General features: G+C 42.0%; 13 protein-coding genes across 19 annotated transcripts in view; 7 read left to right on the top strand and 6 right to left on the bottom strand.

The window, feature by feature from the left end:
* The window catches only part of mmp14b (matrix metallopeptidase 14b (membrane-inserted)), a 26,065-nt gene extending 24,660 nt beyond the window's left edge, over positions 1–1,405 (top strand). Inside the window, exon 10 of the mRNA XM_054762979.1 lies at positions 1–1,405. This exon is cut by the window's left edge and continues 1,985 nt beyond it. The gene's annotated coding sequence lies outside the window, so the exon portion shown is untranslated.
* A 4,070-nt stretch (positions 1,406–5,475) lies between these two features.
* On the bottom strand, positions 5,476–30,897 carry acin1a (apoptotic chromatin condensation inducer 1a). Of its 2 annotated transcripts, XM_054767198.1 has the most exons (19): positions 30,724–30,897; positions 26,588–26,653; positions 26,339–26,447; positions 26,196–26,251; positions 21,973–24,789; positions 21,152–21,307; positions 20,958–21,037; positions 17,029–17,086; positions 15,858–15,897; positions 15,558–15,700; positions 15,341–15,484; positions 15,083–15,260; positions 14,390–14,535; positions 13,303–13,410; positions 13,108–13,215; positions 12,715–13,021; positions 10,889–10,989; positions 10,636–10,825; positions 5,476–8,174 (listed from the first exon to the last, which is right to left on the bottom strand). In XM_054767198.1, the coding sequence occupies exons 1-19, from the start codon at positions 30,859–30,861 to the stop codon at positions 8,020–8,022; spliced, it is 5,100 nt and encodes a 1,699-aa protein (XP_054623173.1). In that variant the 5' UTR covers positions 30,862–30,897; the 3' UTR covers positions 5,476–8,019. The 2 variants fall into 2 exon arrangements, with proteins under 2 accessions (XP_054623173.1, XP_054623174.1); XM_054767199.1 differs by lacking the exon at positions 5,476–8,174 and having other exon boundaries at positions 8,212–10,825; positions 30,724–30,896.
* c2h14orf119 (chromosome 2 C14orf119 homolog) lies at positions 30,799–33,161 on the top strand. 2 transcript variants are annotated; one of them, XM_054767201.1, is made up of 2 exons: positions 30,799–32,512; positions 32,650–33,161. In XM_054767201.1, exons 1-2 carry the CDS (start codon positions 32,192–32,194, stop codon positions 32,821–32,823), a joined length of 495 nt encoding a protein of 164 aa, XP_054623176.1. In that variant the 5' UTR covers positions 30,799–32,191; the 3' UTR covers positions 32,824–33,161. The 2 variants fall into 2 exon arrangements, with proteins under 2 accessions (XP_054623176.1, XP_054623175.1); XM_054767200.1 differs by having other exon boundaries at positions 30,928–32,572.
* A 600-nt stretch (positions 33,162–33,761) lies between these two features.
* Positions 33,762–42,259, top strand: dhrs1 (dehydrogenase/reductase (SDR family) member 1). 2 transcript variants are annotated; one of them, XM_054769104.1, is made up of 9 exons: positions 33,762–33,933; positions 35,130–35,299; positions 35,859–36,002; positions 36,967–37,046; positions 37,975–38,107; positions 38,177–38,317; positions 38,405–38,474; positions 40,740–40,820; positions 40,911–42,259. In XM_054769104.1, the coding sequence occupies exons 2-9, from the start codon at positions 35,156–35,158 to the stop codon at positions 41,045–41,047; spliced, it is 930 nt and encodes a 309-aa protein (XP_054625079.1). In that variant the 5' UTR covers positions 33,762–33,933; positions 35,130–35,155; the 3' UTR covers positions 41,048–42,259. The 2 variants fall into 2 exon arrangements, with proteins under 2 accessions (XP_054625079.1, XP_054625078.1); XM_054769103.1 differs by having other exon boundaries at positions 33,765–33,933; positions 35,151–35,299.
* Positions 42,260–47,131: 4,872 nt separating this feature from the next.
* Positions 47,132–53,325, top strand: homeza (homeobox and leucine zipper encoding a). Its single transcript, XM_054769007.1, has 3 exons — positions 47,132–47,540; positions 48,178–48,260; positions 48,586–53,325. The coding sequence occupies exon 3, from the start codon at positions 48,615–48,617 to the stop codon at positions 50,556–50,558; it is 1,944 nt and encodes a 647-aa protein (XP_054624982.1). The 5' UTR covers positions 47,132–47,540; positions 48,178–48,260; positions 48,586–48,614; the 3' UTR covers positions 50,559–53,325.
* A 1,061-nt stretch (positions 53,326–54,386) lies between these two features.
* Positions 54,387–65,043, bottom strand: LOC129177191 (RING finger protein 212B-like). The gene is made up of 13 exons (XM_054768036.1): positions 64,962–65,043; positions 63,457–63,594; positions 63,323–63,375; positions 59,197–59,271; positions 58,291–58,397; positions 58,114–58,216; positions 58,020–58,048; positions 57,914–57,954; positions 57,642–57,666; positions 55,111–55,177; positions 54,594–54,651; positions 54,485–54,515; positions 54,387–54,408 (listed from the first exon to the last, which is right to left on the bottom strand). Exons 2-13 carry the CDS (start codon positions 63,554–63,556, stop codon positions 54,387–54,389), a joined length of 711 nt encoding a protein of 236 aa, XP_054624011.1. The 5' UTR covers positions 63,557–63,594; positions 64,962–65,043.
* A 959-nt stretch (positions 65,044–66,002) lies between these two features.
* On the bottom strand, positions 66,003–70,067 carry LOC129177134 (zona pellucida sperm-binding protein 3-like). Of its 3 annotated transcripts, XM_054767929.1 has the most exons (10): positions 69,920–70,067; positions 69,656–69,822; positions 68,230–68,327; positions 68,083–68,171; positions 67,846–68,026; positions 67,670–67,775; positions 67,523–67,608; positions 66,273–66,364; positions 66,157–66,209; positions 66,003–66,095 (listed from the first exon to the last, which is right to left on the bottom strand). In XM_054767929.1, the coding sequence occupies exons 1-10, from the start codon at positions 69,981–69,983 to the stop codon at positions 66,090–66,092; spliced, it is 942 nt and encodes a 313-aa protein (XP_054623904.1). In that variant the 5' UTR covers positions 69,984–70,067; the 3' UTR covers positions 66,003–66,089. The 3 variants fall into 3 exon arrangements, with proteins under 3 accessions (XP_054623904.1, XP_054623903.1, XP_054623905.1); XM_054767928.1 differs by having other exon boundaries at positions 66,029–66,209; XM_054767930.1 differs by lacking the exons at positions 69,656–69,822; positions 69,920–70,067 and adding an exon at positions 68,768–68,885 and having other exon boundaries at positions 66,029–66,209.
* Positions 70,068–71,678: 1,611 nt separating this feature from the next.
* On the bottom strand, positions 71,679–74,313 carry zp3f.2 (zona pellucida glycoprotein 3f, tandem duplicate 2). Of its 2 annotated transcripts, XM_054767734.1 has the most exons (9): positions 73,982–74,313; positions 73,734–73,918; positions 73,535–73,638; positions 73,350–73,441; positions 73,085–73,265; positions 72,914–73,016; positions 72,039–72,127; positions 71,879–71,976; positions 71,679–71,805 (listed from the first exon to the last, which is right to left on the bottom strand). In XM_054767734.1, the coding sequence occupies exons 1-9, from the start codon at positions 74,046–74,048 to the stop codon at positions 71,708–71,710; spliced, it is 1,017 nt and encodes a 338-aa protein (XP_054623709.1). In that variant the 5' UTR covers positions 74,049–74,313; the 3' UTR covers positions 71,679–71,707. The 2 variants fall into 2 exon arrangements, with proteins under 2 accessions (XP_054623709.1, XP_054623707.1); XM_054767732.1 differs by having other exon boundaries at positions 73,734–74,313.
* Positions 74,314–76,490: 2,177 nt separating this feature from the next.
* On the top strand, positions 76,491–79,079 carry nedd8l (NEDD8 ubiquitin like modifier, like). The gene is made up of 4 exons (XM_054767735.1): positions 76,491–76,658; positions 77,098–77,145; positions 77,214–77,296; positions 78,718–79,079. The coding sequence occupies exons 1-4, from the start codon at positions 76,641–76,643 to the stop codon at positions 78,836–78,838; spliced, it is 270 nt and encodes an 89-aa protein (XP_054623710.1). The 5' UTR covers positions 76,491–76,640; the 3' UTR covers positions 78,839–79,079.
* A 53-nt stretch (positions 79,080–79,132) lies between these two features.
* ap1g2 (adaptor related protein complex 1 subunit gamma 2) lies at positions 79,133–99,845 on the bottom strand. The gene is made up of 22 exons (XM_054767731.1): positions 99,736–99,845; positions 99,118–99,324; positions 98,266–98,390; positions 98,035–98,176; positions 91,924–92,020; positions 91,769–91,845; positions 91,384–91,479; positions 89,732–89,812; positions 89,546–89,644; positions 89,392–89,447; positions 88,774–88,887; positions 87,890–88,030; positions 87,554–87,608; positions 86,673–86,795; positions 86,404–86,493; positions 86,177–86,304; positions 85,185–85,289; positions 84,962–85,112; positions 82,458–82,620; positions 81,582–81,733; positions 81,404–81,502; positions 79,133–79,714 (listed from the first exon to the last, which is right to left on the bottom strand). Exons 2-22 carry the CDS (start codon positions 99,316–99,318, stop codon positions 79,616–79,618), a joined length of 2,394 nt encoding a protein of 797 aa, XP_054623706.1. The 5' UTR covers positions 99,319–99,324; positions 99,736–99,845; the 3' UTR covers positions 79,133–79,615.
* A 568-nt stretch (positions 99,846–100,413) lies between these two features.
* Positions 100,414–113,796, bottom strand: prmt5 (protein arginine methyltransferase 5). The gene is made up of 16 exons (XM_054769003.1): positions 113,633–113,796; positions 113,321–113,439; positions 112,893–112,978; positions 112,688–112,822; positions 112,497–112,609; positions 111,629–111,678; positions 111,373–111,536; positions 110,251–110,412; positions 107,784–107,861; positions 107,614–107,672; positions 106,899–107,021; positions 106,611–106,786; positions 104,098–104,301; positions 103,910–104,020; positions 103,772–103,836; positions 100,414–101,780 (listed from the first exon to the last, which is right to left on the bottom strand). The coding sequence occupies exons 1-16, from the start codon at positions 113,728–113,730 to the stop codon at positions 101,628–101,630; spliced, it is 1,896 nt and encodes a 631-aa protein (XP_054624978.1). The 5' UTR covers positions 113,731–113,796; the 3' UTR covers positions 100,414–101,627.
* A 1,907-nt stretch (positions 113,797–115,703) lies between these two features.
* psmb11a (proteasome 20S subunit beta 11a) lies at positions 115,704–117,217 on the top strand. Its single transcript, XM_054768028.1, is given in 5 exon segments — positions 115,704–115,710; positions 116,599–116,820; positions 116,823–116,931; positions 116,933–117,153; positions 117,156–117,217. Coding segments are annotated over 5 exon segments (621 nt in total).
* A 217-nt stretch (positions 117,218–117,434) lies between these two features.
* psmb5 (proteasome 20S subunit beta 5) lies at positions 117,435–125,808 on the top strand. The gene is made up of 3 exons (XM_054769036.1): positions 117,435–117,682; positions 118,708–119,014; positions 125,418–125,808. Exons 1-3 carry the CDS (start codon positions 117,458–117,460, stop codon positions 125,699–125,701), a joined length of 816 nt encoding a protein of 271 aa, XP_054625011.1. The 5' UTR covers positions 117,435–117,457; the 3' UTR covers positions 125,702–125,808.
* Positions 125,809–129,745: the final 3,937 nt, after the last annotated feature.

The following is a 129,745-nucleotide window of genomic DNA, read 5'->3' as shown; positions in this document are numbered from 1 at the left end:
TTGCTGAATGTACTCGTTTACTCCACAGCGAGACCAACAATCTTGTTTGGCTTCTGGAACAAACCTCTGTGAGTCGGATCCCTAATCCAATAAAAGTCCGTCCAATAAAGGCTAAAATTGGGGAAAAAATGGGCGTGCCAAATACTTTTAGGGAAGGAGTAATCATTTGATATGCTTAGGGATCAATTTGTGCTGTGATTTAGAATATATGACATTTTTTGAACAAACTTTATAATTTATGGACGGTCCCTAGTGTAAACAACCAGCGGTTACGGCAGCGCTTCCCGTGCGAGCAGTGGCGGAGGCAGACGTCTTTCATTGGGGTGGCCAAGGTGAGACCATTACTCGCATAGGGGTGGCAACAAGTTGATACCTGACACGTCTAGATGGCCAGCGGGGTGTCCACGGCCCCCAATGGCCACCACGTAGCGCCGCCACTGCGTGCGAGCTCCCCGCACTGTGACACAGCAGTCCGGGCACCGCGAGGGGGAACTACCGCTGCAGCTACGCAGCCGAATATCCGACGTCCACCGCGAAACTACCTTCACCACGGAGCTAGCATGCTGGAGCATAGCCCAGAGTTACCAACGGTATCGGACGATATTATCCCATTTCCAAATTACAGCGGATCGGCAGCCGATCGGGACATCCCGAATGCAAACGGTGCGCTCACTCGGCGCTCACTCGGCCCAGCAAGCTTGCGGAGCCCGAAGCAGCTCCAGTTGGAAGCCACGGAGGAAGCACGACGATGCAAAAGCAAAGAGCAAAGAGGACCAGCTCCGAAAAAGCTCACAGTGGAAAAGGGGTCATCGTGGCCTCTTTGGGGCACCCAGTTTGTCTTGCAAGTAAATCACCCCCCACCCACCCCCACCCACACTTGTTGAAACCACGACGTGTTTTTGTTTTTTGTTTTTTTTTACCTTCCCGTCGAAGGAGCCGGTGCGAAGCGTAAAGAAAACATCCGCATCAACAATAAAACTGTTTCCCTTTTTGATCTCGATGCTGATGTTGTCATTATTCTTATGATTATGACTATTATTGCTGTTTGTGTAAAGAATGTGTCGTTTTTGTACATCGTCATGAGCAGGTCCTGCTGGACAGGGACATACGCTTCGGAAAGTGGCCCAACTTCATAGGCCGCTGAAACTTGACTGTTTTTATTTGAGCCTCAAATGAGAAATAAAGCAGTGACGTGTTAAAACGTGACTTGTATTTGTCCTTCTGCGTGCTCGCCAAGGTCACGCGGCGGTGCTAACGGGACCGTCAGCCTTTCTCGCTGCAGTGATGGTGATACTGGTGATGATGATGATGATAATGATAACAGCTGTGCTTCTGTTCTTATCCACAAGGCTTTTTCTTCCTGCAAAATAAAGACGTTTCAAAAGGATGGATGTTGTTTGACTTGGCTTTCCACGTACGCTCGAGACCCCCCCGCCCTCTTTTCACAGGGCGTGTAGTGAGGGTGTCCCGGGAATGTTTGACAGAGTCTCCCGTTCTTCGAGTCTCTCCGGCAGAGCTTCGCCTCCATCCCGGGGGAGGACGAGGATATCGAATCCAAATCGGAGTCACGGTGTAGCCTTTAGCCTGCTAGCCTCTAGAGAGGGTGCGTTCAAGGACCAGCGAACAAACTGATGAATTGTTACTTACAGCTTGCTCTTCTGACTCTTCAACACGACCAAGAAACATGGTTTGGCGGATAGTCCAGCTTCGTATTGGCCCGTGTCCACCAAACAGTCCCATGTGACTGATGAGCGTATTTTTATCCTGCTGGCCGGGAATCAGCGACTGCCTGATGCTCGCCTCTTCAGGCACACCCCTACAAACATTACCCGGGAGCCAAACGTGCTAACACCGTGAACGGCATGCCCATATAAGGAAGTCCGGGTTGCACTGACATCAATGGAGCTCGGTGTTAAAAAAACACAGCGTGCAGAACCGTCCAAAAGTGCTTTCAGGTCTCACTTCCAAATGCGCAGACCTCGTTATCCGAAATGTTGGCATCGTTTAACACGACAATCCAACATTGGAAGAACATTTTAAAAAAAGCACAACAGGTCCGCTTTAAAGTAAGTAATTCATCCTGGCAAGCTATACCACCCTCTGTTCATCCTGACAGCATCCTGGTATTTATTTCACGGTCTCACCGGTTCTGCTTTTGGCTAAAAAGCTACTGAATCGATTTCAAGTCACTGAATCGTTTTGGATCGTATTGTTCCAAATGCACGAATGGAGTCGGAGAAATGTGCTCTCATCGTTTTTTACACCAGCACATTCGTTTCTTTTTTTCCCCTGTTAGTTATTTGACTCCATCTGCTCTCGTCCCGTGTCCTCCTGGACCTCCAGGTTTCTTGCTCCCCAACGGCTCCACTCCGTGTTCAGATGGGGCTGGGATAACGTCAGGCCAGGAACCGGGCTGGAAAACGCCGACTGCGTCCAAATCCTAAGTAGAAACAGGGATGAAGACGGTCGACCCCCTTTTGCACAGCAGGAAAACATCTCAGGAAGGAAAGTGTGTGTGTGGAATCTTTTTTTTTTTTTTTTAATCATCCATACAAATTGGGGCGTCACATGACTTGACGGTGAACATCTGTCCCCCAGACTGGGGGTGACGGGGGTGTTTTGAATAGAATCATCATCTGCTGCATATTCCTAATGCATGCCAGACAAACATGGCGCCCAGTTGTCTCCGCTTCGCTTTCAACGCTTGGGGCAACAAAAAAAAAAAAAGGGGGGGGGGGAGTCACAAGGCATTTTGCATGAGTTGGGGGTGTGGGTTAAAGTCACATTTGGAGGACAGAAGACGGCGCAGAACATCTGGAACTGCAACTGCGTCATGAAACGTATTCTTAGATTCTTAGATGTGTCTTTTAAGGCGGGGCGGGGGGGGGTCTCCAGTGTGATATTTTCTGGCTTTCCCTGCTGATTCTGCAAAGGAAACACAAGAATCAGCTTTTTTTAACCCCTCCCCCCACCATGCAACTAGAGAACCTTTGCTCTCTTTCACAAAAGCCCGCTGATAAAACAAAGAAATAGAGCAAATAGAACAAAGGCATCTCCCGCTGTACGACACGCAACCCCCCCTAAGGTGGCCTCACGTCTCATCCAAAGGCACAAAACCTCATTCACGAGCGCTTTTATGACACTTTCTCATGGCGGGACACTTCTTGTTTCAGTTTCAGTGTAGTTGGGGGGGGTTCTTTTTTGGCTTGTGAGCTGATGAGTGGAAATTTCCCATTAGGGGAGTTTCACACACACACACACCGCATCGTCGATCGGAGATTTTTGATCCACACAATATTTTTTCTCCCAAAATGAGGTAAGCTGGAGAAAGGGAGAAATAAAAACGATTCATATTTGATAAAAGTCATTCAATATTTCTTCATATTGGTTCATAATAGACAAGAAATAAGTAAACAAAGAAGTGGGGATTAACTCTGATTCATCATTAAATAGGTTCAAGTGAATACGGTGTTCCCTCGTTTATCGCGGGCGATAGGCTCAATAGCCCTCAATAAGTGAACTCCGCGAAGTAGCCAGCTTTATTTTTTACAATGATGATGTGTTTTAAGGCTGTAAAAAGGCTTTATACACTTTCCTCAGACAGGCTTTAACATTTTCTCAAAATTTCTCTCTTGTCTAAACACTCTCAACGTTCAAATTTCGTTGGAGTTTTAGAAGAAATTGTTCATTTCACTCCTCTGACCGTGCCTCTTCGTCCTGGCGCCGTTCGGCTGTGGCGTTTTTGTATCTTCGTTCAGACATATCGCTCCTGTCGTCCTATTTTCCTCGCAAGGTTAGCTTCCTCTGCTGTTGTTTACAGTACTAGCAGGTTAGCTAGTTTGGTAGCCATGACCACAGCAGGAGACGGCAGACAACGGAGATTGATTGACAGAGGTCTACAGCCAATCAGGACTCAGAAGACAATGGGCGGTGCAGACAGAAGAGAGAGAAATAGAAAGCGACGCCACCGCCGCCTACAACACTCAACTTCCCACAATGCAATTCTTCTTAAAGGGCCAGACTCAGCCTGTAACAGCGTTCATACGCCGATAAAAAAATAAATAAATTGCACTAAAAAATAAGCAAAACAGTGAGTCCACGAAATATGAACGATGGAGCGAGGGAACGCTGTAGCTTTATCGATCATTCAATTCTTTTTTTACCAACACAATATTTTTCCCACAAAATTAGACCGATTAGGGCGTCGTCTCCGGAAACATCGACAGGAGTCTTGTGACTGTGTTTCACCGCACTTTTATTGAATCGCTTTCATCTTTCTGTTCAATGTCGTGGTTTGGAAACGTGTCTGCAAAAAAATCAGGCCTGGCAAGCCGATTGGACGGTCACGGGTGAGCTTGGAGTCACTTTACACCAATCAGCTGCAGAGACTGAGCTCTAGCATCATGCAGGACCCTCTGCACCCCTCCAACCGCTGCCGGGACAGAGATCGGTGGTCCCAAAATGCAGAACCAAGAGATGCAGGGACAGTTTTAGTTCCGGAAGCGATTGTCTTTCTTACCAGCATGTCCCGTCGCCAATAAGGGCAATGGGCTCACACATCACACCTGCACACTCACTTACCTGCGGGGACGAATAATGAAACCTGACCTGATCTGCTAACCTTGAGCAAGGAAGAAGTAAAAATGTATGAATGAAAATGATTCATACTTAATAAAAGTGCTAAAATATAAATAATTTATTCATAATAGAAAATACATAGACAAAACTAAGTGGGGCTTAATTATGATTAACAATAATTCAACAGCTTACATCTTATAACAAAATTAATCATTTCATTATTTTTGACCAACAAAATATTTTTCTCACATAATTACACCAATTTGATAACCTTAAGAAGGGAAAAAGTAGAAATGTTTAAAAATAAATATATGATTACTTTTTAATATAAGTCCTAAAATAGAAATAACTTGTTAATAATTAATAGAAAATACATTTGTGGGGATGAATTACAATTAATGACTAAATAGATTGCATTTAATAACTTTATTATTCATTTAATTACTTTTGAGCAACATTTTTCGCACAAAAAATTAGGCCAACCTGCTAACCTTGAAAAAGAAGGTAAAAAATAAGGTAAATATTGACTAAACGTCATAAAATAAGAACAAATGAATAATAAATAGAAAATAAGTGGGCTTAATTATAAATAATTACAATTAATAATTAAACAGATTACATTGAACAACGTCATTAATAATTTAATTACTTTTGAGCAAGACAATTTGTTTTCAAAAAATTAGGCCAAGTAAAAAAATAAGATGAATATTTAATAAAGGTCATAAAATAGGAACAAATTAATAATAGAAAATAAATAAGTGGGGACGACTGATAAATAATTACTATTACTAATTAAACAGATTACATTTCATCATTTTATTAATAATCCCATTACTTTTGAGCAAGATATTTTTATTTCACAAAATTAAAATAAGTAAAAAAAAAAAAAAAAAAAAAGATGAACACTTTAAATAAAGGTCATAAAACATGAATAAATGAATCACAAATAGAAAACAAATAAGTGGGGATTAATTAATTGAACAAGACCATTTTTTCCACAAAGCTAGGCCAATCTGCTAACCTTGAAAACAAAATGTAAAAAATAAGATTAATAAATTTTATTAAGAGCCATAAAATAGAAATAAATGAAAAATGAATAGAAAATAAATGAGTAGAAATAAGTGGGGACGTGAATGAAGGAGAAGTAAGACAAACGCGTGGGGAACAAACATGTTGTACAAAAGTGTTGCACAGTCATGGGTTGTCGATCGTTAAGTGTAGTGCATTTAACCGACATCAGATTGCTTTTGTGACGACATTGTGTGCGTCCCAGACGTCCAGATAAGACTTTTCATGCTTTGTTGGGTGCGGTGCGGTGGGCGCAGTCCCCCTGGGGGGGAGGTGTGATTGCGTGGGTGCAAGAATCGCAGGTGCAAGGAAGTTGAACAATCACCGTTTGACTTTTTCCTGTGTGATGCGGTTGTGGTTTCCCGTGATGGAGGCCAACAGGAAAGCACCTCCTCCTATAGGAGCTGCTGATTCAAGCACCCTCATCCTGACCTCCTCATGTCAACAATGGCCACTAATAAGTCAGAATCCACTACCTGGTGCAGCAACGCTCTCCCTTCACGCCAGCGGCCCACATCTGGTTTCCATAAGATGTCATTGCAAAAAAACAGGAGACAAACGGGGGCGGGAGGGAAGGGTTCGCTCTCGACTCTCTTTGATGGTGTCTCGTCTCGTGTTTGCATTGAGGACGTGCAGGAAAATGGAGGAGATGAAAGCGAGGCTGTGGCGGTGCTGAGTAGTGGACAGGAATGGCTGGGAGGGGAAGTGCTTACGGGACCAAAACATTCTGCTTTCACGGCGTTCTTCTTAGCAGGAGTACTTCTTACTCCACTGGCCTCAGCGCGTGACCCGCACCAGATGCAGGTGGTCTGCTGCTAGCATGAAAGCATCAAACAGTCTGCTGGTAGCCATGTTTTGGTTGAAGGGGTGTATCATTATCAGTATTACGACTTATTTCTTTTTGTCCTCCCTCCGTTTTTGTGTTTAATTGTATTTTTAATAAAATAAAAAAGAGGCAGCAAATGACCCCCTGGGGCCACACTTTGGACACCCTTTTTTTCCAGGCTTAGTCATATTTGCGCCTGCAAACCAAAAATGGCGGACTACTTGAAGAAGAAGAAACACACAACTTCAAACAGTAGGTAGCTACGAGCTGGGTACTTTTGCCACCTATACCACAAAGCTGAGATGCTTATTCTTTGGATTTATGTCATAGTGTAAAGGAGGACTTCGTCGTGCTTTTTGTTTTGTTGACAAAGCATTATTTTAGGCAGTTTATTTAGTCTCTTCCTGTCAAACCGGAAGTCTATGTCGGAAAAAGGAACACTGAGCTAGATGACGAAAATTGATGCTATAAAGGTAACGACTTGGGAAAATGTGTGAGTTTCACTGAAATAAAGAAAATAAACGTCAAAGTTACTTATGGAACACTCAAATATACTAAAGCACCCTTTAGCTTCAGCAATAATGTAAAGGACGACGATATCATGCATTTTGTTTAGGTTTCAAGTATTATTTTTAGGCAGTTTATTTTGGCGCTTCCTGTGAAATCGGAAGTCTGTCGGAAGAAGAAACACTCAACTAGATGACGATAATTGATGGTGGTCAAGACACGGTGAAATGTGTGAGATGCACGGAGAGTAAAACAATAATTGCCAAAGTTATGTATGTAAATAACAAAGTTACAAAAACACACTTTATTTCAATAGTGTGTAGGACGACTACATTATGCCTTTCTACTATCAACATTATTTTACATAGTTTATTTTGGCGCTTCCTGTGAAGCCAGAAGTGTATTTTGAAAGAATTGAGGTAATTGACGAAAGACGGGAAAATGAGTCAGATCCTCGTGGATAAAGAAAATAATCATCAAAGTGACAACATTAACTGTCAGATTTACTTATGTAACCTTCAAAGTCACAACAGGACCCTCTAGATTTAGTCATATTGTAAAGGACGATGACATCTTGCATTTTGTTTTATTTGTCAGTTTGTTTATTTTGCCCTTTCCTGTACAACCGGAAGTGTGATTTGAAAGAATGCCGAACACTGAGCGAACTGACGCAAATTGGTGGTACATGATCAGTAAAGACACGGCAAAGTATGTGCGATTCACGCAGATAAAGAACATAAATGTGCAAGTTACGATTCGTAATTGTCGCAGTTATCAAAGCAGCAGTGAAGCTTATATCATTTTCAACTGGCGCTACAAATAGCTTAGCATATCTTCGTAATGTGTAAACTGTGTTTTACTCATTACTGGTAAGATTTGGCAATTTAAATGCTATATCCTTAATACTACTAACGTTATTCCATTCATCAAGTACACTACTTATGTGTTGAATGATTGTACGATTTACTATTGTCCCATTGGGATAAAGTGTACTTCCTCATTGTCATGAAAAAAAATCAATTAATGATTTGTTTTTCCAGTCAAGAAAACAGAAAGCGGCTCCTACTTGAATCCTCTCCATGTGTCAAAGATGTGGCAGCGAGATGGTAAGGAGGGGGATTCACCAGTCCTTGGAGGCCAGACACACATGGACTTGCATCAGGGCACAAAAATGTCCCGCTCAGCGAGCAATGGGCTGTAATTACATAGAAACTCTGCTGAGGTCTGCAGGATGAACGTCAGGAGCAGAGAAGTGACCGAGGCAAAGGAAGGGGGTGGTGGGGGGGTTGGCAAACTCATGATTTACAGAGAAGGGATGGCAGGCATGGAGGAACACATCAGGTTGGTTCATAACTGTGGCAATATAAAAGAAAAAAAAAAGAAGGAATTTGATATCAGATTCCAAAAGCTGTCAGTATTAGTGATCCAGCTACGCCTTACAAGTATATACTGTACATCCATCTCTATACTAAGACTGGTATCGTGATTGGAGATACTAGCGTGATGAGATTGATATTTTTCGATACAGTTGTTCCTACAAGTGATAATTAGTATTCTGCTCTCCAGGAATGACACAAAACACTTGAGACGTTACCTTTTATCAGTGCACGAAGCAAGCCATGGCAAGTCCTACATAAGCGAGAAAAAACTCCCATCCCGTGTGGAAGTGGTAAGTTTTTGACCTCAACTTTAGAAAAAATAAATTCAAGGCCAACTGGTTAGCTCACTAGCTAGTGGCCATCTCATGTTGTAAACAAAGAATAGGAGAGCAAAGGTGACTATAGGGGTGTTATTTCACATCTACAGGGCTCTAATGTCTATTTACTGTAGAAAGTCGTAAAACAGGTTCTCTGTGCTCCAACTACAAAAACATTCCTTTTGACATTTAATCCTACATTGCGGAAATTAATTTACTGCGGTCGGGTCTGGAACCAAATAACCGCTATAAAGGAGGGACTGTATTGTTACAAATTTAGGGAATAACGTTTTGGGCACACAATGAGAGCCCATGCTTGACTTCTTTTACTTCAATAACTGTTAATTGTATTACCCTGTCGATACTACATTCTTACATTGTTGCATTTATATATTGACTTGTATCTTGACTCAAATTTCATGATAAAAATGTTTGGCTAAAATGAGCTTTATTGTAAGCATGATCAACAAATTAAAAGGAAAAATAACTAACTCGTGACATTTTTCACGATAAAATGCGGTGTCGCTATCGCCAATACTGTTTCTGTATTTACATGGTATCGAATTGCCGTATCACTGACCTCTACCAACAAGTCCCGGAATTGAATCATACATCATGTGAAGTGGTGATCGCCACCTGGTGGATTGTTAGTGTAACTGCAACACCATGCATTTGAATTGCACGTGGTCACGTTTGGGAGCGATGGAATCATGACTCAGGAAGTACATTTAGACTTCCTCCAAATGTCCCACGGTAATCTCAAAGGGATGAGAACAAGGAAAACGGGCAATATTTTCAAACTTTTAACCATTTTTTTTTATTATTATTTGTACATTCACCACTGATAGGCGTAATCAAAGAAGAAATTAAAAAAAAAAACAAACACAAAGCATTTGTACTAAAAAGGTAAAAACAACGACAAAAACAATATTAAAACTCAAAATCGTACAACCTCCCCGCCCAAGGGAAGGGAGCAATCATCAATGATAAAAGTTGTGTCTGGTGTGACGGGGGAAAAATAAGCATCGCCTCCTCCTCCACTTAGAGAATCTTTTTTTTTTCTCCTCCAAAAAGCTGGAGAGAAACACTGCATTGCCTATAGATCATAATACTCCAAAGCTGCCTCGTTTAAAAAGGTGGATTTATGATTACACACGTCTGTACAAAATACCACACACTCTCGATGCGCTTCTTTCTCTCCATGCCGTCATGAGGCCTCCTCGTTCTAAGTGCAGGAGCAAATGATGGCACCAATACTGGGAATCAGAACAGATGTGACGGAATAAAGACAATATACAGCAAACTTCGAGGAGGCGTGACATCACTGCCACGTCGGTGGTCCCCTTTCAACACAACTGAGTGAGTGAAGGTGGAGATCAGTGATAGTTAATGATGATAACATAATAAATATTTCTCCAGGGATGTGTTATAAATGTATTTTCTGCATGATTCCAATGGGAGGTTTTTTTTTGTGTGTGTTGTTTTTTTTTTCCTTTTACATTTTCTTAAGTAAAAAACGCTGAATCTGCACATTTCCTGATCAAACGCAGGGTGAGGGTGGGCACATAAACTGGTTTAGTCAGCGCGTCGCCAATAAAACGGTGTTGTGTCTTATCGCTATGCTTGCTGATGGAGAGAAAATACCGGATGGTACTTGCCATGCACGCGAATGTGACGCCAATGCGCCTCACCAGCCATGAACCTCAGCGCGCGCCACTGGTGGATGTGCTTCGAGAAGTCGAGTGACGACATGATTGGTCCTTTTGCTGGGTCTCGCTTGGAACAAAAAGGCAAAACGGAGGAAAGATGGTCTTCTTCAGACAGGTCCATCGGCCGACCGGCCGCTAACGCCGCCTGTCTCGCGGGTCGCTGCGACTTCGCGAGCGCCTGCTCCCACTTTCCCCGCTCGCCCCCGGCCTGCGGTAGCCATCCCTGCGTTTGTCGTTGTCCCTCTCTTTACCTCTGTCCCGCTCCCTGTCCTTGTCTTTGTCCTTCTCCCCCTCGCTCCGGTCTCCCGTCGCCACGCCGCCACCTTTCATCCTCTCCTTGCGCTCTTCCTCCCTTTTTTTCTCCTTCTCCTCCTGCTGCTGCTTCAGCCGCTTCTCGCGCTCCTTCATGCGTTCTGCTCTGGCGGCTTCCCTCTCCACGGCCTACGTGTTGAATGAGGACGTGTGAGAAAAAACACGCACGCAAGACGACAGATGTTGCATCACCTGTTCCTCTGTCAGCGGCAGCCAGTATATGCAAGGAGCTGCTTTCGTTTTGCGAAACAGGTCATCCAGAAGCTTTGCGGGCGGTTCTTCAGCGGCTTTCTCTGCAGAAACAAACAATATGAAACCGTCTCCGTTCACGTACCAACACGGGGGTGTCCAATGTGGCCCGTGGCACATTTGAAAAATATAATTTAACAGTTAAATAAAAAAAACGGCTCAATCCACAGTAACGCTGCAAAAATAAAGGCAAAATATTGACAGAATGTTGCAATCTAACAATAAAAAGTCAAGAACGTCGCAATATCACAAAGAAAAATTTCATTTCATTTTCGGAGCATAAAGTTGAAATATTTAAGACAAGACATTTTTTAAAGTGGTGATACAGTATTATAAGACAAGAAGAAATAGTTGGGACATTTAAATAAATTAAAAAAAACCCAGCAAAAATGGAAAAACCGCTGTAATTTAATAAAGTCAATATTGAATAAATATGAATAAACTATAGTAAGAGGAAAACTCATTTAATGTTAGCATAAAAGTAACATATTCAAGAACAAATGGCTTAAAAAGTTGTAATATTTGAAGAAACAAAACAATGAATAAAGTTGTAATTTTGTGGACAAAGTTACGCTATGAGAATAAAGTTAAAATATAGGAGAAGCTGAAAGAGTTGGAAAATAATGTCATTTTAGTCACAGACTTGAAATATTTAAGAAAACCACTTTTTAAAAATCTGAATACTAAGAGAAACAAAAAATTGATTTGTATTTTTTGGAAATTAAGCTCGGGAAAATGTCATAATATGAGAACAAAAATTATGTCTTATTTAAGAAGAAAATTCAAATACTGTGGAAAAAGTAAAAATTGGGGGGGAAGTAAAGGAAAAAAAAAAGGGTAAAACTGGAGTTGGTACTAATGGGCTTATATCACAAAGATGAGATGCAGTTTTTTTCCCTTGAAATATAAATACCGTAATTTCCAGTGAAAAGACGCACCCACTAAATTTTGAGAGAAAAACACATTTGTTCCTACATAAGCCGCATCAGACTAGAAGTCACACGTGTCCGTGTCATAAAATACATACTGCGGCACACACGAGTCCATGCGGACCGGTCAGCTCTTAATTTGACAGGAGCCAATCATGAGCTTTGAATAAACTCACTAGCTTGACAAAACATTGGAAATTGCAGGAGGTCATTACTCGATATAACAGGCTGACTCACGGTTTCATCTTACAAACATTACGCTCATCTGACAGCAACTTAACACTCAAAAGGTAGCTGGGAAATATACAAACAAGTACCAATACAGGTTTAGCATTGGGGGGGGCACTCTTAACCATTTACCATACTGCTTTTTGTTTCCATTATGGTAATGCTTGCCCTGGCAGGCACCATGTAAGGTGACAGCGTGAGTCAGACTGTTAGACTGAGTGATGACCTCCTGCGATTTCCAAAGGGTTGACAAGCTCGCCATGAGTTCACCGATAGCTCGTGATTGGCTCCTGCCAAAGAAAGAGTTATGTTTTCTTCAGTGACTCGCGAGCAGCACAGTATTTCAACAGTAGTAGTTAGTAGTAGTTCTGAAGTAAAGATGTCAAGAGATTAGAAGTTAACCACACATTAGCCTCATCGCTGTATAAGCAGCAGGGCCCCAAGTTTAAGAAAAAGTAGTGGCTTATATGGAATTTATGGTAACTTCTTAGCATACAAAATATCAAAGTGGCCCTTGTGCAGTTTTATTTTTCACTATGTGGCCCTCGCTGAAAAAAGTTTGGACGCCTCTGATCCAACATAGATCATGTGACAACAACTCCACCACCTCACCTTTCTTTTCACTCTTCTTCTCCTTGCTCTTCGCCCTCTCCTTGCGTCGTCTCTCTCTTGAGCGCGACCTCCGGCTGCCCGCCTCCTTGTCCTCACCGGGTTTCCCAAACTCTCTGACCTTGTCGCGATCCCACTCCCGCTCTGACCGGGCCTTCTCCCGCCGCTCCATTTCCCGCTCGCGCTCCGCCCACTGGTCTCGCTCGGGAAGGAGCGACGGCAGGCCGGTTGCGAGACAGCGGGTGGAACCAAGCCAGCGCTCCTCTGTGGCAGGTTTGTCTGCCGTACCCAAGCTTTTGTGGAAGTCCAGCTACAAAACACACACACACACACACACACATTTTGTTGTACAAATGATTAACACACATTCATTGACAGAATTCAACGCTTGCTTACCTCCTCCTGCTGGCAGAAGTCCACGCTAAGAACTTTTGGGTTGCTCTGAGGCCACTTGACTCCGTGAAGAGCTTCCCGCGTGGCAACCGCCTCCTCTGAGCTTGAGTACTACACGACACAACCAGGAAGACAAGTCACTAAGTAAACCGCGGTGGAGCGGTTCTTCGCCGGAGATCACGCACGGCCGTAACTCACAGTGACGTAGCAGTGGGACTTGATTTTGTCAATCCAGAAGCCGTCCTCCACCAGGGTGCCGGTCCTGCCCAGCAATTCCTTCAGCTGCCCGAGAGTGAATGGCCTCACCTAAATTACAGGTGTAAAAATGACAAGAATTCAGTCTGAAAATAACTTGTCATGTTACGAAAACATAAGGTGTAACAGACTGGCTGACTGACATCGACATGGCACGTTTGTTCACGCGTTCTCATGTGTGCTTGCTGAGTGTGCCCAAGTAAAGACTAACTCACAGCGTAAACACAAACACATCCAGTCGCTGAAAAAGTGTTTAAATGTAATCTCATGTACACAAACTCTCCCACGACACCAAGTCGTGGGCAACCAAGGCGCCTAGTGTTGCTTTCCAGGCTTCTTGCATGACCGTTTTTGGAATATTCTCACATATTGGCAGGTGAAGTGTTTCATTTTGGACAGCAGGGCGAGACAAGGCTGTTGCTAAGTGTTTGGCCACAGAACTGTCGACTTACATAACTTTGATTCTTTACTTGTATAGCACAGTATTAGGATTGGCTGCCAGAAGATCAGGAATCAGTTAGAACACTTTGGCCTTCATAATAAAAGCGCCAGTCTAACATCTAGTTCACGTGGGCAAACAACGTCTGGATTCACCCTTGCTTGGATTTTGAGGAGCATTTTTCCCATGAATATTCTACTGTTTGCCAGAGATGAACTCAACAATGTAAGTGCTTTGAGAGGTCCTGGGACATTTTCTAAGTGCTCTACAAATCTGTAGCATCTATGCGATACAATTTTTTTTTTTTTTTAAAGTTACCATGCAGCCCTGATTGTTCCCATATGTGATATTAAAGTCTACACATGGCAATGAGCTTTTTTTAAAAAGTGGTATCACCTCCACATGACACCTTTTTACGCTTGCATGGCAGTTAAGTCAAATTGTTCCCTAAAACAGGACCTGTACAGATGGAGATATTTTCTAGTAGTACCTACGCAATGTCTTAAAATTGGGAGTCCATCCTAACAGATTTGAATTTTAAGAAAAAACTATGTTTAAAAAAAAAAAAAAAAAAGAAAAGTGTTTTCTCACCAGGTTGCTAACATGAACAATACTGGAAACTTTGCCACGTGGTGGAGAGGGTTGTCGGTTGGTGCGTACAGGGTCGTCAATGGTGATGGAAACGCCTGTTTTCTGCTGGCTGATGGAGCGCCGAATGATGGTTTCACCTGTGGTCACTATTAAAAAAAATGTGTTAAAATGTGCTTTACTGGACAGCTATACAGTACTCTTTTTTTCCACCATGTATGCTTTAAAGCTGGGGCGCCCAATGTGTGGTCCACAGCTACTTTTTCATTGGCCCGCGGCACATTCTTAAAACAATTTTACAAGAAAACTTTTTTTTAAACCCTCCCTTCTCCAAATCCGCCCACCCAAGTAAAAACGGAAAAATCTGCAGTAATTTTACAAGAATAAAGTCCAACTATTAAGAGGAATAATATTATGAAACTAATTTATGATTATATAAGAAGTTATTGAAATATTTGGAAAATGAAAAAAAAAGAGCAATAATGTAAAGTTCATACTAATATGGTTTTTCACCTACATGTATGACAAAGCTGAGATGCAGCTTTATTTTCAAATATGCAGAACTTCTTAGCATTGCTTTATATAATATGTAAGAGGACCTTGCATCCTTTCATTTTTCAGTATGTGGCCCTCACTGGAAGAAGTTTGGACATTCCTGCTTTAAAGGATTGCTAAGTAGTATTTAGTGTAGATTACCAGTGCTGAGTTCTACATCTTGGCTGGGTTGGGACGGTGATTGAGTCTCCATGTCTTCGGGAACAGAGGTTTTGTCTTCGTGAGCTGCGTCGCCCTGTACGTCATTCACCTCCACCTCCTCCCTCCTGCTCTTCTTCTCCTCCTTTTGTCCGTTCTCTTGGCTGTCTGACACCACCACCTTCAGTTGAGAGAGAGAAAGTCGTCCAGGTAACAAGTCCCACCTTCAAAATCCAGCATTCAAATAAGTGAAGGCAATACTTGTGTGACAGTGCGTCTGATCTGAAGGTCCTGCTCCGAGCGCTCTGTGTCTTCTTCCTCAGCACCGGACAGGACAGCTTCCTCAGGGTACAGGTCCACAATCGCATCTTGGCCTGCACATGGCTTAATGTCTGGGATCAGTGACTGGGGGGCAAATAAATAAAGAAAATAAGCACGCTTCCTTCAAGATAGAACAATGTATGTATGGCGCAAATACCTTCAGTGAATCTGTGGTGATGCTAATGGAAGGTTTCTTGACCGTGACCACGGTGCTGGAACCCCACCTCCTCTTGCGACCACCAGCTGTCCCAGACTCCTGATCGGTGTCGGTACTGCCTCTGCCTGGAGATGACTTACTGCCTGCCGTGACAGCAAAACAACAACACAGCTCAGTGCATAAAATATGTCCAATGTTTACCACATCATTGATGTGTGATGACATTCATATAATACAGGTAGTAGCACCAATGCAGGAAATGGTGAACTACAACTAACAGACAACGAACGGTATACTCACTGCCAAGAGATATCTTCCGAGCAGAGAAGGCCTTGGGTGTCTGCAACACAAAGAAAAAAGATAAGGAAGGCAGGATTGACACAAACGGGGGAGTAGAGGTATTAAAAGAGCAAGAAAAATACAGCAGAAGAGAGGCGAAGTTGGAACCCAGGGAAGTGATGAGCAAATATGGCGCTATTGTTTCTTTTCTCTCATTGTGTTTTTAACCGTTCGCCGCACACTGAATTCATTCAACATCTGTGATGGCTAAAAATGCCACGAAATATGAATACATGGCTATATTTAACTTGACGATGGATATCCACCGTTCTTCCTCAGTGAGTCGTGTCACCATTTTACACGTCACCCAGAAGGCGCTCCTCGCTAGAGTGGCTAAATATCGGGTGGAAGTGACAGAAGAAAAAAGGTCAAGTTAAAACGGACAGATGCGTCAGCATAGAGGGGGAAAAAAAATCACAGTGCGGATTTGTCTTTTAAAGTACGGATGGGTAAGAAGAATCTTCGCAGTCATCAATGCAAGACCTTGGCGAAAAATGTATGAAACTCTCAGCAGAAATAAATCTAACATGAATGAGGTGTCACTACGCCAGTGATGTAGTTCTTGGGTGTGACAATGTTAATAATAACAATGTCACTGTAGCTTGGCTATATGCAACATATAAAGCAGATTATATGTTAAAAAGAGTGTTGTTGCCGCTTTTTGGAATTTTTTTCCAGCAGGCTTTATAGGCGGAACAGGTGCTTCACATTACGTGCATTCTTAGCTACATCTTTTTAGCCGTTTTTATAGCTTTTGAATGTGCAGAAAAGCCAAAGACACATGTTTTCATGTGTCATATAAGGATTGTGGATGGGCAAAATTCCCCCAAAAAAGTGCAGTTCCTTTAAATTAATGTAATGTTTTGTGTTATTACAGCCGCCTAGTGACCAGATTACTGCATATCATTTGCATTTCAATGTTTTGACTAATAATAGACCCAAGCCAAAACAGTCATTATTTATTAATTAACTTCTGAAAAAACGCAATAATTTTTTTTTGGGGGGGGGGGGGGGGGGGGAGAGAGAGAGATAATCGAACTGCGATATTGCAAGCAAAGCCTGTAATTGAAAATTGAAATTGAAACTGAAATTAATGTGTCACAACAGCAGCTACAGGTAGTAGCATCCTTACCTCCTCGCTGGTCTCCGGAACCTTCTCTGAATCTGCCATTGCAGGCTCAATGCCCTTCCTTCATTATGTCGACATGCACAGAAGCAGGGGACAAAGACAAACCAAATGATTACATTATTAGTGAAAATGCAAAACAATAAGCACCTAATTACAATAAGTACAATTTTCAATCAACAGGTTGGCCAAACAAAGCTGGGCTATGTGCCTTTATAATAAATGTAATAAATGTAATAAATATAATACGATGCAGTCATTCGGAATGCATGTGAACGGGAGGAGAGCAGAAGTGACATTAACTAAGACCAGGTGACGAGACGTGTCTGGAAAAACCTTGCATGAAGCACGCATGCATAACGCGTAGTAATGCGCTAGCACCGCAGTCCGCCTCTGACACCGCTGTGCCAGTCCGCGCCAAGCCCAGACGGTCAAAGCTGGCGACACACTGCGGAGCCGACTAATTCAACTTGTCAATGAAAACATGACGTACTGCTTAAACGCAGCACACACGCAGACTGACGCAGCGGGCTAAGCTCCCTCTCTCTCCGCCATACCTTTTCTCCCACCGCAGGCTACTCTTCACCGTCAGCGTTCATGTCCGCTTCCCCTGGCAGCGACACACAATCGGGGGCGAAGGTGTTGCTTGTTGTTAGCTTCAGCCATTAGCTAATAAAACGTTAGGCCCTGCTACACCGCGAGGGAAGCTGTTCTTTTCAATTATGAATAAAAGAAGACCCGCGTGTTGGCTTCATGGTAGCCGCGACTATCGCCTGATAGAAAATACTTCGGCCCCAAAGTGACAAGGTTTCATATTAGCTACCCTTCCTGCCGTGTTAACATCTTAAATCAAATATTTCATCTTTTTTTTTTTAAAGACTGCATTCAATCGATTTTGCGACTAAAACCTATTCATTAGCATCAACAAGGAATTGGATAACTACTGAGTATTACAGCCACGATTAAAAGGAAAAAACTAAACCCAAAAGATGGTAAAAGTAACGAGAATTAAGTTATATAATGAGGAGAAACATGTTTTCCTGCTACGTGAATAACTTGTAATATTATGACAACATGGTTGTAATATTACGAGAATAATATAGAGTGTAACCGTTTATGTTAACGCGCGCCCATCAGACGTCGATACAAGTGCTGATAAACATAATCGAGTGCGATATGGGATTTTTTTAAATCAACGCCACTTTGTTGACACGGTTTTTCTCAATTTGTGCATATTTTTGTTCTGATTATTGTGTTTTCATATGATATTTTATACTTTTATCTAACAGAGCTGCTGTGGTAATAAATACACATTTTAATACATGCACATTTTAATCCCGTGTAACTAGACAATAGTTATGACGTTGTCGTTTCTCGCTGTTAACGTGTAAGCAAACTGATTTTTCATTAAAAATTACCACTTTGGGTCTCAAATGTATGTCAACGTCAACTTACGGCGGCACTTTTTTGTAATAACATAGTGTAGCGGGACTTCAAGACTTGGTCAACGTAGACAGGTTGTCAACATAAGATGGACCGACTTAAGTGGTCTCCACTGTACAGTAATCCCTCGTTCACTGCAGTTAATTGGTTCCAGACTCAATCGTGATAAGTGAATATATTGTAGTAATAAGAGAAAATAAGAAATTTAGGACAGTTTACCTTGTAGGGGAGCAAAATCAGCGGCGGACAGGAAGTGATGTTGAGGTTTCAGAGTTGAGTTTTAGCTTGTTGTGGGCTATGGCCGCAACAGTAACCCGTGTTATTATGATGTTATTATTGCCTTGTGACATTATTTAAACTGGCAATAAAAGCCAGTTGTTCAAGTCTGGTGTTTGGGTGTTGGTCACACCGAACAATTACCAACACCTAGTGACCAATGTAGAATACTACATTCACAAGTTGGTGGTCTTAATGGCTTATGCTGTATTTGTATTTTAGTTCGTGCAGCCATTTTTATGCCTGAAAATGCTTAATTTGGGGGGAAAAATACATACGATTTGCTTCAAAATGCACATTTTTGACTAAAAATAAAAATATAGCCAACCCTAAAACACCATTTATTAATTCATTTTTGAAAAACCGTGATAGAGTGAAGGAGCGATGTTCGAACCGCAATGTAGCGAGGGACGACTGTGCATATTTTTAATTTTCCCAGCGTGCCCAGGGGCTCTAAAGCTGCATATAATGTGGCACATTCCAAAAATAAATAGCGTTCATGTGACAAAACATTTCCCATTTCATTGTTTGCGAAACACATACTAAACGATCTTCATCTCAGTCTGAATGTTCAATATAACATTCACTTTTCATTAGGGGTGCTGAGATCGATATCAGTATCTGCTGATTACCGTGAAAAAGCACAGTGTTGGCATCCCGATACTTGCTTTTAAATGCTGATCCCCTTCGCCGATCAGCTCCGCCTCCATTATAACAGCCAGCCTATAGCGACCGTCTCCCGCCCACTTTCCCTTCACAAAGCCAAAACAAGCATGTCTGCCCTGTGGGGCTTCCTGTCGTTGTGAGAGTGATATAAGTTTTGCGGGGGCACTTGGCAGGGTAGGGTGAGTTTTTGCAGCTTGCGATGCGATTGTTGGTCGGGCAGCAGCTAATTAGCCAAAAGGCGGGAGATGTGCCCGTGATAGCCCGAACAGTGGTTAGATTCGTCGGATTGGATGGCCGGCCGCCGGGTTTGCCGACTGCCTGGTGTCCAGCTGGGGCGCCATCAAGTTGCTCTTGCATCCAAAGTCTCCTTAAGTAAGGCCTCTGATCCTCTAAGTTTCACCAGTGAAAAAGTAAGTCAAATATAATTTTGTCTACATTTTATGGTTCCGCTTTCATATAATATAGCCCAGGGGACACAAGCGTGGTACCAGCGGGCACCAGGGAGCCCCCCATGACGACATGAGACGCCTGCAAGCCTGCTTTTCATTGAGGTTTTTGTTCATGTTCTGATAAAAAAAAAAATGCTTTGTTTGGGTTGAAATAATCTATGAAAATAAATGTTTTTTATTTAAAAATTGCACTTATCTACGTGATCAGTATCGGTAGCATAAATACTTGATCGGAGCATTTCTACTTTTCATACATTTGAGCTTTTGTTAGAAATGCACATTTAGTGCACTTGCTAAAAAGACCCAACCAACACAGATGTTCATAACAGGGGTGTCCTAACTATTTCCATTAAGGGCCGCATACTGAAAAATCAAAGATGCAGGGGCTGCTTTTACTTTTTTTTTGTTTTGTTTTAAACCAACCCAAACTAAATATTTAATATAATGTGTGTGTGTGTGTGTGTGTGTGTGTGTGTGTGTATATATATATATTTACACATATCAAATATATTTATTCATTTTATCAGTGACAAAGCGTATTGTTATTATTATTATCAACTGTTTCTCCTTACATTCCTAGTTGGCTGTTTTTTTATTTTTACAAATATTTCAACGTTTTACTTATTTTTTTAATTTATTGTTTAAATGTATTTTTAGAATGTGCCGAGGGCAAATAAAAAAGCAGTCGCGGGACTGCGGGCCGCACTTTGGACACCCCTGAACGAGAAGAATGAACTGAAATCCCACTACACGTCAGGAAGAAAGGTACATTTTTCTTTCTGGAGAACACTGTCCTTATCCCAGATAGAGTTTTAGAAAATGCAGCATACTCCTCTGAAGAAACTATTCAGGAAAGTGGTGTAACATGTAACATGGGGTATTGTTCTAAAAGATATAAACCCATCTTTGTATTGTTTATGACTGAAGTGCAGATTAAATAAAGGCACAGGGTAGGGAAATACATTTTTGTGGCAGTTGGCATTAATCATAGGTGCTGCAGATTATATTACACATTAATTACTTTGATCATCAGATACTCAAATGCATAACATTCACTCATTGGTTGTAGTGGCCCCACCGAACAAAGACATAATACCAGACCTTAGTTCATCTTTTTCCTCCAATCCTTCACTGTTGTTCCTCTTCCTCTCTGCTCTGGTTGTTGATTCAAGGAATGGTTTCTGGAGTTTTAAGTGGGCGGCAACATTTTTGTTTTTGTAAAAAAAAAGGGAAAGAGTACAAATGTATAACCTGTCGTAACAAAGGTCATAAGATTGCATTTGACAGTCACTGACCTTAGCCTGGCTTGCTCCATCATCAGCTGGGCTAGTCTTCTCTCCGGATCGCTCTCTTTTGTAAGGGGAGGCCTTTGGTATTTGGTTTATAAGATCATCTTGGGCCACAGCAGACATGCTACGCTGTGGTGAGGCATTTCTTTGAGGTTTTCCTTCCTAAAAGGCAAGCAAGCAGGCACAAATGAATTAAGGCAAATATAACAGTATTATCTGGACTATAAGTTGCAGTTGTTCACAGCTTGGCTGGTCCTGCAACTTATAGTCAGGTATGACCTACAATTCAGCATGTGCTGTCTATAGGTAAAAGGGGCTGGCAGGAGCTTTTGTGGCGCCACCTAGTGGCTGCAATAATTCATGGAGTTGAGTTTGTGACGCAGTTAGGCACACACAAATGGAATGATGAAGAGCATACCGGATGCTTTTTGTTACTTTCTAATCTTGTAGATTGTGTGTCTGTAAGTCATGTGCAACTACAATATAATGATATGACGTGTGGATTTAGAAATATGGTACAGTACTTTAGACAGCAGTGTTGCTTAACTCGGACAATAATTATGTCTAGCTTGGAGATTGTAGCAAAAACTAAATACAGACATATGACTTTATTTTAAAAACAAGAATGACCTTTAGGTGTTAAAATACAGCTGTTTGATATGACTAATGAAAAAATGTTGACTATGACTACTTAAACAGTGGTGTTACACTTCAATCTTTCAAATGTATCATTGTTATTCAAGTCAGATACATTAGTGCACATATGCCAAACCAAAACAAGCATGCGCATTCAAAAGGAGTCAAATGTTTACATGTGGATTGCCTACCCTTCTACTCCTTGAAATGGATGTTTTATCAGGAGAAGAGGAGGATGAGGAAGAAGACCGGGATGACGACGACCCAGAATCAGATTCAGAAGACGACGAGTCATTAGAGGATGAACGTTTTCTTGTTGTTTTCTCTTCTCTCTTTCCATCTCTTCCCTGCCATTGTGTAGCATCCACTGGGCTTGAAGGACCCGCATCTTTTGTTGTCTCGGTGGCTTCCCTGGCAGGCTCTTCCTGGATCATGGAATCATCTTTATGAATGTCCTCCGATACCTGACTTGTAAAGCTCTCTTTGGAGCTGTTTTTGTTCAAAGCAGGGTCGTCCTCGGACTGGCTGCCCACAGGACCCAGTGGTTTGGCACCACCGTCCTGATGCACGTGGTCTTCCTGTGCAGCAGGCATTCGATGTCCTTCCTTCTGTTCTCCAAAGCTGAAGGAGACAGGGGGGGTGTCAGAGAAGGTACGCGGCCGCTTGATAACCATGGAAGGGGTGGGGGGTTGAATTGGACGGTCCCTTAAGAACCGGAACTTCTTGAGTGATGACTGTGGAGATGACAGTGACGTTGGTGACAAGGGAGACCTTGACTCTGCTGCTTGGGATTCGCTCTGTGGCTTTGGAGCATTGGCATCTTCCTGGTCCCCTGCCTGTCTTTTGCTATCTGGTCCTGTGGAAAGGGGAGGAGTGGGAGGGCTGACACCAAGCTCGCCGCCACATTTAAATGGAGGGAGTTCAGTGTCTAGCTCTTTGGCTATTTCCTTCTCTAAGCTCTCCTGTTCACAAATCCTTCCTGTCGTTACAGCCTCCTCTGTCCTCACGTTGTCAAGAGTCGACTTTTTCTTTTCCTCCATGTCGAGCTCTAACCTCCTTTGCTCTTCTGCTCTATCACTTTCTAACTTCTTAATTCTCTCTCGCTCTGAGCCCTTCATCTGCTCTTGTCTTTCTTGCTCTAGACGTTCTTGCTCTACAGCTTTCTCCCTCTCTAGCCGCTCTTGCTCTAAGGCTCTCTCTTTTTCTAGTCTCTCAAGCTCTAAGGCTTTCTCCCGCTCTAGTCGCTCTTGCTCTAGGACTCTTTCTTTTTCTAGTCGCTCTTGCTCTAGGGCTCTTTCTTTTTCTAGTCGCTCTTGCTCTAGGGCTCTTTCTTTTTCTAGTCGCTCTTGCTCTAGGGCTCTTTCTTTTTCTAGCCGCTCTTGCTCTAGGGCTTTCTCTTTTTCTTGTCGCTCTTGCTCTAGGGCTCTCTCTTTTTCTAGCCGCACAAGCTCTAGGGCTTTCTCCCTCTCTAGCCGCTCTTGTTCTAGGGCTCTCTCCCTCTCTAGCCGCTCTTGCTCTAGAGCTCTCTCCCTCTCTAGTCGCTCTTGCTCTAGAGCTCTCTCCCTTTCTAGTCGCTCTTGTTCTAGGGCTCTCTCCCTCTCTAGCCGCTCTTGCTCTAGGGCTCTCTCCCTCTCTAGCCGCTCTTGCTCTAGAGCTCTCTCCCTCTCTAGCCGCTCAAGCTCTAGAGCTTTCTCCCTCTCTAGTCGCTCTTGCTCCACTTTCTCCCTTTCCAACCGTTCTTGCTCCAACATCTTCTCTCTTTCAATTTGTTCCTTTTCTTTTCTTTCTTCCTCCAAAGCCTTTTCTCGTTCCTCTCGCTCCCGTTCCAAAGCCTGGAGTCTTTCTAACTCCTTCTCCCTCTCCTCCCGCTGGCGCTGGAGAAGTTCCTGCTCCAAGGCCCTTTGCCTTTCCAGCTCTAGAGCTCTCTCTCTTGCCAATGCTTGCTCTCGCTCTTCCTGCTCTTTGGCCAAAGCTTCTTCCCTCTCCTGCCTCTCTCTTTCTAAAGCAAGTTCCTTCTCCAGCTGCAAGGCTTTTTCTCGCTCCTCTCTTTCACGAGCTCTTTTTCTCTCTTCCTCCATCGCTTGCTCTTGCTCAAGGGTTCTTAGCCTCTCTCTTTCTGCCTCTAGTTCACGTTCACTCTCTTCCATTTCGGAAGCCTTGAGCACACTCACAGGAACGTGGCTATGGGCTGACTGAGCTCCGCCGGCGCCCGGGTTGATGGTGCCTGGTGTCTTGGAAAACGGCTCATGGCCTGTAGTGGAGGCCGTGTGAGCGACGGCAGATATGAGACCTTCACCATGCTCTGCGGCCGTTGGTGAAACGCTGTCTTTCCTACCACCTTCCGCATTGCCGCCGTGCCAACCCGCTCCGGAGAAAGCTCCCTCGGATTCCATTTTACGTGCCAGGAGAGTTAATGGGCCGGGTTTGCGCTCCACGTGTCCACTTCTCTGCGGCTCCGGACTGCTACTGCGGCTATCGCTGCTGGAGGAACCGGAGCTGGAGCTACTGGGTGAGCGCCTAGCTGGGGCTACATCTGGACTTGGGGGGCTCTGCTTGGGGGTGTCGGGCAAGGGGAATGAAAACTCGGGAGGCGGGGAGGGAGGAGGAGTTGGCTGGCGGAGTTGTGGAGACAAAAGGGAAGGGATGTGCTGCTGCTGGGGTTGACAAGATGCTCCACACCTCTCCCGGGTTGAGGGGCCTCTGGCCGGCTGTCTCGGGGTTCTCCTCCGAATGTTCCTGTCCCAGTCTTCATCGTCACCATCGTCCTCGCCATCCTCACTGTCATCATCATCACTGTCGGCAAGGAAGTCACCGGCCGTGGCACTCTTGTCCGGGTGGTGATCCCCGCCGCCAGGAATGTGCATTGGAACCGAGCCAGAAGCAGGAGAAGCAGACATGTGAGCTTCCTGGTTGCTGTTCGCGTCTCCCTCATTTTCCACGGCAAACAGGCCCTCTCCGTCAGAGGGGCCTGGTGACTTGCGGTGGTCAGCTGAGGCAGGGGTCACATCCTGATAAGAAAAAAGGTGGTTGAAATGTTTATACTGCCGTACTCGCATTGGCAATACCTTTGGCAGGCCAGTCGTCCCTCGCTACATCTCGGTTCATCACGCCCTCACTCTATCATGGTTTTTCAAAAATGTATTCATTATTATTGTTTTGTGGTTGAATACGGCCTATTACTAGTAAAAAAAAAAAAAAAAAAAAAGTACAAATATAAGCTAATTCTTGGCCTAAATTGAGCATTCTGACGCATAAAAATGGCTAAACGAACTAAAATAAGGCATTCAGAAGGAGCAGGGCTATTGACTTCTTGTAATATCAAAACTTTTTCCCCAACATAAATGACAACTTTATTCGTTGTTTCTCATAATATTATGTCTTGGAAAAAAAATTTTTTTTCTTCAATATTTAAACTCTATGACACTAAAATGACATTATTTTTCTCTCGTAATTACAAGTTCATTCTCGTAAAATTGCAACTTTTTTTCTCCAATGGAAACGACGTTTGTCTCTTAATATTTTCAATTTACTGTCGTAAAATTTCTGCTGTTGCTTTTTTTTTTAAATAGAATTTTACAAATATTTCAACTTTCTTCTTGTACATCCCCTTTTTGTAACATTATGGATCCCATAATGTTTTGACTTTATTCCCATTATATTATTGCGTTTTTCACAACCTCATTTTCCAAAAATTACAACTTCACTCTTTGTTTTGTTTTTTTCTTATATTACGACTTTAAAAACTTTTTTCTTTATACTACTTCAACTTTTTGCGACTAAAATGACCTGATTTTTCGTCATATTACTTTATTCTTGCAAAATTAGAAAATTGACTTTTCCCCCCCTCATTAGGTTACAACATTTTGCTCAATGTTTTGACTTTATTATTGTAATGTAATAAAAATGACTGCTGTTTTTTTCATTTTTTTAGTTCAATAGTTAAATATAGTAACTATAGTAAATACTTAAATATAGTTTTAGAATGTGCCGCGGGCCAATAAAAAAAACAGCAATGGGGCACAAATGGCGCCCGGGACGTAGTCTGGACACCCCTTGTCTATGTTATCTTATTTGTGTGTAAGACATCATATTTTGTATTATTATGTGTACTATATTGGCTAGTAGGAGTGTAAAAGTGACAACGGGGTGTTATTTCATGTCTGGAGGGCCCTAATAATGCCAAAAAGCGTATTCAGAAGATAGTAAACAGGTTTTGTATGCTCTACGAAACTACGAAAATATTCTATTTATAAAAGAAGGATTCCTACTTAGCGGAAATTCACCTATCATGGTCGGGTCTAGAAGCAATTAACCGCAAAAAATGAGGGCTGTGAAACCAAGTTCAGAGAGCAGTCTTCATATGAAAGGTTAGAAAGGGACTGAGCAACAGTACGGTGAGAACACTGAGTCTGACCTGGACATGAGCAGGGCTGGGGGTGCTGTTATTTACTTCTGTGTGGTCCTCTTGCTCTGTTCACAAAATGTCATAAATACGTTAACATTCCACAGCATACAGTAAACATCACACCTAGACCGGGAAACTGTCATTCTACTTACCGTTCGTTTCAGATGCTTCACGAGCCTCTCTCTCTGGCCGCTGCCTCAAAAGCTCCTGCTGTTTGGCTAAATACTGCTTGATAAAGTTGTTCTGGCTCATCTCACCAATCTAAAAACAGACAGACTCGTGAAAACAGGCCTGGGCAGTGGCATCAGCTCTTTATGACAACCATACCGGCATATTTACTTGGGATTAGACTTTCCACCAGTTCTCTCCATGATGACAAACATCAGCTTTCAGACACTTACCTGCGAGTTTGGTTGCAGCCCAACATGAGAGGTGGAGGTCTTCTGCAGATTCTCCAGCATGAGAGCCTGGTATTGGTTGAAAAGAGATCGTTAGGGTTGGGCGATCAGTTTTATATACCGTATCAAGTCTTCCAATGATAAAAAAAAAATGACTTGTAACGGTATACTGTAAATGAATGAATGAAACGGAAAGTTTCATTCATTCATTTACAGTATTTACAGTTTACAGAAAGCCTGACGTGCACCACAGCATGCAGGGCCCTATGATTTCCACGATTGGCCAATAAAAACAGAATTTACTGTTAGATGCGGACTCTTGCAGAAATGGACATAATGTGAATAAAATGCTGTCATCGTGAGGAGAAGGAACGTGCGTGTATTTGCTCGGCGCACTGCTCAATCGTGGCACCACCATTACAAACACTAAACCTTCTCCTCCCGAACAAAACATCTTCAAATGGCGACAAACACCGGCGAAAGTTGGCGGAAAGTTGACACTCAACACACTTCCGGCCTTCAAAATAAGAGCACCGGTTGTTCCATGTGGTCTAACCGTGTAAACAAAATAAGAGTGTCATAAAATATCTTACATATGCAGTTGGAATTGCGTCGGTGATGACATCTTCCTTAATGACAAGCAGGGGCGTTTCGTAGCAACGTGTGCAGAGGCTGCCATCCCATTAGGAAAGTTAGCCAGGCTACATCCATTTCTCAATTACGGGCCTAAATTGGCCATTGATTTATTGCATCAATAAATAGAAGTATTTTCACATTTAATTAACGGACATTTTGTTCACTAACCCATAAAGCACACACACTGTGCTGGTAAAAAAAGCGTAAAATGGAGCAAGAGACCATCATATGCAATATTTGCAAAGCAACGGTGACGGCAAAAGGGGGAGGAACACGACAAATTTGTTCTAGCGTCTCAAGCGCGAACACAGAGTTGAGTACGAGGAGTGTGTCGTGATGCGTGAGACCGAGACAGCGAGCACGTCTACACTTAGGCAAAAATACAAAACGCTCAGATTGGTAGCACTAAATGCACTTGGTGTGTTGCACTTCGTCACCAATAAGTCAGTGAATGTGCTCTACAGTTTGAGACAAGCGTATTTACTTACACGGCTTAAGGTTTGTAGCTTTTTATACAAGACTTTAATCATATCGCGATACAGCCCAAAAATATTGCATTACATGCTAAGGTCCATATCGCCCACCCCTATTGGTTATTATTGAGAGGGATGATAAAAGTAGAGAACAACAGAAAGCAATTCAAGTCGCAAATAACAAATGACACCCAAAAGGAGTTCATCATGGCCGGAGGCAAATGATTAACTGTGGAAAGTACTCAGAGTTCAGCCTGAACCTACCAGACAAGGCAACTTCATGACTGAAATTAAATTGCCAAACAAACGGTCGAGTGAACTGACAGAAGGCTGAAGTCAATCAGGTGCATTACATCCCAAAAAAATCCTTCATTTTATTTCTTTCAATTTATGTTACATTAAATATTTTGCAAGCTACGCAACAAATAACCTTTTCCCACATTTTTATTAGGTGTATTTCAAAGCGCGACAAAACAATGCAAGCACATTTTGAAATGTTTTATAATGCGTGACCTAAGCTCAATGCTTTTAACGGTTGAACTACTTCCACAAACTGGAACAAAAACAAAAAAAATGACAAGTTAAAATAATGACGGCACTTGTAGCTGCAACTTGTAGCTGCAACTACTCATTTTGTTGATGCGCAGTTATGAAAAGACACGTAAAATGGGGGTGGGGGAAATAATGGATTTGACATTGACGATTATTAATCGATTCATACATGTCAATAATCCATGCTGACAGAACAAAAAAAATGGAAGAATGGCTGAGCGTGAACTCCGATCTGCACCCGCCTGGAAGCACTTTGGCTTTCGCGCAGTTGAAGTTGAAAATGAGCTGGAAAAGAGCCAGACGATATGCAGGCTTTGTCATACAAGCTTCAAATATTTTTGGAACACGACAAATATGAGAAACCACACAGCACGTACGGCCTGTTTGGAGGCAAGAGAGGAGGAAAGCGGACACGCATGCACATGGCAGTATATCAATTATCCACTTCATTTTCGTGTATCGTGCGAATAATTAATTATTATCATCTGAGGCCTGGAGCCCACAAGAGTCTTCTCCTGGACAAGAAACCTTGTCACGTTTTAATCTTACGAGATCTTGCAACAACCCTAGTAGTTATCATTTCGGCCAGTCGGCTTGCTCTCCCATTCACAGGCATCAGCTTGGCACCAGTATGCCAACAGACAGACAGTCGTCTAATTGAAGGACAGTCTCGCTAATAAAACCAAAAAAACTACACTGCACGACACGTTAGTTACCGCACAACAGCGAACCACCATTGTTTGCGGATAGTAATGACAAAGTGCTAACAACAAACAGGTTACTAGTGCCCGCAAGGCATGCTGGGTACGCTACAATAGAGTGAGACACAGGAATGGGCGTTATAAACGATAGCGATAGAAACTATATAAACTTGTCCTCGATAGAGATTTGGATTCAGCGACCCTCACGCATTTGATGATGATGGACTCCCGACGTGTCCTGCAAAGTTGAGCACGGCTAAAGTATGTCCCTCGTATCGTTAGCGCTGGAGGCTGATGAATAGTTTTGCGTAAACAACGCGGCCAACCACCGCAAATTAACTGCTAAGCGCTAACAACAAATGCGTAACTTTAACTGTTATTTACAAAGCGCCTGCGAAGTATGCTGGGTACTCCAGACGCATCTCCCTCAGACGCTACAATACGGAGACATTTTAGATGTACAAAGACGTGCACGTTACCTTTAAAATACATTCAGCCAAGGACACGTGACGGATGTTTTTATTCTCCCGCCTGCTGCGCAAAAATCAAACCAACGGCCAGAATTCTTATGAGACAAACCAAAAAAGCTTTGTTTTATCCATCAACACACACGCACTGAAGCTGGAGCTTTTGGAAATCTCCACTCTGGCTGGAGTTTTGCGGATTTAAATCGCGCATCCGAGGGCCACAGATAGATGGCAGTCCTGTGGGAAATGTGCCACTTTTTTTGACCTGATAGATTGTTTTCTGGCCTGGTGGTTAGCATGCCGGCCACACAGTCAGATCTGGGTAATTGTAAGAAACAAAATTTACATTTTTTTGTAGAATCTATTTGAGACTAAAAAATGTGAGCCTGATTACAATACAATCTAGTTAGTATTGTCATAAATTAGATAAAAGTGGAAACTAGTTGAATAATTAGATCAAAGCCAAAGAGCTTTTCCCATACAAGATTTGTCTCACTGAATCAAAACATGTGACATTGAAGTATTTTGACGTGACACGCCTGAAATGATTAGTATTATTGATATTATACGAAAGAAATATACTTCTAGCATGTCAACCCACTGTCGACGGAAGAGAAATGTGTCGCTTTAAACTTCAAAAGGAAACGGGTTAAAACAAAAAAAGAAACATAATATAGTTTTTGGGGGCGCAGTTGAACCGTCAACAGAACGCGAGAACGGCTTAGGAGAAACAAAATAACTCGCTTGAGATAACCTTTGGTTGATGTCCTGTCGAAAAGTAAACAAATCAGCTCTTCGATGACCTACGGCAGCTCGAAGGCCTCAAATGGGGGAATTCGCGGACCGTAAGTCGTCGAAACATGGCGAGCAGTTGCAATTAGAAAACAGATGACTGAAATAGGAAGAAAATATGCATATTTGCGGAAATCGCCCGGTGAAACTCTTGAGGGTTTTAAAACCTCGTAATCAGCAGCTATCCACCGAGGCAGCTGCTGAACTCAACGGGGTTAGCCAAATAGCTACTATGCTAACAGGGAAACATCACCCCCAATGCAACATTTGGGGAGGAGAAGTTGGCTTAACTCTTACTTGCTACGCTTGGTGCGTTCAGTCCTGCTGAAAACACAATTACCAACAAGCCGTGCGTCTCAAAGGAGACAATACAACCGAGTGGGAATGATCAAACGACAAATTCCAGCGACTACGCGGTTCAACGGTGCTCGGATGTCGGCCTCGAGAAAGCATCAGCCCGTCTCATCGTTATCCGAACTCGCTGCAACCGTGCCCGCGCACTTCGCGCCAGAACTCACCCCTTTGAGTCTTTTGACGAGAGCATTTTTGTGTCCACTTTTCGACAGTCTTCTCTCCTGGAGGGCAGCTTTTAAATCGGCTACACGAAGGGACTGGAGCGGCTTCCCGTCCAGGGTAACGTCTTCGAGGTCCGCCATTTTCCGTTCCTCTGGCCCGCTTCCAGCGAGCGCGTCGAGCAACGCCCTCCCACTGCTGACGTAATCGGTGACAACTTCCGGCAACCGATACAAAAAATGTACCTCCTCCGTTTTCATTTTACATCACTCATTTAATTTCGACCTGTTTACGTTTATCAGTTTTCACACACGGTGCATTTATTGGAATATCATGTTAACAAACTACGTACTTTTGCCCAATTTCACGCAGTTTTGATTCTTCGTCAGGTAACGCATACATAACTCATACCTGCCGACTCTCCCGTTTTCAGTTTTGTCAATACCGATACAAATACTATTTTTTACTGCAAAAACATCACCAAGAGCTCAAGATAATCGAATGATTTTGTGATTTGGCTTAAAATTTGTTGATTAATATCTGAATGACACAAAGGACAAACATTTTAGGCAAACAAAAACATTATCAACACATTTGAATATAAACCAATTTATGTGGAACATAACATAATTACACTTAAATACAACAATACGACACCATGTAACAACGTTAACACAATAATACAATTATTCCCGTATCCCCAACTCGCGGTGTTATTGTTTTCCTTCCTTCCTTTGTTAATCAAACGAATTCATATTTCAAACATCACAACGCTGTTACCGTTACTGACAGTGAAATGTGTCCTGTTATTATGCACTGATCTTTATATCAACGATTTGCCATTGTTCACAGTGTTGCCATTGCTCACTGCTACTTCAGAGGAAACTAAAGCGCTACTCAACAAGAGTTGTGGTTGCTCACGCCCAGTAAAACTTTGCCCCCTGGCGTTTTGGTAGAAAATTACAAGTCACGAGCTCAACTCTAATCCAAATTATTTGACGTATTTGAAGGCAATAATTACTTTCCCTCGTAACTAATTACATTTATTCCGTGACTGATTGGATTTGTTGTGGAAAATAACTTGTCACTATCACCAAGTTCTTTTTAAAAGTAATTTACCCAACACTCGAGCGCAGGAGTAAAGAGTGTTGATGGACTATTTAATAGTTCTCTCTTCCGATACGCTAGGGGGCGGTAATAATCACTTAAACTTGCTTCAATTTCCGATAAAGGAAAGGGAATAAGATCATTATACGGAAGAGAAGTAGTGGTTGTAGCTGTTGCTTTATAAATATGACAAAAGGTGGGTAATGCGTTATTTCGCGCGTAAGGTGCATCATACTCTAGATTTATGATAAACCGTTTGAAGTTCAAGCTTATTACAAAAGGACTTAGCCAGTCGGCTGACACAACTGCGTTATAGTCCGCATCTGCCTGCTCTTCTCATGCTGAAAGCGAACAAGTTTGTCCAAAATGTCGTGGTTCAACCATGTCAGTCTGAGCTCGGATCAGCAGCGCCAGCTGTCTGCCACAGACGGCTTCTGTGGTCCAACGACGACGATGGCAGCACCAGACCGGACCGGCGTTTCTTCTCCCGGCCTGGAGGGCTTTCCCTCCGCCCTTCAAAGTGTCGTCTGCCCTCCAACCCTTGAGAACCTGACATGTGGGTCTAGTGGAGGTCAAGTTCGAGAGCCGGAGCCCATCTCTTATGCCAGTCTCCAGGAGCAGCGGTGCGTCCTGAGCTGGTTCCAGGGCTGGAGCCCCTCACAGCGGGAGAGGTTTCTGCAAGATCTGGTGGGTAAAGCTGTGCCCGGGAAGGTGTGCACCCTCCTAGATTCTCTCAGTACCCTTCAGGTAATGGGATCAGAAAATATATGGTCTTAATTATTGAAATCTCCATTCACCTGTTGCTATTTTTGCATCCTACCAAGGTGAAGGACCGACTACCCAGCATATTTGAATGCCAGCTCCGCCTGTGGACCCAGTGGTTTGAGTCTTGGGGAGAAGAAGAGCGGAACCATTTCTTACACATTCTGGAGGAGAGGGATCCAACGTTTGTTGCACACTTTTACAACTGTGTCGCGGGCACAGCTGGCAGAGACTGAGTCCATCTTGTGAGGCGGGCACAGTCAGCAAAATGAATGTGTTGGCTATACCATAAAACACATGCAACTGTGATGAGTGACATCTGCCTCGAGTGGACTCCTTTGCAACTTTTTTTTTTTAAATATCATTTTTTGTAAACAAATCTTGAGGGAGAGGATGCACACAAAACGCTTGTGTTTACAAACGTCTAACCATTTGCTTTAATATGGAATGCAAAAGCTCATCCAGACCCATACTTGAAATAATATGTTTAATGAATGGCTGCATTACAGCTCAACTTCTTTTATGATGATTTGGACATTGAAAGTGACCATTTTTTGTAAACGCACAAAAATAAACAAACAAAAACCAGCGAGTTTCGTTCTTTATAGCAATCTGATCCTGTAAAACAAGTCCTTTAAATCTCTTCTTTTTGCCTAAACCCAGTTTTAATGGAGAGAACTATTATGATCATCGGAAATATTTTTACTCTATTCAGCATTGACATTTTACATTTTTTGCCCGTAGCTTGTTTCTTATTGGCTCCCGGCACATTCCTGAAATACAATTAATTATTAAAGAGACAGATATTGCACTATTTTCCTTCTTCACCAATAAGACAAAGTAATTTGACCTACGATGGATTGGGTTTAGCATATTTAATGTACAAAATGTATCAATGTCCGTTTTTTGTATGCAAGCAGGCCTCGTGGGAAAGGTTGAGACACGTCTGTCATAGGCAATGATGATTCGGTGCAAATGAATGCAATTGTGTCAATTTAGCAGTATTATCAGGCTGCAGAGGTACACAATTACATAAATACATCAAATATATGTTATTTATATATACTATGAATATGACTTGACGCTGGAAAACGAGCCGTAAAGCTGTAGTGTCGGAGTACCACCAGAGGGCGGCGGTAATGCAACACCATGGATGCCGGCTGTCGTAAAATGTCACGCGAGGAAGAAGAAGACGCGACAGCTCTAAATAAAGAAGGCGTTCATGTGTTGAGTCGAACACGTTTACCCATTTGGAATAACAGTCTTGCAACTTTGCCAGTGTCTCCTTTTCTCGTCTTTGAGCCATCAAGACAACTAAAAAAACAACAATATAGCTCCACCCCCGCGTAAGTACCGCTTTACTTTCAATTATTCAACTCGCGCGAAGTTATTTCGCATGATATTTAATATCATGTTTGTGATTAAACCTTAATATAAACCTTATTGAACCTCATACCTTAAATATACGAATCAACTCCTGTGTTGAATTTAGAAAATTCAATTCATGTTATATAAAATAAATATTGTATCTGGGCCGAAGTTTTTACGACAGGTCCTTATTAGATGTTGCTTTTAAACTGAATGCTTTGTTATGGTATTTTGACATAAATAATGGTACAATAATAGCGGTGCCACCTTCACAATTGAATGACTAAGCATTAGTATTATCGCTTTGCTGAATAACGGTTACTCAACTCGAACACCCCACCCCAAGTGAACTGTGGACAGTGATAGATGACGGTGCACTTTCTGTAAGTTCCAGCCTGTATTGATAAACGCTGTGTGTAACTCTCTGACTTGTCTCATCATTACCGTATTTAAAAAACAAATGGGGCAGCATTTTGTCATTTTATAAGTATATAAAATATCGGTTATTATATATTCTTAAATTGTTCAAAAATAACTTTGTAGATTAAAATAATTTAAAAAAAGAGCCTAACAATCTTTGTCCAGGTGTTTTATTCGGATTCTAATAATGATCAAAAAGGTAGAGTCAAAATCATTCAAGTTCAGTTAACCGTATCAGTATCTGCACTACTGCTATACTGGTATTTAGTTGGTATCGGATTGATACCCATCTCTCTGTTTGGCTCTTGACGTTACATTGTGTTCATAGCCTGACATCGTCTGCTTGCTTTGCTTTTATTGCCACCAGGGAATAAGAGAAGTAGAATGAATGAATGGCTTGGCAACAATGAACTTGCCGTCCATATTAGTGGTCCTGCAATAGTTAACCCCGCAGTAATCATAGGTTAAAACATTGAAACACATACTTTGAGGATGAACGATGAGGGTGTCTAACTGTGATGACGCTATTGCCTCACGTTTGGGGTTAGATAACACGTCACGGGCGGCACCAGTCAATCCCAATGCCTATCCCATGCTGAACACTCCCTCAGGACAGGCCATCGTCTTTGTCTGCTGCTTCTTTGAGTCAACGTTGAGTTCAAGTGAGGCGCTGCAATGTCTGCGTTTTTGTGTGTGTGTGTGTGTTTTTTTTTTTACGGCGTATCTGTCTGATGCAGATGTTACTCATTCTTAGTGTTGTCTCCTCCGTCTGCAGACGACATGTCTCTGTCTGGCTCAGTGTGTTTGGTCACGGGTGCCTCCAGGGGCATTGGTAAGGGGATAGCGCTGCAGCTTTCTGAGGCAGGAGCCACCGTCTACATCACTGGACGCCAGGAGAAGACTCTTAAAGAAACAGCAGGACAGGTGAGATCATGAGATGGGTGGGGCACCACCTACCAGGAAGTTATCATTTGCAATTTCTCTCCAACACTAATGTATTCAACCTCACTAATAAAGAGTCCCTTAGTGCGCCAAGGAAAAGGAAAGCTTCACTGTGGAAGTGAAAATGAACATAATGACCGCCGCTCTTTTGGTCCCAACTGTTGTGGCCGTCATTGGGGATAAAGATTATTGAATGCAAATGAATGCTCGAGGGGTCATGGATTCTGTGCGCTGTTACAAGAAGATTTGGGAGGAGAATAGGAGGTTACCCTTCCAGACTTTAGCCCGGGGCACAAGATTTTTAGAAGGTACACTCAGCTAGTAACGGAAGTCATTCATAACCCCGAGGACCACCAGTGACTTCACCACTGAAATACAATTTTAGCTACCCACATTTTCCCCCAAGGTTTATTATAAAAAAAAAAATCCATGCATGCTATCTCAGCTAACCCACAAGAGAAAGGACAAACATTACTGTGCACTTGTTTTTTTCTTACGACGTTGAACGTGCCCTACGGTAACTCGTTTGCCCTCGACGCAGGTTAGCGAGAGAGGTGGAAAGTGTGTGCCAGTCATCTGTGATTCCACCAACGGCGAAGACATTGAGGAACTCTTTGAACGCATTAAAGCAGAGCAGAACGGGAGACTGGACCTCCTGGTGAACAACGCTTACGCTGGAGTGCAGGTTGGTATCGTCAAGCCCTACGAAATCCGTTTTATTTGTTCCCAAATGCCGGTTTTTACCTTCTTTTTTTTTTTTTTTTTTTTTTACACATGTATTTTACCAGCATAGAATGTGTACTTTTGTGACAGTACATAAAATGTCCGTTAATTAAATGCAAAAATCCTGACATTTACATCATTGGCCAATTTTGCCCGGTATTTCAGCTACGGATGTAGCTTGGCTAACTTTTCCAACAGAATGTCAGCCTCTGCACACTTTGCTGCAAAATCCTCAACTGCAATGCCTGTGCTTGTGGTTAAGGACAACATAGTCACCGATGCAATTCCAATTGCGTTATTAATGGAAGATATTTTTTTGACAGCCTTATTTTGTTTGTATTGTACTTTATTTATCCCACAACAGGGAAATTCACTTGTTACAGCAGCAAGCAAGATACGCAAGTAAAGAATACATCGTGACACAGTTTGCACCATTAGACAGGATGTGGCGAGTAGAGCTCTTATTTTGAAGGCCGGAAGTGTGTTGTGTGTGTCGAGAATGTCTGTTGATGGGTAAGACCAGCTGGGAAAAAGAATGAAACAGTCCTCGTTTTTGTTTTTTTCACTCAGAAATTGCATGTGCATCGTAAAAACGCTCGTTTACGTGAACAAGCGGTAAATGCGACACAAAAGAGGTGAGTTTTCCCGCCAAATTTCACCTGTGTTTAGTTCGGGAGGGGGCAGGGTTAGTGTTTGTGATGAGATTCCGCCACGACCGAGCGGTCGGCCGAATCTCACATGAACGTTCTTTCTCCTCACGATGACATTTCATTCCCAATTTGTCAATTTCTGCGAGATTCCGCTTTCAACAGTAGATTCCGTTTTTATTGGCCAATTCAGCGATTCCATCCATGCAGAAATCGTAGGGCCCTCGTATAGGAAATGATGTGACTGATCATAATGGCAACAAAATGGTGTCATTGCAGGCTCTGTTTGACAATCAAGGAAAGAAATTCTGGGAGATTGATCCATCTTTTTGGGACACCATCAACAACACGGGCCTGAGGTACTGGGCGTTAGTCATGACTGAGCAATGGCAGCAGTTCATGTTAAATTTGCAAGGATGATATTTATATTAACGGCGTCAGCCTTTACAGCCTTGTCGCTATCATGGAATAGTGTTTAGAAGACATTATGTAAACAAGACATGACTTACTCTGTTCTGTGGCAACTTTGACGTCATTCTTCTTGTATTATTTTTCCTGTGTACCGGTGGAATAGCATCCTTTTTCAAAATACGCTTATACCGTACTTTCAAGCCAAATTTTACTTGTAAAGGTGTTCCTTCATGGCAGTCATCAGTGAAATGATCACTGCAAAGAACAGAACTCGAGGTGGGTGTCCATCTGTCCCTCTCTCTCCCTCTCTCTCTGCACTTGCTTCATCCATTGTTGTCTTAAACCTTCCTCTTTTGGAAAAAGAAAAGAAACTTACAGTATCACTCGGACACTGTGAATATCCAGCAGCAACACCACAATTTTGACATGACTACTATTTTGATGAAAAATATACTGAGCCAAGTCCCACCACGCCGATGACGTCACATCCGGAAATGAGGCGGAACTGCGAGAGCTAGCTCGCCATGGGTGGCGCCATCAATTATACGTGTAATTTTTGTGAATTTAGCGTTCGCTTTCAAAAATGGAACAATGTAGAACATAATTGCAAACAATAGATAACATATTTAAGTTGACGAATCATGTCAGGGACCCTTTAAAACCAGCAAGACTATGCAAAGGAGTTGATGATTAATAGCAAGGCAGTAATGAGCCTAACTAGCCAAGGCTTAGTGGTGACCTAAGACCTTTGTACAGCGCTGTATGTGTACGTATCGCTTTTAATGTTGACTCTTTGCTATCAGCTTGTGTTCACCTGTAAATCACATAATCCTTTCTCCCTGATGTTCTTCTGTATATATTTTCCCAATCTGGTAGAGGACACTATTTCTTCTCGGTGTACGCAGCCCGAATGATGGTGGCTCAAGGTCGCGGTTTGATCGTCACCATTTCATCCATGGGAGGGCTGCGGTATCTCTTCAATGTTCCATACGGAGTCGGGAAAGCAGCGGTACATTTTCGTTTCCCAAGCGTCCCGAGATTTATGCACAGGGCAATTAAAGGTGTGGCTTGTCTACAGTGCGACCGCATGGCGGTAGACATGGCTGTCGACCTGCGACGTAGAGGAGTGGCATCTGTCAGCCTGTGGCCTGGAGCGGTCAATACGGAGCTGGTATCGCAGTTCATGCAAGAGGACACGCAACAGAAGGTCGATCCCGAGGTACAGTAGAGCCCACTCCAGCAGTAAACTGGTATTACAGTATACTGTACGTCAGCACATTGTCACTAATTCATGTTTTGCCTGCAGTATAAGGACTTATTTGCCAATGGAGAGACCACAGAATTTAGTGGGCTGTGTATTGTCAACCTTGCTAAAGGTAGGATTATTATTTGACTCAGTTTTTGTGATTTGGATCCTCTTGGACTTGTGTTGTACATTTCATGCATCTGCTTATAAATGTGTAACACTCACAAATAAAACAACTTCAGTGAAACCTCGCTTTTTGTTAGTACAGTCATCCCTCGTTTATCGTGGCTACTTTGTTCCAGACGCGGCCGTGATGAGTGAATTTCCGCGAAGTAGGATTCGTTAGTCATAAATCGAATATTTTTTTTAGTTGGAGCAGGGTCTCCAAAGTGCGGCTCAGGAGTCATTTGCGGCTCGCAGCACATTTTAAAAATATAATTTAACAAGACAACTGAAAAAAAACCTAGCAAAAATATGCAGTAATTTTACAAGAATAAAGTCAAAATATTAAGGGAAAAAAGTTGCAATCTACCAAGAAAAAGAATAACTTCATAATATTATGAAGAAAAATAGTTTAAATATTATAAATATGTAACATAAAATCCTTTTTTTTTAATCCTAATATTATGAGAAACAAACAAAACAATGAATAAAGTTGTAATTTTTGGGAAATTGGGATGCGGAAAACGTTACCTTTACAAGAATAAAGTCAAAATATGGGAATAAAGGCATAATTATTGGGGGGAAAAAAATACAAAAACGGAAGTTGAAATAGTTGCAAAATTAGGAAAAATAAACAGCAGCAGAAATGGAAAAAGCAGCAAGACTAAAGTCAAAATATTTTGAGGAAAAAAAGTCATTCTATTGAGAGAAAAAAGGTTGCAATTTTGCGAAAATAAACCGGTAATATTATGAGGAGCCTATGCTACTGAAATGACAGTATTTTTATATTACGACTTTAGTTGAAATATGAAATATAAAATATGTTGGGGGCGCGGGGTTTAAAGTCGTAATATTATGAGGAAAAACAAAACAAAGTTTTAATTTTTGGAAAAATTAGTTTGTGGGAAAAGTCAATATGGGAATAAAGTCATAATATTACATGAAGAAAATTGACAAACATTATTTAAGAAGAAATTTGAAATTGAAATTTGGAAACTTAAAAAGAAAAAAGAACAGGAAGACCAAAGTTCATATAAATAACAGGCTTTTTCAGCTACAGTGTATCACAAAGCTGAGAAGCAGATTTTTCTTGAAAGAGCTTCTGAGCATATCGACATGTGTTGCTTTACAAAATATCAAAGTGGCACAGTTGCATACTTTCACTTTTCACTATGTGGCCCTCGCTGGAAAACGTTTGCTGCTTTCCTGAGTTACAGCATAGAAAACCTGTTTACGACCTTCTAACTAGGTTTTTAACATTATTAGAGCCCTCCAGACATGTAATAACATCCCTATAGTCACCTTTACACTCCCATTACCCAACATAGTAGACATAATAAGAGAAAATAAGACATTTAACACTTGTGCTCGTGTGTTGCTGTAAATGTGGTCCGTGCTGGGGGAGACGAGAGGGGGCCGGAAAGGAAGTGATGTTGGGGGTTCAGAGTTGATTTTTACCTTAGCCGTGTTAGGGGGGGATTATTGTGCTTGTTGTGAGATCATTCAAACCTGCAATAAAAGCCTGTGGTTCCGGCGATCAAGTCTGGTGCTTGTGTGTCTCACTGCACATTACAGTAACATGACTGACACCTAGTGACCAGTGTAGACTACTACATATCATCACAATGTCTTTGAATGAATCTTCTGAATGCCTTATATTTGTATTTCAGTTCAATTAGCCATTTTATACTTGAAAATGCTTAATTTAGGCAAAAAAAAGCATATTTGCTTAAATATGCACGTTTTTTTTATTAATAGTAAGCCATATTCAACCAATGAAGCAGCAGATTTCTTAATATATTTTGGGGAGAAAAAAAAAACGTGATAAGAGTGAAGCTGTGAAATTCAAAGCGCAAAGTCGGACAAAACACAAAATCCCCGCCCCCCCGAGAAATCAAGTAAATCCAATGGATTCTTTGGCCCCATGGCAGGTTATTTAACAGTCACACTCATTTAAAAAATGCACGGACAGGATGCTGTGTTTAGGAGCCCAATTTTGCAAAATGGACCGGTTCATCACATGCAACGTTTTAACCGAGACGGTGCAAAATGGGCCGAAAGTTATGGTTGGTAACCGACTCGTACGAAAAGTAGGGCGTATGAAAAGCAAGGTTTGACTGCATAAGAAAAACTTCAAATACTCTTGTCTTAAAACTGCCAATTATTTAAGAACGTTTCCTTCATCCGTGTTGCGATTCCTCCCCCCACCCCCCACCCCCTTTTTTTTTAACAGACAAAAACCTGATGTCGCTGACGGGGAAAATTCTGATGACCTGTGACCTGGCCAGGCGTTACGGGATCCAAGATGTTGACGGTGACTCCACTTTCGAATAATCCAACATTTAAAAAAATATCTTTACCACCTGCTGTATTATTTTTTTTTTGTATGTATGCTTATTTCCAGGGCGGAGCATAGCTGATTATACCTCCCTAAAATTCCTGCTGACCCAAGTCCCTTATGTCTCCTGGCTCTCGCCTTTTGTCCCTTCATTCATAAGATTACCACGCTTTTTGCTCCCCTTGGCAAACAACCACTTCTAAACACTTCCCGTGCTGTCGTCATCACCTATGGCTCCCAGTACTGTCACAACAAAACTTGGATATTAACTTTGAGTATAAAAAGAGTGAGTGGATGTTGGACACCTTGCCCCCTTCCACTTGAGGATGACCCACAGGTGCTGAATTGGGTTCAGGTGTTGGAGACGTACTTTGCTGCGTACATTCCATTGTTCGTACTATTACTCAACAACTTCAAGTGTTCCGTCAGCCATATTGCACTGAGAAGCGTGGACAGACCATTTCATTCGCATGTTATGCTGCACTTTTGCATTAGACAACGAGCTGACATATTCGGACAAATGTTAAAGCAGTGTACGAAAACCCAGCGATCCCAAGACGTGTGAATGTTTGATTATTTTTTTTGTCCTTCATTTGTGATAGCAAAAGTATACACGTTCCACGACTGTTGGCGTGATACGGTACAGTTTGCTACCATCATTTGGATGAATAAAGAAATGGAAAGCTCTTTATTTATCTCATTTTCTACATAGATTCTAGACGTTTTTGCTTAATTTATAGTTCTTTGTCGAAGTGGGAAGTTTCTTCAAAGTATTATCCTGTAATGTTTTGCAAGGACAGTATAGCGCAGGGGTGTCAAACTCGTGCCATTGAGGGCCGAGACGCTGCAGGTTTTCTTTCCAGCCAATCACTAAAGCAGGTGATGTTAATGATCAACACCTTCAGTTTGAGGGAAGGAGCTCATCAATTAAATCACCTGCTGAAGAAACTGGTTGGAGAGAAAACCTGCAGCGTCTCGGCCCTCCAGGGCACGAGTTTGACACATGTGGTATAGAGTATTATCTTTATTGTTGTGGATTTGGAAAATGTCAATGAAGTAGAATGTTCCTGCAGGATACGTGGTTCTTGAAATGCTTGGTTTTAAATGAAAGATTAATGAAGCTTAATTTAATGCAGTGACTTTCATGTGGTAGAGCAGATTTTTTTTTTTTGTTCCGTTCATTTGAAATATTTAATTATGTTTTAGGGTCAGGAGGACCAGACTGTTTCCAGCAAGGGCCACATGGTGAAAAATGAAAGCATGCAAGGGCCAAATATGCCAAGAAGTTATATATCTAGTTCAAGAAAAAAATGCATCTCAGCATTGTGACAGAGGTGGAAAAAGCCTATTTCTGCTTCATGTTCATCAATTTTCTTTTGTACTATTGTGACTTTATTCCCGTAATATTATAACTTCTTCCCCGATGTAATTTTGCAAAAATTACAACTTTTATTTTGTTTTGTTTGTTCCTTGCAAGGATTTTAAAAAAACAATGTCTTTTTTTCATTGATATTTCAACTGTACAGGAGGTGCAATGTGGTTTTCGTCCTGGTCGCGGAACACTGGACCAGCTCTACACCCTTGCAAGGGTACTGGAGGGTACTTGGGAGTTTGCCCAACCGGTCTACATGTGCTTTGTGGATCTGGAAAAGGCATTCGACCGTGTCCCTCATGGTGTCCTGTGGGGGGTGCTCCGGGAGTATGGGATTGGTGGCGCGCTACTACGTGCCATTCAGTCCCTGTACAACCGGAGCAGGAGCCTGGTTCGCATTGCCAGTAGTAAGTCAAGCCTGTTTCCGGTGAACGTTGGCCTGCGCCAAGACTGCCCTTTGTCACCGATTCTGTTTATAATTTTCATGGACAGAATTTCTAGGCGCAGCCAAGGTGTCGAGGGAGTCCAGTTTGGGGGCACTAGGAACGATGTGGTCCTGATGGCCTCATCGGGCTGTGACCTGCAGCGTTTACTGGGACGGTTTGCATCTGAGTGTGAAGCTTCTGGGATGAGACTCAGCACCTCCAAATCCGAGGCCATGGTTCTCAGTCGGAAAAGGGTGGATTGCTCCCTCCAGGTTGGAAATGAGGTCCTGCCCCAGGTGGAGGAGTTCAAGTATCTCGGGGTCTTGTTCACGAGTGAGGGAAGGTTGGAGCGTTGGAGGTCGATAGGCGGATCGGCGCAGTGTCTGCAGTAATGTGGCTGCTGTACCGGACCGTCGTGGTGAAGAGAGAGCTGAGCCGGAAGGCAAAGCTCTCAATTTACTGTTCGATCTATGTTCCCACCCTCACCTATGGTCATGAGCTTTGGGTCATGACCGAAAGAACGAGATCGCGGATACAAGCGGCTGAAATGAGTTTTCTTCGTAGGGTAGCGGGACTCACCCTAAGAGACAGGGTGAGGAGCTCGGTTATCCGGGAGGAGCTCAGAGTAGAGCCGCTGCTCCTTCACATCGAGAGGAGCCAGCTGAGGTGGCTCGGGCATCTAGTCCTGATGCCTCCCGGACGCCTCCCTGGTGAGGTGTTTCGGGCATGCCCAGCCGGGAGAAGGCCCCGGGGAAGACCTCGGACACGCTGGAGGGATTATGTCTCACAGCTGGCCTGGGAACGCCTTGGGGTCCTCCCGGTGGAGCTGGAGGAGGTGGTCGGGGACCGGGAAGTCTGGGCTTCCCTACTGAGACTGCTGCCCCCGTGACCCGGACCCGGATAAGCGGAGGAAAATGGAATGGAATGGATGGAATTTCAACTGTACGCTACTAACATAATATTCTCTTTGCCCATAATATTACAAGTTTATTTTGTTATTTTTTTTTCTCGGAAGAAAATGACTTTTTTCTCGTAATCGTTTGACTTTATTCTCGTAAAATGACTTTACTCCCCATTTCTGCTGTTTATTTATTTTTTATTGCCCAACTATTTCAACTTCATCTTTGTAAATTTTCTTCACATAATTATGCCTTTTATTCCCATGATATTTTGACTTTATTCTCATAATATAACTTTTAAACAAAAATTACAACTTTGTTGTTTTGTTTTGTTTCTCATAATATTCTGACTCTTACATAAAAGCCTTTTATATTTCACATTTAATAACGCTTTGACTATTGTTCATCATGATATTATCGAGTTATTTGTGTAAAATAGACTTTTTCTTGTTCAATTACAACTTTTTTTCTCATAATATTTGGACTTCATTCTTTTAAAATTACTGCTGATTTTTCCATTTTTGCTGTTTTTGGGTTTGTTTTTTTTTTAGCTTTCTTGTTAAATTACAGATTTAGAATGTGCTTGTGCTGCGGGCTGCAAATGGCCCTCGAGCTGCACTTTGGACACCCCTGTTTTAGGTGAACATAAAGTTGCTTTGTCTGTATTTGACAAGGGAGTGCAGTCAAAGAAGAATACATTAAAAACTATGCAAAGTCACAGCCACACTATGTCATGACACATTATTGCAATTTTGCATATGCTACTGTATTTGCATATCAATTAAAAAATATGTTCTTATAATCACTGTTGTTTCTTTCTTAATATTTGTTTGTAATCTCTGGAAGGACAATAGCTGCCGCAAGTATTTGCTCCATCCCAAGATGCACATTACTGCCACCTGCAGCCCAAATGACAGCGCCTTGAATGTGGCTTGATATTGTATACTGTACTGTATGTATATACAGTGTATACAAATGTTCTAGCTTCATCAAGAGGTACAATTTTTGGTCCATGTTGATCTACATCTGACAAATAGTGGCCTCAGCTGTAATAGACACAGCATCTTTTTAATGAAAAAGTTCACGTTAACTGCAGAGCCCATTGGAACAGTGTTGCTGACCAAAACAGCGGCACCCACAGAGTCTCAGTGGAATTAAAGTGTGGCTCTCTCTGGCACAGTGGTCGGGAGTCACTGAAGTAGAGGAATATGCTTCATGGAGGTCCTGGTCCTTTAAATGAGCGCCCCATTCCACTATGTCAGGGGTGTCCATACTTTTTCCATCGAGGATCGCATAGACAAATTAAAAACATGTATTGGTGGCCACTTTGATACATACTGTGCATTAAATATGCTAAAACCGATCAAATATCAAAAAATATCTCATTAAGAATTCATTTTACTTTTAGAATATTCCACTGGCCTATCTGAAAATGGCCCCCAAGCCGTACTTTGGATGCCCCTGGAGTAGTGTGATTTAGGAGGTCCTCGGTTTACGACTTTTCGTGGTTTGCGATGTTGGGTGGTTACGGCGAACTCCCATAAATTTGTTCCGAACTAAGCGGTTTGGCTCGTAAATACGAGACTGGCTCGAGAACTAGACGTGTGCGTTGTGGAAGAATACGTAGTCGCACGTTGATACATTGAGGAAGGGCAATGTCGGCCTGTGTCAGTGTCTGTGTCAGTGACCCATGTAGGTTATCATCGCGTCATCGGAATGGAACTGGCTCATAAAGGCCCTCCTGTCAACATTTGCATTTGAAAATAAGGGAAATGTCACTGGAAAATATGCAAAAATAAGAGACATTTTGGTCGTCTTCCACCAAATTTTCCACCATGTTACACCCCCAATTAAGGTTGTAAATGTCTTTGTGACAGAGAATTCGATTTGCATCTAGATACACGGGTTACAATTCAAAAATGATATATTTTCTAAACACAACAATTCGATACAGTGTACAAACAATATAATTTGATTCAATATAATTGAATAAGATTCTACAGTTACGTTTGTTGATGTAGACGGTAATCTCACATTATAAAATAACAAAGCCAACTGTATAAAAGTGGCATTCTTACAGTATTTTCAAATGTGTAAAAGAGCACATCATATCCCCAGGCATGCTGTAAGGCAGGGGTCCCCAAACGCTGGGCAAACTTTCAGGCGCAATGAAAAAAAACACAACAAACCTTATGTAAATGGATATTGTAAATGGATATTCTGGAAAAATGGGCCATTATTTTGTTAAAAAAAAAAATACAGTTACAAATCTTCCAGTTATGCCTGTTAATATGTTTGTTGCGAGCGGCGCCCTATTCACTTTGTTTGACGGTCCTTGAACGCGCCATCTAACTTTGTCCCACGCTGCACAGATTATAGACTTTAGATATAGATTACAGTATAGACTACTATACTGTATTGTTCCCCTTTTCTTTCACCTCATATTTGCTCCCAAATATGCATAAAGGTAACATTTGATGACCTTATTAAGTGCTAATGTGCATATTTGTTTGTTGGATTTGTCAAAAACCTCAAGTTCATTCTTTCTAGCAAACATCAACGTATAATCTTCTCTCTGAAAAACAAAGTCCAGGCGGGTACTGGTGGATGGTGGCTCTGTATTCATTTTGTGCATTTAATTTGATGTTGTTCCTGTCTTAGTTTTACACAACACATAATAATTAAGATAAATTAGATGCCTATAATGTACGCACTGCTATTATTTACATCCATTCTCGTCTTTAGTCATAGTAATCTACGGAGCAGACAAACTGTCAACCGGTTGCTAGCCTTGCGATACCCGGTGCATGTCCCTACAATCCATTCATCTAAGGATTTATGGCTGATTCTAATCCATCCAGGAGGCTGCTACTGATGCAGCTGTATATCTCTCGCTTGTCACATTGGATATCTTGTCACATCGGTTTATCGTTCACAACCCTACCCTCAACGCAAGAAAAATTAAGTTTTGCCGGGCCGGGTGTTGTGTACGCCGATGTTGCCAAGCGGACCGGAAGCCGTGCTGCTCTGATAGAACTCGAGAGGATTTTTTTCCCCCAGGAAAGGAGGTATACCCGTATTGCTGCAGCAGCACAGCTTCTGGTTTGTTCGGCATCATCGACGTAACGCTTCCAAAATAAAGCACGCGAGCACAATAACACGGTTGCAAAGGTGTCCGGCGTAAAGATTATGCTAAAAGAATTCTGTGGTCGAAAGTGAAACACGAAGCACATTACACAGTGGGGTCTTTACACTGGAACACCACCGCCCATGTTGACAGGTATGGGAGCATAATGGGGCTTTAACAGTGCCTGGTCCTCTCTGCAGTTGAGTCAATAACCGCCCCCTTTCACTATATATTGAAATACTGCAATTGCATGTTTCTGGTAGTATTTGGATGGTGATTATTATCTGTGCATCTTATCAGATATTTGTGTGGCCCACATCTGATGGGGCAGCACAGCGTGGTTGGCGAGTTTTTTTTTTTTTTTGTAGCCCACTGCCCCGGATTTGTTGTACAGACGCCTCCTCCCACCAATGTGAAGCCTTCCCCGGCAGACTGGCACACCCACCCCACTGAGGCCGTGACAGGCAGTTGGGCCTTGCTGGGCTTCCTGGTGTGCAGCTCCGCCTCAACTCGATCTGGCCGGACAGTGGAAACACTTCTCAACAGAACAAAAGCGAGCGCGGACCGAGCAGTCATCGCGGCGGAACGAGACCTCTCAGCCGGGAATAAAAGCCGTCTTAGCGGGGGCGACTGAAGCGAAGTCCGACAAACTTGGTCGCCGTCGCATCTGCGTGTCGTTTGTCCGTTAATCCTCCGAGGTGCTCGGTGAAATAAGCCAAGGGTCAAGCCGACAGACGGACGGGCATTGTGTCCACAGTCTTCCTCTCAACTTCGGCCATTTAGAGCCGCCTGGAACGAAACGGAAACTGGGGGTTTCTTCGTCTTGTTCGCGCACACGCGGCCACGGAGCAAAGGCTTGTTTTTGTATTTGCGGTAAGTTTCTTTTTTTGACGATTGTATCGGAGTGTGTGGAGAAGAAGTGCGCCAGTGCAGTCAAGCGTTTTACTTAGTACGCCATAAAGGGGCAGAGGCACCATTACCATTGTTACTGGCACTAGCAACTTTTTTTTGTTTTACACCCACATTGAAGAAAATATCTAATTAAACGCCCTCGTATGTTGAGATAAAACTATAGAAGGAAAAACAACAACCCGTGGGTGGGTTATATATTACATCACCCCTATTTGTTCCAGTAGGTCACGAATGACGAATGTTGTGGTATTAGGAGTTGGCTCCACATTTCAAGACTATCTAAAGCCACTGAACACACTATTTTCCATTAAAAATGTTAAGGGAAGTTCATTTTTTATCATACAGCACAGCTGTGTTTGTTACTACGGATCTATTTACGGAGTTTACTGACTTCAATTGGAGTTGTATTAGTCGTTTAATGCAATACAACCACTGTTATAAGTCCAAAACAAGCTTGAATACAAGTTGTATTGTGAAGCTGTCTTACCTGTTGCTTAACATTTAACATCTGAAAATTGCGTTTAAGTTTTTTTTTATGTCATTGATGAGAAAATTCATTAAAATCTGACTTAACAGTGCTCATTTTCTCCGTTCACAGGTTCACAGCTGTGTGCCTTAGTGAAGAGGCTCTATTTGTCTTTGGAGACTTGTGGAAGTGGAACAAAGCCCGACAAGAAAAGGGTGAGAACGTAAACCGTGAAGGGTTTTTCTCATGGATGTTCATTCTCCATGCTCCCACCCTTTGCGACCAGTCCCCCGCTCACACAAAACAAAAGTCAGCCACCACACTTTGGGGGAGGGGAACCCAGTCTGGACCGGGTATACGACTCGTTTCAGTGGGAGTTCAGAATAAGGAGTTCAAAGTAGGAGGGGGAGGGGCAAACAGCTGTCCGATAACTGACTTCAACAATGAGGGCAAACTGAAACTTCTTCAAACATTAGCATATGTATTTGTTAGCGTGGCGTTTTTCAAAACAAGCTCAAAATCTCATCCTGTTCCTTCCAGGTGTAAAAGACCCTACTTCCATCAACCAGATGGCGACTTATGAAGGACAAAATGGCAAAGTTGGACTACTTGCTGCCAAGAAATTCTTGGACGTCAAAAAGACGAAGGCTGCGTGCGAAGATAAACACGCTGTCAAGGATTTGCACAATTCCTCCAGTTCATCTGAAGGCAACCCGGGCTCTGCGTCCAGTTTCACCACCAACCACAACTCCGTTGTGTGCTTGCCCCTGGTGTCAGAGGAACTAAAACTGGTGTGGACACACTCTGATCAAACCAGTGAACTTGACTCCATCCCAGAACTGGTCCAAGCCTTTAACTTGTTTCCATACCCGTCGTCGCTGGAGGTGAACACTCTAGCTCGGGTGTGTTCTTTGCCCTTGGACAAAGTAAAGGTTTGGTTTATGGTACAGAGAATCAAGTATGGTATCAGCTGGTCATCAGAGGAGATAGAGGAGACTCGTCGGAAGCTATCTGTGCCATATTCTTTTGACGACGCCACTGAAACGAGCGAGGAATCCAAGGTCGTTGAGGATAAAGATTCAGAAGTAGAGGATGTTTTCCCCAGTGTGACTCCACAGAAGAATAAGCCAAAATGCGAATCGCCAGATTCTTACAAACCAGCCAAATCCACGTCCCCGTGTTTCGTCTCCACCCTACCGCCTCCTCAGGATTCGTACTTCTACCGCCCACCAAGTGACACGCCATCGAGTACTGCCGCCGCCGCTACTGCTGAAGTCTCCTTAGACCTTTCGGTGTCCTCCCCGCAACAGCATCGCCACGGGCGCTACAAAAAGTCTAAAGCTCAGCTGGCTGCGCTTCGCAAAAGCTTTTTGAGAGAGAACTGGCCCGCAGAGGTGGAGCTTCGACGTTTGCAAGAAGAGACTGGTTTGAGCCGCAACGACATCCGAAAATGGTTCAGCGACAGCCGTTACCAGCTACGAGTCGGGCGAGGAAGTCTGGCAGCGGCTCAGAGCTTTTCTAACCACACAGCTGTGGGGGGTAAACACGAGCAACAAAGTGAACCTCTTCCACTTACAACACAAAAGGGTCGTCATTTCAATGCCGGGAAGGGCCAGGAGGGAGCCCGAAGCAATGTGATCAGCAATTCACACTTTTTTCAGACCTTCTTGTCTCACAGTCTTGAGGCGTTTGGGGAACGGGACCTTGAGGCGGAGGCATATGAAACGACAGAAGATCTGTCCGGCGACGGAGACAGCCTCAAAGACGGGGAACAGAGCGAAGAAGAACCTTTGCAGTTGACTAAACCCTGCAAGCTTGACCAAGATACTCCTCCACAGGAACTGCCCGACGTATTCAGATCGTCTGCCTGCTCCTCCCCCTCTGGAACACCACCCCTTACAGCATCACCATACAAACAGCCCCCGAACGGCATCAGTACATCAAAGAAGCCAGCCCACTCAGCCACAGGCAATAACAAGCACGACTCAACAGCATCTACATCTGCTTCCCGGACATCTGCTGGCAGACCAAGGAAGACCAAGGAGCAGTTGGCTTTGTTAAAGCAGCACTTCTTACTCTGCCAGTGGCCCAAGAGCGAAGATTACACAGAACTGACAAAGATTACAGGCTTACCTCGAGCCGACGTTATCCAGTGGTTCGGGGATACACGTTACGCAGTTAAAAATGGTCAGCTGCGATGGGTCAAGGGGGTCCGTGACAAATTCCTGGCAGAACTCGCTGCCCAGCAAAGTAGCGCCGCTTTAACCAACGGTTCCGGGGCGTCTGCCCGGGTCGCAGGTAGCCGCAAACGCAAATCTCAAGCCAACGGAAGCGCGGCGGATTCCCCGAACGTCCAGCCGTTGGTTAACTATTTCCTCTCGACCGGCTCGCTCAATGAAAAGGATCTGGACACTCTATGCAATAAATCAAAAATGAGCTACCAGCAAGTGCGAGATTGGTTTTCAGCTCAGGTCGTTGGGCAGCCTGACCAAGAACCCGTTGTTACAGATTAAAGCAATGCAACCATAGGGATGATTTCTTTAAATCATGGTAATGAACTACTCGTCATGTCGTTTCTACCAGCAAAGCTTAGTTGTGACTTGGTTTATATTGCTTTATTTGAAGCATGATTGTAACATTTAGTCTTCCAAGTACAAGCCCAAATGAACGTTTGTGGCAGGTGTATTTACTTCATTTTCTGCTTATCCTAATATATTTGAAACGGATGACTTTTTGCAGCCTGTGTTAATGTAAATAGTACAGAAACTTGTACACTGGTTTGATATATTTTGTATCCTTTTTTGCTTAGATATAAACTGCAGAATAGCTAATTGTAGCGGCAATTTAAACTGCTGGTTTCTTTTGGTACCGAGTACAGTGGACGGGGACTGCTTTGGACGACTTTGCCACTGTTACCACTTTGTGTAATCATTCCTTTATAACCCATTATTCCTGACAAAGAATGCACACTGGACATTTTTCCTTTTAATTTGACATCTTGCACTTTGCATTTGGAGCCTGCTGCCATTATGTTTAATAAGTCCAATTATTTCATGTACTAAACACTGTCCTCCTTAAACCTGCTGTTTGTTAACTTATACAGGTTTAGATTAAAAAATAAGTTTCAACCTTTTCCATTCAATTCGCAGTGTTTCCTAAATGCATTCCTTGATTGTTTGACATGTCCAAAGTGCAGACCGGCGACCGTTTGCAGTCTGTGGCTGTTTTTTTTTTCTAAAAATACAATTCAACAAGAGAATTAAATAAGAATAAAGCCATAATATTCCGATTAAAAAAAGTTGTTTTATAAGGATAAAGTAATATGAGGTAAAAACATAAATATTAAAATACAAAAATAGAAACATTTAATGAAAAATAAAATTGAAGTTTAAGTTGTTAAAGGAAAAAAAGACGTTATTTTCTAAGGTTGTCAAATTATGAGAAACAAAAAAAATGCAGTTTTTTTTTACATTTGGTTGCTAAAAAGTTATGTGAGAATCAAGTCATATTATGGAAATAGTCATGCATAACATGACAAGAAAAAGAAAATGTAAATGTTGAAATATTTGGAAAATGAAAATAAAAAACAATCCAAAAAATGGGTAATTCATGAGAAAAAGCTTATACTAATATTATGCTTTTCACCCATATCATAAAGCTGAGATGCAAGCAGTTTTTTCTTTAACGACATATAACTTTACAGCATAGCTACATGTGTTTACAAAATGTAAATGATCAAAGTGGCCAATTTTTGGAAAATTAGGTTGTGAAAAAGTTACAATATTATGAGAGTAAACTCAAAATATTACAGGAATAAAGGTGAAGTTTAAATATGAAATTATTATTTTGTATAGCTACCATATGAAAAAAAAATGAAATTTTCGAACATTTGGTTGCAAAAAAGTTATATTACAAGAATAAACTCAAAACATTCCAAGAAAAAACAAAAAGTAAATGTTGAAATATTTCAAAAATAAAAAAAAAAAGAGAAATGGAAAAACACGCCAAAAAAGTGTAATTAAAGGGGAAAAAAGCTTATACTAATGTTTTTTCACCCATATCACAAAGCTAAGATGAAAGCTGTTTTTCTGGATTTTTTCAGTATGCGGCACTTGATGGAAAAAGTTTGGACACCCCTGGTCTGCACATTCACACATCCATTTCACTGCGCTAAGAGAGCATCGTACAATATTGATATTGTGCCTCATTAACATACTTTGTCCTAACTAGCACTGCATATGGCCTGAAGTTGTGCATTTGAAATAACCGAATCCAAAAATGATCATTTACAAGTAAGAGGCACAATATTCCTTCTTAGTGTACATTACATGAGTTGCTGTGGGGAAATAGTGGAAATGTCCAAATGTCTTTGTTAGAATTGGGTCCACGTTTAGTTTTTCAGTCTTGCACAGGAAGAAGTTCAAATGTCTTTTCACATAACATGCATTACTGGTCAAATGAGCTGATTCTAAGAATAAAGTCAATTCTGCAAGGGATGATGGAATGACTGAAACTGGTGCTGACACTCTGTATTGTGCACATGTGCAGCTCTTACGGAGGGAAAGGAACACCGTGAGGAAACCAAAGAGCAGTGGGATTGTATGACTGTTAAATTAGTCAACAGAAACCAACATGGTGCAACAAGTGAGGTGAAACGCCTTCAATACCCTTCAAAAAGTACGACAGTATTAGGGCCACATTGGGGGAAAAAAAATCGGAGATTTCGAGAATGTGGTCTTAATATTTGGTGTCATACGTGTCAGAGGGAAAAGAAGAGCATAGATCTTCAGGAAGGAAGAAAACTTAAAAATTGTACATTTATGACAAAATAAAGTTGTAAATTTACAACTTTATTTTTGTAAATTTCCAGTATGACTTAAGTTTCCTTCCTACCTGAAAAGCTATGCTCTATTTTCCGTCTGACACGTATCACTTGTAATATTACAAAAGTTACGGCTTTATTCTTGTAAGATTACGACTTTTTCCCGTAAATTTGTGACTTTTGCCCCGTAAACGTACAGTTTTTTTCTCAAATTTACGACTTTTTTCTTGTAAATTTTCAAAGTTTTTTTCTTTTAAATTTACGATTTTATTCTCGTAAATTTATGACTTTTAAGTTTCCTTCCTGAAGAGCTACGCTCTATTTTCCCTCTGACACGTTTGACATGTACTATTACAACTTTATTCTTGTAAATTTGCGCCTTTTTTTCTCGTAAATTTATGACTTTATTCTTGTAATGTTGCGACTTTTTTTTCTTGAAAATTTACAACTTTATTCTTATAATATTAGGACTTCTTTCTCATAAATGTACAACTTTTTTAGTAAATTTACTACCTTATTCTCGCAAATTTCTGACTGACTTTCTCATAAATTTGACTTTTTTCTCATACATTTTCGCCTTTTTTTCTTGTAAATTTTCAACTTTATTCTTGTAAATTTATGACTTTTTTCTCTCAAATGTACAACTTTTTTTCATAAATGTTCAACTTTATACTTGTAAATTTTGCCTTTTTTTCTTTTACATTTGCCATTTTATTCTTGTAAATTTACAACTTTTAAGTTTCCTTCCTGTTTGAAGAGCTACACTTTCCCTCCGAAACATATGACATTTAATATTACAAATTTGTTTATTCGTATTCTTCGTAATATTACGAGAATAAAGTCATAAATTTAGGAGAAAAAAAGTCGTAAATTTACGACTTTATTCTTGTAATATTACTTTTTTTCTCTCATCAATTTCCGACTTTATTTGCATACATCTATGACTTTATTCTCGTACATTTATTATGACTTTTTTTCCTCATAAATTTACGACCTTGTTCTCGTAAATTTCCACCTTTTTTCACATTTACGACTTTATTCTCGTAAAATTGACATTTTTCTTATAAATTTTTGACTTTTTTTCTTTTACATTTACCACTTTATTCTTGTAAATTTACGACTTTTACGCTTCCTTCCTTCCTGAAGAGCTACACTTTCCCTCCCACACATGACATGTAATGTTCCAACTTTCTTTATTCAAGACTTTATTCTTGTAAATTTACGACTTTTTTTTCTCGTAAATGTATGAGTCGTAACTATTTTCGTACATTTACAACTTAGTTCTGGTAAATTTACGACTTTACTTACTTTACTCGTAATATTAAAAAAAGTTCTCATGAATTTACAACTTTTTTTCTCAAATTTTTTACTTGTTTTGTCGTAAATTTTCAACTTTATTCTCGTACATTTACGACTTCATTCTGGAAATTTCAAGATTATTTTTTTTCAGTGTGGCCCTAATACTTAATATTGTAAAAAGGTAATTACCGTTTAAAAACAAAAAAACACTGTTTCTGGCTTAATGATGCCCGTTTTCAGAACTGCATGAGACGGTTTCAGTGTGCTGATAAGCCAGCACAAATGTTGCAAAACTGGTGTTGGGACTGCATTTCTCACCTTGTAGACGGGCTAACAGAAGTTGGTGTCCCTTTAAAAACACAAAAGAGTATATGGGATGAAAATATTGCATTTTGAGCGTGTCCATTTTAATGATGACAAATCCTACTGTGTCCGTGTTGAAGAAGAGAACTGCGGCTAGAAAGAGAAGTTGCTGATCCAGGAGTCTGAGAAAAACATGAATACATAAGAAATCATTTTCCCATAATGTGGCCATGTCTGTTTATTTTCTTAAATAGTTGATTTAATGAAGAGCGAGATTTGTTACCCAACCCTTTCAGGGGTCACGCAATTTCTCTTTGCATGTAGCAAAGGGGTTTCCCTTCCTTTCAGAATATCAATTTAATTTACAGTTCCCCTAATAATTATTCAACCCCTATAGTAAACTGTTTATCTGCAAAATAGAAGTGGCCTTTTATTGTGGCCAGCCTAAGACACCTGTGCAATCAGTGTTGGGCAAATTCCTTGAAAAAAGTCATTCAATTAGTAATGGAAGTACTCATTCACAACTGGAATCAGTTACCAGGGAAAGCAATTATTGCGTTATAGTTTCCTTCAAACTTTTAAACATTTTGCAATTGCAATTGTAAACGTATGAAAAAAGGCACAATAAAGCAAATATTTACTCTGTGGGAGGAATGACTGACGCCTCTTTCTCCGATCCACTCTCTGGGCTCTGCTGAACCTAAGTGACTGAAACCCACGTACATTTATGAATTACATGTCATACAGCACAGGTGTGAAACTCAAGGCCCGGTAGCCGTAATCGTTTTATGTGGCCGGTGAAAGCCCGGAGATAATGTCAAAAAGACACTTATTTCAATATTTTATGTCAATTTTGACAGAAAATCATAATAATAAAATGTGAAATAATATCATGAGGTGATGATACATTTATTTACAGTGTGTGGTTTCACAGTTCCAGGCGGCCTTCGGAGGGTCACCATAACTGCGATGTGGCCCACAGTGAAAACGAGTTTGACGTATACAGCCTCTCTCTTGTACGACGAAGTATTAGGGCCACATTGAAACCCCCCCCCCCAAAAAAAACGTAGAGTATGAGAATAAAGTTGTAAATTTACGAGCAAAAAGCCGCAACATTACGAGAATAAAGTTGTAAATTTAGGAGAAAAAAAATTGTAAATTTATGACAATAGAGTTGTACATTTACTAGAAAAAAGTTGTAATTCTACAAGAATAAAGTCAGATAAATTTACTACAAACAAAGTTGTAAATTTACGAGCAAAAAGCAGTAACATTACGGGAATAAAGTCGTAATTGTAGGAGAAATAAAATTTACGACTCTGTCATAAATTTACTAGGAAAAAAGTCGTAATATTAGCAGAATAAAGTCGTAAATTTGGGAGAAATAAAGTTGTAAATTTACGACAAAAGAGTTGTACATTTACTAGAAAAATGTTGTAATTTTACGAGAATAAAGTCATATAAATTTACTACAAACAAAATTGTAAATTTACGAGCAAAAAGCAGTAACATTACGAGAATAAAGTCGTAAATGTAGGAGAAGTAAAGTTGTAAATTTACGACAAGAGAGTCGTAAATTTACTAGGAAAAAAGCCTTAACATAACTAGAATGAAGTCGGAAATGTAGGGGACAATAGAGTTGTAAATTTACTAGAAAAAAAGTCATAAATTTCTGAGAAAAAAGTTGTAACATTACGAGAATAAAGTCGTAATATTACGACAAACACAAGTTTTTTCTTGTAAATTTATGATTTTATTTTTGTAACTTTACGACTTAGTCTCATATTATACGTTTTTTCTTGTAAATTTACGAAATCTCAGATTTTAATACTTCGTTGTAACAGGCATTGCCTGACACAGCTATGAAAAGGGGGGTCTTATGTGACCTTTGGCATTGGGCTGGGTAAGGAAGGCAGAAGTGAGAAGGGCCAGACTTGCTAATCTGTTTGTGCTCAACTGCTGTGTTTCGTAGGCCCCGGGGCAGACCTAGCACACGCTGGAGAGATTATGTCTCACAGCTGGCCTGGGAACGCCTTGGGATCCTCCCAGTGGAACTACAAGAGGTGGCTGGAGACCGGGAAGTTCCCTACTGAGACTACTGCCCCCGCGACCCGGAGCCAGATAGGTGGAAGAAAATGGATGGATGCTGTGTTTTGCTGCCACGTTATAAATAAAAGCTTGCCTGAAGCAAGCGGAAAGCTTCCTTCCTTCCCGAAGAGCTTTGCTCTATTTTCCCTCTGACACGTCTGACACCATGACACCTAATATTACCACTTTATTCTTCTAAATGTACCACTTTATTCTCCTAATATTACCACTTTATTCTTCTAAATGTACCACTTTATTCTCCTAATATTACCACTTTATTCTCCTAATATTACCACTTTATTCTTCTAAATGTACCACTTTATTCTCCTAATATTACCACTTTATTCTCCTAATATTACCACTTTATTCTTCTAAATGTACCACTTTATTCTCCTAATATTACCACTTTATTCTTCTAAATGTACCACTTTATTCTCCTAATATTACCACTTTATTCTCCTAAATGTACCACTTTATTCTCCTAATATTACCACTTTATTCTCCTAATATTACCACTTTATTCTTCTAAATGTACCACTTTATTCTCCTAATATTACCACTTTTTTTCTCATAAATTTACGACTGTATTGTGGGAAATTTAAAACTTTATTCTCATAAATTTACGAGAATAAAGTTGTAAATTGACGGCTTTTTTTTCTCGTAATAGTTTATTAGGACCTTTTTTTCTCGAAAATGTACAACTTTGTTCTCGTAACTTCATGAGAGAAAAGTGGTAAATTTACAACAATAAAGTTGTAAATTTACGACCTTTTTTCTCATAAATGTACGACTTGCTTCTCGTAAATTTACAATTTTTTTTTTCGGAAATTTACGACTTTATTGTCGTAAATGTACAACTTTTTTTCACGTAAATTTACAACCTTTTGCCCGTAGTATTACAATCTTTTTTCTTGTAAGTGTATGACTTTATTCTTGTAGATTTCCAACTTTTTCTAGTAAATTTATGACTTTTTTTTCTCTTAAATGTACAACTTTATTCTCAAAATGTGTGTGGCACTAATATTCTGTCGTACTTTTGTGTCTATATAGCAAAAAGCACTAAAAGAAGCCTACTTCAACATACCTCCTGGGTCTTAAATGACTGGTTACTGGTGAGAGAGAAAAAAACAAAAATTCAACGGATCAATATACAGATCTGAAAAAGAATGACACTCAAATGAACTGAAACACGCAGGAAAAATTCACAGCTTTACTCATCGAGGCACCAAATCTATGATGTTCTTCCTTAGGCCCACCTCTTCCACAAAGCTTGAAATAAAATTGGTTGCACTATTTCCTGGCTAATTACAAAAAAAGGCTAAAAACATGGAGCGCTACCTGAATGAGTGGGATTACCTGGAGAAGTGACAGCCACAGGGAGAGACACCCTTTGAACGCTGCACACGAGACATTTCATTTCATCTCACATCCTCAATACAAGTAATGGGGGATTTGTTTTTACCCGTTTGTTCGAAATTGTCCCGGAGAAACCTGTGGAGAGCAGCCAGTGTGAAGACTTTTCATATGTGTATTTTTTTTTGCCTTGGAGCACTTACCCTCCTCTGCGAAAGAGGTTTCTTCAGCTCTTCCATCTCTCTTTTCAGCTCCATGTTTTGCCTTTTTAAATCAGCGTTCTCGCTTTTCATCTCAGCGAGTTGCCTTTGGGAAGAACCGTGTCAGAATCGTAGGCAAGTTCTTCTCTTGAGGATCACTAAATACATGAAAAAAACCACCTGTAACTCTGCTTGGTGACTTCCTTTAGGCGATTTTCCAGTTCAGCTGACTTGTGTTTATAGTACGCCGTCACTCTCGCCATTTGCGTTTGCTGAAAATCTGCAATCTGAGGAAATGCGTCATTAACTCATTCAATACCAAAGACGTAGTTATACGTTTTTATAAACCAACATGTATTTATACGTCTTTTACGTGTTTTTCCGCCGAGAGGCTAAAGTAGGTGATGATGCAACTCCTCACCAACGGATTAGGCTTGAGAGCAATTTTAATGCCATAAAAACGGCCACTAGGTGGCAGAAGTGCATCGTGAGAGGAAGGAGAATCACACATAACAGGAAGAGGAAGCCCTTGCATAAGGGAGCTGTTACATTGCATTTGAACGCATGCACACGCACGCACGTGCACACACATACCTGTAGTGAAAATTATAAATAGTTCATAGTGTTGTATTTATAAATACATTTTTTTTTATGTTTAAAAAAAACAAACTTTTTGGTGGTGTTTATGTTGGTATAGTTGTTTAGATATTTGAGCTGTCACAAAAAATATTTGTGTCAAAGTGAAAGTATCTTTTCACAAAAAGCTGATTTTCTCTGTTTTCTAGTCAGGAACTGATATTTTCCTGAAACTTCCCAATGTTCTACTGCTTATCACTGAAGAACGGAAAAAGATAGACGCAAACTTTTTTTTCTGCTGAAAGAAGGGGGTCTAATCTTTGTTTTGGTAGGTTCCATGTTGTAGAACACAATATTCTGTGTGCCTTCAAAGATCAGTCAAAATCGTCTAAAATGGCCACTACTGAGGGGGTTGTCTTTTGAAAAATGGCTGGGATTGAATGATTTCATAATAAAAACACCTGTTTTGACAGACTTGATTTCACCAAAGACAGCAAGATGTCAACAAACCATGGACATGTTGTCCAGCCGCGATTGGATGAGCTTCAAGGGATCCTTGAAAAACATCATTTCCTGTGGCTTCATCTAAAAAAAAAAAAAAAAAAAAAAAGTATGACTGTCACAGGAGATCCCCGCTTTCTGTGGGGGTTATGTTCCACAAAATCTGAAATGTTAATTACAGCATACATATCAAAATACAATAATATATATATCATTTTACAATAGTAGAAAAGTAAAACAATTAAAAAGTCAAGAAAAATTTTATATTAATCAAATTACAATATATAGACAAATATTTTTTTAAAAATAATATTAAAATAGTGACATGCATTATTTCCAGGCTTTCACGGGCCACATAAAATGACATGGCGGGCCCCAATCCGGCCCCCGGGCCTTGAGTTTGACACCTGTGCCGTAGAGTATCACGATACTGTCTGTCACTGTAAACATACACATCGCTTGACTCATTGAACGCGTTGCTTTCTTCCCTAGTAAACATCCAAGCAAAAGCATCTGGAGTGTTTGTAGTGTTGTGTTTGGCTTTTCGCTTGCTAAGTTTGATGCGACCTGCTGGCCCTCGCTCATAAACACATTATAATGGCACGGTCTGTGTCGTTACAACTCCGTACAGTAGCTTCTTAACACACCTCATACGCACCTGGTCTGCCAGAGAATAAGAAGACGCTGCAGGAGGGATCAGTGTTTAGGCAATTATGCTAGGCCCGTCACAATAACACATTTTGCTGGTCCATAATTGTGCTCCTGGTTTTATCGGCAACATTTTTTCAGACATTTTTTTCATAAATGATTGCCATGAGAGGTGTAATTCACATTTGAACCACTACATGGTATTCAAGAATGGCATACGGTGTACCTGTGTGAGACACAGAAGTTGTATGTTTTTGCAATGTAGCCAGCGAAACTGTGTTTGAGCACACACTATTTTGCACTGTTTTTGTTACATTTGCCTCAGTAAGCGCTGACGGTCGGGACAAAGTCTCCGCTGCCCGAGCACCTCCGTCGGTAGTTTTTTTTCCCAGTTGTTCTGTTCGTCGGTGTTCACGCGCTCACCGTGTTCATTCTGTTTAAAACCAAAATATTCCCACACTGTAGCTCTAGCATTCGCCCTACAAAATATCGCTTTTGTGCTAAACCCTCTGGATCAACTCACTGGTAGCCCCGCCTCCACAAAGAGGCTGAATGAGATGAGTGCAGACTCTCTCCGTTCACTCCACTATAGAACCAATCCCCACAGACAGATGCAGAGTGAACTGTCTTGTCATCCAGCCTGTGTGGCACATACAGACGAGCAGGTGAAACACTCGCATACACGCACGTCAGTTTATCCAGGGCGTCATATTTATCGATCTGTTTTTTGTATTGTTCCATTAATCCATTATCGTGACAGGCCTAAATTGTGCAAAATCAACCATAATGTCATTGCGATGAACTGATCATCCTATGTTAGTATTCCATTCATGTTTTTTTTTATTTAAAAATGTAAAAATTCTCTGATTTAAGCTTCTCACAGGTGAATATTTTGGGATTTCCTTCGTCATCCAAGAAAGCAGACCTGTTAGCTTTGTGTTTTAGGCAAAACAAGATATTGACACACACCAGCTTTGACTTTGGAAAACGGCTATCAACATTTTTTCCTCTTTTGTGATAAGTTGTTCACATTGATTTGGTTCACCTATGGCCTAACCCGGGGGTGTCCAAAGTGCAGCCCAGGCGCCATTTGTGGCCCGCAGCTGTTTTTTTATAGGCCCGCGGCACATTCTAAAAATGTAATCTAACAAGTTTACAAAAAGAAAAGCAAAAATGGAAACATAAGCAGTAATTTTACAAGAATAAAGTCAAAATAAAGAGAAAAAGTTTGCATTTTACCAGAATAAAGTCGGAATATTATGAGGAAAAATAATGACATTGTAGTAGCATAACGTTGAGATATTAAAAAATATTTTAAGTCCTAACATGAGAAATAAACAAAACAAGTAAAGTGGTCATTTTTGGAAAACTAGTTACTTTATGAGAATGAAGTCAAAATATTATGGGAATAAAGTCATAATTATGAGAAGAAAATTTACAAGAAGAAAGTTGAAATAGTTGGAAAATTACAGAAAAAAACAACAGCAGAAATGGGAAAAATAGCTGTCATTTTACGAGAATAAAGTCAAAATATTAGGAGGTGAAAAAGGCTCAGTTTTGAAGGAATAAACTCGTAATATTATGACGAAAACTAATGTCATTTTAGGAGCATACCGTTGAAATATTAAAGGAACAATACTTTTTTTTAAGTCGTAATATTATGAGAAAGAAACAAAACAACAAATAAAGTTGTCATTTTTGGAAAATTAGATAGCGGAAAAAGTTATGATATTATGACAATAAAGTAAAAATATTATGGGAATAAAGTCATAATTACGAGAACAAAATTTCAAGTTGAAGTAGTTGCAAAATTTAAAAAACCCGAGCAGAAATAGAAAAAACATTGTAATTTGACAAGAATAAACTCACCATATTAACAGAAAAAGTCGCAGTTTTACAATAATCGTAATATAACTCATAATATGATGAAAAAATGTCATTTTAGTAGCATAGATTTGAAATATTAAAATAACAATACATTATATTTTTTAAGTCGTAATATTATGAGAAGCAAACAAAACAAAATAAAGTCCTAATTATCAGAAAATGAGGTAGGGAATAACGTCATAACATTACAAGAAAAAGAACGTTTACAAAGGTTATTCAAGAAAAAAAGTTTAAATATTTGGAGGAAAAAACAAAACAACAACAATAGGAAAAAAAAAGCAAAGGCCGAAGTCATACTCTAACAAAAAAAAGTTGCAATTTTCTGAGAATAAACTTGTCATATTATGAGGAAAAATGATGAAATGAAATTACATGTTGAAAAAAGGATGAAATGAAAAGATATATTATGGGAATAAAGTCCAAGACCAAAACCACTGCTGAACAAAAAGAACATTAAGGCTCGTCCTAATTTTGCCAGAAAACATCTTGATGATCCCCAAGACCTTTGGGAAGATACTCTGTGGTCTGACGAGACAAAAGTTGAACTTTTTGTAAGGTGTGTGTCCCATTACATCTGGCGTAAAAGTAACGCTGCATTTCATCATAGCAACAGTAAAATATGGTGGTGGTAGTGTGATGGTCTGGGGCTGTTTTGATACTTCAGGACCTGGAAGACTTGCTGTGATAAATGGAACCATGAATTCTGCTGTCTACCAAAAAATCCTGAAGGAGAATGATCGGCCATCTGTTGGTGACCTCAAGCTGAAACCAACTTGGGTTCTGCAGCAGGACAATGATCCAAAACACACCAGCAAGTCCACCTCTGAATGGCTGAAGACTTTGGAGTGGCCTAGTCCAAGTCCTGACCTGAATCCTATTGAGATGCTGTGGCATGACCTTAAAAAGGTGCTTCATGCTGGAAAACCCTCCAATGTGGCTGAATGACAACAATTCTGCAAAGATGAGCGAGCCAAAATTCCTCCCCAGCGCTGTAAGAGACTCACTGCAAGTTGATTGCAGTTGTTGCTGCAAAGGGTGGCCCAACCAGTTATTAGGTTTTGGGGCCATCACTTTTCCACACAGGGCCATGTAGGTTTGGATTTTTTTTTTCTCCCTTGATAATAAAAAGTTTCATTTAAAAACTGCACTTTGTGCTCAGTTGTGTTGTCATTGACTAATATTTACAGTGACAGTGGCTCTAATGTTGTGCAAGGCAGCTACCCTGGACAACTGGAACGGATTGGCTTGCTTTGGACACTCTAGGCAGAGCCAAAGGTAAGCGTACTTCCAGTTTCATTAAATGGTTTAAGGTTTGTAGCTTTTTATACAAGACTCTGCTGAATTGAATGATATTGTCATTTCGTGATACATGCTAAGGTCCATATCGCTCAACCCTAATGTGCAGTATAGCCCACCCCTTGCAAATGCTTTGAGCAGAGAAAGTGTCTTCCCCCAATAAGAACAGGACCATCCACTTAACCTTCTTTGTCTTCACAAACACACATTTGCCTCTCAAGTCAGGTCAACTGGAAAGACAAGCTCTTAAAATCCCACATGTGCACATACATTCTGGTCACTACACACAACACAGGAGCCAAACCTGGTCTGTGATGGGCAGGTAGCTGCAGCTGGCTCCACATACCATACACTGCTCTGGAGGGGAAAAGCAGAGAAACCAGGGATCAAACTGTTGTTGCGGGGCCGCCGAATATTACCAGAGCAGGAGAGCCTTACGAGATTCAATGCATGCCGCACAGCAGATGTGACCACAGCTGGCCACTGCAAACTTTGATCCTGTCTTTGTGAAGCACTTGTTACAGTGGAACCACTCCATTGGCGCTCCTGTGCATGCGCTTCACTGCAACCAGACAGCTTCATGCAAGACATTGTAACACGTTTACGTCTACACAACACTAACTTTAGGACTACAGTGTTTATTACATTCTTATTTTGTTTGGTTTGCGTCTCTTCGTAATCCAACATTTAAAATGTAAGCAGTAAGGAATTTTCTTTAATATTTCAACTCTATGCGACTAAAATGACATTATTTTTCCTCATATGACCTGCTTATTTGTTAGAATACAACTTTTTTCGATCATACTCTGACGTCATTCTCGTAAAACTGCAGCTGTTTTTTTCGGTTTCTGGTGTTGTTTTGTTTTTAATTTTCCAACTATTTCAACTTGTACATTTTCTTCTTGTAATTATGATTTTTTTTTAATATGTTGACTTTATTCTCATAACATTAACTTTTTCCAAAACATTTTCCAAAAATGACGGTTTTATTAGTTGTTTTCTTTTTCATATTATGACTTTTTTCTTTAATAATCTAACTCTATGCAAGTAAAATTACATTATTTTTCCACATAATATTACCTGTTTATTCCCATAAAATTGATCCTTTTTTTGGTATTTTCTTATTGTAATTATGACTTAATTCTCATAGCATTTTGACTTTATTCTCATAGCATTATAACTTTTTCCTGCAACCTAATTTTCCAAAAAATACAACTTTACTTGTTGTTTTGTTTGTTTCTCTTATTATGACTTTTAAAAAACTGTCTTTTTTCTTTAATATTCCAACTTTATGAGACTAAACTTATTTTCCTCATAATATTACGACTTTTTTCTCTGAATACACTTTTGTTAAACATTCCAACTATTTTAACTTATTTTAACATTTTCTTCTCGTAATTTTGACTTTATCTCATAACATTAAGTTTTTCCGCAACCTAATTTTCCAAAAATTACGATTTTATGAGTTGTTTTGTTTCTCATATTATGACTTTTCTTTTTTCTTTAATATTTCAACTTTTGTCTGCAGCACAGACAGGGAAGCACTGAATTGTATTTTTACAATGTGCCGTGGGCTAACATAAGACCTGTGGCCCACAAATGGCCCAGGGCCACACTTTGGGCACCCCTGGTCTATGGGGAACATACAGCTGGATCTTTAATAACTAACAAAAACCGCTCAGCATTACTTTTTGGCGTTCTAAACTCCTCGTAACTAGAGTTAAGTGTATCTTATTTTATTCAAACATTAACTGAACCTAGTGACACACAATTAGCATGTGGCTAAAAGTATTAAAACAATAAATAGCATGCTACTAATTGCATACAGGTGTTAACCAAAAGAGTGGGTGGTACCCCCCAAAAACGTATTTTATGGGTTCCTACTGCTATAAAATGTTGTTAAAGAGAAAACACACTCCTTTATGCAAATTTTGTCGTATTACCTGCCACAAAGCTCAGGAGAAGTGGACAGTTAGCCGCTGCTAGCTTATTCGCACCAGCTCGTAGCAATGTGTCGGTCGCGAACGAATCGGCGAAGAGCCGGCTCCTTGAAATGAACGACAGGAGCCGGTTGGCGTCGTTGGGAGCCAATTGGAAGGCGATTAGTTTTTTTCCTCGTCTTTTTTTCTGTTAAAGGCAAATGTCATTGGTCAAGATGTGTGGCGGAGTCTCTGTGTCCACAATGGGCGGGGCGGGGGGGTTAAACAGCTGTGGTGCTTCTGGAGCCGATTCATTTGTGAGAAGTTAGCTTGAAGAGATTTGACTTATTTTGACCTCATTTGTCTATTGAGATGGGTCTTTTTGTATTTTATAATATAACATTTCTGTAGCTGTTGATTGAGGTTTAAATTAATCAATGTAAATAATGATATAATGTATTTTTAACAATTCATTTTACACAATACACATAATTTGGCTGAGCCAAAAGAAGCGGCTCTCTCAACAGTGCCGAAATTTCCATCACTACCAGCTAGTGGTTAGCAAGACTGCTATACCAAATGTTTAAAAGGACAAATAGAAAAAAGGCATTGCCTAAGAAACGCGCCTGCTTAGAAATAAAACAGCTTACAAATTGCAACATACTCTGGACATCCAACGCCATATTCATAGTTCATATTGTTGCAGCCGCACTACCCAGCATGCCTTGCGGGCCTTTGGAAATACATTTTAAGTTGATGTTAATTTGTGATGCGTTGGCTTGCTTGCGCGTTTGGAAGTGAGACCTAAAAGCAGTTTTGAACGGATCGTTTCAAAAGGGTTTTTAAACAGGGTTCCGTTGACGTCAAGGCAACCCGGACTTCCTTATGTAGGCCTGCCCTCCCCACCGCTCCGTTTCGAGTAGCCGAGTCCCGGTCAGCATGAGAAATACGCTCATCTGTCAACGGCGCTTCACACGGGACATGTAGCTGCTCTACGGGACTCCAGAAGTCAGAATGCATATCGTATACGTTTCAGTGAACAAACCAACACATTTACTCCAAGTGGGTAGTTCCAGATGTTTAATGATACAATTCAAAGCTGTAGACAACTTGTGAAACCAAAACATTTTGGGCGTATCCAGTCCATACCATCTACTCCTGTTGTAAAAAAAAAAAGTTATGGCAGACCTACACATCAATCTGTTAAGTTGATGCTTACTTCAGTGATCGTCAAGGGACCAAGGACTACATTTTGGGCCATTCCATGATGTCCTGAAAGCAGAAGTACTTGGATCAGTACGACGAATGCCAGAAAAAAAAAAACCTTGTCGGTACCTGAGTGTGTACTCCTAGTCCACCTGGACTTGCAACTGGAATCACAGCAGTCACACAGGTTGCTGAAGGCTGGGTTGTCTAGCAGCTTCCAACTGAACACGGGACAGTTACTCAAATCATAATTTGTTGCAAAAAGGTAGAGCATTTAAGTGGCAAACAAAGATAAATGACCCATTTTAGCCCAATTCCACCCAACGTTGCCAAGGTCTGACCATCTACTGGCTTTAATGACCCTGATACATCTGGCAACAACTGTAAATAGAAGCATAACAGCTCAGTTCGAAGCTTAATGTTGCAACAGCGGCACTCAATTAGCACACTTCCATACTTAGTCGGGGGCAGACTTACCATTAGGCAAACAGGCCTAGGGACCCGCCCTCCCAAAATGTAATTTTAATTACAAACCCCACCACTTCAGTCTCCTTTCACATGCTTAAAACTACGTTGATTGGACTGCTCCCTTCTCATGCAGTGGATGTTCCATGTTGCTGCGCATGTGCAGATTACAGAAAAGACTTGGCACGGTTTGGAGGAAAATGAAGCGGCGTTACCCAAGTGGAGCGGAGAAGGCGGCAGGAAACGGGCATATGACAACCCTTGAAATAAATAGCTTGCAATAAACTGCACCAATTAGCCAACATTATTTTTACAAATTATATACACGTTTGTAGTAAAACCCTGCAAAATTCTGTTTAAATGAAATTCACTCTGAATTTTAATGTCAACCTGCTAGGTTGGACTAGAAAGTGACTCACGTGCATTTCACGCCGACTGTCGCTGTTTGTATCCTTGTTAAAAGGGTTAAAGGTTCCTTACAGCCGGTTAGCAAGCAGCTCGCACAGTTAGCTAGCGACCATTAACAGGAAACAGCGTGGAGATCCACAGCCAGTCAGGAGAACACAATGTGCATTCATACGCAGTTAACATGCAAAATCGCACTTAGCTAGTCAACGAGGAAAACGTTCTGGTGGAGCAGAACTCTGCCACCTATCATAAAGCTGCTGTACATTTTACTGGAGCTTTTCATCCCCCACAAAAACATTTGAGACATTTATGGACTAATTCAGTTAAATTCACTTACTGGCAACCAGCTTTAAAATAAAAGGTCATTTGCACAACCCTGGTGAATGCGCTTCTGCAATCAAAGTTCCAGGTGTAAACATGGACTAGCCCCAACTGACAGTAAAGTGTATTGAAGTGTGCTTGCTGCTGTGCTTTAACCAAGTGTTGAGTCCTAAATAGTAGTTTACCCATGTCCTTTGACAAAGCGGCACGCCTTCTTTGTGGCATCAAGGCCTTCAGGATCCCAAGCCACCAGTTTGCAGTGGATGAACACCTGTTGGACCAGTCAACATTAGTGTTGGCGTCTACACCCTTGCACCATGACATCACGTTACCTCTTCTCCAAGCGCAAACCTAAACGCTTGCAGGGACAGGTGGATTTCGGAAGACATTTCCCTCGGTTCAAACCTGGAGCGAGATCTCTTGCTGTCCGTGAGGCATCTTTTTCAGCGGAGAAAGAACATTTCAGACACAAATGTAGCAATATTGTGCCCATCGTTCAAGCCCGTACCCCTTATTGGTGATAATGTTGTATAAATTGCTGTCAGGGTGCAGCTGAGGAGTCGTCGCAGCGACACATTCCTCCATCAGCAGCAGCAACGGCTGGTGGCTGTTTTGCTCGACACGAGCCATGATCGGGATGAAGGACCCAAGAGCGAAATGAGTGGATTCTGCTGGGCCTGAGAAGTCATCTTAAAAAGATAACAAGGTTACACACAAAACAAAATTTTAAATAAAACAAACCCACCATTCATAAGCGCCATATGGAAGATGAGATCCGACTGGCCAGAGGTTTCAAACACGGGGTCATAAGTGATCGGGAAATAGTCCTTCGGCCTGAATAAGCACAAAGATCAGATCATGCCAGCGCTCACGCTGCCAAGTTAATACCAACCTGTTGAAGATGCAAACCACCGGCTGGATAAGGGTTTGTCCTTTGGAATCAGAAGAATAGGTCAACTCACTGGTGTACAGCAGCTGGCTCCCAGTCACCTGAGAGGAAAGGTTTACAATCCAGTCACTGAGTATCTTTAATGAGCGCACTGGGAGTCCACTGTTTGCATGCATTTTTACCAAGGCTGTCAAATGATTAACAATTACACTTTAATGAGTTTCACTTTGCCCATTTTTAACTAGATTTAGTAAACAGAAGCACTCAAGATGACAGGACACAATTGCATAGTTGTATTAACGGCTTCAAATTAACTCAAGCTAAAAGAAACCCATTTGTCCAACACTAGTCTAATAGTAGCACAGCCACTATTATGAGCCATGACGAGTTGCCTTCAGAGACAGTCATTTAAGTCGAATTCAGTTTGAGTGTGCATTTTCTGGGATTTCCAAGCACACTTAAACGCATCAAATTGTACTTCCGGTGAGTGATAACATCCACCTAGTTTTTCCCCCTTAGTCTTAGTTTAGGCTACACATACGCGCATTAGAAGTTGTGATTTTCGGAGTGGCCCCGAACGCATCTCGCGGCCGTCTGGTGACAATGAGGAAGTGTCGTTCCGAGGCGGACTATAGAAGTCGTGTCGCGCATGCGTGAGGACTACATCGCTTCCGCTAGCAAATTGACAAGTATCCTGCAACTTCACGTGCTGTGGTAGTTTTATTATATGAACAAACGTCAATAACCACAGTATGTAACACATTGGGAGGTTATTTTATGAGTGACTTGTTAAAATAATTTGCCATCATGCGGACGTTTCTGTTGTCTTATGACATCGGCCAAACTTACGTAAGGCACATGGTGCAGACGTCATATCTGGTTACCTAAAATTGAACACAAAATGCAGCGATTTTTCAATGTAAGCCATAAGACGAGTGCAATGATTGAGGATTCAGCTTGACTTTTTCCTAAATTGACAAATGCCATCAATCCAAACATTTTCCTAGCAAATGCTTGTGTACTTTCAGTGATGAATTTATGAGAATAGGAAAACCACACGGAGACTTACTGCTGGTGTAAAATAGATTGACAGATGACGTAGACTACACATGCCTAACATGTACAAACATTTAATGAAATTAGTTCATGCATTATTTGACAGCCGTACATTTTTGTACATCAGACACCGATTATGTGCAACTTACAGTTTTTGGTAGTGAGGAGCTACAGGGTGGCCAGGGTCACTCAAAATTGTCCCCCAGCTGGTGGTCAATAAAAATGACACCTGGGGTGCCAGATTTTTACTTTGTTGCATCATAACATCTTTAATACTTAAGTTTGCAATCAAATTAAAGGGCATTTAATGCTTTCGGATTAGCTTTTGGCCATATCTCAAAATTTGGTGACGTCCCCCCCCACCCCCACTCACCATCGACCTGAAGTTGCAGTCGGTGAACTCCACATTGAAAGTCGCCGAGCGGGCCGTCGTGCTGGTAGGAGCGCAGCCCCCCAAACGGAAAAGCGAGGGGTCAGCGCGGGATCTGCTTTCGGTCCACACCAGCGACACAAAACCTGGCCTGCAGTCCAGCTTCATTTCTTGTCAAAAAAGGGGAAAAAAGAAAAAGAACAAATGCAACATGAGCGCTCAGGTTAAAAAAAAGCAAAATCACACGAGCAGTTCAAATAACGTTACCTGCATGCACTGAAGCGGCGACAGCGAGGCTGAGGAGGAAAGCACTTTGCCAAAAGAGAGCCATCGTGACTCAACGTGTGCACGCTGCGCTGATGATGCTTTTATTCCCGCACAGGTCACCATCGAGGTCATTGCTTTCACCTGGTGCGTGCCAGCATGCTCAGCTGCACCTGATTGCAGCCCACAAAGTCCCTCACGTTCCTCCTGCTGCCGTATTTGTCAGGCTCATACGTACGTGCAAACGCTCACATTATTTATTTTCATGAAGAACCTTTTGTTACATTTACGTCTAAACGGTGCCAAAGTTGGATTTATTGTGTTGGAGATTCATAAATGGTAGAAAAACTACAAAAACAAGTCAAGTGGAAGCTTTTGAGTGACAAAGGCTTCATAGCAGAGTGTTTTCTTGTCAATGAGGGTTTATTGTCCATAAGGAGGGCGGTGGGCGGGGTGCACCCTGGACGACCAGCCAATGGGAGGCCACGTATAGACAGCCATTCATACCTGTGGAATATTTCGAGTCACCAATGAACCTAACGTGTTTTTGGAACGTGAGAGGAACCCACGCCTGCACGGGGAGAATATGCAAACTCCACACAAAGCAGCTCCAAGCGGAGATCCCGGTCTTCCGGATTCGTATAGCGCCACCGTGCGGCCCTATGCATAATTGCATAATATATTGATGTTTATACTGACGAATTACAGATGTACGACTCATTCACAATGTTTTTTACCGAATTGGGACTCACGGGTGCTCGTCTCCGTTACCTCGTCCACTTAGTCACGCCTGCTCCGGCCGGCTGAGATGAAGGAAGCACGCTAACGTGTCACTAATTGTGTGCTTTTGACTCTAACTGCAGTTGTATAAACGTATTCGCACCGTGGAAAAAGGTGCGACAAAATGAACAATTCTGTTGCTCAGACTGGCAGTTTCACTGACTCATGGGTGCTCGACAAAGACTCAAGTTTAACTGACTCACGGGTGCTCGACAGAGGCTTGAGTTTCACTGACTCACGGGTCGACGAAGACTAGGGTGTCGCTGATTCACGGGTGTTAAAAAGACTTGAGTTGCACGGACTCATGGGCGGACGAAGACTGGTGTTTGACCGACTCATGGTGCTTGACAATGACTCAAGTTTCACTGACTCACAGGTGCTCGAGAGAGGCTTGAGTTTCACTGACTCACAGGTTGACAAAAACTCAGGCTTCACTAACTCAGTGCTCGACAAAGACTCGAGTTTCACTGATTCACAGGTTGACGAAGACTAGGGTTTCGCTGACTTGTGCTCGATAAAGACTCAAGTTTCACTGACTCACGGGTGTGTGACAAAGGCTCGAGTTTCACTGATTCACTGGTGTTCGAAAAAGACTCGAGTTGCACCGACTCAAGGTGCTCTAAAAGACTCAAGATTCACTGACTCATGGTACACAACAAAGACTCAAATTCCACTGACTCATGGGTTGGTAAAGACTCGAGTTTGACTCGTGCTGGATAAAGACTTGAGTGCTGGCATACGGGTTGAAGAAGACTGGAGTTTCACTGACTCATGTTGCTTGATAAAGACTGGCGTTTGACCGATTCATGAGTCACTTCCTTCGAAGCAGTTGAATGAGGTATTGAAACAGTGACATCAGAGGCGTTTGGCCAAACAAGCCTGGCTTTGCCGCATTAGTCAAGCGTAGCCACGACTGTGGGATTCACATGTTCCATTTATTGATGTTAAAAAAGGCTTCTCAGCACATCACATTTACTGGAAGCATCACTTTTAATGCCAACAAGTTTCCACTTAGGACAGAAATCCATCAGCAGCCGCCTTCTCTCCATAGTAAGCATCCACAATCACAAAGGGTCCCAACACCGAACGTTGGCTGAGCCCCTGGGGTTCTGGAGGTGGGGGGGGAGAAATGGCATGAACGTCCGATGGAGTCATTGAGAGAAAATAGATCATCAAGTATACCCTGTTCGGCGTGTCTTCTGCTTTTGGACAAGGACCTGCAGGTGTGATCGCAGCAGCTACACAGCTCATTCTGGGATGGATCATCTAGCAGCTCCCACCTTAAACACATTTCATGTACAAGCGAAGGACTGCAGTAAAAGATGCAACATGCAGCACTTACTTGCCCGTCTGCTTGGAATACTGACACGCCTTCTTGCCTTCATCGAGGACTTGAGGGTCCCAGGCGACCAGCTTGCAGTGCAGGTACACCTGAAGAACCAAACGTTTAAAACATTACTTATTAGGAGCGTCTTTGCTGCAGTGGGAACGGAACAGGAACGTCCAAACGCTGCCCCCGAAACAAACCGGGCCAACATTTTATTATCTCCTGAAAATGGAGAAATTTTCTGGAATTAAATAGCAAAAATCTTCTGGAAATTTAACAAAAAAACCCAGAAAATTTCCTGTAATATTTTCTGGGAAATTAAAATTGAGATTTCTGGATATTAAATTTCTGGGAATTGAGAAATTTTCAGGGTAATTAAAAGAAATTGAATATTTGATTTTTTGGGATATTTCTGGAAATTAAAATCTAAAATAAAAAAAATTACAATTGAGATTTTGATATAAAAAAATTCTGGATAAATGTGGAAATTAAGAAAATCTGAAAACATTTTCTGGACATTAGAAGTCTTCCAGGAAATGTTTAAAAAAAAAAAAAAAAAAAAAAAGGAATTGAGAAATTCTTGAAAATGTTTGTGTTCCGTAATTAAAAAATAAATAAAAGCAGCTGAAAATTTAGAAATTTTATGGGATGTTTCCTGGAAATTTAACATTTACTGGACATTCAGAAGTTTTCCAGGAAAAACAACAAAAAAACCCCACACATTTCTGGAAATTGATATTCTATATATCTATATAAATTAAAATCAGAACATTGAGAAATTGTGGAACATTTTCCGGTAATTAAAAGGTCTAAAAATTGAGAATTTTACTGAACATGAAACATTTTCCTGGGAACCTAATATGGTTGCCCCTGCACCCTCACCCTCTCACCTCTCCAACTCCGAACACGAACGACTGCAGGTAGAGGACGATAGCAGATGAGTGGTATCGAGGAAGGAATATTGAATTTCCTTGTACGCTGTCCGTAAGACACCTACGGAAAGTTAAAAATCCAACTTTTAAGATGAGTTAGTGCATTTAAAAAATAAAAATAGAAGTTACCCTTTGTTGCCAATGATGGGGTAAACCTGCTGCTGCGGCTGCAGCACCGCGGTGGTGGCTGCAACGCATTCCTCCATAAACAGACGCAACGGTTGATGGGCTTGTTGCTCCACGGCCGCCCAGATTGGCATGAAGGAGCCCAGGGGGATGACGTTTGTCTGTGCGATGCCCGACAACTGTTCTGTGTGGGGAAGGAAGTTGGCATTTATGATAACCTGTACCTCATTTGGTCAAATGACCCCCGCACGGCAGCGTGAGGAGTCACCATTGAGGAGCGCCATGTGGAAGACGAGGTCGCCTCGGCCTGAGCAAAGACTGGATGCTGGGTTCAGGAAGGGTGGAACCCACTCCTGTGGCCTTTAAAAAAAAAAAAAAAAAAAAAAAAAAAAAAAAAAAAGGGAAATAAATACAGCAAATAAGAGGGAAACGAAGTATGAGACGATACTGCACCTTTGAGAGACGCATTGGAAGGGGTACGTATAAGCTGGAGGTTTGGACTTGCTCTGTGGCCTGTAGGTCATTTTATTTAGATAGACGATACGTTTGCCTTTCATCTGCGGAACACACACACACACACACACACACACACACACACACACACACACACCGGTTAAGCAAAGCATGAGAAGAACACATCATTTGTAGTCACCTGTTTTTTAAATCTGCATTCAGTGAAATCCGCGTTGAAGTTCAGCTGCAGCGCTCCGCCCGTCAGCCTGGTTGCGCTCGAGCGGATGCAGTTCCCCAGGAAGAATCGAGTCGCGTAGGGCACCAACTGGCGACTAAGCCTCCACGTGGCGTTGACGCCGTCTGTGCCGCAGACGATGTTGATGGCTGCAAAGAAGGACTGGTACTCGTTATTATGCATGACGCCAACAAATCGCTTGTCCACCACACCTGCATCGTTCACCGCAGCTTTTGCGAACGCAGCCAAGATTATCACGCCGATGCAGAGATGGATCATCGTGACTCACTCAAGCAGCGCACCTTGAAAGGCAAACTATATACACACTTCCTGCCTAATCACACCAATGACTCACATCTGTGCAGCGCGGCAAGCATGTGCTCAGTAGGGTGGCGGCGATACAGCACGTTTTGGTATCGGGTCGATATCAAGTAAAGGGCGAACCACCAAGTGCCGATACTGATGATGATTCTGTACTTTTGAATGATTTTGCCTTTAATTTGTGCATCGTGATTAGAATTCATATAAAACAATTTTTAACAAATGAACAATAGTAACGTAACGTGTACGTAACGTATTATCTGAGTTTGTGAGCGATATGATCATGTCAATATTTGCATTTAAAAATAAGGGACATTTTCCAGGAAATAAGGGAAAGTAAGGGAGATTCTGATCTTTCCACCTGAAAATTATATGATTGTGTCATTTTGCGACTTTTAGGACAGCCAATAGCCTTTCTTTACTGAGGAGAGGTTAGTTCGCATTCTGGCTGTTTTTTAGCTGAACCCATCAAGTCTACTAAAGCGACGTACTTGTGAACATTTTAGGACGTTAACTACGTTAAATTGATTCTGTGCTACTGTGTAATAAAAAAAAAGTTGTGTTCTTAAGTTGTGTTCTTAAGGGTAAAAACGAGTGAATGTGAAAATGTCCTGAATGAACTTAAACGCAACACCCGGAAATGCCTGCCACTACAGTACTGTACCACTGATCTGTATTACAGTAGACGCCCCTACAACGTAAATAATCCGTTCCGAGAACCTTTACGTTATCGGGTTTTTATGTTGTACGAAGCGTAAAATACATGTAAATAGCCTAATCCGTTCCAAGATCTTCCCAAACTCACCCCTTTGGCCCTTCAAAATATTCAAAGTCCACCAAATATGGTGGGAAAATATAAGAAAACCTTAGCATAAACATAGTAGAGTAACATTCCAATATAAAATAAGATTACTGTAAATGAATCAAACTGAAAAACAACAACAATCCTACCGTTCACCAGATGTCTTGATCAGGAGCGCAAGTGGAGGCAGGAAGGAGGAGGAGGACTAGCCTGAGTCGAAACGCGACTCAAAGAGTCTAAGAGTCAGCTGGTCTCACAGACAACGCACACGCACTACACGATAATGCTGTGTGCAAAATTTTAATTTGTAACTTAACTTAATTGTTTAAGTTAGTTTCAGGGCGACTACGAAGAGGAAGGAGGTTGAAGGGACAAGCCTGTCTCTCACACAAACTCACGTATGCGCTGTATAACTCAGCCAATGAGATGAGAGCGGAGGCGGTGCCCCGAAAATCAGCCAATGAGAGCGTGATGCGTCAGAAGGCGTCACCAAGTGTTAGTCTGAACTTGCACCGACTTGAGGCATTAATGACGCTTTATGTTATATGGAATTTCTTATGTAATACAAAGCAAAAACTTTACATAGATTTTTTTATGTTCAGTGGAATTTATGTAAAAAGAGGTTTATGTTATGCGAGGTGCTACTGTATATATCTGGATAGATCATTGGCGATGACTTGTGAAGGCAAACGGCCGCCATATTGCTACTCGCAAGAAACACTTCTCGGGCAAGCTTTTGCATTCGTGGTGAACTTCTTTTATTAATTCGGATTGGACACAAATTTCGATTTAAGATGCCTGCTTGTGCAGCTATTAACTGCACAAATCGCCAGTTGAAAGGCTGTGGACGAACATTTCACGTGTAAATATGATTGAAATGTAGATTTATGATTGGTCATTTAAGGGTTTTGCACCGTCGGTCTCTCAGATATTTTCGATCGTGTAAAATTCCTCTGATTAAATGTATGTCCAGGATTGATACGTTTATATAGCTCTATAATAGCTAAGAGGAAATTTACATACTTTTTTTGTTATATCATGATATATGTATTTCTTTAAAGGACGAAGGTTGCGTTACTTGAAGGAATGGGAGAATCTCCCCGCTTTTTAATGTAAAATATACATGTTCTGCCAGCCTCTTCATCTGCTTTGTACACTATGTACGCTGTGCCAATGTAGTCGAGATGTGAGTAGTAAGATGGCTGGCGTCTCTTTGGCTTCAGTGGCTTGCACTCCGGCGTGCGACGTATGAGCTATCCAGTCTTATTAGTACAGATCAGTGTACTGTACTCACTGTACTACAGCACATACGCATTACATCTGTAGTATTACATTTAACGTCAAAGTATAATTAAAAAAACCGTAATGATCCCAAAAAGTTGGCAAGTTAACATTGTACGTATGTATACGAGTAAGACTTTCTCGTTATATCATTTCATCGTTATTGTATATTTCCGACGTTCATAAAAATAATTTAATAATTGTTTCGCGTATTAGTGTAGAAAAACGTGTATAATTTCACACTGTCGACTCAGAGGTTTAATCGTTAAAGTTAGAGAATGTAAAATACAAAAAAAAAGGCAAAGCGGAAATTACGCACTACTACACGTTGGACGGAAGGTTTAGTGCGTTACACCGGAAGTAGTCCTGAATCATCCCGGCGACCAGTTTAGAACTACTGACACTATTAGCGCGCTGTGTAGTATATGGTCATATAATTTAAAGTTGTATCATATTCATCGTTGAAAATGCTGATTAAAGTGAAGGTAAGCCGTTTATTATTTGTGACTAAATACGAAAGCAGCGCCGACGAGGTTGTGCTCTTTGTGGGTGTCCGTTAAAATAAGATGGTCGCTTGTTTTGGGGAGTGTTAGCTCTATTTGTGTTTATTTATTGGCAGTATTTTAAGATGACACTTTGGCGATTGCGTGATTTTAAAAAGAACAATAATATTAATACGTCGGATGTGTGGCTTTGTTATTGAATGAAGTAAGTATTCATTCCTACCATCATCTCCTAGCATAGTTGCTATTAGTTGTAAGGTAAACAAGCTACGTGTGCGACATCCAAAGCTCATCAAATGTGTTCGTCTGTGCTACAGTAGTTACAAATTAGACCATTTCTCGTCCACATTAAGATGCAGAAGTTAGAAGACAACACATTTAGAAACAAACCAGACACCTGAAGCGAATTGTTGTCTTTCAGACTCTGACTGGAAAAGAAATCGAGATCGACATTGAGCCCACAGACAAGGTAAAGCCATGAAAAACAACCTCCTGCCCTAACACGGCGTAATACATTTGACTCGCTTGTCTTTCTAGGTGGAGCGAATTAAAGAAAGGGTGGAGGAAAAAGAAGGCATCCCCCCACAGCAGCAAAGACTCATCTACAGTGGAAAACAGATGTGAGCTCATTTCCAGTACATGAATGTAGCACCGGTGCTAAACACAGTGCAGATGACCTTCAAGCTTAAGGCAAAAGCAGCAGTCCATCCAAAACAGGTTACTTACTGTCAGCTGCAACCGCGCCAAAAGAATATCAGCAAATGTAGCTTTCTGCACACGCACACGCACACGCTCAACCCGACACGTTCACAGACGGTCGGACAAGACTCGGGAGTGAGGTGTTGTGCAGATGTCCGACTGTTTTGTGTGGCCGTGAACGCGTCAGGAGGACAGCTGCAGTGCAGGTGTGGAGACGGCGACGCTTGCTGACAACGCGGAAGCACAAGGCGTGGCTCGCGGATTGGAAGTCCCCGCAGGTGGTAGCGGACCTTTCCGATGCATGAATCGGTGGGATCGGCTCTAGTCCCGTTCGTAGGTTCCACTTTTGCGTCTCACAGCAGCTTATGGTGCGTTCAAGGACCGCCGACCACAGTGCGAAATCTCAGGGCTTGATGAAAAACGTGATCAGCGAAGCATAAACATGTAAACAGTGGTACACGTATGCTGACTTTTAAGCTATTTTCGGTGGGAAAAACTATTTTCTTAGAAAAAAAAATAAAAATAAACTAAAATATATATTTTAAAAGATTTATTTTTAATGAATTATTTTAAAAAATATAAAAGCTGCAAATTGTAGGAGCCGTGAATGCTGAATCGCGAACTGAAAGTTTTGGTATCAATGTGATACCAAGTTAATACAGGCTCAGTATTACTGATACTGATATCGTTTTTGGAAATTGTTGAATGATTTTGTGAGTTTGACGTATTTTTTTCGTCGTGATTATAGTCGGAATAAAACACAGGATAATATTTTCATCTATTGATGGAGAGACAAAAATACAAAAATAAATAAATAATTAAAAATTCATTTTATTTAAAAAACAAACCATAAAACCTGCAAATTGTGCCCTGAATGCTGACTTGCGAATGTGCACTGGACTGAAAGTTTTGGTATCGATGTGATACCAAGTAAATACAGGCTCAGTATTACTGATACTGCTATTAATACTTGTTACTTGAATTGTTGAATGCTTTTGTGACGTATTTGTTGATCATGATTATAGTGCGAATTAAACAGGATAACTATTTTAATCCTTTTTTTCTGAGAAAATAAATGATGAAAAAATACATGAAAAAATATCTTTAATTTATTCTTTTATTTAATTTTAAAATATAAAAGACACAAATTTTATAGACCTTGCAGATATTTGTAAAAAATGACTACGACCCTTGGTATCGCTGCTGTTGATTTTTGAATGGATCCGTCCACCCCCCGTAAATGCCGTACTTTTGTGAAAAATCCTAAAAAGCGTAGACTCCAAGTGCAGTACTTCTTCCTGTTCCTGCAACATCCGAGTGATGTCACATGTGTCTTGGTCAGGAATGATGAGAAGACGGCAGCAGACTACAAGATCCAGGGCGGCTCGGTGCTCCATCTCGTGCTGGCGCTAAGAGGAGGGACGGCGACCCACGCACCCGACGTTCACGTCGCCTCGTCATGAGCGGCGCCCAACACAGAGCCGGCCGTGTGCCAACGCTTTCGGCGTCCCAGCATCGCTCAACTTACGACGGAAACCAAACCAAACCAACCCCCGCCCCTCCAGATGGATGCCGTGTTTCATTTATGGATGTTTTTGTAACCCACATTGGCTTTCTGGGTTTGTCCCGTTCACGTAAGCACTCACGCACACTTCCCACAACGCTGTGTGCTCTTCAATGCTTGTGAATAAATGCTGAAGCTGAGCGACGCGTCGTCTTCTCGTGCACACGCCGGAGAGTAGATCAACACGCGAGCGTCACACTCACTCGTCTTTATTGCAAAATGACATGAGAGCCCATCAAACTTTCAGCACTCAGCAGCTTCAAATTCATTGTAGAGAAATAAAACAGTATGTGTGACCACCTGAATCTATGTACATGGCAATGTCGCCTGCAAAATGGGCAGCTGGAGCGTCCTTTGTAGAGGAATTGAAACGCTGCTTGCGACTTTATTCAACGATTAAAAACCTCGGCACACAAATAGGGTGAAAGGCACAGGAGGGGTGCTACTCCGATGTGTTTCACTATTTAAAACAGTAATGGCTTCAAGAAGAAAGAAAAGACCCAATAAAAACCCTGAATGTTACACACAATTTGACGTTTTATACACAGTTGCCACTGGAAACGCGCAGCAATACTTGGTTGTTTTGTAGTATTCCAAAGTAGACTGACGGAGGTTGTGTTTTCTATAAAAACAAACAAACTGGAATTTCAGGAAGTGTAGTGTTTCGGTGTGATGCTCACACATCGACTCCAGGAAAGGAATCAACCTGAACCGTGTCCTGAACGGCAGACCCTTGGCTCGAGTAAGATATTCGTATCCTCATCTTCAGGGTGACCTGCAGGGAGGAGGAGGAGACACTGAGAAGATCCTCCGCTGCAGTACCAGACATTACACACACTCTAGCAGGGGTGTCCAAAGTGTGGCCCGGGAGCTCTTCGCAGCCCGGGGCACATTGGAAAAAAATTTTTCCAATGGGCTGAGCTTTGGCACTGGGGAGCATTTTGAGTACCCCAGATACGTCAGCCACGGTGATGGACCTGTCCACGTTCGTGTCCTCCTTGGGAGGTATGTCAGTGGGATTGAGAAGGGCCTCAAAGTATTCCTTCCACCGTCCGACTATATCTTAATGTGAGGTCAGCAGGCCCCCGTCCCCACTGTAAACAGCGTGGACCGGGCACTGCTTCCCCTCTCTGATGCCGGACGGTTTGCCAGAACCTCTTCGAGGCCGACCGAAAGTCATGCTCCATGGCCTCACCGAACTCCTCCTACAGCCGAGTTTTTGCCTCGACCACCGCCGAAGCCACGTGCCGCCTGGCCTGCCGGTACCTGTCAGCTGCTTCAGGAGTCCCACAAGCCATCCCTGCTCGATAGGACTGCTTCTTCAGCTTGACGGCAGCCCCGACCTCCGGTGTCCACCAATAGATCGGGGCTTGCCGCCATGACTGGCGCCCATCACCTTGCGGCCGCAGCTCAGAATGGCTGCCTCAGCAATGGAGGCGGAATAGCGCCCATTCATTGCCATATTACCAGTATAAAGTCCAAAATAGCAAAAACAAATATTATGTAAATTTAAAAAAAAAGTTAATATTACATTTTAATATTAAAAAAATAAATAAAGTTGTCATTTTATGAGAATAAAGTCGTCACATGAGGGGAAAAAAAACAATGATTAAAATAAAAAATTAAAGTTGAAATATTAAAGACAAAAATATTATTTTCTGAAGTCGTCATGTCATGAGAAATGAAATAAAGAAACTAAAGAAAATAAAGTTGTCTTTTGAAAGTTAGAGAATAAAGCCAAAGTATTCGCCAAAGTGTTACGGGAATAAAGTCTAAACGTTACAGGAAAGTGTAAATGTTGAAATATTTGGAAAATGTAAAAAAGTCATAATATTATGAAAAAAAAACATGTAGTTTTATGAGAATAGAGTAATATGAGGTAAAAAAAATATTAAAATAAATACATAAATGAAAATAAAATTAAAAAAATATATATAAAAATAGATCTTTTCTAAAGTTTTTGGAAAATTAGGTTGTGAAAAAGTTATAATTTTGTGAGAATAAAGTCATACGTTTACAAGAAAAAGAAGACAAATGCTGAAATATTTGGAAAATAAAACACTGAAATAGGAGAATAATGTCATAACATCAGAAGAAAAAAAGTTGTAAAATTACGAGAATAAAGTCATAACATGACGTAATTATTCAAACAAAAATGAATGAATGAAGATAAAATGAACGTTGGAGTTGAAACATTGAAGAAAAAAGATGTTATTTTCTCAAGTCATCACATTACGAGAATTTATGTAAAATGAGGCTGCGAAAAAGTTGTACTGCGACGGGAATAAAATGCTAAGTTTACAAGAAGACGTGAATGTTGAAAGTGTAATTGAAGTATGAAAAGGTCAAAGGTTTCTTTCATCTTCTACAAGGTGTTAGCATATCTTCACATGGCTTTACAAAACCTACGATATCAAAGTGGCCCACCTGGTCCTGATTTGTCAGTATGCGTGTGTGCCCCCACCTTGTTGGGATTATTGAGCAGGACCGACTGGGTCACCTGAGCGGCGCCTCGCGCGGGCAGCGTGTCTCCACTGGGGGCCTTCATGTGTAAGTGGACGCTCTGAAAGCATCACATTCAGCGTGAGGCCACCGCCGCCGCCACCACCACATCACCATGACGACCCTGACATCAGACCAACCTTAGGAACGGCGGCCTGGAGAGTGAAGCTCGTCACGTCCGAGTCGGAGGAGTTGGAGGCCGCGAGGGTGACCGTCAGGCCCGAGTCGGAGTGCTTGTCACACGCCAGCGTCAACGTTACGCCGTTCTTCTCGTAGACGCTCGCTGCGGGGGCTGCGACACAGAAGCAAAGTGATGCTCGCATTCAAACAAAAACGGGACGGGAAGCAGCATATTCTCCCCCGATACTTATGCACTTTATTTTACCGGATGTATTAATTATTAATGACACCTGTTTGTCAAAATCTGTTTTCATGGCATGAAATGAACTTTTTTTTTTTCATAGTCTTGTCAAAAAAGCCAAATTTCATTCATAAAAGCAACAAAAGGCTGAAATATCCAAGGGGGTGAATACTTACACACTTTTTTTTTTACCTGATATATCTTACATTCATTTATACAATTTTTCTCTTTGACATGAACACAGCTCTTTTTTTTTTATTTATTGTCAAAAAAAGCCAAATTTTATTAATAAAAGTAAAGAAAGGCTCACATATCCAAAGCGGTGATTACTTATGCAGTTTATTTTACCTTATATATTTTTAATTGACACCAGTGTGTAAAAATGTCTTTTAATTTGACATGAAGGCAGCTTTTTTCCCCCAAATTCTTTTCAAAAAAGCCAAATTTAAGCAATAAAAGGCTCAGATATCCAAGGGGGTGACTACTTATGCCGTAATTAATTGGCACAAATTGGAAAAATTCTGTTTTTACTTTGACATGAAAGGAAAGGAGCTTTTTCCCTCCAAAAAAAGCCAAATTACTTTGCCAAAAGTAATAAAAGGTTGAAAGGAGTGGGGGTGAATACTTATGCAAGGCACTGTGTACGTGGCAAGACCTGGAGTCGGTGGGGTTGGCTCAAAGCCGCCCAACAGATCCAGCAGGTCCTCTCCAGCAGGTCTTGCAGGGTTGTTGGTCAGGCCGGTTGCTGCACCGCCCTGAGCTGGACCTGGATGAACAGGCTCCTCCGAGTCGCCCAGCAAGTCCAAGAGATTACATACCTACACAAAACACACACACACACACGACATCATTAGTTATTATTGGAGCTCAGCGCCGTGGTCAGAATCGCAAAAGAAAACCCAGATAAAGAAGAAACATGTTGGCAGACTACATTGATGAGTTCTGACTCATCCAGCTGAGGTCGAACGTTACACTTCAGCTGCTGTCCATCACAATTTCATGAATGATGCACACTGAGGAAAGAGCAGTGTTTCCCATACTTTCATTTATTTGTGGCGGCCTGAGGATTTATGCTTTAAAGTGGCCAAAGTATACATGTGTATAAAAGTGTAACCCGGGGGCCATTTGCGGCCCGCTGCTGTGTTTTTTATTGGCCCGTGGCACATTCTAAAAATATAATAATAATAATAATAATAAAAACAGCAGCAAAAATGGAATAATCAGGAGTAATTTTACAAGATTAAACTCAAAATATTAAGAAAAAACAAAAGTTGTAATCTACAGAGAAAAAGTCATAAATTTACGAGAATAACGGCACAATATTAGGAGGAAACATTTTAGCAGGACAAAGTTGAAATATTCAAGAAAACAAAAAAAAAGTTGTAACATTATGAGAAAAAAAATGAGGTTGCAGGAAAAAGACTCAAAGAATAAAGTCATAATTACAAGAAGAAAGTTGAAATATAATACAATTACCAAAAAGAAAAAAAACAGCAGCAGAACTGGAGAAAAGAGCTGGAATTGAATGGGAATAAAGTCAAAATATGAAGAGAAAAACATTGTATTCCAACGGGAAAAAAAAGTCGTCACTTTAAGAGAATAAACTCCTAATATTACGAAAAATAATGTCATTTTAGTAGAATGGAGTTGAAATATTACTCGTAATATTACGACAAACAAAACCAAGAATAAAGTTGTCATTTTTGGAAAATTAGGTTAGGGGAAAAGTCTAAATATTACGGGAATGAAGTCTAAATATTATAGGAATAAATTCATTAATACCAGAAGAAAATTTACTGGAAGAAAGCTGAAATAGCTGAAAAAAACCCCACTGACAGTAAAAATGGGAAAAAATTGCTGTAATTTTACGAGAATTAAGTGAAAAATATCAAGAGAAAAAAAGTTGCATTCTAACTAGAAAAAAAAATCACAATTTTTTGAGAATAAATATTATGAGGAAAAAAGAATTATAGTTGTACAATTAAAAAAAAAACAACAACAGCAGAAAATTGTATGAGAATAAAGTAAATATAAAGAGAAAAAATATGAGAAAAAAGAACGTCATTTTAGTAGAAGAGAGTTGAAATATTACAGTCGTAATATTATCACAAAAAAGAAAGAATAAAGTTGTCGTTTTTGGAAAATTTGGTTGGGGAAAAAGTCACAATTTTATTATTTTTCATTTGTCACTGTGGAACAAGTTTGGACATCCCTGATGAATGAATGATGAATTCCTGTAGAATATATAGGTTTCACTTTGGCGCAGCGACGACTCATCCAAGAGGTCACAAAAGACCCCACAACAACATCCAAAGAACTGCAGGCCTCACTTGCCTCAGTTAAGGTCAGAGTTCATGACTCCACCATAAGAAAAACACTGGGAAAAAACGGCCTGCATGGCAGAGTTCCAAGACCAAAACCACTGCTGAACAAAAACAACATTAAGGTTCGTCCCAGCTTTGCCTGAAAACATCTTGATGATCCCCAAGACCTTTGCGAAAATACTCTGTGGTGTGACGAGAGAAAAAGTTGTACTTTTTCAAAAGGTGTGTGTCCCATTACATCGTGTGTAAAAGTAACGCCGCATTTCAGAAAAAGAACGTCATAGCAACAGTAAAATATGGTGATGGTAGTGTGATGGTCTGGGGCTGTTTTGCTGCTTTGGGACCTGGAAGACTTGCTGTGATAAATGGAAGCATGAATTGTGCTGAAGGAGAATGTCCGGCCATCTGTTGGTGACCTCAAGCTGAAACCAACTTGGGTTCTGTAGCAGGACAATGATCCAAAACACACCAGCAAGTCCACCTCTGAATGGCTGAAGACTTTGGAGTGGCCTAGTCCAAGTCCTGACCTGAATCCTATTGAGACGCTGTGGCATGACCTTAAAAAGGCCTTCATGCTGGAAACCCCTCCAATGTGGCTATGTAGGTTTGGATTTTTTCCCTCCCTTAATAAGAAACACTTTTTCACACCACTGAAAAAACAAGCAGCAGGTGCCAACAAAGCACTCACAGGCAGCTCTGTCTTGTTTGTGACATGAAAAAGCCCCCAAAAGAAGTGACAGTAGAAGATTTTTTGGTAGAATTTGTAGTTCTAAACATATTTGTCCCCCACAGTGTTATTCCTCTGTCTTATCCTGTGAAGCCATCATGTTCTCACCTGGTTAACAGGTTGTTGTTGCTGTGGCAGTGAGATCTCTCTCTGCTTCACCTTGTCCATCACTTTGACGGCGTCGTCCCCCGTGGACTCTCCGTTGGTATGACCCGGGGAGTTCTTCTCAAACACGGGCATCCTCTCCAGCACTGCTGCCCTGTGGACACGGTCAACTGGCTGTCAGCATCTTCGTAACGTGGCCTTCATAGCTACAAGAACCCTCACAAACCTCATGTGGTCGTATTTCTGGAAGAGAGCGTTGTACTCCACTGCCCTTTGCTGGAGCTCCACGTCTATGCAGCTGCCGTAAATACTCACAATGCTTCTGATTCGGCTAAAAACAGGAAGGAAGACTTTTTAAAAATCACACTGCTTGCCACTTCAGTCATTTGTTCTAATTAAAGTGACCTCTCCCTCGACCTCTGTTTGCTAGGGATGGGTGGATCCATCCAAATATTGATTGTATTGATATCGGGGGTATTTTTTATATCATTTTAAATATATTTTATATATTTTTTATACCATTTTTATATCCTAACCCAACTTTCAAGGTTGTTCCATGACTCCGTCGCCAAGTGCTTGCTCATGGTGCTGTATCAATCCATTGAATTGAACTGAATTTGATTCACGTTTCACATTTAAAAAAATAAAATAAAAAAGGATAATAGTATAGTATAATGTAAAAAAAATATATATATATAATATTAAAATTGAATGAAAGTAATAAGCGAGGAATAAATTGTTGACAAATCAAAAATAAGGAAAGTAAGCCATCAAATAAGGATAGTATCAACATCGGATCGATACAATGATAAGATTTACATACTTCAGTCCTCTAATGTTCATTTTCACAAAATCGTGTGGTGTTTTTCAAGGTCGTGTTGTCCATATTGTTACATTGTTGTTATATTTTGATATTATTTACAAAGTCGGTGAATAAGTTGTTGGTCACAGAAGGACTTTATTTTTTACATTACATTGTTAAAAAAAAACTATTTTTTTGGTTTGCCTAAAAACTTTATCTTGTGTTTTATTATGATTTTAATCATTATAAGCACATTACTGGCAAAAATGGCAACATGCTCCATATTGCCCAACCCTAAGTTAGTGATGACTTTTTCTAAGACGATGTTCTAATGGCTTTATGACGTCAAGATTACATCACAGATGGTGAGCTGCATGTTCCTGTTGTGGAGAAGCGTGAAAGTGTGACAGACTCACTCCACATTCTCCGTGATGCGGGTGCTCAGTTTCATGGTGGCGGTGAGAGCAAAGCCTCTCGTCACCGGGGAGGACATGTGGGACTGTAGGACCGTTTCCAAGGCATCCAGCACGCTGTCCTCAGTCAGCTAATTGGACGATGTGCCAACAGTGAGTCAAAAAACATTTCTATGCAATTCCAAAGGATTCATAGTACGTGTCTTTGCTGAAAACAAAATATGTGCAACCTCAACAGGCTCCATCTCCTGACACTCTCCTTTGAGCAGCAGGTCCCCGTACTCTCCAATGCACCAGCATGCCACCTGGACCAGAGGTTGCTGCAGACAAACATGCAAAACTACTACTCACATGTCTCAACACTTTTCATTACTTCCACTTGCACAATCTAAAATCTGTTTCCAATACATTCATTTCATGATTTGGTGTTACCTGGTCACCTTTGCTCAGAAACACATTATAACGGGACTGTCTGTGTAGTTTATACACACACACACACCTGAGAGATGTCGGTGAAGAGCGCCCGATAAAGCTTGTGAACGGTGTAACAGTGAAGCTCGGCAGCGCTGGTGATGAGCAGGATCAGGTTGGGGACAGTTTCGTCTCGCACGTCACCGCCGGCCTGCCAGTGTGGGAATACGTGACCAACAATGACGCTCTCTCACAAGCATGACAACTCCTCAGTAAACAGAAATGACCACACAGCTTTGCCAACTTTCCATGATCGCAAATGTATGAAGGATAATACAAGACTCATTTTATCTGTGACCACACGAAAAGCGTAACGCTTTGTTCCACAGTAATCGAGTATTAGTGTATGCATATATTTACACACATGATCTGGACCCTCTCGACGCCTTGGCTGCGCTTAGAAATTCTCCCCATTAAAATTATGAACAGAATCAGAAACAACATTAACAATAATAATAATAAAATCAATAAACAACGATTACAATAGGATCCTTGCACAGGCTGGGTCTTTGTGCTTGGCCCCTAAATCTAAGGCATTATGGAGATGCATTCAAAGATGTGATGATATGTAGTTTTCTACACTGGTCACTAGGTGTCAGTAATGTTACACTGATGAGACAATAGCCACAGCAGGAAGTATTGCTCCTGTTCCTCTTATTAAGTCAACTATATTGGGTAATACAAGTGTAAAGGCGACTATAGGGGTGCTATTTCATGTCTAGAGGGCTCTAATAATGTTAAAAACAAGTCGTAAACAGGTTTTCTATGCTTTGAGTACAAAAATATTTGATCTATAAATAAGGAATCCTACTTTGCGGAAATTCACCTATCACTGGAACCAATTTACAGTGAAACGAGGGATTGCTGTACAAATAAACGGCAATGTCGTGTGATAGAGTCAGTATTTACCGTGGTGAGGACATGCAGGATGGTGTCAATGTGCCAACGCTGGGAGGGTGCATACCTGACACGCACGCGCGCGCACACACACACACACACACACGCACGCACGCACGCACGCACGCACGCACACACAAAATGGTGCTTTAGATTAAGTCAGAAATACACACAAAAAGCTATTTGTATTTGCTGCTGTGCAGGCCTAGAGTGAAACAGTGAAACACGCAGCCACGTCACTGAGAGACAGTAAAGCTGGCTTGGTATATCAAGAGACCACCGCTCATGCGTGTAAAGCATAATACAAAGGGCACGTGCATGGCGTACAGTCGTGCAGGATTCACTCACTTCTCTGCAGCGTGGAATATTCCGCTGGCTGCTTCAGCTCGGAGTTCAGGAGGGCAGGAGGAGAGGAAGACGAGTAACTCCTTCATCATGGAGCGGATGTTGCTGGCGGACACCAGCGCTAAGGAGAGGTCCAGCGCGCGGCTGAACATGACAAAGTAGAAGAAGTTTATGCGTATATAAAAACGGCCACAAGGTGGCAGAAGTGCATTTGATACGAGCTCGGCGTGGATCTTTTGCATGTAAAAACACACTCAACAGCAAGGAGGAAATGGGAGAGCGTGGAGGAGTGTAGCGTGCAGAAGGTTACGCATCGTAGGGAAATTTTCACGCATGCACACACTTGCATGCGCATGCACACACACAGTTTATTTACCATGTGAAAATTGTAAATATTTCATGGTGTTTTCGTAAATATTTGTAAATAAATTGTTATTTTGATGTAAAACCACCCCTTGGTATAGTTATTTAGATATTTGAGCTGTCACAAAAGCAAGAAATATTTGTGTCAAAGTGAAAGTTATGCTTGAAATGTATCTTTTCACAAAAAGCTGTTCTTCTAGTTGGGAACTGATATTTTCCTGAAACTTACTTATGTTCTACCGCTGATTACTAAAGAACTAAAAAAGGTAGAAACAAACCTTTTTTTCTGATGAAAGACAAAAGGCTAATCTTTCTTTTGGTAGGTTCCATGTTTATATAGCCGTAGAACACAATATTCTATGCGGCTTGAAAGATCAGCCAAAATGGTCTAAAATGGACGCTACTGAAGGGGTTGTCTTTTGAGAACTGGCTGGCATTGAATGGGTTTAAAGTATTAGCTATTTGTGAAGCAGGTTCATATCAAGCAAAGGGAAAAAAACTTGATGAACAAGCAGGAAAATTACCGTTTGACAGAAGCGTCTGCGTCCTTCAAGCAGTCCACGATGGTTCCTCTGTGACGCTGCACTGCTATGTTGTCCGTCCCGACAATCTTCTGCAGTGAAGTCATGGCGATATATCTGCACATGCACACAAAAGGACCAAAAATCAGCTTTCATACATCAGAATATCAAAGGGGGAAAAGCGGGAAATGACACATATTACAGGCAGGACCCAGGGGGAATAATCCGGTCCTATTACCGCCACAAAGCGATAAAGGCCCCTGCAGGTAAAAAGCAGACAAGCGCGTCTAGTGACCTCTTGTCCCTTACGGATAGGAGCTGGGAAAAATATTACAATACCAAACCCCAGAGGAACGACTGATGAGCCTTCACCCTGCCTGGCAGACAGGAAGTGACCTTCTAGTGTGGCTCCAGAGAAAATCCAGCAAGGCAAAGTGATGAGATAGCTCAGACTGATGACAACCTGTCAAGACGTTTCTCCCTGTGGCTGTGGAGGTGTGACCAGTGGCCTTGAGGAATGAAAATGAAGAATAACCCGAGAGAAAGGAGCAGAGGGTGTGGGATGAGACGAGAGCGAGGAAAAAGGGATTTAAGGAGGGGATGCTGAAAAGCTGCGCTGACCTAATGTTTCTGTCGTTGTTCAGGAGGAAGCGCCCCAAGATGTTCACAGCCAGCACCTGAGGACATCAAGAGTGCATCTATTAATTCATATTATTTCTTATTTTTCAATATCAAGTATTACAAACGAACAGCACCCCATTACTAAGTCTCCTACCCTGAGGCCACTCTCTGACTTGATGTCCAGCACAGTGAGAACGGTCTCATACAGCACAGCGTTGCCCACACTCTTAGTGCTATCCGTGTTGGTGGCGACCTACACAGCAGCACAAAATCCCCATCTCTCTCACTTAGTCATTCTGTCAAATACAAGACGTGCGTGCAACGTAAGCATGAATTCAACCTGAGCCAGAAGATCATTCATGGCGTCGCTAGCCGCCTCGCTGTTGCGACCGAGGATTCTCAGCAGTCTCTGGATGCGCACCTGCGAATGTGAGGATGCGTCATTAAGTCTTTTTTTTTTTTCTCCACCTTTGCATTCAATCCCATCCAAAAAGCGCATTGATAATTTTGACTGGCACTCTCGGCTCTACTAGCTAAGACGTTCAGTTTTATACTTATATATATTTATATATTTTATTTATGCAGTGGTGTGAAAAAGTGCCCCCTAAAGCTAATAACTGGCTGGGCCCCCCTTAGCAGCAACAACTGCAATCAAGCGTTTGTGATAACTTGCAATGAGTCTCTTACAGCGCTGGGGAGGAATTTTGCAGAATTGTTGTCATTCAGCCACATTGGAGGGTTTTCCAGCATGAAGCGCCTTTTTAAGGTCATGCCACAGCATCTCAATAGGATTCAGGTCAGGACTTGAACTAGGCCACTCCAAAGTCTTCATTTTGTTTTTCTTCAGCCATTCAGAGGTGGACTTGCTGGTGTGTTTTGGATCATTGTCCTGCTGCAGAACCCAAGTTGGTTTCAGCTTGAGGTCACCAACAGATGGCCGGACATTCTCCTTCAGCACAATTCATGCTTCCATTTATCACATCAAGTCTTCCAGGTCCTGAAGCAGCAAAACAGCTCCAGACCATCACACTACCACCACCATATTTTACTGTTGGTATGATGAAATGCGTTACTTTTGCATTAGATGTAATGGGACACACACCTTCCAAAAAGTTAAACTTTTGTCTCGTCAGACCACACAGTATTTTCGCAAAGGTCTTGGGGATCCTCAAGATGTTTTCTGGCAACACTGAGACGAGCCTTAATGTTCTTTTTGTTCAGCAGTGGTTTTGGTCTTGGATCTCTGCCATGCAGGCCAATTTTCCCCAGTGTCTTTCTTATGGTGGAGTCATGAACACTGACCTTAACTGAGGCAAGTGAAACCTGCAGGATGTTGTTGTAGGGTCTTTTGCGACCTTTTGGATGTGGCGTAGCTGCACTCTTGGAGTCATTTTGGTTGGCCGGCCACTCCTGGGAAGGTTCACCACTGTCCCATGTTTTGGCCATTTGTGGATAATGGCTCTCACTGTGGTTCGCTGGAGTCCCAAAGCTTTAGGAATGGCTTTATAACCTTTTCCACACTCACAGATCTCAATTAAGCTCAGTTATGTTGTGACGGGGGGGAGCAACCACTTTTCCAGGTTTGGATTTTTTTTCTCCCTTAATAATCAAAAGTTTCATTTAAAAACTGCATTTTGTGTTCAGTTGTGTTGTCATTGACTAATTAAATTTGTTTGGTGATCTGAAACATTTAAGTGTGACAAACATGGAAAAAACAAGAAATCAGGAAGGGGGCAAACACTTTTTCACACCACTGTATATGTTTTACAATATTGTGGCAATCGTCGGTCACACAGAAAATGATCAGAGGCATGTTGTGTTCCCGGATGGCTGCATATAAAGAGTTTCCTTAAACAAGCTGAAGATTGCCTCTGACCACTCAAGCCCACCACAATAGCGATGCAAGTCATGTTGCCAGCTACAGCTTCGATGTTTGCCATAGGTTCCCTACCCCTGCTTTATAGTGTTAGCCGCCCTGGAGTGTAGACAGACCTGCAGGAAGGGATCACTGATCCCAGCCACGTCGTGCTCTGGAGAATAACCGGAGGTGACCAAGCCCTTCATGATCCGAACGAGATCTGGCACTGCCTGCGACACACAGCACAGACACATTAGGACACACATTCTGTACGATACACCAGGATGTAAGGGAGGTATGTTCATGCTGTCCCTGAAGATGTTGTTAGAGCATTATACTGTACAAACAAGGAAAGTGGGGATGCTCCAGGGATAACAACAGTGGACAAATAGTGAAAGGTTCTTGTACATTAAAAGATGCTAAAACCGATCCAATATAGGTCCCCGGGTGGCACTTTGGACACTATTGTAGATGCTTTTCTTGGTGTTTTGAGTTCATTTGTGTTAATCGGTGTTGTACCTTTCTGAAACGCTCCAACGTCTCCGGATTGCACTCGCACAGCTCGGTGATAAGCACAACGGCGCCATGGAGCACACCTTGAGACAAACACAACCACAGCCTTGAATACAAACAGTTAAATGTGTGTCTCAGACGGGTCTTGAAGTTCTACTGACCGTGGTGCTTTTCCACAAGGAGGCAGCGAGCTGTCGGGGCAAAAAGCTCCCCAAGCTCTGGTACTTTTCTCACAATGTGTATGGCACACAGTGCAGCCTGGGTAAACAGAAGGACAATCCAAGACTTCACGTTATTATCTAACTGTAGTTAGCGAGTGAATGCCATCAAATTCCCCATAATACCAGCATGAATACGAATGACACGGCTTGTACGTTAGAAATAATATGGATGACCCACCAGAGCATGGAATTTGATCACAAATATCCAGGAACATATAAAATGGTGCACAACCAACAAGAGGCAACATGTGTGTACCTTTACCTGATGATAAACGTACATAATATACAACATGCGTAACCATTGTTGAGGAATGTACAAGGCAATGTCCACACAAACCTTTCACTGAATTTCTTATTTTTTTTTACAGCGTATGTATTGTGTTCTGCGTCCTGATTGGCTCGGGGAGAACCCATGTGTCATGTCTGCGTCCTGACTGGCTAAGGGACTGCAGACTATTGGCAACCAATCTCCTCCGTGCCTTCCTGCGCAGCACAGAATGCGTTCGGCTAGCCAAATTTACATAAATGCTCGATCGCTAGCAGCGTGACTCTGAAGTGCCGTATGTTTGCAAGTTTTACACCCACATAGTCCGCGAAACGTTCTGCACCGTCAAAGGCACCTGTGGTCGCACCCAACTGGCAGAGGAGGAAGAAGAAGTTGCAGCTGTAGGGCGCCATTACGGAATAAATGAATCTTCGGTTCGAGGAGGAGGAAAACACGAGGACAGGAGCAAAAGTTTTACAGCGCAGCGGAACGGCGCACGGAAGACGGATAGGCAGGGTTGGGGGGGTGAAATACATGTGAGTGTATCCCTTCTTGTGTCCAACCTAGTAGGTTGATCATTCAAATACAAATGGAATTTGAAGTGATAGTGTTTAAACAAGAGAGAAATGTGAGAAAATGTTAATGCCTGAAAAGTGCATGAAGTGTATTGTGAGGGTGTTTTACAGCCTTAAAACATATAAGAATTGTACAAAAATAAAGTTGCTACTTCGCAGATTTCACTTATTGCGGGCTGTTTTGGGAACCCATCCCCCGCCATAAATGAGGGAACACTGTGTTTTAAACTTGTGTGTTTTTCTATGTGTGCGTAGACCTTCAGTCAATACGCAAACACGCTGTCGTCCTTACAGTAAAACCATGTGCAGGTAAAACAGCTTTTTTGCTTGTGTCAGAAGAAGAGTGTGACATCATCTCATGTATTTAAACCTTATTTCATTTCGTGCACATGCGCGCACAAACTCATGAAAATTAAAAATAGTTTTTTGGTTTTTTACAGATTGGAAACAGATTTATTGATGGATAACCCATTGAAATGAATCATCTCAGTTTTAAGGGGTCCACCATAAAACAACAACACAATCACAAACAACATACACAGGCTCCTAGCTGCCACCACCCCCAACCCCCCCCCCGCCCGCCCAAATCACCCCCATAAGCCCACAGTGGTTTTAGGTAATGTGCACGGTATTCTCTCTGTAATATGTCACGATTACACCTTTTCTACTGTGACTGGTTCGGACCTTTTTTGCAGCTGGTTCTCAGAGCTTTGATTTTTCGCTGTCACGGTTCCACAATTTGTTCCAACAATTACAGAAGGACTACGGAGACCAGAAGAAAGACCGAGGCAGGAGTGTCAGGTTTGGGCCACAGACACAGCGTGACAGTTTGCTGGTGCTGGTGTGTTAAATACCACAATGCTGTACTTCTCTCAACTCCACCAAAACCCTGGAGGCTAAAAGAAGACTCGGGCACAAGTCAGACCTGCCTGGACTCCCGTAATCTGTATTTGTTTAATTTAATATTCACAGCACAGTTGTGGGTGTAAATACTAGCCTGCTGTTAACGCGATGGCTGTTAAAGCACTGATATTGTCAATAATTGTAAAGCAAAAACATCCACTGACTGTAATGGAATCAAAATGGAAACAATCAAAAGGGTTTTCAATGAGATTGTAGAACCACTGACATACATAACTTATTTCAGACTGGAGCATTTCCTAACAAAATGAAAATTGCTAAAGTAGTTCCAATTTGAGGGTAAGCGGATAGAAAATGGATGGATGGATAGTTCAATTTTTAAAAAATGGAGACAAACATCAATTTACAAATTACCAACCAGTCTCCTTATTACCCCAATTTTCTAAAATTATCGAGAAGCTATTCAATAATAGGTTGGACAAATTTAGGAATAAGAATGAATTACTCGCAGATAGTCAGTACGGATACAGAGCTAACATTTCAACCTCCATGGCGCTGATTGAAATTATGGAGGAAATGACCGACGCTACAGACAACAGAAAGTGTGCAGCTGCAGGATTTATGGATCTCACAAAAGCCTTTGATACGATTAATCACGACATCCATCCATCTATCCATCCATCCATCCATCCATCCATTTTCTATGCCGCTAATCCTCACTAGGGTTGTGCGTATGCTGGAGCCTACCCCAGCTGACTTCGGGCGAGAGCCGGAATTAATCACGACATCCTAACTACAAAATTAGAAAGGTATGGAATCAGAGGATTAGTTTTGAATTGGGTTCAAAAATACCTAGCAAACAGGAAGCAATTTGTAAAGCTAGGAGAATACACATCTGCAAGTTTACATATCACAGTGGAGTACCCCAGGGGTCAATACTGGGACCACCACTGTTCAACTTGCATATCAATGACATCTGTAAAGTGACAAAAGACTTAAAAGTTGGTATTATTTGCGGATGATACCAGTGCCTTTTGTTCTGGGGAAAGCACACCAGAGCTGATTAAAACAGTCACGGGTGAAAAGGCCATATTAAAAAGATGGTTTGATAAAAACAGATTGTCCTTGAACTTAAGTAAAACTAAAATAATGCTATTTGGTCATAGCAGAAAGGACACGTACAACCAAATACAAACAGACGAAGTGGATATTGACAGGGTGAACAAAAATACATTTCTGGGGATCATAACAGATGAAAAAATGAGCTGGAAATCTCACATTAAAAATTTCCTTGATTGTCCCCAGCAACTAAGCGGAGCTACGTTCTTCATCACGGAAATCTGACCAGAACTGGACTTCGGAGACCAAGCTGACGGGGATGTCATACAACTTCATGTCAAAAAATCCCAACTATCCCTTTTATGTGTTCACTAGGGGAGCCGAGCGGCGGGTGGACAGGAAGTTTTATCTTGCCGTGGGTTGGGGCCGCAACAGCAGACCGTGATTGAGTCTGGTGCTTTTGTGTGTTTCATCGACCATTTCAGGAACATTACTGACACCTAGTGACCAGTGTCAAATACTACATATCATTGCAACATCTTTGAATGAGTCTTCTGAATGCCTAATATTTATATTTTACTTCATTTATTCATTTTTATGAAAATTTCATTAATAATAGGCCGTATTCAACCACAAAAGAGCATTATTTTTTAATCAATATATTTTTGAAAAACCGTGATAGAGTGAAGCCACTAAGGTCAAAGTGGTGAGGGACGACTGTGTCTAATATGTGATTTAATATGCATTCAGCTTCCAATTGTGCACTATACTAGTATCCTGAACATTACACACAGAAGGGGAACAACACAGGGGGTACGGTCTACATCAGGGGTCAGCAACCTTTAGCATCAAAAGAGCCATTTTGCCTCCTCTTTCAGTAAAAAAAAAAAAATAGTCTGGAGCCGCAAAACATCACACAGCTTATAAACATGTCAAAGCTGTCATTTTTAAATGTTAAATGTTACAGTAACAAAATTTAACAAATACAAAGTGCAGCAAGCACGTGTATGCTTACTCTGAAAGCATTTAAATGCCTTTTTCAGTGGTTCCCACATTTGCTGGAAATGAAAACAAAATGTAGACAACTTGAACATAAAAGAGCTCATCAGAGATCACATTTTTGCATATGAGTGTTGAACTGCCATTAATAAGCATTCTATTGAGCCTGTCCTTGACCGTCTTTGCAGAGAGAGGCATTCTGTCAATTTCTGAATCATTTCTTGTTTATTTTTTAATTCAAAGAATAGATGCTCTGAACGATTCTTTCACGTATTCTCCATCTGTGGACGGCTTCCCCCTCCTTACGATCTCATGTGCGGCCCAGTGTTGCCAAACTTGGCCATTTTCTCGCTACATCTGGCGACTTTCCAAACCCTCTTGGGGATTTATTTTCCCAGAAGCGACCGGTGACAAATGTAGGGACTGGTATATTTGGAGACGTAAAAGTGAAAGAACGTATTGTTCTGCCGCGCCTCACAGCAGTCACAAGCGGGGTGACACCGTCAGCTCCCGCAGCACGCTCCTTGGCGATTAGCGTGTCACGGGCTGCGAGCGCATGGCTACAGCGCACTTCTCGTTATAAAATTCTATAGTTTTATTTTACTGTTCAGTAACTTGCTCCACACTCAACTCCAAACTCGGTCAACTTTTTTCTCTCCAGTGAGACTCACCTCATCCACTAGCCTATCTACCCTTCCCTTCCCTTGCTCAACCAATCAGCAGTCAGAACGCAGTTTAGATGCATTCACGGACTCGTGGTGAGTCGGATACAGTTGTACCTCGCATAACGTTAACCTCCTTTTACGTAAATTCCACTGAACGTAAAGAATTTATGTAAATTATTCGCATGGTATTACGTAAGGAATTCCATATAACGTAAAGCGTCAAGTCCGTGCAAGCGACAGAGAGACTAACAGAGTACACTTGGTGACGCCTTCTGGCTTCACGCTCGCATTAGCTGATTATCGGGGCACCGCCTACGCTCTCATCTCATTGGCTGATTATCGGGGCACCGCCTACGCTCTTATCTCATTGGCTGACTTATCCAGCGCGTCCATGTTTGTATGTGAGCTCCCTTCATCATCGTAGTCGCCCTTAAACTAGTTTGCACGCATTGAAATCTCTTCTTAATTTCATTACTTTTCTTTGTGTTAAAATGACCGTAGTCATGGGCCCTAAACCAAGTGTAAGGGATAAGAAAAAAGGGAAAAGTTGTCGACTGAAAGGAAGCAGGAAGTTATCCACAAATTCTGACACTTCACGCTCTCATTGGCTGATGTTCGGGGCACCGCCTACGCTCTCATCTCATTGGCTGATGATCGGGGCACCGCCTACGCTCTTATCTCATTGGCTGACTAATCCAGTGCGTCCCGATTTGTGTTTGAGCTCCCTTCCTCATCTTAGTCGCCCTTAAACTAGTTTGCACGCATTGAAATCTCTTCTTAATTTGTTTACTTTTCTTTGTGTTAAAATTACCGTAGTCATGGGCCCTAAACCAAGTGTAAGGGATAAGAAAAAAGGGAAAAGTTGTTGATCGAAACGAAACAGGAAGTTATGCAGAAATTCCGACGCTTCATGCTCTCATTGGCTGATTATCGGAGCACCGCCTACGCTCTCATCTCATTGGCTGACTAATCCAGCGTGTCTGTGTGTTTATGAGAGACATGCTGCTCTGTTCCTCATCGTAGTCGCCCTTAAACTAGTTTGCACGCATTGAAAACTAATTTTAATTTGTTTACTTTTCTTTGTGTTAAAATTACCGAAGTCATGGGCCCTAAACCAAGTGTAAGTGAAAAGAAAAAAAGGGAAAAGTTGTCGATCGAAACAAAGCAGGAAATGATCCAGAAGCATGATGGTGGTATGAACTGAAGTGATGTTGCTAGACTATACGGCCGTTCCCCATCGACCATTATACTTATACTTATTTACCTTATTTTATATTGAAATGTTACTTTACTATGTTTATGCAGTTTTCTTATATTTTCCCACCATATTTGGTGGACTTTGAATATTTTGAAGGCCCAAAGGTGTGACTTTGGGAAGATCTTGGAACAGATTAGGCTATTTACATGGATTTTACGCTTTGTATAACATAAAATCCCTATAACATAAAGGTTCTTGGAACGGATTATTTACGTTGTAGGGGCGTCTATTGTATTTCAAATTCTTTTCGAAAATGCACTTTCCCCTTCTTCGATGTCACCGTATTCAGCAAAAGAGTCTGAAGATCCGCATGCGGCTCCGGAGCCGCGGGTTGCCGACCCCTGGTCTATGTGATCTACAGATCTTTACCTTCTTCTTAATGTAGGAGTTGGAGGCTCGGAGCAGCCTGTCGATCTCCGGTGCCAGATCTCTGCACATCTCGGCTGACCCGATACAGGCGAGGGTGCACAGAGCCAGAGACTGCACGTACTGACTATTGTGAGACAGGTCGCTGAAAGACACGCACAAGCGCACACGGGCTGTATTAATAGAGTACGTTTATACAGTTCTGGTACAGTCACATTACATCGGCGTCCTTACTTCTTGATGGAGTTTGTGATGAGCAGGCTGGCATCCTGCTTCTCATCCAGCAGCATCATGGCTCCCAAGTATCCCACACGCTTTTCACTGTAGCGAGGGCTGGCTATCATCCGCACACACTCCATCTAACAGGAAGAATAACACCACCATTAAATGTAAAGTGGCCCAGCGCCTCCGGGGAAAATCTTATCTCCTCGCACGCTCCAGATGGGAATCAAGCACAGCTCCAAAACAGCAGAGTTGGAGCCAGGACGGACATTAGTGACCCAGTTAGTTTGCGTATAGCCTTTGACATGCAACGCTGCAGATTTTGCTTGAAGGAATATACCACTGATGTTAGTGCAATAATGACACATTTAAAACATTAGAATAGCAGGCAGGAAAGCAGACCTCTTCTAAAATGGAACAAGTGAGTAAAACTTGATAGCGCAAAGTATTCTTAACAGTCCGACCATATGATGGCAAGATGCATGCTCTCTTGCTCTTCCTGATGACCATGAATAACATTTACAGTGTTTCCCAAAGGCCCGCAGTCTGTGCAAGCAAAAATATCAAGTAACATGTGGAACACACAGCGCAAAGAGCACCACAAGGACGATGAGGATTGCACACTAAAACGCATGCAAAACGATACTATTTCGTTGTCATTTATAACCCGCAGGGCATGCCGGGTAACTTCCTGTTGGAAAAGCATGCACGCCTACGGCAAAAATGGCAGGCTTACCCAAATATTGATATAAAAACGCAGGGATCCACTGTATCCGATCCAGTAAATGGTACATTTCTACCAGATATCCAATCTAGTACATTAGTAGTAATCTAGTACATACCAAAATCCCCAAATCCTCTCACCTGACCAAAATGCGCGGGGTAGCCAAGCATGTGCACGTAGAGAAGCTTGGCCAGGTTGTGAGATCGACTCTCGCTGTCAGATTGTCGGAATTGAGCCCGGATGGCGGCGCACTCCCTCTGGATGACACCCCGCTCCTCACACTGGGTCCTGGCCGACCTGATGGCCCGGATCATCTCCTGGAGTGGTATTGATGGAGACATGGCTGCCTGAGTGTGTGTGAGGAAAGAGAGGGAGAGAAACGTGTCAAAAAGGGATGATTACTACTACTATATTACCTGCATGTAACCAACAAGCATCACTATGGCGCTGTATCAATACTATCTGTACCTATGCATTTATAAAGACTCAATTAGGTCGGCCATACATTCAGTATTTTCGTTCATGTCGGCAACAGCGTTATGCATGACTTAAGATCGTCAAAAAGTTGTGGCTGTAACAAAAAAAAACTTATTTTGATAGTATCTCAGTCAATGAGCCAGGTGACCCAGCCGGTGTAGCCGGCGGCTAGCGGACGGATAGCGCCGAGCTAACCGTGGGTGCCAAACCAGAGACCTAGCTTGGTTAGAATGACAGTTGATGTACGTGGAAGGATTTTGGCTCAAATATACTAAACATACTCAACACTGCGCAGACTTTATCGCCTCTATCGAAAAGAAAAGTCTTCATGCACACCCGCAGTACCACCGCTTGACAGCCGTCTTGGTGCTGCTGTCCTCGTCATAAACATCATGCCACTCATTTCCTGGTACACCTTTTCAAAATAAAGTTCCCTAGTTGTTTTTAAGATGTTTGGTGCGACAGCAGCTGCTTAGTGTTATAAACGTTACAAAATACTGTACATTAGAACACTAAAGAGCCATCCCTACTCATCAGTTAGTCATGACATAAACCATGCCTTCTTCGTTGTGGTTTTAAAACATTGTTAGTTGCCGTACCTGAACACTTACACATAAGCAAATACAAAAGTAATACAATTAACGGCTCACATCATGATGATACATACTGTTCAATAAACAAGTCTGATAAATGTGAAGAAACATTCCAAGTATGAACTTTCATTGTGAATACGTAATCTTCAGCTTCCTGTTTAACTCCGACTAACTTGAAGTGACGCAAATGACCCGACTAAGGCTTTCCTCGTGACTTCCGCAATTGAATCCCATTGTAGCGAGTCGACCTTCCTACGGTGTAAAAGCAAGTGAATGAATCGTTGATGCCGCCTCCTCACAGCCATTCAATGGTTTATGGACTACAACTTTTGAAAGACATTATAGTGTAAGCCACATATTTATTCATACAAACAAACCATACAGCATAAAATGACATATCCATTTACAGCACGCAATGATAGCCCTGAGAAGTTGAAAAATGGGTTGGAAAATTTCCCACAGAACTACAATCTTAGGGTCTGACGACTCTGTAAACAGTGACTAAGTTGCTAAGTTGGCACCACGGATCCCTCCTGCTCCATCTTCTTCTCTGGCAGACCAGGTTCGTATGAGGTGTGTTACAAAGCAGAGTTACGATGCCATCTACGTTTCGGAGTTGGAACGACAAGCCCACAGACAATCCTATTACAATGTGTTTATGAGCAAAGGCGAACAGGTAGCACCAAATCTATTCGTGGCAGTCTGCCACAAATAAATGAACGAACAGGAAACACCGCAGACATCCATAGGGACATCTGTCATTCAAGTCGGGGCACATTTTGGTATCACTCAGATACCAAGTGAATACAAGGGACAATATTGCCAATACTTGATACATGAAATTTTTAGTTGAAAGGTCCAACAAATAGAAGAAAGAAATTGAATTGCCTGCAAGGCATGCTGGGTAACATAACATCATTTCTGTTTGGCAAAGATTTTGAACATCAGCATATGTTGTTGCTTCATGCACGCAGCTATTAAAGCCTCGGTGCCACAGAAAGAAGGAAACAGGAGACTGACCGCGATGTGAAAGCACAGCACCGCTGAGGCGGGCATGATCCATGACATGACACCATGCAACCGCTCTCTAAATGTCTAGGACAGAATGTGGACACAGTTGAGAGAGAAGACATATGCAGCAGGGGCAATAATAAAATGAAGTGCTGTCACACGGACTGTTGTGTAACAGCTAATAATGCATGATTCCCAAATCTGCAGAGAGTACAACATTACACTCTTTATTGACATGGATTATACAGATACAAAATAACGGTATGACGAGGGAGCTCCGGACAACATAGTAAGTAATGTCAAAGTCCTGTATTCTTGTGTTGTGTATTCATAATCTTATGAAATGTGTGCAATAAGGCATACTGTGTGCTGGATTGCATGTGTTGTGTATGTGGTGCAGCAGTACAAAGAAAAAAAAAAAAAGACAACAAAACAAGGTCACTGAAGAAGTTGAACAAGTGCATTGTCTTCCACCTAATCAGACTCCTGGTAGAGCTGACAAAATGAGGCGTACACGCATCCCAACAGAAGACAATTACATACGAGTGTGGACGACTGCGTGTGAATGTTTACAGTCCGATGGTGTACGAGCGTCCTGCGGGGTTGTGAATGGCCGAGCAGGTTGGCTCGGTCACGGCCCATTCGTACCAGACCTTCTTCCCGTTGTTGCAGCGCCAGAATCGCACCGTGACACAGTCATCCCGAGACACAGAGATGGGTTGCTATTAAAAAGGAGAACATAGGAGGAGGAAAAATTTGACAATGTTTATTTTATTTCTTAATCTAACTACAGGTGGTCCTCAGTGTTACGACGCTTGGTGGTTCCCCTTCTGCGCCATGCGCAGCACAGTGTTACTATTTAGACTTGTGAATTATGTCTCTTCAGGCGTCAGTGCGCAAAAGAAAAGGAAAGCCATCACATAAAAAGTTCAGAGAGGAGAAACGCCCGCCAATATTTCACCTTATTTGGTCTGAACCGCTCAACTCTTGTGACCGTCATTAAGGATAAAGATTATTGAATGCTAATGAATACTAGAGGGGTCATGGATTCCATGCGCTGCATCTGGGAAAAGAAGAGGATATCCTTCCAGACTAGCCGTAATTTAATTCTTGTTTTTAAAGGGTCGCTGACAACTTTGCTTGAATACGTTATATATTGTTTGTAATTAGGTTCTACATTGTTCCATTTTTGAAAGCGAACGGTAAATTCGTGAAAATCATAAAAATCACATTTACAACTGATGGCGCTGTTCACGCATTTCATGGGAGTACTATCATTGAGGTAAACAAACGTAGCGGTGTGTGAGACAGAGGATGTTTACAGTGATTATAGCCAAGATTTGAGCCATGTGTCAATAGATTCTGAGGAGAAAAGAGGGGCGAAACATTTGGAAATGAACTAGAAACTTGTGGAACATGGCCTTAACCCTTTAAGCGCCAGAGGTTTTTTTAGTTTGGGTATTGCTATTTCAAAAGTAGCTGGAAAATGGTTAGAGATAAAGGCGTACTGTCAATGAGAAAAATCATCAGTACGACCCCAAGTTTGTGATGGGAGTACACTTACTCAGCTAATTTGTATATTATGATGTCACCAGGCTCACCAAAATGTCTGATCCACTTGTGATACTCTTCCTCATTTCTCAAGCAAACCCAGTCATCATCATCAACCCACCACGTCCCCTCCTGCCACCTCGAACATCGGCTCAAGTGTGCTGCGTGTTGCCATCTCCTGGTATGAAGTATTAAGGACATGAGGTACCATATTTGCAGAAATGCCTTGTTAAATTCAGCAATGTTGAGACTTAAAGGCATGGAGATGAAGATTGGTCGCCTTCAAAGCATGGTAAGTGTAAATTACTCTGCAGTTGCTTACCCTTAAATTGTTGCTTCTTAATGAGCATAAAGGGGCCTTTATAGCCTTTACTGTATGATTTGCCGCCGCCACCCCCCACAGTATCTCTGTGAAAAAATGTTTATACAACATGTATAATGTTTTACAGCCTTGTCGCTATCATGGGATAGTGTTCAGATGACAATATGTAAACAAGACATGACTTACTCTGTTCTCTGGCAACTGTGACGTCATTCTCATATATTTATCGCATTCTTTTCCAAAATGCATTTATAGCGTACTTTCAAGCCAAACGAATCTTGTAAAGATGTTCCTTCATAGCAGTCATCAGTGAAATGATCACTGCAAAGAAGAGAACTCCAGGTAGGCTTCCATCTTGTCGCTCGTTCTCTGCACTTTCTTCGTCCATTTTTGTTTAAACCTTCCTCTTTTGGGAAAGGAAAACTTACAGTATCACTCGGATACTGCGAACATCCAGCAGCAACACAATCTTTTGGCATGACTCCTATTTTGATGAGAAATAAACTGAACTAAGTCCACCGTCTACCTCGAGAAGCGTTTGTTTACTCTGCTTTAGCTGAGAGGTGTCACCCCGATGATGTCCCTTCCGGAACGACGCTGAACTGTGAGGGCTAGCTCGTCAAGGGTGGCGCCATCAACTATAAATGTTATTTTTGCTCATTTATCGTTCTCTTTCGAAAAATGGAACAATGTAGAACATAATTAGTACACAACATATTTACGCAAAGTTCATGAATCATGTCAGGGAGCCTTTGATCTTCTTATTACTGTACTTCATGTGTTGTTTATATGGTGAGAGTCAGTGTGAGTGACCACCTGTAACTGTAAAGGAGAACTTACTTTGAGGGGGAAGAGAATGGGGAACCAAGAAAACATTCCGGGTGAATGCGTATCAGGTTTTATACCTAGTGAGAACAAACGATTAATAGTCAAACGTCACCATAGTGTACACAAAAGTCCTTTTGGAAACAGACTTACTGAGAGTAACATCTTTGTAGAGCGTGGTCTCAAAGTACCCGGCAAAGCCATGGAGTACAGAGTTACATCCCACGGAGAATTTGAGGCACTGGTAACGATTATTGTTCATATCTGGAAAAAAAAGGTAAAAATTATGAGTGTCGTGGCTGGAACTGCTGCAAATGAAATAAGAAGGTAGATTTGTCTACCTTTTGTGGGGTGTGTGAAAGTGAAGCATGGTTTGGGGTCAGCCAGCTGGTGGAAGTTGTGGAGGCGTACTACATATGGCATTTCAAAATGGCACTCGGGATCCTTGTCGCGCTCCCGACAGCCTCGGACTTCGTTATAAAGCTTGGAGGAGGAGAGAGGGGCCAGGAATGACGTGTAGGAGCAGGGAATGCTCACACCGTCATCTGGCATCAGGAGACATGATAGAAAAAGAAAAACCGAATGGGATTGGAGGACATTCAGAGTAACTAAAGAAATCCAGTAGGGGGATGGATCAGGATTATGTCCAGTTTGGACTGAGGCTGTCATAGAGGGAATCATTTAACAATATATTTATCATTGTCATTTCAGTGGTGTACAATGCATTTTTATCCTTAATTCCTATCTTACAAGGGTACAAGAGATGAACAAAATATGAGAATTAGCAGGAGTAATGCATAATATAGTACAGTTCCACAGCTGCATTGCAATAAATTTGAATATCATGGAAAAGTAAATTGCAGGATATACAGATTCAAAAAACAAGTTGAAATTCTATAATACCTTTTTTCCTAACAATGTGGATTATTCTAGCATACAACTATTTAAAAAACCCCAAAAAAACTCAGTATCTCAAAATTTTAACACAGTGGATCTAGACGAGTAATTCAGACGCCAGTAGAAATGCCTATTTCTGATACTCTAATCAAGCCTGGGTTATGTCTGGGGCAATACTGCACATAAAATCAGTTTACTTGAGGAAATGCTGTGTATTTCCAATAGACAATATTTGCTCACTCACAGCGCAACCAAAAAGAAACCATCTACAAGTAAATATCATGTGGAACAAAATGTAACTGCACCACAAGGACTATCAAAATAAACACTTACACACTAATACAGTACACATGCATGACAACACTATTTTATACTCAAATATAACCCGTAAGGCATGCTGGGTAACTTCCTGTGTGCACAGGGGCTTCCCAGCATGTCTTGCAGGTTACAAATGAGTGTAAATTAGTATTGTTTTACATGCATATTAGTGTGTAAGCGTCTATTTTGATACCTGCGTAGTCCGTGTGGTACTGTTACACCGTGAGTGGGGTCTGCATTTGGGTTGATAAGCTCCTCCTGTTGGTTTGCGATGTGTGAGTAAGGGTGCAAACATCAAGATGATACAATGCATATAAAAAACACTTCTGCAACAAGTTGAAGTTTGTGTCCGACTACTTTTTGTGCAAGTCAAGCGTTGGGTTTTCTGCCAAATTATGAGATTATGAGCACAAAATGGGAGGTTCTTCCTATTAATAAAAAAAGATTTTCGTCCAAAATCCACAAATTCATTCATTCCACCTTCTTCCGTTTATCCGAGGTCGCGTTGCAGGGGGCAGCAGCCTAAGCAGGGAGGCCCAGACTTCCGTCTCCCCGGTCACGTGGTCCAGCTCCTCCCGAGGTGTTCCCAGGCCAGTTGAGAGACATAGCCTCTCCAACGTGTCCTGGGTACTTCCCCGAGGCCTTCTACCGGCCGGACGTGTCCTAAACACCTCCCCAGGGAGACTTCTGGGAGGCATCCTGACCAGATGGCCGAGCCACCTCATCTGGCTCCTTTCAATATGGAGGAGCAGCGCTTCTACTCAAGAGGATGACAGTGCTTCTCACCTTATCTCCAAGGGAGAGCCCAGCCACCCTACGGAGAAAACTCATTTCGGTCGCTTGTACCCGCGATGTCATCCTTTCGGTCACTACCCAAAGCTCATGACCACAGGTGAGGGTAGGAACGTAGATCAACTGGTAAATTGCTAGCTTTGCCTATCGGCTCAGCTCTCTCTTCACCACAACGCACAGAAGTTTAAGCTTCCGATTCTAACAGTCCCCCTGGAATTACCTGTCTTATTTTATCTGTAAAAGTGTCATACAACCTGCTATTATGTGCATGTGTCCCTTTTTTCAGGAGCACTTTAAACATCAGACACCATCAAATAACATTTTACAGTTTTGTTTTCCTGAATAAGACACCCGGAATATAGATTTTTTACTTCCCAGACAGTGCAGTGGGTAGGTTAAGTTGTGTGTGTTTGTTTGGCACCATGGGTGAGGTACTTGCCTGGATCGCTGCATGTGAAACGCTACTTAAAATATCAAAAGGTTGTCTCAGATTGACCGACTGACGACTTGCAAGCCGTGGCCAGTCTGTATGTTAAAAGTTTATATTAAATGCATTGGAAGCAACTGGCGGGCCGGATGTGGCCCCCAGGCTGTAGTTTGCCCACCCACGCTCTAAAGGCTTCCCGAGCCTTTCAACCATCTCTTCATCCAAACTTAACTCCTAAAATGACATAAGTTCTGCTTGATTTATTTCCATATGCCTGTACACTACTCATCTTACCATAACTATAAGCTCATTATTAAACTCACTCTGGCAGTGTCAATGAAAACTGTATTGATCTCATCAAATCATTTGTCATGCATAAATGGTGCAGGTGTTTCTAACGCTGGGTATGAAATTCGGCACCTTTGAGAAAGTGCTGCGCTCCGTCCAAGCACTCTGGGGAAAGTTCATTATCACCAAACGATCCAAGCAGTTCGCTGACAATAATGTCCGCCTTCTCAGGTGCGACCCAGTCTCGCATGTCAGATGACACCACGGACACCTGATCGCCCCACTCCTCAAAGCGCCAGTTTTCTAGCCTGTGGAAATGTAAGCATACAGTAGCTCTATGAACACCAACAGCCTTGCCAGTCACGATGAATGCGGTTGTGTTTTACAGCCAGGAAGGACGATGATTAGCAGGCCACTCACGTGATGATAGCGTTGGGATTTTTCTCAACCGCGTACACTTTCAGCTTTCTGTCTGCCTGCCTGGCAGCACGCAGCGACGCGTTGACCAGGGGACCCCGACCTGCCCCCAACACCATCAATACTCTAGATAGATACAGTAGATACTTTAATTATATACAAGAGAAATGTACATTTCCAGCAGCTCTGCAAAAGCGTGCTAATAAATGTAATCACTTAAAAATAAAACAAACAAAGCAAAATTAGACAAAAAGAAGAAAATAGAATAAGAATAAATAAATACGTAACAGATGACTTCAATTTCAATAATACATCATAAATAATAATAATAATACTACTGAATAATAATAAATAATAATAATACTCCTCCACGCTCTCTCACTTCCTCCTTCCTGTCATGTGTGATGTTTCCACCTATGATCCATGCTAAGCGCTTATCAAATGCACTTCTGCCACCTTGTGGCCGTTCTTATGGCTTATAATTGCTCTGGAAGTGACATGCGTTAAGTGTAGAGTTACATCACCTCTTTTTGCCTCTCACGCATAAAAACGTAAAAAAAAACAGATGTAAATACATTGTTGGGAACAGGCGTTTGGGTTTATCAAAACGTCTAAGCATGTCTTTGGTATTGAATGAGTTAATAAAAGGTTTCATGATGGCTACAGTTGGACTTTGGAACATACTGTAGGCTCCACTGTAGGAAACAACTTCACTCACTGAACATTGGTGTCTTTCTGTTCTTCCGGGACTCGATCCAGCAGGCATTTATACACAGCCTGTAAACACAACACAGTTTCTTTTTCATGAAACGTGTTACACTAAGAATCTCCTTAAGTTTGATGTTATAAGAAGAAAAACATTCGGAGGGGGGGTTAAGCAGGTCTTACCTGTTGGTATTGTGAATATTTAATAGGATCCTTTTCAAACACTTCATATGTCTGGGACTCCAGGTTATCCATCAGGGGCTAAATGGAAGAGGCAAACATTTGACACACAAAACAAAATCACATACGCTACGTTCACAAGGCCTGTTAAGATAATCCATAAATCGAACAATTAAAACAACAAACAAACAAAACAGGTAATAATAATTAAAATTAAAACGATCTTGATAAATTGTACACGTGTGTTTTTCATCTGTCGTCTCTCTGTCATCGTCTCTCTGTACCACACATGCTGGATGACAAGAGGGTTCACTCTGCATCTGTTTGTGCACATTGGTTTTATAGTGGAATGAACAGAGAGAGTGAACACTCCTGTCCTATCCTTCAGCCTCTTTGTGGAGGCACAGCTACTCGTGAGCCTCATCAGAAAGCATATGCTAACATGAATGACGGCACAGAAGTGATGGCTTCTAAAGTGAATGGAACCCCTCCAGTGTGGGAATATTTGGGTTTTAAACGGAATGAACGAGGAAAGTGCATGAACACCGACGAACCAATATGTCGCATTTGTTCGAAAGTAGTGACGAGGAAGCAGGGGACCACGACTGACTTGTATGCACAACTGAAACACAACCATCCTTTTCCATCCTTTCGGTTTTCCCAACTGGGGGGAAAAAAACCCTACTGTTGGGAGGTGCAGCAGAGCCTTCGTCCCGACAGCCAACGATTACTGAGGCGTTTGGCCAGCAATGTAAATATAAACAAAATCACGGAGAGTGTCAGTCGCTACATTTTGGAAAATGTTACAAATGTTTGACAGAGTATGAACTGCCTGGGAGGACGTTACATGTCACAAACAACAATTCCTGAACTATATAACTGAGTGAAAGAAGACGTGTTGAAGGACATCAAAGCTAATGTGGCTCACATAGGTGCACTGTACTTGAGTACCATCTAGTGGTTCAAATGTGAATTATACCTCTCATGACAATAATGAAAGCAATGTTCCCAAAAAGATGTCGATAATATCGATTATCGACGATCATTTGTAGCACACTTATCGACCAGCAAAATGTGTTATTGTGACTAGTCTAATGTTCCCACTGCAGGGTAAGATGCCCATTTAGGATTTTTTTGTTAAAATCCAATTTTTTATGTGGTTGTTCATATTACTAAAAAAATGTGACTTCCAATGTGAACGCAAAGTGTCCGGGAAGTCACGTGCGTGCGCAAAAACATGATGTCACATGCATTTCCATGTGTTTATGGAAGTAAACATTGCTGCAGTGTGTGTGCTCTCCTCGCCACGTTTGTGTCAATTTCAAGGATTTTGTGCAACAGGAGTAAACATTTTCCTAACCAAATGATCATGCGTAGCAGATTAAGAAGAAAGAAGGCAAGAATTTTGGCTATGGCAGTTTGTGGAGAACTTGCTGCCCCGTCTGTTCCGCGGAGCATGTGGGTGGCAGGAAACGTGAGCCGCTTCACTGACACTTTTTAAAGATCATTTTTGGATAACAAGAAGAGAGTTCGCCGAGATTATATATATATAATAAGCTTTTGTTACAAACATGAACTTGTGGAGTATGGTTATGAAAATAGTTCTTCAAAGCATTAAAAATAATGCAACCATAGTATTGCTGAATTTACTTGTTTATTACACAGTGCGACCAACAATATTGTTTGGCTTTTGTAACAAACCTCTGTGAGTCAGCTCCCTAATCCAATAAAAGTCCATCCAATAAAACATAAAATTGGAAGAAATGGGTGTGCAAAATACTTTTAGGGTAGGATTAATCATTTGACGTGGTTATAGATCAATTTGTGTTGTGATTTTGACTATGACATTTTTTTGACAAACTCTCTTCAATGGAATAGTAATTTATTGATGTTCTCTAGTTATAAAAAAACAGCCTTTTAGAATGGCACTTCCCATGCGAGTTCCCCGCACAGTGACACAGCAGTCCGGGGAACCTACACCTGTAGCTACAGAGCCCAATATCCAGCATCCAATGTGACTTCACTACGGTACACTGTTGACATGTCTACATGGCGGTGTTGCGTTTTCTTCTTCTTCTTTTCTTTTTTCTTCTTCGTACCTACCATGTTGGATTGTGGCCCAGAGTTGCGAACGTTATACGGCAGCTGGATCGGCCCGATCTCGTGGCAGAAGCCGATATTATCCAATTTTCAAAACGCAGCACATCTGCAGCCGGATCGGGATATCCCTACCGAGTAGCTTTATCGAAGCACGGCAATACATGCCTTTCGATGACGTACAAGTCGGATATATGCGAGTTGCATTTGAAAAATGGGAATTGTGCTGTTCACACTGACATGGGAAAAAAAAAATCAGATAGGTCACATATGAGCAACACCCCCCCCCAAAAAAAAACAAAACAAAAAAAAAAAAACAGAATTGACCTGTAGAGTGAACATAGGCATAAAGACATAAAAGGTGTGTCTGTACCTGTAGCGGAGACTGGAGGTAGTCTTCATAACCTTTAGCAAAAAGCTCATAGGAATTAGGTGCTGGCCGGTTCTGACTGAGGTATTCCAGATATTGCAGGTAGGAACGGAAGTCCTTCTCAGTGTGGCGACTTGTGCCTGTAAAGATGAATTGTGCCTCCAGCTGTGAAAGATGAACATTTTTATTAAAACCATCGGTGCTTTAAATCCCAAAACACCGTAGACTGTTGTATTACGCGATTAGAGTAACTTTTCACCAAGGTGGAGGCCATTTATGTCGACGACCCTCAGACTGGCTCGATTTTACACCAATTTTACATAAAGCAGTCGACCACGTATGTGAGCATCATCTTAAGCAGGATTTTTTTTTTTGTAATAAGAACGCAGTGGCCAGATGTCGACTTATTCCGGTTCCGCTATACCAGTGGTCTTCAACCGGTGAATCGGAACCCAAAAGCGGACCCATTCTGGGTGGGTTGCAGACAGCAAGTCAAAAATTCCATTAAAATATCTAATATACAACTCATGTCTGACTTAAATCAGATTTTATGGTCTTTTTTATATTTTATTTTAATGTATGCATTATTAGTATACATGCAGGTGGTATTTTCTTCCTCATTTCCTTGAAAACACCCCTTAAATTCCTCTAAAATGCACTTTGGATATGTAATTATTTGTTTTAATGTTTGAAAAGATGACAGGCGATTTAAAAAAAAAAAACATACATTCGCTTGGTTTGACTTAAAAGTAGAAAAATTAATTAAACAAATGAAAGAATAAATGAATACAAATGAAAGACTTACTGCAAGTGTAAATAAAATACAAATTAATAAAAATGACTTAAATAAGTGTAAAAATAATTTAAAAATAATAAAATGACTTTAAGTGTAAATAATAAAACATAAACAACTTAAAAGTATACAAATACAAAAACAATGTTTAAAAAAAAATGTTAAAAAATAAATACAAATTCAAAATGACTTAAATAAAAGAGGGTTGCAACTTAATGACCACTGGAAAATGTGGGTCCTAGGATGAGACCATACGAGGACCCCTCCTGCACTATAACCACACTTAAAGTGATTCTACACATGGCCTATGTTGTCTGTACCCTTGTTCCTACCTTGAAAAGACGGACAATTATTCGCTGATGCGCCTTTGACAAAACAGGGAAGCCCTTCTTGTTGGTTAAAAAGATGCTGGTAGGAAGTATGGCTGCTTTGATGGGTTCCCCGAGCCACTTGTCAATCACAGTTTCTGAAGGCATGTCTGCTCCAACTTCAACCGCTTTGGAAATACAAATTTGAAAGTGTTCATTTGTACAAGTTTGTTATGTTGAGGTGGTTAGAACCTGTAGCATCTTGGCAACATGTTCTCACCCAGACAGATCCTCTTGTTGTAATCACAAAGTGTTCGAAATGAGTGCCACCTAAAAGTGCAGGCGAGGGAAAAAAATTAGTGACATTTTTTTTTTTTTTGACGCTTGAAATGTATCTAATCCCCCTTTTCTAGTTGGGAACTGATATTTTCCTCAAACTTACCAATGTTCTATTGCAGATTACCACAGAACGGAAAAAGGTAAACACAAACTTTTTTTCCTGAAGAAAGACAGGAGTCTCATCTTTCTTTTGGTAGGTTCTATGTTTATATAGCCATAAAACACAATATTATGTGTGCCATGAAAGATCAGTCAAAATGTTCTAAAATGGCCGGTACTGAAGGGGTTGTCTTTCGAAAAATGGCTGGGATTGAATGAGTTAATCTATTTTGGAAAAACCGTGAGAGAGAGTGAAATTAAAAGCGCAAAGTTGAGAAAAATAAAATAAAATAAAAAAACAACATCCATCCATTTTCTATGCCGCTACTCTTCATTAGGGTCGCGGCGGTATGCTGGAGGCAATCCCAGCTCACTTTGGGCGACAGGCAGGGTACACCCTGGACTGGTCACCAGCCAATCGCAGGGCACATATAGACAAACAACCATTCACACTCACATTCATACCTATGGACAATTTAGAGTCGCCAATTAACCTAATGTGGGAGAATGTGGGAGGAAACCGGAGTACCCGGAGAAAACCCACGCACGCACGGGGAGAACATACAAACTCCACACAGAAATGCCCAACGGAGATTCGAACCCAGGTCTTCCCGATCTCCTGACTGTGACTGTGAGGCCAACATGCTAACCACTAGACCACCGTACGGTCAAAAAACTATAACAGTGCAGTGAAATAGCTTTAAACCAACCAGTTCCAAGTCTTCTCATCCATAGTTGTCTCATCAGTACAAGTGGCCGGCTCATTCTCAATCAGGTCTTCCCGCATGTCTTCAGGAGCCATCAGTGGAACGTGAATCCAGAACTAAAAAAAGAATAAGAAGGGGATAGCAGAAGTTCAATAATTTGTCTAGTATTGGACCTTCATCGATCACTCTTTTACATTTGTGGTGTGGTGTCCAGACTGGATGTGATTGAGCAGCAGACGTGCTAGGTTGGCTTTATGAGGCCCATTCAGTGGCAGCATGAAGACAGGCAGACCCAAGTAGGCAGAGAAGTGTAGCTCCTGTGCCAGAGCCTGGAGAGAATAATACAAAAATAACGATGAGATTGACCCCAACAATCTGTACCAGTTCACTGGAACTTACAGCTTCCGAGTTCCTGCGTACGGTCTCAATTTCTGAATCTGTGTCAATCCATGGAGATTGCTTCCCAACAACAAGAGTATTCCAATCTAAAAGGGGACATAACATACACAAAGAGTGGGTAAATCCCACAAATCTGCTTCTATGGTGAAACGATGACATCACAACCCCTGTCAAAAATGTCAAGTGTGAATGCGCCCTAAGAAGATATCATATGTGGTCACTTCTGTCTGTACATGATGCAAACAGGTAAACACTGCTTTTCTGGGTGAAATTTTCATTTTTACTCAATACAGCGCTTGTATTCTTGTGGTAATGTGCACATAAACATGTGGATACTGCAGTTATGACGTCTGAATTTGCAAGAATAACAAAGTATAGGCGTTTGTGTATTGAACGCATCAGATCGAATCATGGACACAAGTTCTGACCTCTTCCACACAGCAGCAGGTCTGACCGTGTATGGGCACCGGGTCGAGATTTAGCGGGTTCCACCTCAAACTCCCTCCTGAACCTCGGGTGGAACAGGGGCATGCAAACGAAGTCAAACCTGGCAAGAAGAGACAGACTATTACATTTAAATATCAGATCGGTCAACATATCACGTCGTACAAAGGCATCGGTCTCAAGAAGTATTGCTAATGGGGGCACGTGCTGGTAATTCGCCGGCTAGCTTAGCGGGCATCATGCGTTGATATTAAATTCAATTTCCCCGTCGGGTACAATGCAAAACCTCTTCTCACCCAAGTTTGGCGACCGCTGCTAAAGTGTCGGCTACCTCTGGCACGCAATTTAAATCTCTCCCGCAGGACACTCTGGTCCCCGTGCTGGCAGACGCCATGACTTGGCAGATGAACTAGGACAGTCTCGCTGGTCCCGCTTTCCAGCAATGCTGCCACTCCTCAGTAAGGAGAGTAGCTATTGGTTGTCCTAAAAGGCACCGGAAGCGGCTCCATGACGTTAATGTAATTTGCATAATGCATCCTTTGTGTAGCTGTGATAAATTCTAAAGGATTCCTTCTCTAAAAGAACAGAAAAGGTCTCTTAATTCTTCACCTGTCGCTACTGGTAATTTTAGAAAAAGTAGCCAAGTTAGCAACACTGCTTTTGAGAAATCTGACGCCATTTTGGATCTACACGTGATTTGAAGCTGACCAGTCGATGGAGGCAGAGTCTTCTTCTTCTTCTTCTTCTTTTAGTTTAATGGCGGGTTGCAACCATGACTTGAAAAGGTGCATACCGCCACCTACTGTACCGGAGTATGTAACATGGGCCATATACAGTATCTTACTTTATGCTATCTTAGATAGTGAGGAGACTACTTATACTACTACTAATAATAATCCTAATAATAATACTTATATAATACTATATATTACTATATAATACTATATAATATAATACTAAAATATTCTAATACTTATCTATATTCTATTATATAATCCTGTGTCCTTCAAATATTCTATCACTGCCCTCTGTATATCTCTTTCCCCCTCCCCACCTGTTCCTAAGATACCCTCAATGCTCCATTCCCTTCCTATCTTCTTAATTCTTTTCCTTAACGTTACACGTTCTTCCCTATATCTCTTGCAGTGTAGTAATATGTGTTCTACGTTCTCTATACTTTTGCATTCCATACATACTTTTGATTTACATTTCCCTATCAAAAACATCTTGTCATTTAACCCGGTGTGATTGAGCCTCATCCTAGTTAACACTATTTCCTCTTTTCTGTTTTTTCTCTTCACCCCTTGTGTGCTGATAGATTTTTGTACTTTATAATACTTTCTCCCGCTACTACCCTCATCCCACCTATTTTGCCACTTCTCCATCATTTGTTTTTTGATTATTGCCTTTACTTCGCCTTTACCAGCAGGTATATCTATCATTTCATTCCTTCTAATTCCCATTTTAGCCATTTTATCTGCCACCTCATTCCCCTCCACCCCTACATGTGCAGGCACCCAGCAAAATCTTATGTCTATTTTTAACATATGTAGTTGGAATAAGTTTTGATGTATTTCTAATAATAAATCCTCTCGACTTGATTCCATATTTTTAATACTATATAATGCTGCCAGAGAGTCCACACAGCATACCACTCTATCTGGTTTTATTTCCTCTATCCATTGCAAGCCTATAATAATTGCCATCATTTCTGCTGTATAAACCGATAGCTGGTCAGGTAATCTTTTAATGATGCTATAATTCATTGTTGGTACATAAATTCCAATCCCCACCTTCCCTTCTTCGCTTTTTGATCCATCTGTATACATATCTAAGTAACCATAATATTTGTTTTTAATATATTGACTTGCCTTATGTCCTTTTTCATTATCTTTCCATTTATTTTTTAACTCTGTTATATGTATATCTACTTCAGGTTTCGGAAATAGCCAGATAGGAATATTGCTTATGGGTGTAGAATTATTAATATGTATATTTTTTATGTTATATTTATCTATTTTATCTTTAATTACCCACCCAAAGCTATTACTTTTAGTTGTATTATACTCCCAACATTCCTCTATCACATTCTTGGCCAGATGCCCATGCCTACATCCTTTAAGTCTACTCCAGTATGTTAACATAAGTTGATCTCTTCTCAGGTCATACGGTACTTCTCCTAACTCAACCTGCATTGCTTTAATTGGTGTTGATATGATTGGAGGCAGAGTCAAAATGGCTTCGAAAGTATGCCAGTTTCACATTTTGTCCATTATCGCGGTATATAATTTTATTTTATTTTATTTTTTGTATACTACGCTCAATTATATTTAATGTATAATATTCCAGTATAATGACTGAATGATAATGAAGAGTGAGACTCCAACAATACATTCATTCAAACACTTTTTTTTTCATTCCCTTTCCCCAGTCTGAGTCAATCGTACTTTTTTTATCCAGTCAGACTGTGTGTTTGTTTTTTTTTAAAACAGAAAGTAGCCTACGCTGCTCAATGTCGTAACTGCATTTTAAGAAACAGAGAGTAATGAACATAAATGTGAAACGGTTTGCAAAAAGAGGCGTCGCTTCATATCAGTTTCACTCTGGGCAAGATAGGATTGCTCTTGTCAACTAGGTTATCTTACTGTTTTCTGCAAGCTGTCACATTTGGCCGTGTAATAAAAAGGGTGGATTTGTCAAAGAGTTGCAAAACGTTGGGGTGAGATTAGTAGTTGACAACGGATGGAGGTTATGATTATTTCATTTTTTATGGATTCAATTTGATCTTTTTTGAGGCTTATTCTTTCTTTCTGCTTACCCAGAAAGACATTTTTGACCCTATAATCTATCTCTCCTTCACTCATGGCTTAGGGAGATTTTTGTAGCTTCAAGGACACGACTGCGTATCACAAGTGGATTGCTGCAACTTTGGAGAAGAAAAGCACATCAGTTGATTTGTTTAACTGCTCCGACCTTGGATGGAGACTAAATCAACCAGAAAAAATACAGCTTTTAATACACCAACATTGGCCTCGCGGTTACTTGGCGACTCTATGGTTTTTGATCTATATTTTGGCTGGCGACCAGTCCAGGGTGTACGCCCAAAGTCAGCTGGGGTTGGCTCCAGCATACATCCAAAATGGATGGATGGATGGATGGATACTGGCCCCGCACCAACTTTCTGAACACCTCGCCATCATATCAGCAGACCCTTTTCTCTGTCTCATGGAATAACGACCCTGGGTTTTATGTTTCATTGTAGGAGCAGACACAGGTGCCACTGCAGGCGGGCATGTGGAATGTCCCATTTCTCATAAAATAACCCCAATTCACTCTCATTTGGTGGTCACATCCTCTGGCTGAGGTGCAGATCGCACACTGTGGGAGCGTATTCAAATGCGAGAGATCAGACTGGATCAACTGTGACACAAGTGCTGCCTTTCGATAAGTGGCACTGCCAAGCTCCTCTCATTTATGCTGCACCCCCTGAAATCTGTGTGGCTCTTATACTTTGCGGCTAGGACCTTAAGGAAAGCAATTGTGCAGTTGATGAAGATGCAACATCCGTGACAAATACATCCCCGCACTGTGGTCCAGTTGATATATCTGTGCAGTGACGGCTCCCGACTGGAGGGTGACATGTTTTCTGTTGGATCGCGTTCTCTCTGTGCTTATGGTGTGCTTGACAGTGACTTGAGTCAAGAAGAGGCCATCTCCTTGGCCAGAGAAGATGTGTTCAGGGCCACCCACAGGGATGCCTTCTCAGGAAACAGCTTGGACATCTTCCACATTACAGTGCTGGGATGGAGCCGAAGAAAGAGGAGAACCTCTGAGGGGAATATTATCGGGAAAGGGCAAAAGTGATGGACAAACAAAAATGAACAAAACAAGAGGATTGGGTCATGTTACATTATGTATAATGCTAATTTATGTTAATCCCAGATGTAACCAATGCATAGAATTTTCTATTAAAGTTGTCAAAATAATAATGTCCTACAGTAGCCTTTTTCTCAGCGTACATATGTTAATAATCCTCCACATGTACAGGGGGCGCTATGAGCTCTATGAAACGTCCAAAGCATAAACTCCGGAAGTTGCTTGCTCATCCGACAGTTTCAAAGATGGCTCTCGCAAGTGTGTTGAACAGTGATTGTGCGGATTTTTCTTTCGGTGGCCTACAAACGTCCACGTTTGACTGCGAGCCCGGACTGAGTGGTGTGGGATTCAAAGCTGCGTCGGGAGACAACCTGAGGTTTTCCATCAGAAATCCGCTGTGTGCCGCGGACGAGGAAAGCGTCGAGAGGAAAATAGAGTTTCTGCATGGAACGACCACCTTAGCGTTCAAAGTAAGTCAGCGAATAAGGTGGTTTATATATAATCCTTTAAAATATACCATTATAACAAGATTCATGTCGTATCGAAGTCATTTTAGACGGGACGTTGTTTACCAGACGCCTTTGTTGTTTCAGTGTTAGCATGTTAGCATCCATACGAAGTGCTCGTTTAAAATGAAACCACGGGAATTTCACAGTTCAAACTGTACGTAGTGCGCGTGTGCGCGCTGTAGGCGCGCAGTATGGTCGTCAAAGTGTTTCTGTGTTCCATCTAAAATGATGTTTGAATTCATAAGAATGACGTTGATGAGTTGAGGAGGTAAATTAAGTTGCTAAATTTGAGTGAAGGTGAAAGTAAGCATTTTTTTAGAGGCCGTCATTTTTTGTAATAAACAAGTAAATGGGGCGTCAATATATGTATATCGTTATTTAGGTAACATTTTACTGTACTGATAAACGGGTGCGTTACAAAAGTGTTATGTGCGCGCTGTTGCCTACTCCTCAGTAAGAAAAGCAGCCGTTGGCTGTCCTAGAAGTCGCTAGTTGATGTCATTGGCTAATATTCATATTATTTGCATGTGATGTCATCACAGATGCCGCTCTCTAAAACAAGGTGAGATCCACCCCGGCGGCATTGCGCCGTGCGCGTTCGTGATTCATGGATGCGTAGAGCTCCACCATGCTCCCAGTGTGCCGCGGAAGCTGACGGCGCACTAACGGCATGTGACTGCTTTGGGCTGGACCGGATCTCTCAGCAGCACCTGATGCTGCTCAGTGAGAACAGAAATTGTAGAACGTGCTTTCACCTTTAAGTCCCCCAAATCCCAGAAAAGTCTCCCAGCGACGCCCGAAAAAATTCCCTAGACTTGTCGCGTTTTTGTTGCCAAGAGGGTTTTTTGGAATGTCACCAGATGTAGCGATAAAGTCGCATGTGCGTATGAGAGGTGTTAAGAAGCAGACCCATGATGCTGTCTACTGTGAACATACCGTGAACACAAAACTAAGATACTCTTCCTCTTCTGCTGCTGCCGTTTCAGTTTGAGCACGGCGTCATTGTTGCGGTGGACTCTCGGGCCACAGCGGGCTCCTACATTGCCTCCCAGACGGTCAAGAAGGTGATTGAGATCAACCCCTACCTGCTAGGCACCATGGCCGGAGGCGCAGCCGACTGCAGCTTCTGGGAGCGCCTGCTGGCCCGCCAGTGTCGCATATACGAGCTCCGCAACAAAGAGCGCATCTCGGTCGCCGCCGCCTCCAAGTTACTTGCCAACATGGTGTACCAGTACAAGGACATGGGTCTCAGCATGGGGACCATGGTCTGTGGCTGGGACAAGCGAGGACCAGGTAAATGCATACATGAACTTACAGTCAAACTAGTCCATAGCAGCCACTAGAGGGAGACTGCAAAAGTGGCCGCTATAGACAGGTGGCCTCTATAGACAGGTTGGTGTCCAGTTTGAATGTTGACCAGTAGAAGAAAAAAAAGAAAAAAAAGGGGGGGTTGGGGGGGGGGGGAATAATAATGTTGACCAGTAGAGGGCACTGTGGGACTGCGGATAAAAGTTGTACAGCACTACTAGGCTTGTTATTATCCACGACCCACAGAACAAAGCTGTGCTAGTAATGTCTTACGCTTGTTTTTAATATTTTACTTTTTATACGAGTGTCATTACAGCTTTAGTTCATCAGGAAGTGACGGTGGGCGTCCCGAGCAGGAGAGCTAGGCTCAGTGCTAGCTGTGAGTTTCGAGAGAGTTGGGAAGTGTGTTTATGTTGGCGTGGATGTAAAGTCCTGCAGTGTTCTCCGCTGTTAATAAAGCCATTAAAGTGCATCGGCGACGTGAGTCTCTCCTTCCCCACAACAAGCGGCATTACAGTATTGACACACATTGTGCACATTGTCTCACACCAGGAAATAAACGGTGTCACTTGTTACAGGCATTGGCTGGACAGCTATGTAGTGGGGCTTGTTTAACCTTTGCCTTGTGGGCAAGCAGGAAGGAGAGACGATGCTGAGAGATGTGTGTGTGTTCTGAGCTGCTGTCTGGTGGCCGCGTTCAATAAATAAAGTTGGCAGAAGCAACAGGAGAAGTTTCCTTCTTTGCTTCGGAGCTGAATAACACTGACAAGTTAACAGACTAGTAGCGAACGGAAAAGAAGACGGCTTTTTTTGTGTCGAATACAGAAGATGAGGACTTTGATGGATTTGTGGATGAGGATTGATGAGGAAATAGCAAGCTCAAAAGAAGACGGCTTTTTTATGTGGAACAACTGACAGTTTGTGTGGATCTTGTGAATGATTGTGACTGAGCTAGGACTCAGGAATTAAAGTCTACACACGACGGCTTCATTGATTGAAAAACAAAACTTTTTCGTGCATGAAGCTTCTACTAGGGTTGGTAATTTGGCCGCTATATGCGGTCAGATATTGACCAAGGGAGACAAAATGGGTGGCCGCTGGCCGCGTTGGACACGTGACTGCTATACACAGGGTCTATAACACGTAAATTTGCGGCGGGGGATTTTCCAGTGGCCGCTATAGGCAGGTGGCTGTTCTATAAAGGTGGCCGCTAAGACAGGTTTGACTGTATTTGTGTGTAACCTACCCGATTCAAGGTCCGCAGAATGAGAGTCGAAAAGCCCGGACTGTCAACTGCAGTGTTCAGTGCGGCTCTTAAGGTGTGAAGGAGTGAGGCTGACCAACGTACAACGTGTATCCGTTACATGACTACTCATTAAATATAGTGCAGTGTGTTGAGAGTACGGGGGTTACCCAGCATGTAGCTAGCGGCATGTAGCTAGGGGTGTGATTTTGCACGTAGGTGTTTTTATTTTGACGTCCGTGTGGTGCAGCAGATAAGGTGGAATTGTGTGTTGTGTGCACGTGTTATTGGCATTTTCAGTAATATTTTCCCATTTTTGTCAGTCACTTCCTTTTAAACAAAACTCCGGAAGACAACCTCTGTTAATCATAAGGTGATTAATAATGTGAGTCTGCTTCACATAAGTTTCAGTGTATATCGGTCTTCTATTCTTACGCTAATCTTCTTTTTAACGCCCTCTAGGGTCCTCGTTTTTTTTCCAGTATCGCGAAACAGTGCCACAAACGGCCACAGGACAAGACATGCAGACTTAATCCTTTCATGCTAGCTGCACTGAGCCTCCGGTGCCTTGCAGCGAGCTGACGTCACACATGATGGCAGTTAAATTCCTGAAGTATAAGGTTGGTTATCAGGGGTAACCAAGTCACGGCCCACATTTATTTCCGTTGAAGTCGACTGTGTCATCTTTTTCAACACGAATACACATAATTAGATCCAGAATGCATTTGGTTAAGGAAATGAGGATATGATATGGTGACATAACTGCATGCATACAAATAATGTGCCAATTAAAATTAAACATAAACATTCCACTAAAGACAACAAAAGTAGATGTCTGCGACCCACTCGGGATAGATCCCCCGACCCACCAGTATTCTTTGTTTACTCTGCTTTAGCCGAGCCTGATGACGCCAATTCCGGGAAATGAGACTGAACAGGAGAGCTTGCTCGTCACGGCCTTTAATCATGTTGGGGACCCTTTAAGTGCTTCAATAACACAAGTGTCATAAATTCACCAATATGCCATAAAATGAACATCATTGACTGGTAACTTGTGTAACATATGTGTAGGTGTCAGAGATTCCCACTAGATGGCACTGTAGCCTACTATATGCTCTTTTCCCCCTCGAAGCAGTAGTTTGGATGCCCCACACAATGAGGCGGGCCTCTGTAAAAGGTGTGTGTGTAAAGAGGCAGCCATAGTGTCACCATAATGGCAAATCACTGCGGCCGAGTCTGCCGTCCAGCTAAAAGAGCAGGATGGGCATCTGATGCCGACCCGGGGAAACTGGGTGGCGCACACATTGAACATTCAGCGACATCAGTGTCAGCTTTTGTTTAGAAAAAGGGGGTGGGCTGTGTCAACAGTAACATATTGCTTATCCGTCAACCAAGGTGAATGACGTGTGTTCAGTCCCAGGCAGCCAATTGAGGAAAATAATGATCCGTGTGTGTGTGTCCAGTAGCTCCAGGAGCGTGCATTGTCAGTCAATGCTTGAAGGGACAGGTGCACGTCATGTAAACAAGCACACGCCACAGGAGAGCCATAGAAGCGCCGTTGGAATGCGCGAGCAAGTCAGTTGTGGTACTGGATGTGTATGTGAGGTGTGACAAGAAGCAGCCCTCCACGTCTGGAGATGAAACGACAGGCTGCACAGACAGACCCGTTATGATGCGCTTCTAAAAGACATTTAAAAATAATATCAAACCTCAAGTTGCCCCCTAATGTAGTAGTAGAGAAAACGCTGTACAGCAATCCCTCATTTGTCGCCGTTAATTGGTTCCAGACCCGACAGTGATAAGTGAGTATTCCTTATTCATAAAATAAATATTTATGTAGTGAGAGCATAGAAAATGACCTTCTAAATACGGTTTTTAACATTGTTGGAGCCCTCGAGGCATGAAATAACACCCCTATAGTCACTTTGACACTCCTATTACCCAATATAGTCGACATCATGAGAGGAAATAAGACTTGCTGCTTGAGTGGGGGTGGGATGGACAGGAAGTGAGTTTTGATTTTTAGCTTGTTGTTGGTTACGGCCGGAACTGTAGCTCATACAACGCATGGATGGAAAAAGTCAATGTTTTCAGAACCGCTAATATTGTGCGTCATAACGTTTTTACAGTGTGAGAAAGTGGAGGTGCATTGCGGGAACACTTTGTCACGTCCTGTGTTGTTCATCGCAGTCGAAAATGGGCTTCGATGTGTTGAAACCACAGGCGTGCGCTGTGTCGCCATTCGTCTGTCTTAGATAGCACAGGCCGCACGCACTGTTGCCGGCGTTGTCGGTGGACATATTACTCACGTGGAGGGTCAGCGAATGTGGAGAAGGAGACAGGAGTGGAGAGTAAGTGGTGTGAAGCGTTTACTCGCCGCTGAACAACAAGCAACACCCACTTAACAACGTCTCAGTTGCCAACAACAGTCACGTGACCCGGAAACGGAAATTTGTGCAAAAGTGTGACCTGCCACACGAAATAATTATGTAACATTATGAGTTTTTTTTTTTTAAACAATGATTTTTGTTTATTTGCAATTTTTTAAACTCAGGAAATAATAGAATAATTGCATTGAATGAAAGAATTCACTTACTCTTTATTTATTTTAAATACATATGTTCCGCTTTCATCGTGTTCTATGATATGGTTTAAAAATGGTCTTAGAGCTGTAATTATACTGTGATATACTTCCGCCACGAGATCGGGCCTATCCGGTTGCCGTATCGCGTTCGTAACTCTGCGCCACACTTCAACATGGTAGGTGCGGTAATGGGCCTCAGAGGTGGTTGCCACTCGACTCCCGCAAAAAGAAAACGGGAGCTCGCATGCAGTGGTGGAGCTACGTGGAGGCCGGGGGCCACCCCACTGGCCATCTAGACGTGTCAGGTATCAACTTGTTGCCACCCCTATGCGAGTGACTGTCTCACCTTGGCCACCCGAATGAAAAATGTCTGCCTCTGCCACTGCTCGCACGGGAAGCGCTGCTGTAACCGCTGGTTGTTTACACTAGGGACCGTCCATAAATTACTATTGCGCTGGAGAGAGTGTTTAAAAAAAAAAAGTCATGTATTCTAAATCACACCACAAACTGATCTATAACCATGTCAAATGATTAATCGTACGCCAAAAAGTATTTTGTATTCTCTTTTCCAGTTTATCTTTTATTGGATTAGGGAGCTGACTCGCAGAGTTTTGTTTCAAAAGCCAAACAATATTGTTGGTCATGCTGTGTAATAAAGTAAATTGAGTAAATTGCACATTTTTGACTAATAATAGGCCATATTCAAACCCAAAACAGCATGGTTTATTCATGTTTGTGAAACGCCGTATTATAGTGAAGCAATGACATTCCAAGCACTAAGTGGGGAGGGATTACTGTATTCCGATGCAGACTGTGTTTTGTGATAAATGGACGGGGAATTACGTGGTGTACTTTATAGAGCACACAACAATTCTCTTAAACCATCCCTTCTTCACCTCACCCTGCCGCATTCTTCATGGAAAGACAGATGTCCAGGTGTGGGATTCGAGCCTACTGTTCATCCGCCGCGCACTGCTTTCCCCCTAACTAGCCAGCTGCACTCTCTGCATAAAGTGTCTCCTGGCAGGTGAACTAATGGAGCGGAAGGCTAGCGTCTCGTGGCTTACGATGCTCTGCCGTCCAAGCAGCCCGATGCCGCCTTTGGGCTCTTAATGTGTGCTTCCTGTCTCTGTGCTTAGGTACGTACGGCCACCGCGTAGTGCTTTGAAAAGGAAAGAACGTGGGATGTGCCCCAACCCCCTCCCTCCCGCTGCTCCAATTCTATTCTTGGATCTCCTCGTTCTCCGTCAGCCGCGGCGCTCAACACAAGAGGCTGCCATTCTAACTGTCCGCCTGCCCCATTGTGTTTGTAACAAGTTCCTAACAGTTTTCAATTGGAACAGGCAGGTGTCAAGAGTGGCAATTTACCCCCATGCAAAGGCAAGCAGTGCATGATTATCAAGGCAAGCTAACGACAGGCTGAGGAAGCTGCAATTTGTCAGTTGAAAGGAATTATAAGGGTTTTTTTTCCTCTCCCACCCCAGAAAAGCAAGTGGTCCTCCACATCTCTAGTACACTCTGACTAGTGTGGCAGAGAGGTGAGCGCTTTCCGAGTCAAATTTTCACTGGTTTCTCTTTTGGAAAGCGCTATCTTTTAATGGTCTGTATGCCTAGAAAGGAGCAAAAAAAAAAAAGTATACGTATTGAATGAATCACATCTTGAGGCATTTTGTGTGAGGCACACAAGCACCACAAGCGCTGGAACGACAGGCTTTTATTGCAGGTTTGAATGATCTCACAACAGGCACTACTTAATCCTAACGCGGGCTACTGTTGCGGTCATAGCCACCAACGTCACTTCCTCTCTGCGCCACTGGAACACATTTACAGCAACACCAACTGCTATATTGGGCAATAGGAGTGTAAAGGAGACTGGAGGGATGTTATTTCATGTCTAGAGGGCTCTAATGATGTTACAAACCTGTATTTAGAAGGCGGTAAACAGGTTTTCTATGCTTCTTGCTACAAAAATATTCCATTTAGAAATAAGGAGTCCTACTTTGCGGAAATGCACTTATCACGGAACCAATTAACCGCGATAAAGGAGGGATTACTGTAATTTGATGATGAGCAGGTGGCTCCATCTGTGCCATTCACATTTCCATATTAAGAGTGATGATACCTGAGTGGAAGCACACGACACCAGCCACATTTCCACTGGATGCGCTCGCAGCACCATCAAGAGGTGTAAGGTGCAAGTATCTGTGCAGCTCGGGTTGCGGGTCGATAGTTAATTTTTGGCAGGTTTGCCGGGATCAATACAGCCCGCAGCGAGGGCCCCGGAGCGGACAACGATGTGGTCCGCGCATCGTCAGCAGGTTCCTTGCTCGGCTTCATTTGACTTGAAGTGGATGCAGCTGCACCATCTTGCCAGCTCTACTTCACTTGGAAAGGTTGCAGCTGCTCATACTCCCTCTGCAGAGGACGCGGCGTGCACGCTTTCAAGTTTGGGTAAAGGTGGCTGTGTTACGCGTACGTCATCTCAGTTTTAGAAGAAATGCAGATGCCGCGTTATACAGCTCCTCTTAAAGTGCTTCCTCACCTGCTCTTTTTCCCCGCAGGGCTGTACTACGTCGACTCGGAGGGGAACCGAGTGTGCGGCGACCTGTTTTCGGTGGGCTCCGGCTCCACGTACGCCTACGGCGTGATGGATAGCGGCCATCGGCAGGATCTGACCGTGGAGGAGGCCTGCGACCTGGGCCGCCGAGCTATCTACCAGGCCACGTACCGCGATGCGTACAGCGGCGGGCAGGTCAACCTGTACCATGTCCACTCCGAAGGCTGGACAAGGATCTCTCAGGATGACGTGCTGGAGCTCCACCAGCAATACAAGGATCAGGCTTGATTATGCAACTTCCCCAGGGTGGGGGACTGTCATTTATTCCTGTATCCAGAATTTAAAACGTTCCGAAATATGTTTGCTTGAAATTAATAAAAAAAAGCACTCATCCACCGTCTGTTCTCCTTTTCCATTGAAATTGTAGGTAATTCATTTTGACGGAAGAGCTCACAGCTTGTAACAATGCTGGAGATCATATATGAGGAGCTGCAGTGACTCAAAACATATTTTGGTGCCGTGTGGGAGTGAGTTGATGCTTGCTCCATGTATAATGCGGAACTAAACGTGTTTGTCCTCCAAAAAATCCTGTTCTTATTTTCCAAGCAACAGCTGTGTTTTATTCCATGAAAGCCAGTCTCATTCCTCACATGAAGTACAGAGTGGATCCCTGCGCATTTGTGATTTCACAGCCCTGCAAGTTCTGCAAGATTTTTGGCAAATCCTCTTTCCTCAGTGAAAATACGCAATTTTTTTCTGCAGGAAACCCCCCCCCCCATCTCATTCGCCATAAGCGTAATAATTTATCAATACGTAATAGTACAGGTCTGACATCACATTATTCTACTTCCGCTCCAAAAAGTAGCCATCCTGCCTGGTGTGTTTTACAAAAAACGGTAAGTCATTATGGAGTTCCCAAAAGATTATGACTGCTCAAAGCAACACTGTCGCCGCCAACAGAGCGAGGGAGGACCGCTGACAGAATAATGGCGAGCATGTAATGCGCAAGTTAACGCTGATTTATTATACTAACTATACCCTACTAGTCTTACCATTCATCAACGCTCAACACTGCACAATTTTTACATTTTAACACGTATCCATTTAAAAAATAAACAAACTGGAGCAACAATTGTTTTTTTAATCTTTGAAATATGTCTTCTTGTTGTATCTCTTTGTGGCCACTAGATGGCAGTGTTAACATGTTTTGTGGCGACCTTTTTCTTCATTTTTTCTTACAATTTTTCCCCTTATTATAAACACGTGTTTTCTTCCAGGATGCTACCATGGTGACACAGCTGCTTTAAAATTGACAATAATACCTTTGAGCGTCAATTTGTGGGACAACAGAACGCAACCAAATTGTTTTTATTAACGTTAAAATCTCGCCCGGTTCACGCAGTGTTTTGACAACGTGACTAGACGCTCCCCATATTGTACCCTCACCGGAAAATGTACATTTTGGCGCAAATTTTCTCCGTTAACCGGAAAACACGCTAACCGAGGATCCACTTTATTACAACGGTCACCCTTGCAGCACCCGAAATCAAACGTGGACGTCAAGCTAGCAGGGTGGGGCGAGCCGTTTGTCAGACAAGAGACATCGTTAGCACCGTTTCAGTTACTTGTTGATTTTCCCGGACCGTGCCCCTTGCAAAAAGTGGGCATTTACCGTCGTGCCATCCGATGAAGAGCTGTTGTTTGCAGTCATCTGCCTCCATGGCTATTAAGCATTAGCGGTACGCCCAAGCCTGCTATGTCTTGCTTTATGTTCTGCATTTATGAGCACAAGTTGCACTGTCTACACAGTGCTGTTTAACTGCGTAGCACCAGCCTCCGTAATTGTGCCCCCCGAGTTGTTGCAGTGTTTTCTCACCCTCAGTGATAATATTCCTCTCCCTTACTCGTGTTGCACAAACACATCTTTTAATTGGAAGGGAAATGTATACTTAAAATTCCTTTTAAAGTCTTGACTATACAAGTTTGTGTGCCACCCTGCCAAGTTGTTTTACAATGTAACGACCTGCAATAGCAGTGTGTGCCCCTTCGCTGGCTTTTATGGTTGGGAATAAACACAAATAAACTGGATGGGATAAATCTAAAGGCAAAGCCTATAGAACAATGGTTAAAAACTAGTTTCACAGGTGACTAGTGGCAGATGGAATGAGAACGGGACTTCCATAAATGGAAATGAGAGGGTCTCGTCTGTGATTTAGCAAATGGAAAGACGGGAGGTGAACCACCGTAGTATAACGACATTGGCCAAGCACAGGGGTGGGGAAAATCTGTGCACAATGGACATTCAAAGTATTCGACTTTTTCTCCACTTTTGTCACATGTCTGCTGCCAGACAACACATCCTTGTTAGCAGCAGCGTATTAGCTTGCTAACAAAATGGACATCGAAACCGGAAGTCAGCTATGATGTCATCAGCGGTCGACAAATGAAGCCACAAGGGAGAAAGTTGCAAGAGGCAGCGTTTTGATAAAGAAGGTGAGCAATAGCGTTGAATTAAAAAAATAAGTCGTCGCTAAACACGAAGGTGGTTGATCTCGCTGCCACATCGTCCTCTTTGTGTTAACACTTTTGGGAGTTTTGGTGAAACTGTGTTAGTTAGCAAAGAACGGCAGAGTCATCCCCCTGATGACATCATAGACAAGTGACGGAGCTGACTTCCGGGTCCGGTTTCAATGTCTTAGCAAGCTAACAGGATGCTAACAAGGACGTTTGTGCTAAAAATACATGAAGAACACAGTTGGACTCACGCAGTATATTATTACTGCCATAAGACGCACGCCATATTGTATGCTAACTGGTAAATGTCAGCAAAATTAGGCCGTAAACGTTCGACATCGACTAACGTTCCTCACCCTGTGGTCATGAGCTTTGGGTAGCGACCGAAAGGACAAGTTCGTGGGAACAAGCGGACACTCTATGGACCTTAGAGATAAGGTGAAACTCGGAATAGAACCGCTGCTCCTCCGCATTGAGTGGAGCCAGATGCGGTGGCTTGGGCATCTGGTCAGGGTGCCTCCCAGACGCCTCCCTGGGGAGGTGTTCAGGGCACGTCTGACCGGTAGGAGGCCCTCGGAGAACACCCAGGACACGTTTGAGAGGCTATGGAATGCCTCGGCATTCTCCAAGATGGATGGACGGATGGATGATGAAATGCAATCGCTTCTTTGCTTCTTTATACGTGCAAATTCACATTCTATTGAAATGGTTGTAGCAGTCGATTTTAAGGTGCCAGAATGATTTGACACTTAGAAAGCCTGATTATGTCATCTGTCAAGTGGTTATATGTGATCTCACTCATGGACGCCATGTCCAAACAAAGCACCCCCCACAGCAGACGACCTGCAAAGGCTGATTAACCTGCGGCCACGAGAACTCTATTTAGTGTAGGTAATGACTGCCCGTCGTCCACACTGAATATTCTCTGGATGTCATCTCATCAGCACACCCGAGTCCTTAAACGCACGCGGTTCTGACAAACAACAAAGCTGCCATGAAGATAATTACATTTGTGCTCCCCGTGCATCCTCTTCCTCTTTGGCGCAAGAGGCAGCCGCAGCCTCGCCTCATTTGAGAGGTGCTGTTTTTCATCCCTTGCGATGACAGCCACAATGTTGTCATTCCTGCTGCGTGCTTTGCCACCGCCGCCTCTCTGCACTCACCACCGTGCTTTCTTCCCCAGCCTGGAAAGAGTCAGGATTTCCGGCAATATTTTTGCGGGGATTTGATTCATTCACAAAGCGAAAAGTAAACAGCCGCTCTTCCGGCAGGCTTCGCCCAACAAAGCCAGCGCTGATCTTGACGATGGTGATGATGATGATGGCGTGGATAAGGACGATAGCCCATATGATTAATGCAGACTGTGACTCGAGAGGCCTGAGGCGGCTGGCTGTTTATCCCCTGTCATGACACCTGACTGTGTAAATGGTGCCTGTCGGGTTGTTTATTGTCAAGCACGCCTGGCCTTGCCTCCCGGCCAAGCCGAGACGGGGGTCAGGACGCGACAGGGCAGTAAGAGCAATGGCACCCGCCACGGTCACTCTACTTACTCCCGTGTTACTGCCGGCCGTGTTATTTTATATCACGCTGGTAGCGCTTCTGTGGGGCGTCTGCGTCACTCCGGGGAATTGTGGATTTAGTTGCTCCACAGCACCGATGGGGCATTCCCCCCCCGATTTCTCACTGTTTTAGCTCAAGTTCAGGTGGGTTTGTTCGGGCGCTTACATTTGTTCACTTGAGACAGCATTGCTGGGTGTTCTACACGCCCGTGGCCTTTCAGAAATATTGACACTTCACACAGAAAGCTCAGGCTAGGGC

Source organism: Dunckerocampus dactyliophorus, chromosome 2 (genome assembly GCF_027744805.1).
Source record: "Dunckerocampus dactyliophorus isolate RoL2022-P2 chromosome 2, RoL_Ddac_1.1, whole genome shotgun sequence".
NCBI classification, from domain to species: domain Eukaryota; kingdom Metazoa; phylum Chordata; class Actinopteri; order Syngnathiformes; family Syngnathidae; genus Dunckerocampus; species Dunckerocampus dactyliophorus.
This window is presented reverse-complemented; position numbering and strand designations above follow the sequence as displayed.

What these genes read in the sequence shown, in the direction of transcription:
- acin1a (XM_054767198.1), bottom strand. Translation starts at nt 30,861, where the DNA reads ATGGCGGACCTCGAAGACGTTACCCTGGACGGGAAGCCGCTCCAGTCC. An exon ending in TTCCGGAGACCAGCGAGGAG is followed by an intron (nt 15,898 to 17,028) that starts GTAAGGATGCTA and finishes TTTGTGTTGCAG; the next exon opens with ACACCCAAGGCCTTCTCTGC. An exon ending in TTGTTCATGTTAGCAACCTG is followed by an intron (nt 13,411 to 14,389) that starts GTGAGAAAACAC and finishes CCTGTAATTTAG; the next exon opens with GTGAGGCCATTCACTCTCGG.
- c2h14orf119 (XM_054767200.1), top strand. Translation starts at nt 32,192, where the DNA reads ATGTCGTGGTTCAACCATGTCAGTCTGAGCTCGGATCAGCAGCGCCAG. An exon ending in ATTCTCTCAGTACCCTTCAG is followed by an intron (nt 32,573 to 32,649) that starts GTAATGGGATCA and finishes CATCCTACCAAG; the next exon opens with GTGAAGGACCGACTACCCAG.
- dhrs1 (XM_054769104.1), top strand. Translation starts at nt 35,156, where the DNA reads ATGTCTCTGTCTGGCTCAGTGTGTTTGGTCACGGGTGCCTCCAGGGGC. An exon ending in TTAAAGAAACAGCAGGACAG is followed by an intron (nt 35,300 to 35,858) that starts GTGAGATCATGA and finishes CCCTCGACGCAG; the next exon opens with GTTAGCGAGAGAGGTGGAAA. An exon ending in TATTGTCAACCTTGCTAAAG is followed by an intron (nt 38,475 to 40,739) that starts GTAGGATTATTA and finishes TTTTTTTAACAG; the next exon opens with ACAAAAACCTGATGTCGCTG.
- homeza (XM_054769007.1), top strand. Translation starts at nt 48,615, where the DNA reads ATGGCGACTTATGAAGGACAAAATGGCAAAGTTGGACTACTTGCTGCC.
- LOC129177191 (XM_054768036.1), bottom strand. Translation starts at nt 63,556, where the DNA reads ATGGAGTGGTTCCACTGTAACAAGTGCTTCACAAAGACAGGATCAAAG. An exon ending in AGTCATTTAAGACCCAGGAG is followed by an intron (nt 55,178 to 57,641) that starts GTATGTTGAAGT and finishes CGTGGGTTTCAG; the next exon opens with TCACTTAGGTTCAGCAGAGC. An exon ending in TCTTCTTCAACACGGACACA is followed by an intron (nt 54,516 to 54,593) that starts GTAGGATTTGTC and finishes GTGTTTTTAAAG; the next exon opens with GGACACCAACTTCTGTTAGC.
- LOC129177134 (XM_054767928.1), bottom strand. Translation starts at nt 69,983, where the DNA reads ATGGCTCTCTTTTGGCAAAGTGCTTTCCTCCTCAGCCTCGCTGTCGCC. An exon ending in ACTGCAACTTCAGGTCGATG is followed by an intron (nt 68,328 to 69,655) that starts GTGAGTGGGGGT and finishes CTTTCCTCTCAG; the next exon opens with GTGACTGGGAGCCAGCTGCT. An exon ending in CGCTTTGTCAAAGGACATGG is followed by an intron (nt 66,365 to 67,522) that starts GTAAACTACTAT and finishes TCCCGTGTTCAG; the next exon opens with TTGGAAGCTGCTAGACAACC.
- zp3f.2 (XM_054767732.1), bottom strand. Translation starts at nt 74,048, where the DNA reads ATGATCCATCTCTGCATCGGCGTGATAATCTTGGCTGCGTTCGCAAAA. An exon ending in CCACATGGCGCTCCTCAATG is followed by an intron (nt 73,266 to 73,349) that starts GTGACTCCTCAC and finishes TTCCCCACACAG; the next exon opens with AACAGTTGTCGGGCATCGCA. An exon ending in CAGAAGACACGCCGAACAGG is followed by an intron (nt 71,806 to 71,878) that starts GTATACTTGATG and finishes CCCCACCTCCAG; the next exon opens with AACCCCAGGGGCTCAGCCAA.
- nedd8l (XM_054767735.1), top strand. An exon ending in ACATTGAGCCCACAGACAAG is followed by an intron (nt 77,146 to 77,213) that starts GTAAAGCCATGA and finishes TTGTCTTTCTAG; the next exon opens with GTGGAGCGAATTAAAGAAAG. An exon ending in ATCTACAGTGGAAAACAGAT is followed by an intron (nt 77,297 to 78,717) that starts GTGAGCTCATTT and finishes TGTCTTGGTCAG; the next exon opens with GAATGATGAGAAGACGGCAG.
- ap1g2 (XM_054767731.1), bottom strand. Translation starts at nt 99,318, where the DNA reads ATGTCTCCATCAATACCACTCCAGGAGATGATCCGGGCCATCAGGTCG. An exon ending in TGAATGATCTTCTGGCTCAG is followed by an intron (nt 89,645 to 89,731) that starts GTTGAATTCATG and finishes GCTGCTGTGTAG; the next exon opens with GTCGCCACCAACACGGATAG. An exon ending in AACAACAACCTGTTAACCAG is followed by an intron (nt 82,621 to 84,961) that starts GTGAGAACATGA and finishes TGTTTTGTGTAG; the next exon opens with GTATGTAATCTCTTGGACTT.
- prmt5 (XM_054769003.1), bottom strand. Translation starts at nt 113,730, where the DNA reads ATGGCGTCTGCCAGCACGGGGACCAGAGTGTCCTGCGGGAGAGATTTA. An exon ending in CCTGCTGCTGTGTGGAAGAG is followed by an intron (nt 112,979 to 113,320) that starts GTCAGAACTTGT and finishes GTCCCCTTTTAG; the next exon opens with ATTGGAATACTCTTGTTGTT. An exon ending in GATGAGAAGACTTGGAACTG is followed by an intron (nt 111,679 to 112,496) that starts GTTGGTTTAAAG and finishes CTGCACTTTTAG; the next exon opens with GTGGCACTCATTTCGAACAC.
- psmb5 (XM_054769036.1), top strand. Translation starts at nt 117,458, where the DNA reads ATGGCTCTCGCAAGTGTGTTGAACAGTGATTGTGCGGATTTTTCTTTC. An exon ending in CGACCACCTTAGCGTTCAAA is followed by an intron (nt 117,683 to 118,707) that starts GTAAGTCAGCGA and finishes CTGCCGTTTCAG; the next exon opens with TTTGAGCACGGCGTCATTGT. An exon ending in CTGGGACAAGCGAGGACCAG is followed by an intron (nt 119,015 to 125,417) that starts GTAAATGCATAC and finishes TTTTCCCCGCAG; the next exon opens with GGCTGTACTACGTCGACTCG.